The 104001-nt window shown below is 32.0% G+C and overlaps 8 protein-coding genes and 1 pseudogene across 9 annotated transcripts; 5 read left to right on the top strand and 4 right to left on the bottom strand.

Moving 5' to 3' along the window:
- Nucleotides 1-2103: 2103 nt before the first annotated feature.
- On the top strand, nucleotides 2104-2687 carry LOC125833771 (histone H3.2). Its single transcript, XM_049512956.1, has one exon. It carries the CDS (start codon nucleotides 2130-2132, stop codon nucleotides 2538-2540), a length of 411 nt encoding a protein of 136 aa, XP_049368913.1. The 5' UTR covers nucleotides 2104-2129; the 3' UTR covers nucleotides 2541-2687.
- Nucleotides 2688-18249: 15562 nt separating this feature from the next.
- On the top strand, nucleotides 18250-24732 carry LOC125833770 (protein EMSY-LIKE 3-like). The gene is made up of 10 exons (XM_049512955.1): nucleotides 18250-18617; nucleotides 19384-19598; nucleotides 19684-19793; nucleotides 19898-20150; nucleotides 20251-20454; nucleotides 20540-20608; nucleotides 21781-22020; nucleotides 22103-22171; nucleotides 22252-22315; nucleotides 24378-24732. The coding sequence occupies exons 1-10, from the start codon at nucleotides 18590-18592 to the stop codon at nucleotides 24410-24412; spliced, it is 1287 nt and encodes a 428-aa protein (XP_049368912.1). The 5' UTR covers nucleotides 18250-18589; the 3' UTR covers nucleotides 24413-24732.
- Nucleotides 24733-31222: 6490 nt separating this feature from the next.
- On the bottom strand, nucleotides 31223-35753 carry LOC125833769 (uncharacterized). Its single transcript, XM_049512954.1, has 3 exons — nucleotides 35340-35753; nucleotides 34550-35195; nucleotides 31223-32244 (listed from the first exon to the last, which is right to left on the bottom strand). Exons 1-3 carry the CDS (start codon nucleotides 35732-35734, stop codon nucleotides 31234-31236), a joined length of 2052 nt encoding a protein of 683 aa, XP_049368911.1. The 5' UTR covers nucleotides 35735-35753; the 3' UTR covers nucleotides 31223-31233.
- A 6186-nt stretch (nucleotides 35754-41939) lies between these two features.
- On the top strand, nucleotides 41940-42383 carry LOC125833568 (secreted RxLR effector protein 78-like). Its single transcript, XM_049512726.1, has one exon. The coding sequence runs from the start codon at nucleotides 41940-41942 to the stop codon at nucleotides 42381-42383; it is 444 nt and encodes a 147-aa protein (XP_049368683.1).
- A 9470-nt stretch (nucleotides 42384-51853) lies between these two features.
- LOC125833567 (uncharacterized) lies at nucleotides 51854-52735 on the bottom strand. The gene has a single exon (XM_049512725.1). It carries the CDS (start codon nucleotides 52733-52735, stop codon nucleotides 51854-51856), a length of 882 nt encoding a protein of 293 aa, XP_049368682.1.
- A 4552-nt stretch (nucleotides 52736-57287) lies between these two features.
- Nucleotides 57288-61198, top strand: LOC125833760 (zinc finger CCCH domain-containing protein 31-like; annotated as a pseudogene). Its single transcript, XR_007443317.1, has 3 exons — nucleotides 57288-57542; nucleotides 57818-57878; nucleotides 60190-61198. The product of XR_007443317.1 is annotated as a zinc finger CCCH domain-containing protein 31-like (transcript).
- A 737-nt stretch (nucleotides 61199-61935) lies between these two features.
- Nucleotides 61936-68508, bottom strand: LOC125833765 (protein N-terminal asparagine amidohydrolase). The gene is made up of 9 exons (XM_049512949.1): nucleotides 68403-68508; nucleotides 66921-67106; nucleotides 65600-65664; nucleotides 65413-65512; nucleotides 65267-65305; nucleotides 64983-65168; nucleotides 62763-62941; nucleotides 62250-62369; nucleotides 61936-62142 (listed from the first exon to the last, which is right to left on the bottom strand). The coding sequence occupies exons 1-9, from the start codon at nucleotides 68457-68459 to the stop codon at nucleotides 61995-61997; spliced, it is 1080 nt and encodes a 359-aa protein (XP_049368906.1). The 5' UTR covers nucleotides 68460-68508; the 3' UTR covers nucleotides 61936-61994.
- Nucleotides 68509-69938: 1430 nt separating this feature from the next.
- LOC125833762 (uncharacterized) lies at nucleotides 69939-80508 on the top strand. The gene is made up of 7 exons (XM_049512948.1): nucleotides 69939-70563; nucleotides 74342-74394; nucleotides 74480-74525; nucleotides 75622-75699; nucleotides 77232-77339; nucleotides 79100-79179; nucleotides 80003-80508. Exons 1-7 carry the CDS (start codon nucleotides 70006-70008, stop codon nucleotides 80112-80114), a joined length of 1035 nt encoding a protein of 344 aa, XP_049368905.1. The 5' UTR covers nucleotides 69939-70005; the 3' UTR covers nucleotides 80115-80508.
- An 11591-nt stretch (nucleotides 80509-92099) lies between these two features.
- LOC125833586 (homeobox-leucine zipper protein HOX11-like) lies at nucleotides 92100-94252 on the bottom strand. Its single transcript, XM_049512740.1, has 4 exons — nucleotides 93774-94252; nucleotides 93075-93415; nucleotides 92907-92986; nucleotides 92100-92544 (listed from the first exon to the last, which is right to left on the bottom strand). The coding sequence occupies exons 1-4, from the start codon at nucleotides 94099-94101 to the stop codon at nucleotides 92169-92171; spliced, it is 1125 nt and encodes a 374-aa protein (XP_049368697.1). The 5' UTR covers nucleotides 94102-94252; the 3' UTR covers nucleotides 92100-92168.
- Between the last annotated feature and the right edge of the window lie 9749 nt (nucleotides 94253-104001).

Here is a 104001-nt window from a genome sequence, read left to right as displayed (position 1 = left end):
TGTAGCAAGTATAGACACTTTTAAGTGGTATTTGCAAATATTGTTTAGGTACAAGTAAATAATTTGATTATCTCATTATTTAGTCAATCAAGTTGCCAAAAAACCTAGTTTAGAAAGTAGTAACAATATCAAAATGACTAAATGAGTTTAAGTAGAAGCAAATGAACTGACTTTGTTAGAAAGAGTTGTACTCCTAATGAGTTAGGAGACTTTCCAGCGCTGGAAAACACACACAAAAAAAAAAAAAGTAAATGAAGAAGCTAATCGAGCGTAAAATTACTTTATATAGAATTTAAAGTTGGAATTGGACTTGTAGTTGACCATACTTTTAAAAAGAATATTTAAAATTTAAATGCATTTTTTAAAAAGAAAATATGGTTTATACATAATTCCATAAATAAAATCCAATATACGAGCTACTACATATCATATGAATATTTTTTCACTTACATGGAATTTTTGAAGATGCGTTTGGTTATAGTTTTTACAAATAATATTTGATTGTTTGAGTGTACATTTCCCAAAAAAAACATGAAATATAATTCAAATGTGATAATATTTTGTAAAAATAATAAATTTGAAAAAGAAAAATATAGTGAAAGTGAAAAAATGAATTTGTAATTTTCCTGGCCAACAACTGATTTTTCAAATATATGTGTTTTCAAACTAATAAATGATAGTTTATGTATCAAATTCACACTTTCAATAGTTTAAATATAAAACTCAATAAAATGTGATAGTTTAGGTGTGTTTTTGACACCTATCTCTTATAAAATTTGAGAAAAAAATTGTGTAGAAAATATAATGATAAATGTTTTGTTTATTTAATGTGGATGTCATTGTAATAGTTGAGAAATAGAATAATGTTTAGTTAATTGTAGCATCTTTTCTTACGTGATTATCTAATTTGTTGACTTATTTATATCTTAGTAATTGTCATGAACCCATATTACTATTTTGACATTTATCTTTTTTATTCTCTGCAGATTATTGAATACTCTAAAGTCTATCAAAAAGTCAAACTTTTCGCATTATGCAGAAACTATTGTTGTGTGTTTATAAAAAAGATCAATTTTATCTTTTGGTGTATTCTTTAAATTTCAAGCACTGCAATGAATCAATATTATTTTAATATTGTTATATCAAGTTATCAAAATCGACGCAATTATTTCAATATCATTATATGAACCTTTAAATTTTTTGAGACATATTTTATTATTCGTACTTTATATTATATTTTTTCATTGAAAATTTTCATTGTTTAACATACTTACTTCATAAGGTTTGTGTATATATATCTTCTCATGACTTCACTTGTAGGAGTATATTGAGTAAATTTATTTATGACAACTTAAAAAAATAAGGCATCTCTGTGAAGTTTGGCTTTAGGCCTCCAAGCTTATTGAAACGGCACTGTCATTGTCCTCGGGATTCAACCCGAATCATAAAAATCTATTGTATTTAATCTTATTTTACGAAAAATTATCTTCACAACTTGAACTCAAACCCTCCTAATTACATAACACTAACTTTATCGTTACCCAAAATCCCCCTCCTTTGGATGCATTTATTCCTCCCCAAAGTTACATGGCAACAACAAGGAATTAATGAACTAGTGTCGTACAGGAACTTTTTCATACCAAAATATCACAAGGTTAAAAATTAAAAATAAAAATAAAAATAAAAATAAAATTTGCACCGTTTTTTGTCAGTATATTACTTTTTGACTCTTTTTACGTAAATAAAAATATAGTTATATTTGTTATATAAAATTAATTATTTGAATATATATACTATATTCTATATAGTTGAAACTTGAAAGTATCGTTTATCACTAATCAGTTGTCCCAAAATAAAGGTAAAAATGAAAACCCACGTGGCAAATATCTATTTGTTAATAGAGTAGCACGCGGATTGGTATCCTAGCAAACATTTGCTTGTGAGATATCAACCGTTTACACCAAATCTTTATAATCCAACGGCTATTATTCACTTCCAATTTCACAGCCCAAAATTTCAAATTCCCTCCTATTTCACTCCTATATAATATCTCTCAAATTCACCATTGCTACACAATCAAAGCATTTTTCAATATACCATTTTTTACTTCATTTTAGCATACAATTGATATGGCTCGTACCAAGCAAACTGCCCGTAAATCAACTGGTGGAAAGGCTCCAAGGAAGCAGCTAGCCACAAAGGCTGCCAGAAAGTCAGCTCCGGCCACCGGAGGAGTGAAGAAACCTCATCGTTTCAGGCCAGGAACTGTGGCTCTAAGAGAAATCAGGAAATACCAGAAGTCTACCGAGTTGTTGATCAGGAAGCTTCCATTTCAGAGGCTTGTGAGGGAAATTGCTCAGGATTTTAAAACAGATCTGAGGTTTCAGAGCAGTGCTGTGGCTGCTCTACAAGAGGCTGCTGAGGCCTACCTTGTTGGGCTCTTCGAAGATACCAATCTCTGTGCAATCCATGCCAAGAGGGTAACTATCATGCCCAAGGATATTCAGCTTGCTAGAAGGATTCGTGGAGAAAGGGCTTAGGAATCTTTGTTGAATGTTAGGATTGATTACGTAAATCAAATGACTTGATATGTAAACCTTTGGTTTAGTACTATTCTGGAATCTGATTAATGAAATATGTAGTTCATTTTGTTTCAATTAAAGCTGCTGCTCATACTATGGTCTGGATTATTGTAATTTACATTCCCTTCTTTATTGCTTTCGCCTTTTGGTTGTGTAGAGTATACAGAGAATTTCTCTTCTGCACAAAGTTGCATTTGTTAAATTATTTGTTGCCTTGTATGCCTGCTATTGAGGTAATATATATATAAGCATTTAGATCTCAATTACTACAAGAAAGATTCAACTGGTGTGGACACATTTGTTAATACAATAAATGGAATAGTATATCATGTATGGAACCCCAATTCAACGACTTAATATTAGTACCTGTTTATTAGCATTATCATGGTTGAAACTCTGCAGATCCTTTACCTTTTTGAAATTGAACTTGATTTTGTTCTGGTTTGATATGACTTCAAACATGGTGCTGCAGATGTTGCATTTAAACTGAGACTAAGCTATTCTTTTTCAGATTTCATCTCCAGCGAACACAAGGATGCCAAGTTTACAGTTTTTACGATCAGAAAGCCCTTTCTGATTGTTTGTTGCTTAAATAGGTCATCAATTTTCTTCAGAGATAGAAAGAGTTGTTTGGCTTTGCTGAATGATATTGATATTATGCCAAAAGAAAAGAAGTGATGGAACCAGTCAACTTAACCTATTAGGATAAGTAGTGTTGCAGTCATATATATACTTGCTACAAATCTTCAAAATTCACCTGATCTAAACACCTATATGTATGCATTTACAAGATTTGTAAATTGTGTAGCTTTCTGTATGTTCAAGATTGGAACTTTTAAACTCAGGCAGGTGAGCAAATGGTGAGACCAGAGACTCCAATACCATCCTGATTGCATAAGTACCAGTGTAAGGGAGAGTGTGACTAAACCATGAGTTCAGCTAAGACGATAATTTACAAATAACTAAGTTCTGAATCATCAAAAAGATTTAAGACTCGGATTAAAAGATAATTTACCTTGGGACATGCCCTCAAAGTAAGATCTTCATCCACAGGAAAGTTCAACCATATTGTGCTATGGAAGTATGCCTGGTTTTTTCTTATGATCAGGAATCTTAATGGTGCTGAACTATTTGGACACATAGGAGCCAACTTTTGTGAGCTTTTAGTTCTGGTAATCCAGGTTAGGGAATGCACAAACTCCACTAACCACAGTTAGGGATAGAAAATTTGATCTAAACTTTGTAAATGGTTATGCATCTCCTTGAGCTTATAATATTTCCCAAATTTGAAACCAATTTGCTCGCAGAGGTATGAAATCTACTTCTAGTTATTTAAGTACTAAATACTAATAAAAATAAACAAAGGGAGACATGCTAAATCATGAGAGGTTTCAACTCTCAGCCTCACCTGTAATTGCAACTACATGAACTTACTAATAGCAAGAATAAAAAGCTATGATATTTTTTAATAGGATAAAGACAATAATAAAGCAACTCTGAGTTCCCTGAGAAAAAAGGATGATACTTTAAAATGCAAAGTAATGCACTTATTCAAATGAAAGAGGGCAAACGACCCCTTTGGAGCCCAAATACTAATGAGGAATCACATCAAAGCCAAATATGAGAAGGGAATGTGGGAATGAATACTTGATTGATCCTTCGAGCTAATTTTATGAATGTAATTTTTCTATTTCAGAGTAAAAGATCATTCATATATAGAAAGGGCATACCCCACACTAAATTAAGAAATGAAGTGAATGATGATACTCTCCAAAATTACAAGACAAAAAGTAAGAACAAAAATTCTGGTGAGAAATTTACAACAACTTGAACCATCATAATCTCAAAACCTTTTCCTATTCCAACAACACTTGGGAGCACGAGGGTCATTAGCAGATTTAGGCATTTGATGAAAGTATCCGTCTCTTGGCTTCCCTTTGTTCTGCTAACCTTCCCTCAAATTTCCTCTTGCTTGATTCAAATTTCTTCTTCATATCACTGTCACTTTGTGTTTCTCTTTGTATTGGTCCTGCAACTGCAGAGCTTGTTAGGATCGAAATAAGCAGGTGTAATGCGAAAGCTAGCAAAGCAAACCTCGAAAGACCACGAGTAAGAAGACAAACGAGAAACACATCAAAAGAGACAGATTTAACGTGGTTCGGTCAATCGACCTACGTCCACAAAGGAGATGAGCAATCCACTATAAATATGAGAGTACAAAATATAGAGAGAAACAACCTCAACCAATTCACTCGGAATACAAGGAGGTACACAAAATTCTCCTCCATAACCACGACTCTCAAAACCCTAGGACTACATTGTGAATGCTAATTAAGTTAGAAGGAACAAGTCTATATTTATAGAGTCCTAAAACCTTTCCTACAAGAAAAGGACTAGTTAAAATATTAAAACCTTTTCATAAAAGGAAAACTTATTTATGGTAAGAAATCAGGGCAAATAACCCCAACAAATCTCCCCCTTGGCCTGAATTTCTGACAAAATAAATTTGTCCACCTTCTTCACATAATCTTTAGGATCTTGCATCTCTTCTCCATAATCTCCTCAATCAAATCTATGTCTCGACACAGAGAACCTCTCTGAAACAATTTCTCCAACAAAATCTTCATTACTGTCAAAAAGGTTGCGACTAGAACTACACCCACCAAGATGAACACCCATCTCTAACATGGTTCCATCATTGAACCATGACTCTGATACCACTTGTTAGGACCGAAATAAGCAGGTGTAATGCGGAAACTAGCAAAGCAAACCTCGAAAGACCACGAGTAAGAAGACAAACGAGAAACACATCAAAAGAGACAGATTTAACGTGGTTCGGTCAATCGACTTACGTCCACAAAGGAGATGAGCAATCCGCTATAAATATGAGAGTACAAAATATAGAGAGAAACAACCTCAACCAATTCACTCGGAATACAAGGAGGTACACAAAATTCTCTTCCATAACCACGACTCTCAAAACCCTAGGACTACATTGTGAATGCTAATTAAGTTAGAAGGAACAAGCCTATATTTATAGAGTCCTAAAACCTTTCCTACAAGAAAAGGACTAGTTAAAATATTAAAACCTTTTCATAAAAGGAAAACTTATTTATGGTAAGAAATCAGGGCAAATAACCCCAACTATGTGGAGGAGACCGCCATCCCGGCGATCATGCAACAATTCTCAAACTTCCCTCTTGGCAAAGCTTTAGTCATCATGTCGGAACCATTATCATTGGTATGGATCTTTTCAAGTTCAAACAACTTAGAATCCAACACATCTCGAATCCAATGATACCTCATATCAATGTGTTTAGACCGACCATGAAATGTAGAATTCTTGCCAAGATGAATAGCACTTTGACTGTTGCAATAAAGCACATACCTCTCTTGAGCACAACCAAGTTCTCCCAAAAATCTCTTCATCCAGATGAACTTTTTGCAAGCTTCAACAGCAGCAATAAGCTCAGCCTCTGTAGTAGATAAAGCAACACATTTTTGCAACCTAGATTGCCAAGACACAGCCTCCCCTGCAAAAGTAATCAAGTAGCCTGAAGTAGACTTACGAGTATCAACATCACCAGCCATGTCTGAATCAGTGTAACCACAAAGAATAGGCTTCCCTGTACCAAAACACAAACTCAAACTAGAAGTGCCACAAAGATATTTCATAATCCATTTAACAGCATTCCAATGCTCTCTTCCCGGATTAGAAAGAAAACGGCTAACAATACTAACAGCATGAGCAATATCTGGTCTTGTACACACTATCGCATACATCAAACTACCAACAGCTGAAGCATAAGGAACTTTCTTCATATCTTCCTTCTCACCATCATTGGAAGGACAATGTCTAGTACTCAATTTGAAGTGCATAGCTAAAGGTGTATTGACAACCTTAGCTTTGTCCATGTTAAATCTACGAAGTACTTTCTGAATATACTTCTCTTGTGACAACCACAACTTCTTGGCATCTCTATCACGGACAATCTGCATGCCAAGAATCTGCCTTGCTGGTCCCAAGTCTTTCATAGCAAAAGACTTATTCAACTCTTGCTTCAACTCTTTAATCCTGCAAGCATTATGACCAACAACAAGCATGTCATCAACATAAAGCAAAACGATAATAAAGTCACCATAAGAGAATTTTTGCACAAAAACACAATTGTCTGAAGAAGTCTTCTTGAAGCCCTGCTGACTCATAAAAGAACCAAACTTCCTATACCATTGCCTGAGAGCTTGTTTTAAACCATACAAGCTCTTCTTCAATTTGCAAACATACTTCTCTTTTCCCTTGACTTCAAAGCCTTCCGACTGCTCCATATAAATTTCTTCATCCAAGTCACCATGGAGAAAAGCAGTTTTAACATCCATTTGTTCAACCTCTAAGTCCAGACTTGCAACCAAGCCTAGAACCACACGGATGGATGACATCTTCACAACTGGAGAGAATATCTCATCAAAATCAATCCCTTTTTTCTGGCTAAAACCCTTCACAACTAATCTAGCCTTGTACCGTGGAACTGGGTTACCATCTTCATGTTTCACCCGGAAAACCCATCTGTTTTTCAAAGCTTTTCGATCTTTAGGTAACATAACCAAATCGAAGGTATGATTATCATGTAGAGACTTTATTTCATCCTCCATAGCATCAAACCACTTTTCTTTTTCTTCACTTTCCATGGCCTCATCAAGACTCTCTGGTTCTCCCCCATCAGTCAAGAGTACATACTCATTGGAAGAATAACGAGATGAAGGTATTTTCTTTCTAGTAGATCTTCTGAGAGAACTCTCTGGAGCATCAATAATAGTTGGTTGCAGACCAACCACATCGTCTTGCACTGGAGCATCAGCGACATACTGGTCATTCTGAATATGATCACCATCTTCAATATCAACTTGATTTTCATGAAGATTTTCACCTGGTGGAATAGTCAAAGGCACTGGATCAACATCAACTAGGTTGTCACTACTCTTAGAATCAACTTTCTCAACTTTGTCAAGATCTTCAATTGTTTGGTCTTCAAAGAACACAACATCACGGCTTCTAACAAGTTTCTTCTCAACTGGATCAAAGAAACGATAGCCAAATTCATCTTGACCATAACCAACAAAGATACATTGCCTAGTTTTAACATCTAACTTTGACCTTTCATCCTTAGGAACATGCACAAAGGCTTTACACCCAAAAACTTTAAGATGATCATAAGAAACATTCTTACCAGACCAAACTATGTCAGGGACATCACCATTCAAAGCAACAGTAGGAGATAAATTGATAACATATGCAGCAATATTAAGTGTTTCTGCCCAAAAAGAATCTGGCAGCTTAGCATTTGAAAGCATACATCTAACTCTCTCAACAAGAGTTCTATTCATCCTCTCCGCCAAACCATTTAGTTGAGGAGTCTTTGGAGGAGTTTTCTGATGCCGAATACCCTGCTCTCTGCAATATCTATCAAAGGGGCCAATATACTCACCATCATTATCAGAACGAATGCATTTCAATTTCTTCCCTGTTTGTCTCTCAACCAAGGCCTGAAAACTCTTGAACACATCAAGTACCTGATCCTTGGACTTCAAAGAGAATACCCAGAGTTTGCGTGAATAATCATCAATAAAAGTCACAAAATAAAGTGCACCACCATGAGACCTTGCCTTAAAAGGACCACACAAATCAGAATGTACCAACTCCAGCAAATTAAGCTTTCTTGAAGGCGGATGACTTTGAAAAGAAACTCTCTTTTGTTTACCTGCTAAGCAATGAACACACTTGTTCAACTTTGCTTGTTTTACTCCAGAAAGCAAATTCTTCTTAGCCAAATTGTTCATCTCCTTCTCGCTCATATGACTCAGTCTTCTATGCCATAACAATGATGAAGTATCATTCTCCACCAAATTTATTGAGCCTCTAAAAGTGGAGCCCTGAAAAACATACAAGTTAGACAACTTATCACCACGGGCTACAATCATCGAACCTTTAGTAAGCTTCCACTGGTCAGCACCAAGGGTATTAACATAACCCTCATCATCAAGGTATCCCACAGAAATCAAATTAAAGCGAACATCTGGAGCATGTTTGACATTATTGAGAACTAGTTTGGAACCATTGTTACTTTCCAAACAAACTGTCCCAATACCAAGAACTGCAACCTCATGATTATTACCTATTTTCAACATCCCAAAATTACCTGAAGTATAAGAAGAAAATAATTCCTTCTTGGGTGTGACATGAGAAGTAGCACCAGAATCCACAAACCAGCTAGACTCATCACGAACAAGATTGACGGCATTTTCATCACAAGAAACAAGAAGATCATCATTAGCAACAACAGCAACACGATTTTCATTGTCACCTTCTTTCTTTTGTTGTCTCATATCTCTCTTATACTTAAAACAAAATTTCTTGATATGCCCATTCTTGTGGCAATAGTCACATGTAACATTCGTGTATTTAGACTTTGACTTACCTCTACTTTTATCTCTGTCACTCTGACCTCTGAACTTGTTTCTCCCCCTATCTTCAGTAACCAAAACATCAAAGTGTGAAGTAGAAGAAGTTGAGCCTTGAGATCTTCTTCTCATCTCTTCATTCAAGACACCACTCTTAGCATATTCCATGGTCACAACACCACTGGGAGCAGAATTAGCAAAGAAACTCGAAGAGTTTCAAAAGAGTCTGACAGAGTATTAAGAAGCCATAGTCCCTGTATTTCTTCATCGAATTTTACATTCATTCCAGATAGCTGGTCAAGAACACCCTGAAAATCATTAATATGATAAAAAATAGGAGTGCCCTCTTTATACCTGATATTCATCAATTGTTTCAATAGAAACAACTTATTGTTGCCAGTCTTCGAAGCATATAGCGTCTCGAGCTTGTCCCACAAACTTCTGGCATGTGTCTCATTCACAATGTGATTTCGAACATTATCTTCAACCCATTGTCTAATATAGCCACAAACCTGCAAGTGCTCAAATTCTCATTCTTCATCCGTCATGGATTGGGGTTTATTAGAGGTAAACACAGGTAAATGCATTTTCTTAACAAATAGAAGATCTTTCATCTTGCCTCTCCAAATATGATAGTTACTACCATTCAAACAAACCATCTTGCTCATATTTGCCTCCATAATCCAAATCAATAATGAACAACAACCAAGGCTCTGATACCACTTTGTTGGGAAAGACAAGACACTAACAAGAATGTCAGACAAGATAGCAGCGGAATAATATTCAAATCTAAACTTTCCCTTTCAATTTGAACCAAGAGAAGACAAACCAAATCAAGCAATATGAAGAATGGACAACAAGTATATCAATCAAACTAAAGCAACAAGATAAGAATAACCCAATCACACAAGACACAACGATTTACGTGTAAAACCCTTCGATGTGAAGAGTAAAAAACCACAGGACCAAAAGCTCCACTATAAACACCAAGAGTTACAAAATTGTTCTCCAAAATTGGCCACAAAACAAGTGCCAAACAACGAGTAACAACAAATCAAGATTGCACCAAAACTAGAGAATTAAAGAAGAGATTTCACCCAAAAAACGCGGTACTGTTCACGCCCCAAAATCAGAAGCTACAGACCTACAAATCCGATCTCCACCGTTGAATTTCAAGAACCAGATGCTGAAAACTCCCAGTTCAAATTTGAGCACGATCCAACGGTTAACAAAGCGGAAAACTCTGTCTGAAGCGGACTGCCTGAGCAGAAAATTTCCAGAAGCGAAAACGGGATTTTTTCTCTTTTTCTCTCAAACTCTCTTGATTTTTCTCTCTTGTGTTTCTGAAAATAAGACCAAATAAGCCTTATATATGCCACATAATATTTTGGGTTATGGGCTAAAGTGGGCTAGTCCTAATAAGACTTTTATTTATCCACATAGGAAGGGAAAAAAGATCCTAAACCTAACAGAGCTTTGTGACGTTTTCTGCATTGGTCTTGTACTTGAACTGCGGTTGCTTTGTTTTGGATGAGGAGGAGGAGCAACTTGTACATTCATGCTCTTTGTTGAACTAGTGATGCACTCTTTTCTCCTGCATTGGGTAGGGGTCTGTTGTGCTCCTCCTTCTCTCTTCTTTTCTGTGTCACTCTCCATCTTCTTGAATTCTTTGTGGTTCTGTTTCTACAGTTGGTTCTTCAACTCCGTGCCGCTTTCCGTCAATGTTGTAATTGCATTGCAATTGTTCTGTTTCTTCATAGGAGTAACTTGTACCGTCTTCTTGATCAAGGGCTTCTTGCTTTGGACAGTAATCTGCTGCTGTGTATTGATTACTTCTTTCTCTGTCAGATTCTTCAATGTAAGTCACGTTATCCTCATCACCAACATTGTCCTCGATAGCCTCTTCATCATCATCATCATCATCAATTGATGTTAGTGAGCGATTCATTAGGAACTTGATTATCCTGGCTTTGTGCTTTTCGAACTGTGGCTGATACTTGAATGCACCAACGCGGAGAGCTAATTCGATCAAGTTGAATATATCATCGAGCTGCTTCTTGATCTTGTAACAACTCATGAAAACTTTTTCGATATCCATTCTTCCAACAATTATGAAAAATAAAGTACTAATTTGTTAAAAAGTCTGAGAACTTTAATTCATCAAACCCCTCTTATAAACTACTTTTTAGAAACTGTTTTCCTTTTCCAATATGTTTTTTAGAAACTTTTTTTTATGCCGATGTCGCTTAGTACAAAATAAACCTTTTCAACGACGGCAATGAAATTAATTGCCCTTTTTTTTTTAAACGTAAAGAAAAAATATATATTTTCACCACATATCTATTACTTCATACATAGTCACATAGTGTCATAGATAAAATCTCATTTATGAATACTATTATTTTTATAAGGGAAAAGGGTCTAATATATCCCTCAACTTTGCCATTTAGAGTTGATATGCCCTCGTTATGATAGTGGCTCATATATACCCTTACCGCTATACAAACGGCTCACATATACCCCTACCGTTACAAAATGAGCTCACATATACGCTTAATTTAACGGAAGTGAAAAAAATAGTTATAAATTTATGTTTTTGACTTTTAAATTTTAAAAAAATCATATAAGGGTATATATGATCCTTCTAGAGAATTTCAAGGTATATTTTAATCTTTTTTATACATAAATTATTTTTTGACGTCTTTGATTATCATTTTTTGAGTTTCTTATTCTTATTTTATTTTTTTCTTTCATTCGTTAGTGTAAAGAGAAAATTTTAGAACTAATTTTTTTGTGGCTATATTATAATTTAAAACTATTTTTTTTTACTATATTGTTATTTAGTTTTTGTATTGAAAAAAATTGGGTCATCTATAATAAAGTTTACAAGAAAATTAGTGAAATATAAATAAATTTGACCATCAAAATAATAACTTTAAATTAGTCGTTGAAACAAAAAAAGTCAAAAAAAAATTATGTGTGAGGAGGATTAAATATACCCATATGGGATTATATTTTTAAAAAATATTAATAATTAAAATATTAAATTAAAATTATTTTTTTCACTTCCGTTAGAGGAAAAGGGTATATGTGAGTCATTTGTATAGCAATAGGGGCATATATGAGCCACTTTCATAATGAGGGGTATATCAGCTCTAATTGATAAAGTTGAGGGGTATATCAGACCCTTTTTATTTATGAAAGAAAACAAAACAAACAAAAAGAATTATGAACATGTATGTTTTTCTATTCCCCGTCATGACTTTGTCTTTTGATTTTATTTTTGTGTATAATTAATAATCGAATCATGCCAAATCAAAATCGATCAACCAAATAGATAAATGTATAATATATTTAATTTGGTTGTAATAATTTAAAAATCGATAAATTGATTTGATTTTAGTTTTGGGATAATAATCGACCCAAATATCTATTTTCTTCCCAATAATTTGCTAGTTATCTATCAAGATTAAGGGTGTGTTTGGTATGAAGGAAAATGTTTTCCTAGAAAATATTTTCTTGGAAAACAAGTGGATTTCTAACTTATTCTCTCATGTTTGGTTGGTTAGTGTAAAAAATAATAATTAATGTTTGGTTGGTGAATGAAAAATATTTTCAGAAAACATCTTTTATTTTTTGTTAGAGACTAAAAAATACTCTTTAGGATAATAGTTTATATCCAAAAATCAACCACGATAATTGATCTAGGACCCGACCCCGACACCCAAATTAGGACAAGACCCCGAAGACCGTTCCAAAATCCGACCCAGGAAAACTATTTTTTCACATAAATTTTTTTGAAAGGGCCGCACGGGGACGGGGGGGAGCATAAAAAATGAAAATTTGTAAAAATTGAAACCTTTTCTTTATTTTATTTTTTTGATGGGGATGGTTTGGGTGGGTAGGGGGGTTGGCGTAAAAAATGATTTTTTTTTTTTAATTTCTAAAAATTGTTTTTGACGGAAATTGCCTGGGTGGGGGTAGGGGGTGGCGTAATTTTTTTTATTTTTTTAAAATTTGAAATATTTTTCAAAAATAATTTTCTTAAAAAAAATTACGGGGTGGCGAGGGGAGGGGGGTGGCATAAAATTTTTAAAAAAATTTGAAATATTTTTCAAAATCTTTTTTTTTTTTTTTTGGGGGGGGGGGGGGAGGGGTAAGGAGTAGGGGTGGTAAAGGTAGGGTGAGGTAAAAAGAATCTTAAAGTTTGAAACATTTTTTAAAAATAATTTTTAATACGGGTATGGGTAGGGTAAGAAAAAAAAATTAAAGGATGAAGTAGAGTTTTGAAAAATGTTTTTCTTAACTTTGGAAGGGGAGACGTTTTCCTTAAATTTGAGGAAAATGAGTTGATTTAAAAAACATTTTCCGAACATTTAAACCAACCAAACATGAAAAAATTGAAAAATATTTTCCTCCATACCAAACACACCCTAAAAAAACTCACATGCTTTCAATAGACCTAAAATTGTTATTGGTATCTTCTGAATAATTGAAATGCCTAAAACATAAGTAAATAGAGTAATTTTGTGCCTATCCAAGATTAGCAGATGGTGAGATTCAGATCTAAATACCATATTTATTACATACATTAGCGTAAGAAAAACATTAGTAAACCAAGAGTTTGATTAAGATGATAAAAGACAATAATGAAATCCTAAGTTGTATATAAAAGAACATGCATGAGTACAACATTATTTGTGAAATTGAAACTATATTATTTAAATAATTGAGATAATTTACGTATAGGAAATTCAAGATCAAATTAAAAATTCAATCAATTTGAATGATACTGCTTTCCATGGTTTATTATATAAGAAGAAAGATTTCAGTATAAAATTTATAGCTAAATCAGGAGAATATCAAAATTTATTTCTATCCCAACAGTGTCTTCTGGGAGCACGAGAATCATTAACAGGTTTAGGCATATCTTGGAAGTCCACCATTACAGTCCTTCTCTTGATTTTCCTTTGCTCTGCTAATCTTTCTTTTAATTTCCGCTTGCTTGATTGAAACTTCAACTCCATATTTTTGATGTTTTGTGTTTCTTTTTGCATTGGTCTCACAACTGCAGAGCTTTGTGTTGTTTTGTGCATTGTTCTTGTAATTGATCTGTAACTGCTCTGTTTCTGTGGTGAACAATCATAAAGAAGTTTTTTATGAGGAGAAACTTCTACAATTTTCTTGATGGACAACTTAATCTTCATTGTTGGTTTCTGATTTGTAGGTGAAGTAATTTTATGCGGTCCTACACTACTCTTTTTTTGTTTCTCAGACTCTTCTTTTTTGATCATTTTATCTTCATCACCAACATTGTCATCTTCATCAAGGATCAAGTCATCATAGTCTCCGAAGTGCATTATCATGTTGACAATCTTATTTTTGCGCTTCTCAAACTGCACGGGATATTTCTTTGCACCAACTTGGAGAGCAGCTTCGATCAAGTCAAAAATATCAGTTGGCTTCTTCTCTATGAAGAAACAACTCATAAACACTCTTTCGATTTCCATTCTTCTTACACTACTCGAACGAGAATAAAACAGATGAATAATTATGAAATTTTAGAATCAAGAACAACAGTGTGTGTGATGAATGTTTAGTGAGGGCCTTTGCTCTCTTATATAGAAAACTTTTTCCCGCAGAGTCCAATCATATCTACTAAATCCCTACCAGTGTATCTATTCATAGATACACTAATGAATGTATTAGAACATATTTTAATACTAAATACATATGATTTTGATACCATATATTTTGTGCACAAAATACTAAGGGCATGTTTGGAAAGTCACTTAATAATGATTTGGTGTAATTACGCTGTCTGACATGTTTAGTTGACCAGATTCAGCAGGTAATTGAGTGTAATTGACAGGAGGTAATTAGACTCTTTAATTATTAGGGAGGGTTGTGATTGTTGGTAATTACTTATTTTTTTGTTTTAATTTATTATAGTTATATTATTTTAAATTATTTTTTATTTTTGTTATTCTAAAATTATATTTATTATTTTATATATATTATTTATATATTCATTTCCTTTTATTCTCAACCTTTACTTTTTGTAATTGTTTGGTTACACAAGTGTAATCATAAGGTTATATTGAATTTTTAAAAAAAAATTATATTAGACAAATAAGGACCTTTATAAATAATATTAAATTAAATATTTAAGATATATATTGTCTCTTGAAAATATATTAATTAATAAACATATGTTTCTAACTAATATCATAAAAAATAATTGATTTAATTTTTCAATTTAGTATATTTTAATTAAATTAATCATAAAAATTAAAAGTACATAATTTCTATGAACATCATGAAAGGTAGGTTTGACAAAAAAGATTAATATTATAAATACAATATCATAAAATTATAAAAACATTTGATAAAAAGATAATCTCAAGTTTAACTTATAAAGCATAGCTTGTAATGTAAAATATCGAGCCAATAGCATGGAATCACATGAAGTAAAAGTTGAGAATAAGAAGGAAATGAAATATAAATAATATATAAACAATATTTTTAGAAAATATTAGAATAATAAAAAAAAATCAAAAACAATTTAATATAATAAAATTGAAAATACATTAAAACAAAATAAAAGGAAGAAATTAAAAAGTAATCAGTAATTACACCATGTAATTATCAGAACACACACACACACCCCCCCCCCCTCCGAATTGGAGGATGTAATTACACCCTGCCAATTACACTCAATTACATGTTGACCAGGTAATTACATGTCCAACCAAACAAGACAGACAATATAATTATACCAATTACACCAAAACCAATTATCAGGGTGGACTTTCCAAACAGGCCCTATAAAATTAGTTGGTGTACACAGATAGAAAGTTGGAGATGTAAAGTATTTCCTTTCAAAATTAAAATTAAAAATCTAGCATATTTATAATATCTTTACTTTTAAGGAAATTTTCTAAAGAACATATTTACAATATATTAGTAAGAATAAAATAAATTAGGTATATTAATAATAAATAGGTTAAAAAATTATTACAATTTAAGTATTATGAAAAACACGAAGAGAAGTTTCTGAAATTATACCATAAAAAAATTGTTAATATTTACAGTCACGACCCAACCCACCGGGCCATGCGGGCACCTACTCTAACACCTAAGTAGGAGAACCCTCGATTTCCAAACGTATTTTAAAAAATGCGGAAAATTAAGAAAACTGTAGATAAAAGGATATTCATGGAATTTTTATAAAATAAAGAGTTGTTAAAACATCCAACGCAAAAATATAAATAAACAACACCCTAGAGATCTAGTCTAAACAGGTACAAGAGCTTCTAAGATTGCATCGTAATAACCAAAATAACAAATAACGCAGCTCCCACTACATGGAAGGAAAAATAGGAGATGTTGGAGATTGTCTTCACCCATGAAACATCACTAACCCTGCAACCAGACTATGCCAAAAAGGCATAGCAAGACTAGTATCAGTACAAACCACACGTACTGGTAGACATCATCGGTCAACCCGATACCCACTGTATAATATAAGAAATCGACTAGCAGGAAACATGCAATAAGACTGCTCATTCCTCCACCTTTATATCCTTCTGCCCTTACCATTTCTGAATACTTTAAAATATACTAGTACACTTGACTCTAACCCCTTACTCGCTCAGTTCTTGATCATAGCTTAACCATTCTATCACTTAAAGGAGTTTTCGGATGTAACCACTACCAACCCGGCCAACCACTCACGACATACCGTTACTTCTTCCATATCACTACTCAACCCTTGACCCCATAGTACATCCTATCAAGGCTCGCTAACCATTTCAATACAAATCCCCTTCCAAGGTAAGACCTAGCTACTTAACATTTATGACACGAACACCTCCATACTTCTCAACTTTTATGAACACAAACAACCTCTCTAAAGTAATACATAGTAACACTTGGAACCTCAGTCTCCACTTACCATACCACATCCCGATTGGGTCTGACCATTCACAGTCCATTCAGTAACGACGAGATATATAACCAGTAAACACAATATAGTAACTACACATATGCAAAATGCATAATTCAATTATCATTCAGGAGCACCATACTAATTCCCAACATCCAGGACAAGTAGATCTGAATGTAATAATCACCAATGGTTCTCTCATGGAACCCACACTCAAGTGTGTCGGAACGTGACACCCGATCCAATATGTATGTGTCGGAACGTGACACTCGATCCAATATATGTGTCAGAACATGACACTCGATCCAATGTATGTGAAGAAACGTGACACCCGATCCAATGTATGTGTCGGAACGTGACACCTAATCCAGTCAACACAACCACAAGCACAATCACACCCATAATGACATTACTCATAGTCATACAATTAAGTATTAGGTTCATGACATGTAGTTATTCGTACATAATCATTCATTAGATTCAGTTCGCAACAGGTTCATGACATGTAATTATTCATACTTAGTCATTTCACCGAGTTCGATTCATAATATTTTATTCACATAAACGCATGCATACAATGAAGCCACTATCCGACATATATCACATAAACATGAAATAGAACCATCACCTACCCCTAGTTCACAGGACGGGGCTTCCCCCTACGGTACACATCTTACGTAACCACTAGGAATACAGGTACAACCATCATTTTTTCGGTACACGAAGGCCTACGCATGAGTCATATCGTCAAATAACAATATACTATGCAGTGAACACAAATTTAAGACTACTCAATTAATAAACCTAACCTACTTGGGCGCCAAGCAACTGCAGAGGAATTGTGGCTTCAATCCTGGCTTCCGAACGACGAGACGGTGAATTTTGGCCGGGAATCCTCAAGCTATCGCCAACCTTGCGCTAGAAATCTCTTCCTCCTTCCTCCACAAGCCTAGAGCAGCCTTTTGAGGGTTTCTGGGGATGATTCTCGCCTTTTTTTGGCACTTAGGGAATAATGAGAAAATAAGACCTCGCGTCATTTAAGTTCTGTCCCGATCATTCTGCTCTGATGCTCCTTGTCCCGCTGTAGCGGCATCTGTCCCGCTCTGGTGGAATGATGAGGTCCAGTTCTCCCGACATTTTGCCTTTTCTAAATAACGGCGGTTCGAATCGTTACAGTGAGTTGATGAGGAAGAACTCAAGTTATTTCTAAAGTCAATTTTGGTCAAAATAAAAGACATCATAAAAATTTCCAAATCCCGCGGATTCCAAACATTCCAGTAAACCAAATTCCATAGACCTATTTCACGTCCGTTTTCCCCTATGCTGATACGCCTTTGGTGATTCTCCTTCTCATCTTCGCCTTCAATTCTATCATAATCACACAATCCCCATTCGATTTCCTTTGTATCGTAAATCCTAACCCTAAAAATTCTCCAGAAAACCCACTCGGATTTTGGGTTTTGCTTAATTTTCTATATATTAACATAATTCGTTGTTTTTGGGGGCTTTAGTATTATTGTTTGTATCGGGTTTTCAAAGCACCCTTTGAAGCCTTGATTTGGTTTTTCTTCATCTGGGGGTTGTTTCACTTTGCAAGCTGGCTATGGACTACGAACCGTATGACAGCAGTGGTTAGTGTTTTCAAGATTGCATCTATTTTTCTTTAGTTTTGTGAAATTTGTAGCTTAATTAGGGTTCAGGGTTAGTGATATTAGCGTCTACATTGTGAAATTTTGGATCTTTTTGGATCCCACTTTTGTTAACTTGGAATTTTGAGCTGTTGGCAATTTGAGGTACTGGGTATGTTTTGTTTGAGGGTTTTCTCTTTTGCCTTTTTCTTTAGAATTATGGGGTTAAATTTTTCATGATTATGGGGGTTGGGTTCAATTTCTTGGTCTTTTTGGGTCTCCCTGAGCTATTTTGCAGTGAAGTTTAAACTGAGAATTATTGGGTTTTATTATGAAATAATGAAAATCTGCTTGCAAAGACTGTCAATTTTTTGTAGCAGAGCAAAGTGTAAAGTAGAGTTGGCAGTTAATCATCCTGTATGCAGCTTTGGGACAGTCTTCAAATGCTTGTAGGTCTGCCACAAGATCTTGATACTGAATAAAAGTTTAAATCTCATTTTAGACCTATAAAAGTTGTCACTTCAGCTGCAATTTTGCTTCTAGTTTTCTACTGAAAATGGAGAACTCTTTTGTTGGATTAAAATCCACAGTGCTCCTTGGTCCTTACTCCTTGGTAACCGTTCAAGTAATGTACTTTTTTCTCGTCTGTTTTTATGCCTTTGTTAATCACACAGTGCTGATATGGGTAATTGTCATACTGCGTTGTATTATACATACTCTAGGTGTACGTTGTACTTTGATTTTCTGAGAACCTGTTGGGTGATTGCAGGAACAGATGATGATCTTCCCCCATCACATCAAAATAGGATTCCAAGAGGTGGTGGCCGCATGAATGGAAATGGGAGATCTGCTGTAATGGCTTCTGTACCCTACCAAAGGATGTATGGTGAAACTGACATGGAGGCCCAAATTCACCAGCTTGAGCAAGAAGCATACAGTTCGGTTCTAAGAGCCTTTAAGGCTCAAGCTGATGCCATTTCTTGGGTACCTTTTGTCATACCATGAAATCTAATATGTGCATTTGCTTGATCAGGTTTAAATGACTGCTCAATGAATATATTTTATTCAGGAGAAAGAAAGTTTGATAACGGAGTTAAGAAAAGAGTTAAGATTGTCCAATGAAGAACATAGAGAACTTCTTGGTAGAGTTAATGCTGATGATGTCATCAGAAGAATAAGGTTAGCTCTCAGTCACTTTGTCCATCTTGAATTTGTTTAGTGAATCTCCGGTATTTTAGAGTTCGTCAAAGTTCTAAAGGCTAGCTTTTGATTATTGGTTTTAGGGAGTGGAGGCAATCAGGGGCTCATCAACCTGGTATGCTTGGCACTGGTCAAGCTATTCATGACCCATTACCCAGTCCTTCTGTCTCAGCTTCACGGAAGAAACAGAAGATAACTCCACCTTTACCGTCACAGTCCTTTGCTGGACCATCTCCTACTTTCCACCCACCTGCTCTGGCTGCTGCAAACCAGCCATCTTCATCTGCTGCCAAGAGAGGGCCCATGATGGGGCCTAAGGGCAAAAAAAGTAAATCTGTATGTCTGATGTTTTATGCTTTGTTCTGTGCAGTCCACCAGTGCATGGTTTAACTCTTCTCTTATTCTGAATATTTTCCTGTTGCACATCTATTCATAGGGCCAGATGATGCCTGGTGCATCTTCAATGAAAATGCAGTACCCGCCTTCTGGTCCATTTGGAAGAGGCCAACTCGATAATCGGGTTTCTGAATCTGCTAAAGCAGCATCAGTTGATTCATTGATTGGAAGGAAAGTAAGGACTAGATGGCCTGATGACAATAATTTTTATGAGGCAGTCATTACGGACTATAACAAAGCTGAGGTACACCTGATTTTATTGCTTGAAGCTTTACTTTTCTTTTTCTTTTCGTGGTTGAATGCATAAATCTTGTGATGCACATTTTCAGGGTAGACATGCTCTTGTTTATGACATGAGTACTGCAAATGAGACGTGGGAATGGGTCAATCTTTCAGAGGTAATGGATGCTATGTTCTGATGCCATGGAGCTTTGATTACCTTTTTTGCTGTCCTGCTGGAAAATTATGTTTCTTATTGGTTTATGAGGGTGGGTGTACCAAGAAAAATAGCTTTTATACTGTTCTGAACACTGCATGCTTTGTATTCCTTGGCTTGTGATGTGGCCAAGCATTCTATAAAGTATTCATTAGAAGTCTGCATTTATTATGGAACAGTTGCAAATAAATTCAAGGTATTTCTGTATAAAGTTCAGGATAATTCTAAATTTCCAATCTGTACCTTTTCCCTTGGAAAGAGGGCAAAAACCTGTGTAAGGATGACTTCACCTTATTTTTTCTTTAAGGTTAACTTCCCTGTTTTTTGATGGGCAACTATATGTGTTTTACATGGAACCTCTTTTCCATAAATGCTTTTATAGCTATAACTTTTTGATGCATACCAAGTCCAATATTTTACTGCATGTGCCTTTAAAGATACTTTATAAATGAAGTTCACACCGTGTATTTTGGGAGATTGCTGGTCCATTATCAAGTCTTCTGGAGTATGTACTTGCAGAAAAATTCCCCCATATAACAGAATGGGAACTAGAGGATCTAATATATCTAGGAAGAAGTGGAGAAACCAAGAACATTTTCCTTATGTCTAATATTTGACTTGTGTATGAGACTGAGTGTTCTGACATATAATATGTGGTGTATTTGATCTCAAGATGGATGACTATCAAGACTATCTGGTAGTTCAAGTCTTTAAATTAAATTTCTCTCTAAGGTGTGTCCTTAGGAAATTTCCTTTTCGTCATGCATATTTATCAGTTCAAGTCGTTATATTTGCTGCTTCTTCAATAAATAATTTTCGGAGTTACTCTAATGGAGTAGGAAAACTTTAAGAAGGTGTAGATGTTGGCTGAATGACTTGCTCTGTATATTGCAAGAACCTTTTCAAACTCATTATGCGGTCTGTTATTAGCATGATATCCATCTCATGTTTAGATAAGCCATAAAATACTTCTTTGGCACATGCATGGTCCAATGTGAAACGTTGGATAACCTACTCTATATATAGCTCATTATTCATTTTTTTCCTGTTATCCTTAGTTGCATCATTTGGTTATCAGTTGTCTTCTTTTAGTTTTCTTGAAAGCATCAGACTTATATATCTCTTCGCTGACAGATTTCTCCAGAAGATATTCAGTGGGACGGTGAAGATCCAGGAATTTCTCGTCATGGAAATTATGGTGGATCAGGCCGTGGTGTGAATAGGCCTGTAGGGCGTGATAGTGGTCCAGGTGCAGGGAGGGGAAGGGGGTTGGCTAAACCTCAGTCCAGAAAAGGCTTTCCACCGTCACAGAATGGAGGAAAGAAAGGATCTGATGATATCCAGTTACTTCACACAGACACACTGATTAAAGAGGTTAGTGCAGTAGTTTAATATCTATTGCGCATTTTGATGTTACACTTTCTATATTTGTTCATAAACTGGCAAATGTCATCAGGTGGAGAGGGTCTTTGGCGCCAGTCATCCTGATCCTTTGGAAGTCGAGAAGGCAAAAAAAGTGCTAAAGGTTAGAGGCATACTCACCTGTCAGTTATGCTTACTTCTAGCTCATTTGTGCCAAAGGAAATTAAGTATATTACTATGCAGGAGCATGAGCAAGCACTTCTGGAGGCCATCTCAAGGCTCGGAGAGATCTCTGATGGAGAGAGTGGTATGAATATCCCAAAGCATTCGTGCATTTTCTTTTTATTTTATCATCATGATTAGTGCATTTCGATTGGAGAATTTAACTCGATGTTCCTTCTCAACTTATCAAAAAAAAAAACACTCTATGATCCTTCTCAACGTCTGAGTTCCTATTAAGTCATAAAAGTTTACTTGTTTGGCTTAGGCTTATTTCAATTTGAGGTCAAATTCAATTTATGTCTAGAAGCATAATGTTAACTCCCATGATTTAAATCCAAGGCGTTTTTGAAAAAATTATCTTTCCAAGACAGAAAATAAAAAAAAAATATAATAGCTTGGTAGACCTTCTCCAATGCTTCTTCTTTCTACTTCCCTTTTACTTTATGTAGATTTTGGAATGATCTTTTTCTTGATACCTTTAATACCATAATTTGAGCTGGACTCTTTATGTTGTTAAGATAAGTGGCCTAAATTCAATACACGGACTTATGATTTCAGACAAGCATAACTTCAAGGACTTAAAGACGAGATCATTGTTTAGGAATATCAGTGTACTTCCAAAATTAGGGGCATTGTGCCATTTCCTTTCTTTTCTGAGAAAAGGTAGCATAGATTAATACTAGCACAAAGGTTGTGTTAAAGCCATATTTACAAGTCAAAACAAATGTGTCTACTCGTTCTATCGTACAAGGAGTCTATATTCTCAAGTAGAGGCTTACAGCCTCACACAGTTGTCATTTTGTTGTGACTAAAATGGATTGTCTTTTGTCTATGTTCTTGTATCCTTAGCCCTCAATACTTCTGACTTGCTGTACAGTTTCCCATTTGAATGATGTGGGACAAGTTCCCTTGCTGACAGTAATGACATAACTTATATCAAGTACTCCTATGCTTCTAAATTGTGTCCTTGGAGTGAATGAAAGTTGAAATATCCTGCCGGACATAGTTGTGCATTTTCTCTCTATGGTACTTGATATTTTCTTGTTGTTTCCTGTCAAATTGTTTCTTTAGAAAAATAAGTTTCACGTCAAGTTGTTTTTAATCATCATAGGAAGCTTAGTATGATATCTAACGTCATATCACTTCACTCCTCTAATTAGAGAAGATAAAGGGCTACATATTTTAAGAACAAATACGTACTGACATAGAAACATATTAATTTTTTTCAAGTTCAAGTTACAGCCGCTTTAATATTTACAAATTGACATAGAAACATATTAATTTTTTGGGATAACCGTGGTGTCCGGGCCATCTTGTTTGCACCTCGGCTAATTTCATAGGGTACATGCTACCTCCTACTAGCACAGAAATTGGGTAACTCTGTCCACTAAGACTTGGACAGATAGGAAAAGATCACCTAGTTTTGTTTGACTCCCGCTGGAATTTAAATCTAAGACCTCATGGTTTTCAACCCACTTCATTGTCCCGACGAAATAAAAATGACATGGAATTGAACATCTACACAAAAGCACATAAAGGCAAGATACTAATGTACAGGAATTATATAAATGTGAAACAGTTAAAGTTGAAGCCCAATGTGTTAGATGGTATTTAGTTGTGTTGAATACCATAACAGGAATTAGGTTCCAGTTGACAGTATTTATTACGTAAGTGGTTTTTTGGAGAATGAGAAGTGTAAGATGGAAGAGTAGGGAGTAAAAGGTTATCTCTGTATCATGTGGAATGCATGGATGAGGATTTAATTCGTCAACTTTAATTTATCTGTTGGCTTTTCTTAGTGAAGCATGAAAGCATGCGACTGCTGTGTGTTTCCACCAAGGTTACATGGAAAATAGTCTGTAATCACTAGCAAAGTGGATCCTGGAGTCCATCAGGTGTTGGAACACCTCTTACGTAATAGCCATGCTATTCTGATTGCAACTGATCAGGTTGTAATAAGTATACTTATAAAAGTACACTTGTAATTAAATATTATAACAACAATCATTGTGTATTGGGAAAAAAGAATGAAGACTAATGTGCTTTTATCTCTCAGCATCTGCTTTTTATCAACTTCAATGACCTACAAGTCACCTCCTACTGATCCCCATACTTCCGTTCCATATTGATCTGTGTTTCTGCTGCAGATGAACATTTCATGCAAGCAATAAACCGGGAATGACAGGGATACCATGATTGTAACTGAGTGGTATATAGAAGCTGTGGCATGAACCACTGAAATAACAGCTAAATGGAGCAAAGGGGGAATACATGTATTCTAGATGGGTTCATGAAACACAGAATGATTTTAGGTCAGTTGTATAATGCCATGTTGAAGGAAAACGTTTGCTAACGTTATATTATTGTATTCTAGTTTTTGTCTGCATAGTCCCTATTTGTAGTTGGATTATTGTTTCATCTAGTGGCAGTTTAGTACTCTTGTAAAATTAAACGTTAGCAATATGACGTGTGATCATGTAAAAAAGAAGGTTTTATTGTTGGCACTGGTGCTAGAACTGGGAAATTGAACAGCTTAATTATTCTTTAGTCGTTCATTTCATTGTTGATTGGTTTAAGTTGTCAACGTTGTAATAGTATATTTGCCTTGTATTTGAAATTTTGAATAGTCTAAACTAGTTAACTATAGAAGAACTTTTAAAGCTTGAAAGGACAGCTTTAAACAGCTGAACTTTATTTGTGGTTCACTCGTTGGTTTTCAGAGAGGCTTGGATTTTTGTGGAAAACGTTTTTCAAACACTTGTGTCCAGGAAAAGACCAGTCGTCTTTTTTGCAAAAAGTAACATGTTTGGTATGATAGAAAATATTTTTACGAAAAAGATCATTGTTACAAAACAGTGAAGTAATTTATTTATTTTATTTTGGTTAATCAAGTAGAACTGGAAGAGAGAAGGAAAAAGAACAAAGGATTGACAAGTCTAATGGGGAAAATGGCTGATATGTTGACTGCTTTAGATAGATGAAAAAAAGTCCAATTATAATACTCAGACCTGGGGTCTTTCGTTTTCGAAAAACGTGGATTTGGCATTCTTATTTTCACATTGATCTCAACTATGCTTGGGTAATCCTTTTCAAGTCTGACTCACTCAGCTCTTAGGTTGTTTGGGAATAGCTCCACCAGTCATAGAAGAACGTATTGATAAGCTTTGCTAGAAAGAAGCTATTCGACAAATTCAGGAGGTTAAGCTCAACCCAATGACTAGAAAATAGGTGCCCTAGAATGGAAATGATAGGGCCAATAAGAGGGAAATAGGGCCCCTATTGACTAAAAGGTTGCTTCTAACCCCTGATCCATTATAATTTAAATATTAACTTGATGTCACTCTTCCAATTGACAATTATACATTATTGTTATGAATTTTTTGAGTTACACTATAATCTAAGTCTTAATCCACAGTAAATCTTGACCCTTCAACTTTGATAAAATCCATAAATAGATGGAGAGATGAAGAGTGGAAGGAAGTTAGAATATTAAGTCCCAATATACTTGATAGAAGAATTTTTCTGTTGATGGTAAATATTCAAAGTAATGAGAATAATAGGGCAGTTGAAAATGTAAAAAATAGGGCAATGACTCTGCCCTTTTGAAAAGTCATTCACATAAGCCTAATGCAATACACAGTGACATACATACCAAAGAAATGTACTATAAGGACACATATCCATATGTTTACGTACGTATTCTTTGTTTGTTGGGGGTGGGGTGGGGTGTTAAGTCCTATTCACCAATATTTACACAATTTGGTTACTTATAATATAATAATTATAAAGAAATTTCTATGATGAACATTATTAATTGTAAAACTTACATAAATCTCATAGTGTTACGAGTTAATTATATCATATTTCTATATTTTCCCAAATTACAAAATCCCCTTAAAATTTATAGGATCTCGGAGAAAACCTGTCAATACATAGCTCATGGATTGTGAATGATACATTACTTAATGGGAGGGATGTATCCTAGAGTGGAAAGGCATAGAGATGTATCCGAGAGGTGATTTTTGTAATTTTTTAAAATGATAATTTTTTTAAAGATTTTGATAAAATAAAATGTATATTTATGTAATTTTTCCTTCTTAGTGACCTAAAAAATAAAAATTAACATGTTATTATTATAAGTAAAAATATATAATTGTATGAAAAAATAGTTTTACACTATCAACGTGTATAACTTGAGAATTTAAGTTCGTACATTAATAAATTATCAATTTTTTACACCATTAAATAAAGTTATTTGTAAGTAATTTAATAAAGAACGTGCAAAAACACGTTAAATCGTATCGATAGTGTGAAAAATAAAAATTAACACAGCAATATACATAGCTTAAATATTTTTTGAGGTTCCTCACATGACACATCAACTGAGAGTGATTTGCTTCCTATAAATGCCACTTGTCAAACATGGTGTCTAAAAGTATATTGGGACACTATTTTTGAAACATCTAAAGTGTGTCGGTCTGTTTTTGTGTGTTAGGATTAAATAAAGTACAAAACAAAAACAAGTAAAATGAATAACTAGGAATATTAAATGTCATACTATTTTCACCTTATATAGAAATTAGATAAAATATGATATAATTTTAACTAATTAAGGACATGTATTTAGATAAGAAGGTATGAATAGACATTATAGAAAATTCCTAAAACAATTTTATTTTATTCACTAACAATTCAATAAAATAGACACGAGTAACCCGAGTAATTAAGCAAGACCTGCAAATAAAGTTTGTTGTCATGTTATGACTAGACAAATCACTTGATATCTTAATTACACCAATAAAAAAATCATGATGCATGCAAAAGTGACATAAAAATTTCAAAATAGAAAATAATTCTCCATTTCAATTTATTTATCTTATTTTGATTTAACATGACATTTAGAAAAGTAAAAAGACTTTAAAATTGTGCGATCATAAATTAAAGATAATCAAATATACAAAATAGCATGTATGTGAACAATTGAAACTAAAGAGTAAAAAGTATATTATTTTCAAATGGACTAAATGAAATAATAAGAGTAATAAATTAAAACAGATGAAATAGCAATTATTAATAGCTGGCTAATTATTAATTCTTCAGACGCTTGTTTGCAAAGGATATATAGTGCTATAAAACAAATCTTAATTATTCACTCAACTAATTCTGTCGGTTGGCTAGACTATAAATCTTAATTTTGGAAAGGGATAATATAAATGGTTTGTTAAATTAAAAAAAAAAAAAGATCTATCAATTTGTAAACGATTTCATAAAGTAATTTTCATTGCTCTAGCAATAGTTTAGTAGATAAGTATTTAATTTGTAATGATTTAAGTTTTTGTTAAGTATTTGGGTCCTAGACGTTAACCCAAAAAAAAATTATTTTGCTAACTACATTAGTTTATACTTTATAGGGATAAAGGTCTGAAAAATATTCCAACTTTGGTCGGATTTGTTGTTGCGATACTAAACTTTCATGAAGACCTATTACCTCCCTAGACTATTTAATACCGTATTTTAAACATATATATTTGCCCACGTGGACATAAAAAATTATGCAAAATTATAAATAGTAATGTATCCACGTGGGCACATATATACCTTTAAAATACACTATTAAATAGTTCAGGGGGTAAAAAATACGGTATTAAATAGTCTAGGGAGGTAATAGGTCCTTATGAAAGTTTAGTAACGCAACAGCAAATCCGACCAAAGTTAGGATATTTTTCAGACTCTTATCCCTACTTTATACACATCTAGAGGTTTTTGGAGTATTCCAGAAACCTAGTATACTTGATATATTTTTAAACAAAAATTAAAATTTGTGATGTGCCATAAAACCTATTATACTTGATATATTTTTAACAAAAAAATAAAAAAATTGTGATGTGCCATAAAACCTAGTATACTTGATATATTTTTAACAAAAAATTAAAAAATTGTGATGTGCCATAATAGCTTGTTTGGTTATATCTTATTTGGTTAAGAGACGATTCCTAAACTTAAAAAAATAATCATTATATATAATTAAAAAAAGTGGTTTCAAAGGTATTCGACAAATTATAAATTTTATAAAGATGGCAAACATTATAGCATTTAAACTGAATTTATTCTTTTTAAAACCAGATACTAATTTAATTTCAAATAAGTTTCTAGGAAGTCAAATATAATTCTAAGGTTCCAAGAAAAAAGATCCTCCACTGGTACTTCCTCGGTCCCTACTTGTCGAATTTTTCTTTTTTACTTATTTTTTTTTACTTGTCCATTTTGACAGATTAAGAAAGGATAATTTTTTTTATCTATTATACCCACAATTAATTACTTTGAAAATGTAGAACTTCTTGAAAATATGAAATTTTTAATTCATAACCTTATAATTAATAGGGATAAAATGGTAAACGCATTATATCAATCATTATTTTTTTAATAAATGTGTTAGTTTAAAAATATATAAATAATTAGGAACGAAGAGAATATTAGCTATGTCACTTTCCAACGATATCTACACAAGCTTTTTGCTACTATTGAGAAATCATTATTATATATAAGTTAAAAGCTCAATACTATTATCATAAGACTATACATCATTTGATTCTTTTCTTTTTCTCCTAAAACTGAATATTCTATTGTGGAACTTCAAGTGAGAATAAGATCATAGTAGAAAATGTCTACTCTTTTATAAGAGAAATAACAAGTATATATATTGAAATAAAAATAAGAGAACACACATAACACATTATATCCTTAAATAACAAAAGAAATACAAGCGAGCCTACTTCCACTTTTTTTCATCTGTTGATGCGGTCATATACTCCCCCCCCACCTACTGAAAGTTGCGGAAATGAATATATTGAGATGGAAAAAATTAAATCAGAAATGAAGATATTCAGGATAAGAGGTATATATGAGTGGTTTTGACGGAGGACAAGTTATTAAAAGTGAAAATAAAATGATTTAAGCATGTAAAGAGGAAATGCACGGATATTTCAGTGTATAGCTATGAGAAGTTGGCTCTGGTGAAGGTAGGTCAAAAAAGTATTCTGAAGAGATGATTAGAAAGAACATAATACTACTTTAGTTTATCGAGATCATGGCCTTAAATAGGAGGTTATGATAAAGTCTATGTACACACTACTCTCCCAAGATCAACTTGTAGAACTACACTGAATATATTGTTGTTACTCCGTCTATTCTAATTTATATGACTAACTTTTTTTTTCTAGTTGGTCTCAAAAAGAATTAAACATGTCTATATTTAGAGCCCGTTTGGATTGACTTAAAAAATATTTTTTTTAAGTCAAACTTAAATGACTTTTTTAAGTCAAAAAAATAAAAAGTAGGGGGATCTACTTTTGATTTTTGACTTACTTTAAGTCATTTCTGACTTGCAAAACATTTTCTAACTTATTTTAAGTTATTTTTTATATTTGTCAAACACTTGCAGAGGTCAAAAACTGACTTAAAAATAGGTTTGACCAACTTTTAATCCAATCCAAACACTCTCTTAGTAACTATTAATTTTAAAATGACAATTTTACCCTTAGAAATAGTCTGATAGAGTGTATTAGCAAAAACAATGTATGCATTAGCTATGTGTATTAGTAAAACTATTACCTTATCTGATACACTTTTTCGAATATTAGTTATACATTCTATTGCGTATTAAGGTATATATTATTGATACCATAAACTTCTAGATATTGATAATACAAAAAATTTTAACACTTACATTAAATTAACTAATGACAAAACTACCCTTAAAACCTTTTCAAAACATTTTTCACTATTTTCCTGCCGTAAACTGATACTAATCTCAAAGCGTATGTCAAGCTCCTTCATCAAATCTAAAACGGTGCCAACAATATATGCACAAATTGGTAAAGCTTTGCCAACTTTCCTGAATATGGACGATAAGTTTGGTTGGAAAAAAAATTCTTTGCCAACATTTCTTAAAAATACTCTGACGCAATATTAATAATTATTTAATTTATTTTTTGGGGCAAAAAGAAGAGCCATTGACGTTTTCAAAAAGAACTATGTCGTGATGTTTTAACAAAGAACTTTGTTGCAAAGGAAGTATACAAAGCAAAAAAAAGATGAAGGGTACTTTATGAATAATATTTTAATGGAAATTATACAAAATTTGTTATATATTAAATTAAACAGTGCATATGAAATAATTAATATAAGCATTATTAATATAGTATATTTAGCATTACTCTTGTACATTTTATCAAATTATGAGTAATTTCTTAAATAATCACTCCTATTTAGAAATTTACACTATAATATCATTTTTGTTTCTTGTAGCGAAATAATTTATACTCACACAAACATATATGACTTATTTTAAATCATAAATTTTAAAAGTCTTTTTTCTTAAAATTTCGTGTTAAATTAAACTACCTCGCATAAATTAACTATTGACTTTACACACTTCTTAAGAAACTATTAATAGAAGGATAATTTTACTATACCTAATTTGAAAATAATAAATACAATGTCTTGAAAAATGTAATAGAAAAATAACTATAATAAATGATAAAGGTAACTTAGGATCTAAGTGTGAAATTATCCACCAAAAATAATATAGTGAATAACTATTGTTAGACGGAAGAAGTATAATTTTACTTTGTTTTTTGAGCTGGAAAAAAGTAACTACAGGTATGTAATAAGTGAACAGCTCCATACAACATGTTAAATTAAATCCTTTTTCTCTTTTCTTTCTTCTCTTTCTCCTACAACTTTAAATTACTGTTTGGTTAAAAACAATAACCAATGGCATGGGACAAATAGCATAAAACTAATTGAGAAAAAGAAAATTCACTGTAACAAGGAAAAGGTACAAACACCAATAAGAAGCAAAAGATGTGAACTAATTCTAACATGTAATATTCTCAAAATAAAAACCTGACACTAAAAATACAAGATGTGAAATATACACTGCAAAATAAGACTAAACTCCTCCTAATTAACATCACTACTTAAACTTGATTCATCATAATTTTACCTCCTTGACCGTTTCTTTGGCCGTTTCGTAGAATCATCTTTTTCACTATTTTCCCTTGCACGTTTTTCCTGCACAACTACTTCTCTACCACCTCCACCTCTCTTTGGTGGTCGACCTACGCTCCTTTTCGATGGACTACCTTCATCCTTGCTAGCACCACCACCGCCACTTCGCCTCACTGGAGCTTCTCTCCGTTCATCAACTTTTTTCTTTTGCTGATCTCTTTTGTTACCTTTAACAACAACATCATCCTCTGGAGGATTATTCTTCAACGCTTCCACCAACGTTCCTTTAGTAGGAGAATTCTTCTTTATCCTCTTCAAGAAATCCGCTGCAGCTCCTCGTTTTTTACTTTCTTCTTTCTTCTTCTCCGGTTTCGCCTCTTCCTTTTTGTCCCCGCTGCTATTGCTTTGCTTAGCATTCGTGTTTTGGTTGCTGTTGGATTGTGAAGCATTATTATTATTAGTCGAACGGCCTTTGCTGCTCCTCCTCATACTTCTTACTCCAGTCACTGGCTTTTCTTTCACCCCAAGCTTGATTGAACTCTCTTCTTCATTTGAAGAAGATTTTATGGCAGGTGGCTTTGGGTTAAGAGGAGGTTTACTATCAGCTGGTTTTTCTGGCTTGTTATTACCAGAAGAAGCTGCTGCTTTTGCTGAAATGGAGCTCCTCTTGCGACAGACTACTATAGGAACGGTAGACTTGTGTTTTGCAAGCAAAGAATCGGATCTCTCCAATTCAGGCTTGGGTTGGATCTTTAATGGTGATAGATCCTTCAACTGGGTTCTGGTCTTTTTTAATTCTTCCATTACAATGCCACGGAGTTCGTTCGCTGCAGTTGACTCTGAGGATGACTTAGCGAAGTAGACGATGGCATTGTTGAAGATGAGTAGGAGGTCCAAGTAGAATTTGGATGGGCAAGAGCAATAGGATCCGTCATCAATCCGGGCTTGAACCGTTTCAAGATCCATATGTTGTCGGATCATACTCATGTACTTGTCCGTTTTCTGCATGAAAAAGTCAAAACGATCAGCTTACAACTTTAATTTATTTTTTTAATAATTAAAAAAGCAGAATTGGAATTAATGAAAGATGATAGCGTAGGTGTGGTGGCATAAATTCCATTCGTTGGAGAGGAAGAGAAGGGAAATACCAACGATTTAAAGTAGTTTTTTTTTCTATATATACCTCCCAAAGCTACGCCGAAGGAAGTGGGGTAGGGTTGACCTAAATAACGCGCTCGTTTCGTTAGTAAGTTAAGTAGCATTTCATCTCTTGGAAAAAATAGGATAAGAACAAAACAATGTCTTTCACCCTCCTAATGCACGCCGCATGGTTTTCCCAACACAAATCATAATAAAAATGTCTAAAATATCCTCCATCTTAGCAAGCACATGGAGGCCTCTTCAAAAATAATTATTACTTTTCAATATTCACTTGACACATTTTTAAAAAAAATAAAAATAAGATAGAATTTTACTATACCACCATTTAAATACAAAAACTTCAATACTTTGGGAAGGACATTGGAAAATAACTAAAGATTAAATTGAAAATTCTCTTGAATTTTTAAAGTGGTGGACAAATTATGGACATAGAGAATACTATCAACTTCTAGCTTAATTCCAAAGAACTTTTTGAAATCCAAGGATAACATTATTAATTGACTTGTTTCACGATATTTTGTTTACTAGAAGTCACACTGGTTTCAGTAATGTGTGGGTAAATTCCATTTTTTCATGAACATGTAAAACTATTAAACTTGAACTATGTGATCTCAATATTGCAATTAAACATAATATTTTTAAGACATCAAAGTTATACCATACAAAATAAATAGATCTGAAAAGAAAAACATTCAAACTTATGGTACATTAGGGTGTGAAAATCAATTCCGGACCACATCTCACGTAAATTAACCGTGGTTAGAATAGGAAATAGGTAATTTATAGTATATCCATTATGCTTAGAACTATTTTCATAAAAGAAAAAAAAAATGGGCATGTCAAAACGTTAAACCACAAATAAAGAAGCAACAACGAATAATGAAAAGAATAGAGATTTGGTTTTATAATTTACTACAGTATTATTATTTTGACTATTCAAATATAAGTTGGTAGGATATCATTTCCAAGGGATGTATTGGGCTTCTGAATATCATTTTAAAGGCCCCTTATAATATTCGTGGGCTGACCCACGGTATTCACCTGATCCATAAAAGTGATTTTTTTCTTATTTTTTAAAGTGATCTTAAGATTAAGTTCTAGTGGCTCCAACGCACTGCGGCAAAGATGCATACTAGGCATCCTCGTTAGTGGGTCCCATTTTCCGTCCAAATTCATCAATTTCCCTCATTTGTTCTGGAGTTTTGGTTGGGACCTATTATCGCCCTATCCTAAATTACCTCAACACTTCTCAATTTACTCTTAATTTTTTTAAAAAAAAAAAAAGCATACTGTTACAACAATTATAACATAGTAATTTATTCATGTCAAGTCAATTGATATCACATAAATTGAAATAAATTAATTGGTAAATATTAAAATTGAGAAATTTTGTTTAATACTCACAATGAGCGAGGCTTATTTTTGTTTCACAAATTAATAGATCCAAATTTATATTTTGAGTCCACAAACTTTGAATTCACCAATTTTTGGGGAAAAAAAAGTCTCGCATTAATGTGATCATGTGAGACATAAAATAAAAAAATTCCAAATTGGTAAAACTTATAAATCTGCCAAATGACAAGTTTTATTTAGGTAGCCCATTTAAAAACAAAATAATATTTCCTCGTTTGCATGGGAGCAGTTAGATCAATTAGAAAACTCCTATTTTCTTTCATTTTAGTAGGAATAATCAACATTTTTTCCCCGACTGTCACATGTATAGAATTCATATGAGAAACGAGTCCAATTATTGATTTATTTATTTATTTTTTTACTTGTAACGAAATATAAATCTAAACATGAAAGTGGTAAATAATAATTTTATGAAAAGAATAAATTTTAGGCAACAAACTCATGTACACGTCATATATTGAAGCCACTAACCCGTTTTGTTTTATCCACTTTTCTCTTTTACCTACAAAAATACTATATACTGTATATATTTTTTCATTTTTCATTTTTCATCAATTTTTGCATGTAATTTTTTAAAACAAACGAATCTCACCCGTTGATATTTGTTGGTAAATATTTACCCATTTTGTTAATCGAGTTTTGTAATTTTTTTAAGTGGTCCAAACGACCAAAAATTGATCAGCAAATAGTTGTAGGCCAACCAATTTGAAAATGCGATGTAGAGAAGCATTACCTGGCTGTCTAGCCGGCGCTTGAATACAGAGCCGCGCTTATGCGACCTGATAATATCTAAAAACTCAATTAACGGCTCTGATTTCGCCGCACCATCCCCTTTAATTCCAACGGCTGGAGAACCCATCTCTGCCGCATCTCCGCCGCTTCTACCACCATCGCCACCGCGCTGCCGTTTTCTCTTCGTTAAAGTCGCCGTGCTTTGCACGTCACTGTTTTCCTTAGTCTCTTCCTTAGACCCGCTCACTGTATCACGTAAATCGCCTGAGTCGCGACGGGCTTTCTTTTCCTCCTGTCTATCTGAACTGCTATCGTTATACGAGTCCTCTTCACTGACCGGTTTAACCTCCTGAACCGGTTTGTCTTCACCGATCTCGACCGGTTCCGGTTCATTTTTAACACCGGTTTCTCTGTTCTCCGTCGAATTAGACTCGTTAAACGACCGGTTTTCGCGGTCTGACTCCTCACTCGACACGGGCTTTCCGGTGGAATCCTCCGGCTTAACATCAGCACCGCTGTTTTTGTCGTTTTGCGATCTCTCTTCCTTCACATCCTCCAGATCTGGTTTCTGCCCATCGTCTAAACTCTGCTCCTTCAAACTCTGTTCTCTCTCTTCCTCCATCTTTTTCACTTTCAACTCCAACGACCTGTTCATATCACATCACAGATCAAAATCTCTCAGATCCAATTACTGAATTTTTTTCCACGTAAAAAAAAATTCACATACAACCGAAAAAATCAAAATTTAAAAAAAAAATCAAAAAAATAAAAGGGAAACAGAGAGATTTTACTGGATCGAAAGATCGTAGCGTTGAACCTCTTGTTGAAGCTCAGCAACCCGTAGTTGTCTCAACTCCTCAATCCAAGGAATCGTTACATCTCCATTTCCATCAACATCCTGTTCTATGATTTTTTCATCATAACTATTGTTATAGCTATTCATGAAGCGGCGGCGGAGGTCCCTGTATTTCTCCTTACAAATTTGAGCGGTCAATAAAGCAGGTAACGATATACGGTTTTGGAGTTCCATGGCTACAGATTCCCAGTCCTTTAGCCCATGCCTTTTCACAGCAAACGCTAACAAAAGTTCTTCCCATGTACTCCATATCGTCTTCTTCGTCGTCGTTGTAGCTGCTGCTGAGTCTTTTTCCATTCTATTTTCCTTTACACATAGACGCACACACATATATATAACATAACATATGAAAAAATGGGAGTTTATAAATTATAATTACAGGTAATTAATCCTAGGGTTTGATTAGGTATTTTATGCTCTCTTTTTTTGCTAGGTTTTTAGTTTTCGTCTTCTTCGTGTAGATTAATTTAGATACCCGTCTTTAATTTTATCTTTTTAGTGTCTTTGAGTTTTTGGTGTTGTTGGGTTTTTGAATGGGTAGACGAATTGAGGCATTTGGGCATTTATAGGTGTAGTAAGCCATGGGCCTGATCTGAAGCAAGCGATTTGATCTAATCAATTGACGATTTTGCCCTTTCATTTTAGATGAATTCCTTATTTGACCCTTCCTTCAAATTGTATCCGAAGCGGGTAGCACGTGCGAGTTGCGGAATTGGTTTTACTACTTTCGCGCTTTATTTATCGTTTAGATAAAATTTAATAGTAATAAAATAATTCTTAAATCTTTTATTGACAAGGAACAATAATTTATTTTGTCCTATTTTTCTTTTCAATTTATTGTTTCTTTCGTTCTTTAATAATTCTTTAATTATAATTTTTCATATGCATGTAACATGTTTCAGATTATAAAATTAAATATTATAAGATTTAACATATTTCTACTTACTTCCTCTATTCAATATTGATTGAATTTATGAGATAATGCACATTTATTAAGAAAAATATCGATGGACATAATTTAAATCATAGTTTCCATTATTGTCCTTTGTGAAATCATAATTATAACTTTGTATTAGTGTAATTTATCTCTTATAAATACTCCCTTTGTTCCATATAATTGAATTTGTGAGACATTACACACTTATTAAGAAAAATATTCAAAGACATAATTAACATCTTTTTCACTATTCCCTTTGTGAAATAATATATATAACTTTTCATATAGTGCAATTTATCTTCTAAAAAATATCAAACATCATTAAAGGAAAAGGCAAATATGGAAAAAAAAAATCAAATATTCATCTTGAACTTGGAATAATTCAATTATTTTGAACAATAAAAAAAATCCAAAACTCAGTTAATATTGAATAAAGGGAGTATCAAACTTCTATAAAAGAAAGAGCAAATCTGGGGGGGAGAATTAAACACTCTTCTTGAATTTTGAATAATTATTTTAAACTTTGTATCACTTCTAACCTTGAACTGCTGTATTTATGTTGGCATTTATTTCAAGAAAATTGGCAAAAAGTGTTTTAATTCGTCATAATAAAATTATATGATATTTCAAAGGTTAAAAAAAAACTTCCAACGAAAATTCTTATATTAATCGATGGATAATATAATATATAATATAAATATAAAATAAAATAATTATGTTCTGTCTCTTTCAGTATATAAAGGAGAACTAAGCTCCAACAAATGCATGAGTTAGGTATATTATCAAAACGAGTAGCTAACATAATTATTAAAATAATTTTCAATTACGAGTTATCAATAAAAATTATATTGAGAGCGTAGATAATTTACAAATTAACGATAAATAAATTTTCAAAATATTGACCCATTCAATAATAAAATATTTATCAATTACTCCTTAGGATTATATGACTACACTAGCCTTTTCTCATCAGAAAATATGAAGAAATATTGAAAGATCTATTATTATTATTGTATGTGTACGGCAAATTCACTATAAGAAAATTGTAATATGTACGCCAGATTAACTATAAGAAAATTATTTGTACGGCAAATTCGCTTAGTAATAAAAATTAAGAAATTGCACAAAATAGGGGAGCAAGTTTCGAACACACAGCTTCAGGATGCAAAGAGATCTCACAACCATCATAACACAAAGATTTACTAATTGTAGTCAATTAACTTATATTTATACATTTATTTTATGTATTTTTAATAAAATTATCGGATGACCCACATGCTTCAACTATTATACATATGCGTTTAGTGATGTCTATATAATCTTTAAAGTATTTTCATGTGTGTATCATATGACGAATTCATCATAGAATAATTATATTATGATTTTTTCAGATAAATAAATTCATAACGAAAATAAATAAATATATATATATATATTGAAGAAGAAAAAACGCTTTAGAAGTAACGCCAAAGGCATATATAAGGTATTGTCAAATAGAGCAATTAACATAATTATTACGATAATTTTCAATTAAAAAAATATTTATTTCAACATTATCTTCAGCCATATATTATTTTTCTTTCAAGATTAGCAATAAGAATACATTTCTCATTGTGGTAGAAAAATTATTCAAGATTAGCAATAAGAATACATGCCTCATTTTGGTAGAAAAATTATGCGATCATATATCCTAAGACACAAAACTCTTTTCGACTGTAATAATCTAGATTAAATCTTTTTTTTTATTAATACTCAGAGAGCGGAAGAGCTTTTATGCTCTGATACCATGTAGAAATCTCACGTCTAGGATTAGAGAAATCAATGATTGTATTGATCCATCTAGATTAAATCTTGTTTTTCACTTTTTGGTGTTTTTTTTCTCATTTTTATATGATAAATAAAAACTTAAAATTGACATAAAATTAGAGGGTCAAGTAAGTTTCGAACACGCAGCCTCATGGACCCATAGTAGTATCTACAATCATAACCACACAAAGTAAGTTTGTCAATTAAAGTCAATTGATTCGTATTTATACGTTAGTATATTAATTCTTTGTATTTTTAATAAAATTGACGGATGAATCGATAAGATGCAATTATTGTGCATTTGCCTTTTAAGGGGTTCCATTATCTTCAAATCTTAGTTTGCCTATGATCGAGTAAGAATGTAAAAATATATATTTTAAAGGAAAAAACTATTAAAATAACGTCGCACAAGATAACATTAAAGCGATTAACTAACATAATTATCACCTTGATTTTCAATTTAAAAAAAATTCACATTAACTACAATTATATTACGTACGTAAACCTCATCTCTCTTCCAATAAAAATAAGAGTACATTGATTCCTTATGGTACACTAGCACAAACTACGAGATTATAGTTATAATTTTAATAGTTACTTTCGATTCCACAATAAATTACTTTTGAAGTATTGACATTCATTGAATTATATTTGAGAATGTTAATTTATGAGGTTATGTGACTACATTGCCCTTTTTACTCATCAAAAAAGGTATAGATATATTGAAAAACATTTTTAGTCCATTTTTAGTATCACTTGGGTTGAATTTGCCATAAGAAAATTGTATAAACTTTCAAGATATGAGAGTTTCTAAGAAAAGAAAGAAGTTAGTACCTTAATTAAGTGAGGATATAAAATAATAAATAGAAAAATAATAATGTTTAATGTATAAAACTTCAAAGTAGTGTTGAAGATATGCATAGCATATTGTCAAAATGAGTAGCTAGGACAATTATTAGATTCTAATGTAGCTCGAGAAAAGTATTAAAAACACCCTTAAATTTGACGTAAATTATTAGTTTTGTCCTCAAATCATTGACAGCCTTAAAAATACCATCTACTTGACTAACTAATTACTTAGATACACCCCCAATACACTCTTAAACTTGACGAGAATTTAGGGGTGTATTTTACTAATGTTGCAAGATCAGAGGTGTATTTAGCTTCAGTTAGTCAAATTAAGGGGTGTTTTTAAGATTGTCAATAATTCAAAATGAAACTAATAATTTACGTCAGATATAGGGGCATTTTCGACTCTTCTTTCATATAAGTATCATTTAACTAAAAGTGTTATTCAGCAGTAGCTACAATCACAATACGCAACTTTCGTTTCTCTCAAAATTAGTAATTATAGGAAACTAGCCCCTTGTAACTGTGCACAAATCATAAGATTATAGTTACAATCTAATAGTTATTCTATATAATAAGTTATTTTCTTTATATACCCATTAAAAATCTATCAATAGTTCAATACTATTAATTTTCGAGAATGTACCTGCACATGTATATTTTGTATAAATTATTAAGAAAAATAATATGAAAGGAAAATCTAAATTTTATATATATATATTCTAAACATATTTGTTTGTTTCCTTGTAAAATCAAATATCTAGAAACAATGTTTAAGATTTAAAATTATAATTTCTTAAAAGATTTTATACTATTTTATTTGATTTATTACTTGATTCAACTGAATAAAGATATTTAGTGTAATATTGATATTATCAATCAAGTTATTTAGATATTAACTATATATTTGTTAGTTGATAATCGAGTTTCTATGATTTACGATTATAGTAGAATCAATTGAAGAAAAAAATAAATTAAGTAATGAACAAAAACAAGAGACGAACAAGATCAAAGTCGAATTATATTTACAAATATATCTATATTCAATGTAAAATATTTTGACATGATATTCAAAAAAAGACATAAAAATATAATAAAAAATTAAAAATTACGTGATAAAATATTAGTCTTTCAGATTTAAAGAAAACTAATTGTGAAAATTGAAAGCTTCTCAATCATTGCATGAGAGAGACACGTGATGAAATATAATAAGTAATTGTTATAATTGTTAATAGTAGATTTGTTAATTATTTGACAAGTGTATAAAATAGATATTGTTTTATTTATTTATTGATAAATTTTAGATATATACTTGTATAAATGTAGTAAATTAGTATATAATATTTTTAATAAACATAAATATTATTATTTTAAAAATATTCTTATGATATCATATCAATTTTTATTTTTGCTATTCAACTTAGTTCTTTATTATACTTTTGTGTTTTTCTTTTCGTTATCACTTATCACATTTGTGAATCATTCAAAAAGATAATTCAATAATCACTGATGAAACCATTTCTATTCAGGTTGGAAATAGAGTAATTCTTGACTTAAACAGTTCTGAATTCCTAGTTTTTTTTTTGTTTTTTATCTTTACATAATTTAATTTTACATATCTTTTTGATTTTTTATATTAATTAAAAAAATGATATAGTACACATTATTTTTTTCGTATAACAATTATTTAAAAATAACTTATTCAATTTAGTGGTAATCGAAGTATATTTTGTAATATATTATTATATATATTTGATAGGTTGGATATACAAATATAATATTATAGAAGATTGATTCATTTCATAAGAAAATAATTATTAAACATCTATGATATCCACAAGGTATATATAATATACTAACAAGCAGTGGCGGCGAAGTCAGGATTTTCAATAAGGGGGTTTAAAATCTGAAAAAATAGATACACGAAGTAGTCGAAGGGGGTTCGACATCTACTATATATACCTAAAAAATTATTTTAACTATATATAAATCATAACTTTCAGCCGAAGAGGGTTTGGATGAACCCCTAATTGTAAGGTGGCTCCTCTACTGCTAACAAGGTACTCCCTCCGTTTCATAAAGAATGACCTGGTTTGACTTGGCACGGAGTTTAAGTAAATAAAGAAGACTTTTGAATCTTGTGGTCCTAAATTAAAGTTATGTCAAATGTACAAAATTGCCCTTAATCTTGTGGTCTTAAACATGCCACGTGGAAAGCAAAAAGTAAAATGTTACCAAAAAAGGAAAGAGGTCATTCTTTTTGAAACTGACTAAAAAGGAAAGGAGGTCATTCTTTGTGAAACGGAGGGAGTATTATGGAAGACTGATCGTTCATTTCTTCAAGAAATACACTTTATTACTTTATGATACAAACTTGATATATATCACATATTTAAATAGTATTTTACATAACCATTCGTCTTGCTAGTTCCTCTAGTGTTACACTAACAGAGATGGAAGCAAACTCTCTAGGAATTACATTATGTTAGGAAAACAAACTTCAATCCTAACATTTTTCGGGGTCGGAATGTGACTCAGACTATTACTAATGCACAATTCATTGTGATAGATGCAAAATACTCTCCTAACTTGAACGTTATTTCAGGAGTATTTTCAGAAGCAATTCACAGGCATTCATAATATGGAGGAAGTCCCTCTATTGAGACATATTCAGAAAAGGGTTACTGATGAAGACAACAGAAGATTAAATGATTTTCCTTCAATGGAGAAAGTTAAAAAAGTAGTGTTTGATCTCAATAGGGACAGTGCTAGTGGTCATGATGGGTTACGGGACATTTTTTCCAACAATGTTGGGATATAGTTGGGGATGATGTGGTTAATGTGGTTGGTGCTTTCTTTAATGGTGTCACCCTTCCTAAGTCTATTACACATACTAATTTGGTCCTACTTCCAAAGAAAGATATTTGTCAATCTTTCTCAGACATGAGGCCAATTAGTTTGAGTAATTTTCTTAATAAAGTGATCTCGAGGGTGATGAATGATAGAGTCGGGGTTCTTCTTCCATCCCTGATTTCAGAAAATCAGTCTGGCTTTGTGAAAGGAATAAGCATTACTGAAAATGTGTTACTTGCTCAGGAGATTATTATTGATATCAGAAAATGGGGTAAGCCAGCAAATGTGGTGATCAAGTTGGATATGGCAAACGCATATGATAGGGTGAAATGGGGCTTTCTTATAAAGGTGTTGGAAGAAATGGGTTTTGATAATAACTTTGTTGATAAAGTCTGGAGACTGGTTGCTAACAACTGGTATTCTATATTTATCAATGGGCAGACTAATGGTTTATTTCACTCATCTAGGGGAGTGAAACAAGGGGATCCTCTATCCCCTGCTTTGTTCATACTAACTGCTGAAGTTCTATCTTAAAGCTTAAATGTTTTGTTCTGTAATGAGGTCTACAAGGGGTTTGAATTACCAAAATAGAGTGATCAGATTAATCATCTTGCCTATGCAGATGATACTATTATTTTTACGGCAGCATATGCCAATTCATTAGATGTATTGATGACAACTCTGAGAGATTATGAGAAGCAGTCAGGGCAGATGATTAATAAAGAAAAAAAGTTCTTTTTTTGTCTTTCATAATATATCACATGATTTGATCTTAGATATAGAAGCAAAAACTGGCTTTATTAGAGGCAAGTTTCCACTAAGGTATTTGGGATGCCCAGTTGGTCATGCCAAGAAGAAGAAGGTACACTTTGCAGAATTGATGAAAAAAGTGCACAACAAATTGCAAGCTTGGAAAGGAAAAATGTTGTCATTTAGAGGTAAGGTTGTGTTAATTCATAATGTGTTAAACATCATACCTATTTATCTCTTATCTGCTATTAATCCTCCAAGGTGTGTTAGTCATGATTTACATAGAGTTTTTGCAAAAAAATTTGGAAATTTAGGGAGGATGGAAATAACATGCATTGGGTAGCTTGGTCAGATTTATGTAAACCCAAACATGAAGGTGGTGTGGGATTTAGATCTTTGTTTGATATTTCTACAGCTTTATTTGCTAAATTATGGTGGGTCTTTAGAACAAGAAAGACTCTTTGGTCTAACTTTATGTGGAATAAATATTGTAAAAAGGAGAGACCTCAGGTGGTTGAATGGAAAAATGGATCTTTAACTTGGAAGTATATGCTGGAAGCTAGAGATTTGATAGATCAACTTGTTTGGTGGGAACCTAAGTGTGGCCATTCAAGTATCTGGTATGATAATTGGTCACAATTAGGTGCACTACATTACATAGTTCCTCTAGACAGTGCTAGAAATGTGCAATTGGATAAAGTGAAATAGTGTTTTTTGAATGGGGAATGGAACTATGACTTGCTTCAAACAAGTTTTGGGGATGATATTAATAGACATGTAATGTAACTCTTGAGGAGTTCAGAAGATGAACAGCAATGGGATAAACCATGGTGGATGCTGAAGACTTCTGGAAAATTCACTGTAGGTTCTGTATGGGATTTTCTAAGGGAGAAGCAAGAAGTCTGTTTAAAATATAAGTATATTTGGAGTGCAAGAATTCCTTTTAAGATATCGTTCTTCAATTGGAGGCTATGGAAACAAAGACTTCCTATTGGAGAAGTTCTTATCAGGAATAGGATGGGTGATGGGGTAGTGTGTGGTTGTTGTGATGATGGAGTTCAGGAGACTATTTGAACACTTATTTATTATATGTTCATTCACTAATTCTATATAGAGATATTTTGCAGGATCAGCAGGTGTAGAGAGCCCTTTCTTAAACATACTTTGTATAAATGGTGGAATGCAGATGTTTCAGCAAAACTTAAACATGTTTTAATGGTTGTGCCATTGTTTATTTGTTGGCAAGTGTGGAAGAGAAGAAGTGCCTTGAAATTTAGTGGTTCTATGTCTTATCTGAGTATGAGAGGGGGGATAACAAATAATTTAATTCTATTGGCTAGGCAGTTGTATCCTTGGATGTACCACCTGCCTAATAACTCGCCTGAATTGGTCAGATATTTGACAGGGTATACTCCTAGAATTGATTGTAAGGTGGTTTATTGAAAATTACCTAGACAGAATACATTCAAATGCAATACATATGGCTCTTCAAAAGGGAATCCAGGACCAAGCTCTTCTACTTTTTGTATTAGAGATGATCAAGGTAACCTTGTGTATGCTGAAGGAAATATGATTGGAATATCAAACAATCTCATTGCTGAAGTGGTAGCTATAAGACTAGGGCTGGAATATTGTAGGATCCATAATTTACTCCCACTGATTCTAGAAACTGATTCTTTAGCTGCAATGAAAATGATTGAAGGAGATTGGCACAGACCTTGGGAAGTGACTATGGAGGTCAGAAGGATACAGATTATGAAAGGAAGTTTGGCCATAGTACACACACTGAGAGAGGGAAACAAACTGGCAGATTTTATGGCTAACATTGTGTTTTCTTTTGCAGGTACATATTTTATATATTATAACAATTTCCAAGAGTTACCTAGTGAAGCTAAGACAATTCTAAATATGGATAAAGGCCAAATTCCTAATATGAGGATAAGGAGGATTCAGAATGGAAATTATGCACAAGATAGATGATTGTGATCAAAACATATGAAGAAGCAGATATTTCAAGCTTAAAGAAATACAACATTCATATAATACTCTGAAGATGGAGGATATAGTGTGAGTTTATCACAATCGGAGAGACAATGGTACAACAACAGTGAGCAGATTACAGAAAGAGGAAATTACATAAACAGACAACAATAACAGTGAGTCGATTACAGAACAAGGAAAATATATATACAGGTACAATAACAGTGAGCAGAGTACAGAGCAAGGAAAATACGTAAACAGGCAACAGTAACATTCATACAATACTCTGAAGATTGCGAAAATAGCAAGTTTATTCGGAGGGACAATGGTAAAACGACAAAGAGCAGATTTCAGATGAAGGAAAATACCTAAGAATGCTGCAGTAACCTCGTTGCGAAGCTTTCAACAGTGGTATTAGCTCCTTGTTGGGATCAACCTGTCAAAGCTAAGGGATGAAGGTTACGAGGTCATTTTTTTGGTATATGTTGAACAAAGATTCAAAGGGAATGAGGTTATCACCTGACATGAAGTTTCGATTGAAGTACACTGAGCGGGAGAAATCTCCGATTGGGATGATTTCATGACGTTGGTAAGACTAGACAACGTTCGAGATGAAATACACCCCAAATTCGTTGTACTGTTGTTGTGATTTCAAGTTGTTGGAGGATGGCCGGAAAGACATCGACGACGATGGTTGTTACGGCGAGTCACTTTCCATTTTCCCATTTCCCCTTTCCATTTTTGTTTCTATTTTGTTTATATTTTGTTTCCTAATGACTGATTAGGTGTTGGATCAGGTCCTCTGTTGGGCCTGATCTTCATGTAATGTAGTCCATCAATAAAAAGGGCTTGCCCATTTTTATTTTTATTTTTTTTAAAGATTTAAATTATGTCCTTAAATGTTTTTTTAATAGGCGTGGATTGCCTCACAAATTCAATTAATGTGGAATAGAGGGAGTAAATTGTACTACTTTTAAGAATAACTTGTTATAAACAAAGAGAAGTGCTATTTGACACCACTTTAAGTCGCAATTCAATACTTTGCTCCATAATTTATTTCACATGTTTATTTATTATATTAAGATAAAATTAATTAATTTTTACTCATTTTATCCGTACAATTAATACTCTTAAGAAAATATTATTTAAAAATATAATTTAACCAAAAAATAATGGATTCATTAAATGGTTTGATGAGAATTAGTAGTAATATCCTCAACGGAGAACATAATTACAGTAAAATATATCTAAATTAATATTATATTATTGAAATTGTAAAATATTATTATTTTGTAGAAATACTATTAACGTCATGATTAATAATCTCAATTGAATTACCATAATAAAATGAATGCCAATGGTCTATTAGATTATATGGGTGAAAATGATACATATTTAGAGGTTCGGAGCTTAGAAAAATTGTGGATGCCATCAAAGAAAGCAATGTAGATGATTACATTGAAGAGGATAAAATACATTTGAACCAGTTACACACAAGGGAACACTTATCACGTTTAAAAATCTTCACTATTTTTGGTGCAGTCCGAGAAGACAACATCGAAATTTTACATGCAATAAGAAAAGTTAGAGATAAGCTTCGACTAGATTTATTTATTTTTAAAAAAAAACACACTAGATTCATATTTCACTAAATTAACTTCAACATTTTTATAATTTATAATTATTAATTTATGGTAATAAGAGTACCATATATTTATATAGAAGTCTTCTAAAAATATATTATCTTATCAAAATCAATTACTGACTCAAATCAAAAGTAAAAAAAAATACTAATTTATCGAGTATTAATTTAGAGAAGTTCTACAAACTATGACAACTTCAAAGAATACATAATTCCCCTCAAGTTGCAATCCTTCAGCTCAAGTTATATAAATATATCCATATATAATAAAACAATAGTCGATTCTGAAGAAACTTAAAGTTGATTAATGCCAAATAATTATAATATTTTCTTTTCTAATATTTTTTTTTTCAATGAATACATAATTTCATTCAAGTTGCAATCTTCATATTCTAATATTGACATATTATCTATTTTCAAATATATCAATATCATGATATGTGTATATTATTATATTAATTTGTGCCTTTAATTTTGACTTTTTCTTTGCAAACTGTATGTGGAATTTGATTTGATGAGAGTAATTTTTGTCTTCCTCTTAATTATCATTAATATTTGATATCTTATACTATATTGGAATAAAATGGTGAAATATTTTGTGAGATTATTTTATCTCATTTTGTATCTTCTATATAGGATAATAATTTTACCATTTTAATATAAATGGTAGAATAAACTCTCATGATTAGCTAATATTTTAAATTAAATTTTTTATAATAATTAATCTCAAATTTTATCTTGAAATAACTATATCTATTTCACCAATTAAATGATCATTTAAAACATTATTTATTTTAGACTACATATTTTTTATATAAAAAAAATAAAGGCTTAAGCACAACAAGTTAGTGTAGTACTTCACCAAAATTATGAAATTCAAAATATATACACGTAAATGACTACATATTCAAGAAAAATAGAAAAAGGAGCATAAAATCGTAGAACAAGTAGGCCTCACGTCTTGGAGGAACATGAAAACGACATAATTGTATTAGATATAACTACATAAAATTTATCTTATAATCTACACATATCAAATAAGAAATTTTAATAATTTATTGATTGACTATTTAGATTATCATCTCGCTGGTAAATATTTAAATTTACATCTTGTAATATTCTCTCTATTTTTCTTTCTTATATTTCTGATATTATAAAAAAAATTATAATAAAATAAATGTATTTGAAAGGTATGTATGTAAAATAAAAATAATTAGATAAATAAATTTCACAACTACGAAATTGATTTGAAAAATATATCAAAAGTTTTTTTTTAAAAAAAAGGTGAAAGGCAAGAAATGCAAAAGAGAAGGGTGAGGAGAAAGAAAGAAATGAAGTTGAGAAAGGCATGATCAATATATTATTTTATTCAACAAGTAATTTCTCTCACACACCAACTCTTGAACATCTGTTTGGATTTGACAAATTATCTCTTGGGCAGAGTTATTTTTTGGAATTGTAATACATGGCAATGTTTTAGAAAATAGAGTAGTTGTTTTGGAGTTATTGTTAGCGGTTTAACTTTAGAGGTATTTTAGATGAAAAAAAAGAATTTACCGATCCACCCTGGTTAGCTCCTTCTAATTAAAAAATAACCCCAACAAAGTAAAGTATTGCCAAATATATTTATTGATAGTGAAAAATATGATCTAAATTATGTCCTTAATTATTTTCTTTAATAGGTGTATATTACCTCACAAATTCAGGAATACTAATTAATGTCTATATGCCTTATTTGAAAAATAACTCGGGAATATGAATCATATTTATTTGCCTTTTAAGATTTGGTTACACCACCATCAGCATATTTTAATGTCTTAATCATAAAAAAAGTTTCTTTTCCATTTAACTACCATTTATCTCTTTCTAATAGTCTTAATTACTTTAAATCGACTTCACTAATTGAAACAGTACGAATTATTATTTTTCAAAAAATAAAATAAAATAATACTGTTAAATTACATCTTGATTTCTGAATTATCAATTTTGTTTTAAAAAAAAACTCAGCTTGCCAAATTATTGTATCTGGATGGAATATAAGGGAATATCTTATTTTCCATTCTATATATGTTGATTATAAAGTGTTTCCTTTAAAATATGAAAAGTCTGTATTTGGTATACGTATATCACATTTAAAGTCATGGGTTAAACAATTCAATTTAGCTACTATTTGGAAAAATTAGAGTTTGAAAATACACATCTAGACATAATTTTATTTTGATTTAAATTGACCTAGTAAAAAGTGATAAATATAGGGTTCAATCAACAAGTTCATCTACATTCAATACTTATAATCCGGATTATAAATTTATATATAAAAATTCACTAAACTTATAATAAATAACAGGTTGCACTACAAACTTCACATAACACATATACATAATTAAGTGATAAAAAAAATTATTAGTCATAGTAAAATTATAAATATTCACTTAATATTTTATTTTATTTTCTGTTTCAAAACAAAATGTCCGCTTATATAATCTTAGTCCGATTTTCTATGATATTATTAATGTCAAGTTCTAAGTGATCAGATCCCAATATGCCAAGTGAATAATATGTAAATTTATTTAAAGACAATTTAATCAAAATATCAAAAATAATACTACTAATAATTAAGAATAAGTGCTAAATGCTAGTGGACATATTTTGAATCGGAGAAAGTATCCTTTTTTTAAAAAAAAAAAAAGGTCTCCCTCTCATTTTAATTTTAGGTGTTTCAATTTTTTTTGTTGGTTTGAAAGGTAAAATTATTTTAAATTTCAACTCTCTATTAATTAAAAGAAATAGACTTGAGTAAAAGCAAATGGGCAATGCTGATTATTCACATACACATAAACACAAACTAATACCTCTTCACTAAATTAACTTTTCTCTATGGGTCCGTTTGAACATCCAATATGAAATTATTATGATATGAAGTTGAATTTATTTTTTTGGACATATAATTTTAATTTTTTAATTTTTTTAAGTTGTAAGTTTTTTCTTCTAAACATATAAAACCTCCTTAAGTTCTGAAAAAACTATCCAAATTTTTTCAATTCTTATATAATCTTATCAAATAAACAAATCATGGTTCATAAACAAGATATCAAAATACCTTGCCTAACATGATATGAGCAACTTTTTCAATCCGAGCAGGAGTCCTGTTTTCGCTAAATTTAAAATAACGGATCTTCTTTTACCAAATATAAACTTATATTTAAATCATCGAAATCACGATTTTAAATCCCTCAATTATACTGAAAATTTCAAAATTTGAACCATAATCCCTAATCATATATCCAAACATAAATCTAAAATAAAATTTATATCGCATATTCAACGTAACCTTATTAATTTCAATTCATTATTATTAATAAAATATGTAGGATTACATATGGGAGTAGTGTGGGACACTAAAAGGCAGTGTGAGTGACCTTTTGCCAGCTCCTTTTTCCTCCCTTATTCGAGGAAAGACAGTGGGAAATAGGCTCCACAACATTTATTTACAAAGAAAAAAGAAAATACAATTACTTCTTTTCTTGCCAAGTATTTCACAAAATTATTTTTGATGGTTTTGAAAATGAGTGATTTTGAAATTTTTAGTTCTTATTAGCCCTAGAAAATCTTTAAGGTTTTGAATCGAAAGTCTTATTCATAAGGTAAAATTTATTAAATTTAAAGTTTTATCTATGAAATAAACAGGATCAGAAGTTGAACATCAATTAGTATTTTTTGTACGGATAGCTCTTATTTTGAGATGATTTTCAATTTTTATCCCTCAAATTCATGATTTTAACCTTTGTCTCTTACTGTTCTCTTAATAAACATTTGTGTGTCAACTTTTTTTTAATTATAATCGGGCGAAACTTTTTCCTAAGACATAAGTTCTATAGTATCTGATTCCCAGGGCAAAAATAATTGAAAACTTTTACCTTGTGGTATAACTTGTGTCACTAATTTGTGCCACTTATGCCTTTGGGAGTAACTTGTATCACTAAACTTATGTTTTGGGGCATAACTCTTGTCTTGGTTTTAATTTCCTTTGTCTTGCCTTGAGGCATAACCAGTGTCCTGGATTAATTTCTCTTATTTTGGGGCATAACTTATGTCACTAAACTTATGTCATTAAACTTATACCGTAGGATAATCTGCGTCACTAAACTTATGCGTCATTTTTTTTTTCTTCTTCTTGCTGTTAAGCACATTTTCAGTCTCTTTTTACTTAAAAACTCTCAAGGGGTAAAAATTTAAAACCAACAATTTCAAGAGAGAAAAAATAAATATCACCCTAGATCACAAAGGGTATATGTAAGCTACTTTTTTTTATTAATTTTAAATCACAAAATTAAAAAATATATCAGACATTTTCCCATAAAAATATTTGAGCGAATAGCCCGTTTAAAAAAGAGTAATTTTTTAGGTTTAGCAAACATAAAATTCATATTTATATGTTATAGTTATAGTTGTTTGCTATGAAGCATTAGATTTGTATAAATCGCTGGCAGCCTCTCGTTTGTATAAAAGCGCAACGATTGTATATGTATATCGGTTAGATAATTGTATATATGTAACTACTATGAATATGTATCAATGATTGTGTTAGTATATCTGCATAAAATTTGAATTTGTATACAACTGAATCGAAATAAAACATTTGTATATTCTCTCGTTTTATACAACACAAATTTTACATTGTAATTTGTATAATTTGTGTTTGTATAAAACGAGAAAGAGCGAAAGGCAAAAGAGAACTGGTAGGGAAGATCTGTATTTGTATAATTATAAGTGTATATGACGAAATTATGTATTTGTACATACAATTTTCTCTCGTTTTATACAAACACAAACGCAATTTATAAATTTGTGTTTGTATAAAGTGAGAGAGGTGAGCGAGACTCACTGGGGAGAGAGGCGAACGGCAAGTGTTTTCTACGAATTACAATTAAATGAACTGTGGTTATAACATTTAATTTGAATTAATAATTTGCTATTTTATATAATTTTCCCATTTATAATATCCATTTCCAAAGTGATTCTCGTAAATTACCCCCATTTATTTTGGGAATGTGAAACTTAGCCCAGGCCCAGTTTGGGGAAACGAAATGTGAATCTGCGTTTAGTTTTGCCTTTGTTTTCTTTCAGCCCATAAAAGACTCAGATTACATTGATCAAGTAGAGTTTTTTTAATTTTTTCCGAAATCAACAGTCGTTATTCTTTTTTGGGTGTGCACAAGGTAAACCCTATTATTATGTAATAGCTCTCAAACCACACTGAAGAGGTAACCAGCACTAGGCAAACCTAATACAACAAGTTCGACGACCGAGAAGACAAACTCCAATTTCTCCTTTGATGTCAAGTTGTTGGAATTAGCTATAGGTATGATTCAAGTTTCAATCATAACTAGTATTGCTAATTTAGTATGTTGACTTATTAACTTGTCTTTCTCATAAACTTTAATTTAGTTTAGGTTTTTTGCCTAAACATTTTATATCTTTCATAGTGTCTAATATTTACGATAACGAGTAATACGAATCGTGATTGCTACAAATCTCCTGCTCATAATAAAATGATATACCGAGTGAGAGACTGATCGTGTTATCATTAATTAACTAGTTGTTATTCAAACAGACAATTACAAGGCATTAATCACACAGTATTAACTGCACAACTCTTCTTAATCTCTCCACTTCTACCAGCTTTTGATCTACTTTTCACTCTCTCTATGATTCTTCTCAATCTCATCATCTTTCTACCACCGGCGGCCGGCACAAACTTGCCGGTAGACATCTTCATCTCCTCCAGCTCCTTCCATAAAGACTCTTTCTCCGATTCCAAATCAACCAGCTCTTTCTTCAATGCCAAACACGCCTCAGCCACGTCACCATCATTCCCCCGCGAATTCGCCTTATCCTTCCACACGTGTTCGATCGCCAATTTGCTAACCGCCATGTACGGCATTTTCCCCGTCGCCGGAAACTTCAAACTCCATCCTATCTTCCCCACCACTTTATCCACTATCGGAAACACCGTTCTCGCGTGTACTTCCCCACCCAATAATCCCTCCGCCGCAAACAAATTAGCCCAGGTCACTTTCCCGCTCTTCTTCTCATCATCCTTAGGGACAAAATTGTTGCTCTGTACGTCGTCGTTTTCGATTTTCCTCGAATTGACCGATCTCCGGATTGAAAAATCACCCAATCGAGGTTTAAAGTGAATGAAAAAGCTAGGGTTTCCATTACCTAGAAAATTAAACTCCGCACTCATGGTCATGGGTGCTTCAATGGGAGAACCAAAAGATCCGACTCCGGTTTTCACAACCAACCCGAAAGGCCGGTCTGAATCATTGGGCCGGTAAAACAGCTTCAGAACCGGACCGGATTGGAAAAAGGTACTGAAACTCAAACATAAATCTCTGTCTTTGACATCATTAGTGCTGGTTTCAATACTAGACCGTAATGGAAAACCTAATGGGATTTTGGCTTTGACAATTGGATTTTGATTTTCTCGAAATTTCAATGAAGCTTTCATTATTTTTGCAAAGATGAATTCTCCTTTGAGAAATGTTGTAGAGCTTTAATGGAGGCTCTTGACCTTTCTTTTGAGTAGCTAAAGGTTATTTTCAGTGTGTTTAATTTTGGGAGGTATAGTTGCTATGCTGTTGACTGTGATATCTATAAAGTGTATGTAAATGTAAACATTTTAGTTTAATATTAGGTGATGTGGCAACTGGTTAGCCGTTTGCTTGTACTCAAGACTTGACCCTAACCAACATGAGTTATGTGTGGTGCTTTAACGCAGACTTCAACTGGTAGGGGAGATTTGTATTTGTATAATTATAAGTGTATGTGACGAAAATATATGTATTTATATTTGCAGATACGGTTTTCTCTCGTTTTATACAAACACAAACGCAATTTATGCATTTGTGTTTGTATAAAGTGAGAGAGGTGAGGGAGAGTGGCGAGCGAGATTCGCTGGGGAGAGAGGCGAATGACAATTGTTTGCTACGGGTTATAATTAAATAAACCGTGGCTATAACATTTAATTTGAATTAATAGTTTGTTATTTTATACAATTTTTCAAAAAAAAAAAAAAAACACTTGACATCTGATTTTACTTTACAATTGGTTAGGAACAAGTTATCCCGGAATTGTTATTTCATTCAAATAAAACAATACTATAATTGTATTCCAACAAATAAGTTTATTTTGAAATTAATTATTTTTTATTTCTCATACCAAATAAGTTCATAATTAATTATAAAAAATTAACATATCTTCATATTATTTTTTTTAAAAATCACAATGAGCATATATTTGTAGTCACAAAAATATCATAAGAAACATAAAGGATTACACATAAGGGAATGGCTGTTAGTTTTGTTGGGTTGGGCTGAAAGTCTAACCAATGTTTGTGGGCCGGGTTAATGCTAAAGTGTTATATAACATTAGGAGATTTTTTTCTAGAGAGGATTACATAGATATAACTTTTTAAAAATGGTATACATGAATATTTATCTCGAAATTGTTATTCCACTCTCAATATAGAATAAAAATAATATTTTATCTGTTTTAAAAAATGAAATATTTTCTTCTTAGTCTGTTAAAAAAGAATGACCCCTTTCCTTTTTTATGCAACACTTTAATTTCAGTTTTCCATGTGACGTGTTTAAGGCCACAAAATAAAAGGACATTTTGATAGATTTAGAATAACTTTAATTTATGATCACAAGATTGAAAAGTCTTGTTTATTTTCTTAAACTCCTTATCAAGTCAAACTAGGTCATTCTTTTTTAAACAGAGAAAGTACTATAACTTCGAAATAAGTTATTCTACAATTGTATTCCAATCAAAGATGGAATAAGTTCATTCAAAAATTAATTATAAATTAATTATTCTTTATTTCTCGTACCAACTAAGACCTTAGTTAACTAATTATAGAAAAATTGACATATTTTCATAATTAAATAAAAAATTTAATTCATAATGAGCATATATTTGTAGTCACAAAAATCTCTTAAGAAACACATTTAGGATTACAATTTACAGAGGGAAAATAACACTTGTATCCCAAAAAGAAAAAACTATTTACAAGTGGCTACCTCTTTCATACCCCCTTGTTTTTAACTACTAATTCGCATTTACTATTTGATAGCATCATAGTGTATATATATATACTCTAATGGTATCAAAGAGGAAGAAGTAGTGCTTCAGTGAAAACACTACTCAGTAACTCCGTGTATATCATTAGAGTATATATATACTCTGATTACATCAAGGAGGAAGAGACAGTGTTTCAGTGAAAAGACTGCTCAATTATTGCTTGATATCATCAGAATATATAGATATTTCAATGATATCAACAACGGTTCAATGAATAGAATAAGGGGGCAACCAGGTAAATAATTTGAATTGTGGGTCCAATATGAGTAAATATATTGGAATGGGTCCAATTTGGAAAAATACTTTACCTGTTAGGTCTAATTTGTGTAGTTTCCCATTTACAGATAAGGGATTGGCTGTTAGTTTTGTTGGGTTGGGCTGAAAGTCTAACCAATGTTTGTGGCCGGGCAAATGCTAAAGTGATAACATTAGGAGTTCTTTTCTAGAGAGGATTATGTAGATATAACTTTTTTAAAATGGTAATTTTAAAAAATTATTATATCCTATTTGTTTTAGGAAAAATTACATAAATATACAAGTACACAATTTAAGATATCATGATTTTTAAAATTGTCTATTATTTTAAAAAATTACAAAAATTCTCTCTCGGATACATTTTCTTATTAAGTAATATATCATTTGCAATGTATTGGACATCCAAGGAATGTATCTGAAAGCAATGAAAAATTCGGGATATTTGTAATTGGGAAACTTCTGGAATATGATGTAATTAACCACCAAGTGTATGGAATTTCTGTATTTTATACATGAATAACTTACCTTTTAGTGACCTATCAAAAATGGTATTACTTATGAAAGATTTAATATTTGTACAACTCATTTTCAAATCAGCTATATTAAAGATTTGCTACTCTTAATAATGCTCAATTAAAAAAAATAAAAAAATCTAATAAATATGTGTAATTTAGTAAATTACATCCTCTATTTTTTTAATGAGTGTGATATGAATTAAAATGACACTTATTTTAGAACAAATGAAATACATAGGTGAGGCATCATTAAAGATAAAATTATCCTTGAATCCACCCATCTAAATAGTATAATAAAAAAATAATTTCAATAGCAAGGATGCACTTAATATTTTTATGCATTTTACCAAATGAATATGAGCATAATGTGCAATTTCAACCATATTCACATAAAAATCAGAAAAGAAGAAAGAAGCGGGTGTTTGTTACTCCCCTATTCAATTTTACGTATTTTATTTTTAACATTAATTATTTATTTTAAATTATATTGTATAATTATTAAAAATTATATATTAATTGATATCACTGTTTACCCTAAAAAATGCAATTGAATTTGTAAGTGAGGTTATAATGCTAAGAGAATTAAAGTGATCAAATGCAATAAAATAACAAATAATACTGAACGTAAAAAATAAAAAATTAAGCTGAGCCTAATGACTTATAAATACATCGTAGCTGGCATGAGTTACTTGACAATATAGAAATAGTAGTACAACTTTTTGACTGGTAAAACAATTTTATTATATATTCTCTCATGTCCTTACATGGAAAATGTTAACATGATTTATATACAAAATTTGCTATTATTCAATGTATTTTCGAGCTTCAATCACTTTATCAAATTAATTTGTTGTCAAGTTTTGTTTAGCTATCTATTAAGCAATATTGTTTGTCTTTAATGTTGCATGATTTATATACAAAATTTGCTATTATTCAGTGCATGTTCGAGCTTCAACCACTTTATCAAGTTAATTTGTCGTCAAGTTCTATTTTGCTATCTATTAAGTAATACTGTTTGTCTTTCACGTGTTGTAATCTCATTCACACGGGTTTACACTATGTTTATCCTATACATAAATATCATAGTAAAATATATAATCCACTTGTTATTTTCTAAAAAAATATGACAAGTAAAAATGAATAGAAAAATTATTTTATTAAATTGTAATTATTTTATTTACTTCTCAAATTATAATTATACTCCAGTTTAATCCTAAAATAGGTATTTGTCAAATCATCCAATCTTTTAGACCTATTGCTTACTATCAAATATCAATCATTCAATTTGGGATTCTATTGTTTCTGGCAATATGATAGTTTTTATATTATTAATATTTCATAATCGTCTTAGTATCAAATAACTCTTTAAACAATTTAATTATGTATAACTTAAATTTTTTGTAGAACATATTATTTTTAATATAAATCAAATCAATTCATAAATTAGAATAATATCAATATAGATGATATGTATTTCATTAATTTTAATATTACTAATACATTTTATGTAAAATAATTCAGAAAGTATTATTCATATACACTATCACATGCGAAATAGCTCATGAGATGTGTCAGATGTGTATTATTTAATTTTTTATTTGGCTAAAGCCTAAATGTTCAGCTTAATACACATCGCACCATGATATTATAAGTTTATAACAAAGGCTATCAGTACACAAATAGACATGATTTAAGACAAATTATCCCTGATACACTAAAATGATAATAAATAAAAATATACTTTCTTCATTTTAAAATAAGTGAATTATTAGATTTATTTTTATAGTTCAAAATAAGTGAGTTGTTCGAACTTTAAAGTTCAAGTTGTTTTCTTTCCTTTTTACCTCTCATTGACATTTTTTAGGTCATAATTTTAAGAGAATTAATTATTCATATTAGTAACAAAAATAAATACTTTGAATTATTTATATTTTAAAAATAATTTGACAATAACTAAAAAGACAAAAGTAGAAATTGGTATTCAATTTACTTGTTAAATATTTTTTCTTAATAGGTGTGTATTGACTTACTAATTTATTTATTTTGAAATGGAGGGAGTAATTACTACATATAATTAATTGCAATTATTATTAATACATCTAGTTCACTAATTATATTTGTTTTATTAGGTGTCCGTGAAGGAACAAATACGAGGATTACACATTCAGGTGCGGATCTAAAGCTGCAAAATTTTGAATCTCAATCTTTAATCGCCCAATTCTCTCTGCCCAAACCAAAACCCTAGCATTTTCCAGTGCTTTTGTTTTGGTTAAATTCTTTCATTTTTGGGTGTATTTATCTGCTTCAATTTCACTGTGTAACGGCCGATAATGGAGTTTGGGAGGAAGAGAAGAGTAGGCGGTGCTTTCGGTAGCAGTGGAGGCATGAAGAAATCAAGAGATGGTTAGTTTTCTCTTTCTGGGTCTACTTCGATTGCACTAATTCTAGTATTCTAAGCCTTTTTGTTGTAAAAGCTCGATAAAAGTGATCATCTTTATAGTTTTGGGAGTTGCTTAATGATACAGTTAAGGGTTAGGTGATTTTGGAATTTGTAATGAGAATTGGGTTGTTTGCAGCATTGTACTGTGTGACTAGTTGATTCTATTAAATATATATTCGTAATTGCTAATGCACCGGAAATTATGAACTAAAGAGAACTATTTAATCTTTTGTAACAGAATCAGAATCCTTTACGACTGGTGTAGGAAGCAAATCAAAGCCATGCATGAAGTTTTACAGGTTTCATGCTTCATCTATCAAAAACAAGTTTTCTCAATTTGATTCATTTATGTTATAATGTTTTGTAATGCTTGAACCATAACATTTGGAATGACAAGATTGTGATGGTAAAAGAAAAATCCAAATGTTGTTGGAGCAATACATATCATGTCATCATGAATGTAAAAAAGAAGCCCCAGGGCTTAGTTCAAGTGGCCAAAATTGAGGGACTTGTGAGTTGTGACTTAGGTCACAAGTTCGAACCTTGTGCCTGCAAACTAAGCATGGTATTCAAGTGGAGAATGATAGAGGGGAGGACCTGTTATCCCCTAGTTTCGAAGGCTGCTGTTGGTCTTAAGGGTTGGCCCTAGACTATTTCTCGCTCATAAAAAATAAAAAGAGGGAAAAGAGGGAAAGAAACAAGCACTCTTCTCCCGACATTTTCAATCAGCTGTATTTACTCACAGGTTCCCTATAGAAAATTTCTATACCATTGAGGATGTTCAAGCCAAAGTGTTGGATCTAGCACTGTTTATCTAAGATATGTCGTGGGAAGATGTTTTTCAAGTTTGAGGTTGAGTGTGGATGTGTGTGAATAGAGCCTGAAATTGATACTCGTCAAACTTCCCATATTTTCTATATAATCTCTGTTAAACCTAATCTTTATTACTGTATTCTCTATGCCTGTGTTGTGAGCTTCTAACAATGCATATTGTTTTGGATTATATGCTAGGTTTTAGCTACTGGACTAAATTAGTGACAATGTTCTCTAATAGAACCATAACTGTCTGGTAACCAACTACACTGATAGTACTGGAAGTCATAAATACATCTGGGATTCTGGGGGTGGTATATGAACTTGGTACAATTGTTTTCCTCATTTTAATTATTCAGTGATTGTAGTGTTTTTTATTGTTGGTCGAACTGATCAATTTTATTAATACCAAAAAAGTGCACATTACAAAACCACTTAGTTCTCATACTAAGATTGTAGTGTTTTGGCATAACTGTTCTTTATCGTACAATACAAGCATTAAAAATTCAACTTCTTCAATAACGACAAGAAGATTAAACACTAAATTTTCTTTTCTTAGCCAGCTAATACTGTTAATCGAAAAGTCCATAAATGGTATATGGACAAAAAGATACTGTCGTTATAATGTTAACTTTATCAAAAAAAGAAGAAGAGATATTGTCATTGTAGATATGGAGTCTATATGAAATGAGTGTAGGGTTTAATGCTCAACGGATGTAGGTAAGCTGAACTTTTGCCTGGTAAATACCATTACTTGTATCATTCCAATATGGGGAACACTATTTTAGTGAACTTACATTAGGTCATGTGTTCACAAATCTGTATGTCAATGTTGGACAAGTGTATTTATGTTTAGAACATCTAGTGTTACAAACCCTTAGTTATCGTAAGTATTGAAATAAAATTGTTCCTAATGGAATTGATATAAAAGTCACATAGACAACCTTACCTCAACTATTTTGAGGTTATGGTGTGGTCGACGTCATCATTGCTGCTGTTGTACCATATATAATAACTAACATCAAACATTTCTTAAATGTTATGTATATGCCAATCATGCAAACCTGGAAGCATCATAACTTTTTTGTACTTTTTTCTTGTGCGTGTGTTGGACTATTCTTCATTTGAAATTGTAATTTTAACTCGTCTTTGTGAGTTGTGGTTAATAGATCTGATTTATGTTTTGAGATGGAATCGTTTAGCATCAAGAATTCGATGTAGATGAAGAATGAACCCCGTAAATTTATCTATTTAGTTCAGGCTGAAGTTACTCGTGTACTTTCTCTTTCTAATTTCAAGTAATCAGAAAGCAGTTGATCTATGAGCTGATTTACCTGGCATCCAGATTAATGATTCTGGTGTTGGTTTCTCGTGTATCATGCCTTACAATTATGGAATAAGCTCATTTGATATTCATATGGTCATTGTTTAGTGATAAATATTTTTAGCACTATTACTTGGTATATTAGTTTTCAATCATCTCTCGCAGTCGCCAGTAAGTTCATGTTGAATAGACAGGTTTTCTTAAAGGTGGTAATCTTATTTCAGATAGCAATATTTTATTTCTAGTGCCATGATAGCTTAATAGCAATCACTCTATGTATGTAATAGTAGGTAGTGTTTGCTCAAACAATGTTATGAGCTTGTAAAACAGGAAGGGAGAAAGCTAATACTCTAAACACGCTGACGTATAACAATACTTACACCAGTGTGTTCTCTTTTCTTGGCTCCATTTGCCTGTCTCTTTGGTTGGTCAGTTGTGCTTACGCTAACAATCATTTTCTTGATGTGGTGTAGCACATCTGGATGCTCATTTGGGGCGGGATGTCACTTTCTTCATTATGTTCCTGGCTACACTGCTATGAGCCAGCTATCAAACATGGGTTCAAACCCAGCACCTCCATTTGGAAGGAATAGTGCATCTTTTAGTGATGGTCCTGGTCCAGCTGTGAAATCGAAGTTTTGCAGCAAGTTCAACACTGCAGAAGGGTGCAGGTTTGGTGATAAGTGCCACTTTGCTCATGGTGAGATGGAGATTGGGAAGCAAGTGCGTCCAGTGTATGATGATTTCCAAGCCAAAGGTCCTCCGAGTGGGTTCTCCGGCTACCTTGAACCGTCCCAACCTGGTCTAGCTGCTACAAACTTTGGAGCATCTGCAACAACTACCATTAGTATAGATGCATCTCTTGCTGGAAACATCATAGGGAAGAATGGTGTGAACTCAAAACACATATGTCGGGTTACTGGTGTCAAGCTCTTTATAAAGGAGCAGGAAACGGACACTAACAAAAGAAATGTTGAACTCCAAGGAACCTTTGATCAGATTAATCAGGCGAGTGCCATGGTAAGGAGCTCATATCGAATATCAGTACACCTACAGGAGGGCTGAAGAAAGCTGTCCCATTTACTCGAGATCCTCCTGGCCCACTTAAAACAAAGATGTGCGCGAATTTTTCAAAAGGTTTGTGCACATTTGGAGAGAAATGCCATTTTGCTCATGGGCCCAGTGAGTTGCAGAAGCCATTGACTTGATTTCATGGCATTCATACTGTGTATTAGCAAAAATATTGCTTGCCAATAGGAGATAGTACAAGGATAAACGTCGAAAGGATACTGTCTGTGCTGTATTAGTGTAATATATATCCGTTTAGGATGGGGGTTGCCCAGGTATTTCATATCTGTGTATTGGTGACCGGAAAACACTTTTATTATGTGAGTCCTTAGATAGGATATTGTTACTGCCGCTTAAGAATAATTGGGCTTCAAAATTGAGAAATGTCAAAAGAGCTCAGTACAATCCTTTTTATATCTCTTTTTAGCTATGATTAGCACCTAACCATGATGAATATTTAGTATCCCTCTTGTTTCCCCTCTATGTCGCACTACTACTATTTGGGAAAAGCAAGGTAGTTTCTTTTTTACTACAGTTTCCAAATATATGTTTGAATTATCAACTATTTGTGAAGTTTTGTTTGCTTGAATTCGCATAAAAAATTAAATAGTTTGATTGACCCTTGTACTTAAATTTGATCTTCTTTGTTTTTAATAGGTAAACTTATATTTTCACTTTACAATGGTGGTCCTCCCTCCCTTTTAGTTAGTTCAAGAATTGTCATGTTGCGTGATACTATCTGAAAACCAATTAATTGTATCAAACAAATAATAAGACAAACTGACAAGAAAATTGGTAAGCATTTCAAGTTTTGGCTCATCAATGGAGAACATGTGAACAGAAGTCACTGTTACCTTTATCCTGTCAAGCAATGTACTAGGAAAATCTAATTAAGAATTTGCCTCATCATTTCAAGCTTTTATTTATCAATAGAATATTTAACGGGTAAGTTTTAGCTGTGACTCTGACTCCTGCACTTCACCACAGAAGCAAGACGCTTCAGACAACTGATTTAACCTGCAATAGTTGGAGAGGGGAAATATCACCCTTGAGCTTTTTAACCCAAGTAAAAATGGAAGGAAACTGGGAAGTTAACGCACTTTTACCCCTTTCCGTTGTACCAAATAACCTTAAGAGAGACATTAGTACTTACCACATAACACGCGCCAACTTCCCTTTACCCCTAGATGGTCCCTTGAACGAAACAGCCTTAATCAGCGTATCGATAAGATGAGCTGCTAGATTTTGCTGCTTGGTGCCTCACCCAACTCTTATCTTCTGTCCTTTGAAATATACGTGGCTTTTTGAAAGGGAATGTTTCACTCCAATCTGGGTGTTGGATTAAATAGTCCCACTGCCTGTGGAAAGAATTTGTTAAAATGATGTCTCACGTGGCTAGCACGCTGACAAATCCGTGATCCTGGAAAGGGATTGAAGTGTCGTAATTGTGGAAATGCTGTAGTACCTTCTATGGTTATCCACGAAATCTGGAGCCTCAGCAGAAGGAGAGGTGGAACACGTAAGAAGGATTTCCTGGTCAGATAAATTCTGTAACATGAGGGCAATATGCATCTTGCGCATGTCCCTATGGTATAAAAAATGGAGTCCATTAAGAGATAAGTTTAAAAGATCAAAGAGGCCTAGCTCAAGTGGCAAAGCCAAAAAAAAAGAGTGTAACCAAGAGATCGTGGATTTGATGGCAACGTTTCTTTTTAATACGAACTGTTCCAATTTTCCCAATGAAGCTAGATAAAGTTCTTGTAAGCTCACTAGTGTCTCAGTTAACATGATTGTGTAACTATAAATTGTTCTCACCATTCATCTAAATAAAATTGAAATAAACATAAGAAATATAGATGACAACTTCAGAGAATTAAGACAACAAACTGAGAAATAACATGACAGGATAAGATATATAAACACCCCGAGGTAATGCCATAAGGAGTAAATAACGAAAATCCAAAGTAAGCAGTTTTACCAAGTGCATGGAGCAATCACGAATTGATCAGTCTGAGTATCATATGTCTCAAGTAATCTTCCTTTCCAACTTGGGTCCTCAAAAGATGCAGATACTCGTATTCTCCTAACAACTTCGTCGGGACATCTTGTTGTTGCATCAAAGTTTGCCGGGATAATAGACCCAGTGGCAGTTTCCGCCTGAGCAAATGAATTTGGAAAAAAAAGAATTAAGAATCTTTATCCAAGAAGATCCGTAGAATACTGAGAAATTTCTGCTCCAACAAATCGTTTCTGTCAGAGAGTAGAAACAGAAAGTATTGGTAATCAGCTGATTGAGGCACACAGAGAATGGGTAGGTAACTCATAATAGCCTGCCTGTGTTCAACCGTACCATTAAGAAATGAAATGAAAACCCAATACCTCTTTCTCCTGGACACGGTAATTAATATTTACTTTCCATCTATACGTGTGTGCATTTTAAAACCATGTAAGTAGTCGCAATTCTCTCCCTTTCATGCATCATGAATACCAACCACTAGATTGGCATCCATCCAGAATTAAGGATCAAGAGTTTCTGTTATATACATCTGAGGACCCAATATGAATAATGTGCCTTCCTGACCTAAGTCTGCAATCTCTTTGTCTGCTCCCACTTTTCCCTAATAATACTAAGCAGAATCACGGCAAAGAGAGAAAGTAGGATGACAAGTAAAATGCAACCTCACACTTGTTACTTCACTGCAAATTTGTTAGTGTAGATCTGAAAGATTAATTTAAGCATGTATTTCAACTAAGATAGATACACCTGCCAGTCTCCAGTTCACTAGATAACAGACGTTATTTACGGTTGTGCCAAATGACAGGAATGTCAAACAGATTGATTGCTGATTACAGATACTAACGGTGAGCATCAAGCACCAATAAATATACAAAGCCAAAAGAAAAACACAAGCAAGGAGCTCAACTTCAACCAATTCATCTCACTGTGCAGATGGCCATTTGGTTTCAAGAATCCAAATGATATGATAGCCATAGAATTGGCGTAGAAAAAGTCAACAGTTCATTTATTCAAAGTAAAATCCAAAAGTCTTATGTTCCTAGAGTAATGTAATATAAATCAATCAACATCTGTTGGAATGTGTAGTCAGCAGGTCAATTGTGAGTTAATGAGTCCCTCACGTTATAAATGAGTTCCCCTCCCTCAAGGAAAAATGATGTCACACTACTATGATTAGTCAAAGGAGATGACCGCTGATCTTCGCCAGCACAGACATTTAAGCAATATTTTTTTGAAATCGGTAACTTTGACATTTAAGCTATATTTGCAACTAAATATGGTCTTATTTGGCATCATTCTTTCCAACTGGTTATTGTTTGTCTCTCACCTGGGTTAGCAGTCAGTAAGAAGTTCCAGGTGGTTCTCATATTTTCTTAAGGTCCACCACGAATAACCCTACCTCTCACTCTCAGTTCGTGGAATTAAGTAATTAACCAGAGCAACCTGTCCAATTAATGTAGAACAAAAAAAAAAAACTATCCAGATTTTTTAATCTATGGTTCAAGCTCTATTCTTCTTTTATCTTATTCAGTTTCACATAATGGATATCAAAACATGCTTCCATGGCTTCCTATTAATTTCAAATAATGGCACCAACTGGAATATGTATATTATGTTCTGTCCAAATTCAAAATCCACGTCTGGTTGTCATAGGCACTAAGTCAAAATTTGACTTCCCTTTCCAAAAACTGGAGATCACTTTAGGATAAGAGAAATATAAATGATATTTAACTACTGAACAACTTCCATTAAAAAGTAAGAAAATGAAAAAGTTAGCTCCTCCAAAAGAATTGAATTTCGCAACTTTGTCCCACACAATTGTCTTGTCTTTCACTCAAGGTCCAGATACAGGCTTTAACCAGTACGTCTAAGGAACTTGGATTTCTTAGAGATACCTCACGAGTTATGTCTACAGAAAAAATAATTCAGAAAATGTATATGATTTATCTAGTAGCTCAGAAGTGGTATTGCAACTTGGAATGTCGAATTGTAACGACTGTACTGGAATGACAACTCCCTAACCAGGAATCAAATAGCGACAGTCCTTTCCCACTTTTCATCATTATTGATTCAAACCCTAAACCTTAAGATTGGGGGAGGACTTTTACCACTAAGTTTTCCCTCCCTTGCTCTGTAATAATCAACGGTATAAACTAATGTGAAATACAAAATACAGCTTACCAGGAAACCAGTGAAGATGGGGTATGCATTTCCTTCAGTATCTCGTCTTGTATTATGGCCAAGAACATGGAGTGTGTGAATCTGGAACTTCATATTACTCTTTGCCAGGCTGTCAACTATTTTCTTACACAAAGGAAAGGAATAGCCCTCCAACTTTCCGTGACTTTCTGTAATACCATTAACATGCTGCACAAGAAGTCCAACAGATTCAGCTTCATTATCTAACCTCTAAATGACTCACTATCTCTGTGAAAATCAAAGAATAAGAAGGATCTTGGCCTGACTTCAGGCGAGGCATCATCAAAACCACCAATTAGATGAACCTGCATATTATACACTTCCAATGTCGGCATCAACAGTAAAAAAAATAGAGAACAAAAAAGAAGCTAGTTACTAATGCTGTTTAACATAAAGGATTAGAGAAGAATACATCCAACATGGCATCAGAGCTTTGATTGACAACAAAAGCCAACATCTGGGCCAGGCCAATATCAACAACATCTGGTGAATCCAAGTGAGCAACAGATGTACTGTAGCGAAGTCACAATCACAATAGTTAGACTTGAACACCTGAATGCAATTTAGTGATGTCTTTTTGTCTAAATAGTTCCTCTTACATTCCACTGTTTTGGTTCCTTATGACAAGGCCTACGCAAGTTGTTGCCTCATCCGTCCCAACCACCTATGTTTAAGAACATAGGAGATCTTTTAGAACAGCAGAAAAGAGTGGATAATTTTGAAAAACTTGCTAACAATCTTTTAGGTACTGTAGTAGATCAGCATTGTGTGAGAAATAGAATGGTCAAAAGATTTGCTCTAACTTAAATACAAACAGAAACGGCAACCACTCTCAGTGACTTAGAATTGTTTTTACATAAATAACCTATGAAGCGAACTGAAGGAGGAATACATTCAAGAGAAACCACATGACCCACCATCAATCATATCCCTCTAACTTCTGCTATAAAAGTCGAAAGAAATGCTAACTAAAAGAAGAATAACTTGACAGAACTCTTAATTATGACAAGAGAAAATCTTTAGAATATCATCACGAGATGACAAGTATGTCAAGATGATAAAAAAGAGGCTTTGAAAATGATAAGAATAAGGATGGAGCACAGAATGGCCAGCAAAACGAGGTTGGACAGAAGCATACCAACAATGGAGATGAATCTCTATAGCTACAAACTCACAGTATTGGGTACAAAGATGCTTCAATCACAAAGGATCAGGAAAGTGTGTAGAAGAGAGTCCACATACTTGAAAAGGAAAACAACAAGTCCTAACACAAAACACTTGAATAAGCTAACCGTAAACATAATGGACACTTCAGTTCCAAGATAGAAATGACAACCATTATTCTAAACATTTTGCACCTACCAAGTTTCAGTCTAAGAATATCTGCAAGGTGCACGGTATAGAATAACATAGTGCATTTTACAATCAGGCAGATTGAGGACTCAATTTCCCTTTCGCATAATATCCAACCTGACCATCAAAATGCATTGATTTCCCTCGAGGCAATTACACTCTCAACTATTACAACTAATTTATGGTCTACTACTTTTCTTTTTCCAAGCATAGATTGTTTTTTTCTCATGCAGCAATGGGCACATTAGATAGTCACAGCCTTCCAAAAAATGTCTAAGTCACGGCCTTTGCCGAATTTTATAGTGCTAACATGATAGTTATAGGAAACACCTCCTCTAACTATTACACAGATTAGGTATTATGCAGAAATCAGACATATTATGATTTGTGGCACAAGAAGTGGGTGATAAAGACAGATGAGACCAGAAAAACTACTTTAAATTGACTCTCATGCAACTGCAAGTCTAGGACTATGACAGAAGAAAGAAGAAGTACAAATTGGAAGAATGGTGGGGAACAAGGTCAGATGTCATTGCAGTAGGATTATTAAAGAAAGCATGAACATACATCGACAAGTGCAGGATCCACCGTTGCATATTCTCTCTGGAAAATGTAAACCCATCTATTATGTCTTGATATACCAGAACTAGAATCTTTAGAGACAGAGAATTTCCTTTCTGCAACATCATTAAATGAAGACGATGCAGATACCAGAACAGGATGCTTCATCAAATCCGTCAGGATGTCATGTCCCTGTTCATATCAGATGTTCTTATTAAGTAGCTAGATAGAAACAAAAAAGAGGACTTTGTATCCCTTGTAATGCAGAGAAAAGTATGCAGTGAGATTTCAGGATTCAATATGACAAAGACTCCCTCTGCAACTAATCTGAATGGTCGATAGGAGTCATTCAAAGACACCTCCTCCAATGCTTTTAATCAAATTATAATTGGTAAGGGGCTCATCAGTTATGCAACTCTAAAAATATTTACCTGTGATAAATAATCTGTCTACCACTCTTCCGAGTTCCGACTATTTGATCGGATTATAAATTTGCCAATGTTTTTCCTTTGGTAGGTCAAAATTGCCTATGACTATTTTCATCTAGATTATCTATAAGATTATCAATTTATCAGTCTTTTTCACAGGTAAGAAGAAATTAGCTCAAGAATCACTACAGCAGTTTTTTGCACAATAACCAAACAGTGATTGCAACTGATCAAACAAACTAGAAGTTTAGAACAAAAGATCTGACAAAGTCAGATGTTACAGTCCAAACCAAGCAGTCCCTCTTTGGTCCAATGTACAGATCAAGAAAACAGTACAAAGTCCACAACTTTTTGAAGGTTTTCTGCTTTTGGTACACATCTTGTATAGGGGCATTCTTTGCCCAAGCATTAATAAAATTCGTTACTACTTTTCTTCATAAAAAAAAGGGAAAAGGGTCTAAAAAATACTTCAACTTTGGTCGAAATTGTTGTTACGATACCAAACTTTGGAAAGGACCTTTTACCCCTGTACTATTTAATAGTGTATTTTAAAGGTATATATGTGCATCCGTGGACATCATAAATATTTCATCATTTTAAATAGTAATGTGTCCACGTGGACACATATATACCTTTAAAATACGCTCTCTTTTTTTATGACAAGGGAAATCCGCAGCCGCTACCCTTTAAAATACGCTTTTCCGTAAAAAAAAAAAAAAAATTGTTACTACTTTGTATCATTTTCTCTCTATTTAACCACATCAATTCTTCAGACAATTCCAAGGCCAAAAGAAATTCAAAAATACTAACCTATCAACTTAGCGCAGATGAACAGATTTAACCCAATCAAAAGGGAAAAAGGCGGAGTCTTTATGATTATACTGCAACACCATTACTACAAATCAATCATATATATTGCAGAAGACACGTTATCTAGGGTATAAAAGGGATTAGTTGTACCATATGCATTATGTGGGTGCAGTTCAGCCCTTAATTAAGATTGAAGATGAACCTGAAGTTGGATTTTAATTTTTTTTTAAAAGGAGGAGGATGACAATACCTGGGAACATGAAGAAGAAGAATCTGTAGTTAAAGGAGCACCAGCTACGAAGATCATAATGGCGTTGACACAGAGATGAGCAAAGTGGCAAAGATTCGACTTTGCCTTCTCCTCTCCGTTTATTCGAGTCCTTTTTCTTGTAAAATTTTAGGGCGTGTTTGCCTTGGCAGTTGGTACAGAAGAATATAATAATTTCATTTGTTGGTTAAAATATCTACTATTACTCCTTTTTTTTAAAAGAAGGACGACTTCATTTTATTTTTATGAAATAGTACAAGTAGGAACTACACATAATGTGTCATTTAACTTGGTTTCAACAGATATTTGTATTATTTTACGTTGAATATATATAAATAGACACTTAAGTTATTATACAAATTAACAAATAAATATACACATCATACATATCTTAATTGAGTTTATAATCCAGGAAATAAGGGGAATGAAGAGAATGACACACATCGTATTGGAGGCAGTGAATGATATAGAGGTTCGCCTCATGTGTTCTACTTCATATGATAAGAAAGTATCATCGTTGTTAGACTGATTATGTTGTACTGGGTGAAGCGTTGGTTAGTCAAGAATTCATACGTCTAAAAAATAAAGATAACAATAATGAGGATGGCCCAGACGGATGTGCGTGCATTCTAGAAGAGAAAAGACCAATAACGAATATATACAAGACAAGGCGGGAGTAATCACCGAATAGATAAAATGTGAGAAGTGAGATTGCGATGGTTTAAACATGTGTAAAAGACGAGTACAAATATCTTAGTTGGAGGTATAAGAGGTTGATGATGATAGGTTTGAGGAAAGGTAAAGATATATCGAAAGAGAATTGGGTGGAGGTAATTCAACAAAAAGTGACATAAATGTAAATCACCCAGAACATGACCCTAGATAGGAAAAACATGAAGGACGAGATTAGAGTAGATTGCTAGTCGGTAGTAAAGTGGTAGAATAAGGTCCTAAATTGAATTTGTTGTCCGTTTCGTTATCAACATTATTACTAGTATGCTAGCATTATTTTATGCATCAATTTCATTACTACTATTATTTCTTTTACTTCAGTTATCCTTAATATTTGTACTATTAGTACTTTCCTTTCTTGAATATTTTCATTTTAACATTACAGTGTTACTTTTCTTTCGAACCTTTTGAAAAATGATTTTTTAATTATTAGATTAACAACTCAATATTTTCTAATACATTTATGATATTCAGCAAAAGCAAATAAATTCATTTAAGCTTATACCTCCACTCCAAAAAGTGAATTTGAATTAATCCAATCCTATAAATCACATACATCAAATTAGTTTTTTTTTTTAGAATCAATACAAGGCTTAATCGAGTCCAAATACATACTTCTAGGAGGTAAAAATGACTTCAACAAAAATTATAAGGGGCTTGAAGTGCAAAATGCAATTATATGGATCATACAAAACGGTGTCGTATTGACCTCAAAGTCATAAGTGTAACTTTTTCCGCACCGTTGCCATATTTCAAAGTGATGAAGACTTTCAATTCAAAATCAAATTGTAAGTAATCTCTCTCTCTCCCCCTAATAAAAATACCCAAAAGTTTTCCCCGCCAACACCAAAGCATGGCACTTTCTACCCCACCAGCTCCGCCGGATCCTCCGCCCGTCGCCGCCGCCAACACCACCATCACCACAACCGATGCAGTTATAACAACCGGTATACCCACAAGACCAATTTTCTCTAACCCTGTAAGACCACCCACCCCACAACCACATCCCCCTTTTTCCCTCCAATCTTCTCACTTCCCATCTACCCAGCGCCTACCGCCCTCATCCAATCCCAGTTACTCTCAATTAGTCCTAAAACCTCCTAATCCCGACTCACAACCTCATCTTCACAGCATTCTCTACCCAGTTGCTTCCTCCGGCCGCGGGTTTTTGTCCAAACCTAGTAATTACCCGAATCGCCCAGTTGTTAGCCACCTCGGGTCTAGACCAACTTTTGGGCTGAATCAGATGGATCCGGGTTTGGGTCAGTCTACGGGTGTTAGACCGAGTCATTTGCAACACGCTCTTCTTGGATCGTCTCCTACTGTCAATTCTGCTGGTCCTGCGGCTTCGGCTGGTGTCTTGCCTGGTGCGGTTAAGGGATTTCCAGTTGTCAGTTCTTCGCATCACAAGGTTTTTGTAATTCTTTTAATACTCACTTTAATTATCTTGATAATTGATGGTTGAATTCGCATGTTATTAGATAAAAAAAATTTGGCAACCATTGTAAATTACCAATTAACAAGCTTCTTTTAGGGAGGGTGTTGAAAGAATTAAGTCTCTGACAGAGCTCTAGTTACACATGAATTTCTGCAAAAAAACTCCTACTCCTCTGAGCTATCCTATACAATTTGTCTACCTCTAATCTATCTACAAAATCATTAATAACCTCATTTTGGGTGGATTATCAAACGTTCCTTATATGATAGGTTTGAGTTTTGCGAATTCCCAGGTGGGTCATTGTAACTTGTTTCTTCCCTATTGGTGCTTTTGTTCAGTGATTCACTCTTACTTATGAAAGCCACTCAATTATTTTTTTTATGACAAATGCCACTCAATTTTAAAAAAAGAAGTAAATTGACTGTGTATTCTTTGACTTTAACTTTTATAAAAATAAAATAAAAAATTGACTGTGTATTCTTTGCTGCCATCAAATAGTACCATGTTGCATTTATGAAAGCAATCAAAAGAAGAAGGAAAAAACAGAGGAAAGAAACAAGGAAAAAAGGGAAATATTTGAAATAGTAGAGTAACAAGTTCTCCATTCGTGATCATTCTTGAACTAGTGCATCTTTAGGAAATTACAATGTGCTCATAGGGAGGTGATATCACTCAGGTGGCTGGTTGCAACTAACTGATCTCGGGGGACTTCATGTAAGGAAACACGACTTTTAACTACTAAACCAGTTCAATGTTTAGGTCAACCACGGGAGCTTAAAGTAGAACTTTCACACGCTATCACTCATCCTGCCTATAAAAATGCTTGTCCCTTATATTTTGGAATCAGGAATTTGGATCCGATAAACCCAACATCTTGCCAGATTTGCCCATTGTGCACTTAAGTTTCTGTCGAAACTGATTTTCTTCTCTGAACCATCCTCATGTTTATCATGGCTACTGATTACATCGAAGGGGACCATGTGCAGCCACCAAGGGGGGTTGATGAAGGGGGATCTGCGGAAGCCACCTTCCTAGTTGAGAAACGAGGAATCCTTGGTGTATCATGAGCTTGAAAGAAGTTGTAGTTTGTAATCCATAGGCTGTACCTTTTTGATAACCTTGTCAAGCTTATTGGAATTTTAAAGCCAACCTCAGGCTTCTTCAATGAGGTGTGTCAGTAAGGTTGTGGCTAACCTGGCAAGTGGGCTGACCCTAGGCGATAAACCACCTTACCATAGCCCTTTAATGGAGGCATGAACCCTGTATTAACTTATGAATCTCATGGGCTGGTGTTTTCCCTGCCATGGGGGGTTGGAGCTGGTCCCTTGCATTTCAAACTTCAGCCCACAGGTCAAAATGGCCAGAACTGGCCCCAAACCCAGTGCTAACTCCTGAAGTTAATTTTTTTTAGAGAGATACTCTCAAGGTCAGAATCCAAAATTTAAGGCCACAATTAACTATGCAAACACAACTCCTTAAAAAATGTATACTTCTAATACAAATTACTTAAAAATTGTGAAATCGATGTACTTTACAGTTTAGAGATAATTTATCCACAAAAATTAAACAATACACATCAAATTCATTTATTCTCAAGGCGATGATTAAGTAGTTGAGTATATGAATTACAATCCGGAGATCCAAGTTCAAACCCCAACTACAACATTCAATGTAAGTACATCTGCTCCAACCTTGGTGGGTAGGATAACTCGGCATGTCTTCTTGTGGGATGTAACGGGTTGTCCGATGGATTAATCAAGGTGTATACGGCCCACATCACTGTTAAAAATAGTTTAATTGAGTAATTTGTTGAATATTCTTATTAAGACTATGTATTAATTTGGTTCCAAAAATGCTACTCCATCCGTCCAATTTAAGTGTCTTAGTTTGACTTGGACGAAGTTTAAGAATCCAAAGGAGTCTTTTGAATCTTGTGATCTTAAATTAAAGATTTGTGAAGTCCTTTAAATCTTGTGGTCTTAAATCAAATATGTGTGTAGTCCTTTAAAACTTGTGGTCTTAAACTTACCATGTAGAATGCCGGAATTGGAAAGCTTACTAAATATAGATTGAGACACTCTTTTTGGGACAGGCCAAAAAGGAAAGGAAAACACTTAAATTGGGATGGGGGAGTATTGTTTTCTTGTCTATGACGAGACGGTGTCTCATAGAAGCTATTTAGAGTAATCCTTTGATTAGCTGAAGTGGGGAAGTAAATCCCCAAAATTAGCTACAAGTATTTTATCATGTTTCAATAACAACAACAACATCATTCTCATTGAGTTTCCACAAGTGGAGTCTGGGGAGGGTATGTAGAATGGTTGAGAATGATTTTTACGGTGAAATTTCACATTTTTTCGTGTGGGTTAGTGTTTGGGTTGAGTAAGTCAGAAAATTGTGTGGGTTGATTTATTTAGTTGGGGTTAGAGTTTAAAATTGGATCAATAATAAAATTCCACAGAATTTAAATAAGCTTTTTTTAATTCAGCGTTGACCATTAGTCATAAATGTATAAGTGAGCCAAAAAGGTAATCAAAGGGTATTTTCAGCAAAATAGGTGGATGAAGGGTATAATTAGATCTTTTTCGATAGTCTAGGGGAATTTTGGCCCTTTTCCAATAAATAAGAAAGAGAGAGAAGAGGAATGAAGGCTACTCATGAGTCTCAACCTAGCACGGCCACAATTTTTTTCATTCTTATTCTTACGTTCTGTTTCCCATATATATACCCATGAGTCTTGTCAAATCTCATTTTCTCGGTCAAATGGATCTTTCAATAGATTCCCTTGGATCCCAAAAAAAGAAGGGAGCAAGCAGCAACCAAGACAGTGGGGAAAGAGGAAATGTGTTATTATTGACACAAAAAGTTCTGAGGATATATGTATATGTGCTGATTACCAAAAGTGGTAACTCTTGGGGATTCCTCACTATACTGAACTATGTGGGACCAATTTGCAAGTGGCTTGAGAATTTCGTAAAATTAATTTTGTCAAGTGGACTGTGTTTGCATTGGTTTGGAAGAATAGCACGCATCCTACCTTAATTAGTATCTTGATTTGAGAACCTTTGGTTTTTGTTTCCTTTTTGGAAATCAAAATATTTTGCCTTTTCGTTTCTACTTGAGAAACAAATGCAAGTGTCTGAATCTGATTTCAGAAGATTGGTGTTGGCTTTGTCTCTTGGAAAGAAATCTTTAAAATATTTGATGTGCCTTACATATGGGGACTCTTAAATATTCTTTAAACGGCTAAACTTCTTTAGATACAATTACACGTGTTTTGGAATTTAAATAAATGTAGGGTGAAGGAAAAACACAATTTCAACTTAACCTCCCAAAATTTGAGGCTTGATTCCTATAATCAGTACAAGGAAGCAGAGGGGAATAGAAAAGGGTTCGCTCAAAAACCCCCAGACTAGGCTTGCAAGTATTGAGAAGAGAATTTTCTTGTTTTCAGAAATAACTTGGTTTATTTTCTGTTAACAGACTATTCTCTTGCTGTTTTTGTCTGTTATCTAATCCAAACAGCCCTTTAATCCTTGTGTTCCCCCAGCTTGTTTTTATTGTTTTCATGTTTTGTGGCAGTATTGTCCTGCAGATTTACTTGAATTACCTATCTCAGTAATGCAGTGCTGCAATTTCAAATGAGAAATTACATTCTTCTAGTGTGTTCCATAGATCTATTTTATCTTTTCTAACAATTTTGTTACCTTCTTTGTATCCTGATCCTGCTTGCTACATTTCTGTGTTCCAGATTGCTTCTACTCAGCCTTCCCTTTCAGATTGTAATGGTTTCAGAGAGAAGAGGTAATATATGTTTTACTTAGTTTTCCTGTTTCCCTTATATGTTTAATATGAAAATTCTTAGTGCTCTATATTTTGCTTGCGGTAGGGACAGAAGCAAGGATGACACATTTGCTATAATCAGAGACAGAAAGGTAAGTGCCTATTTTGCTGTTTAGTTTGATTTGTGAAATACTGCATGTTTTATTGATCATGCCTGATATGATCCTCATTTTGACAGATGGAAGTCATTTAAATCATTTCCTCCCCTAAAAAATAAGCAGAAAAGAAAAACATGTTGGAGTATGACATATCTGCTAACTATTTTGTCACTAATATTTCATGAAGTTGTGTAGATAATATTTTCTCTAGCTACCAAATCAAAGTTTTTATGGAGAAGGCCCTGAATCCTGATAGATGACATTGTTTTGACACCCTTTTAAATTTCACTCACCTTTGCAATCCAGCACAGGTATAATTCAGTTGTAAATAATGTTAGTATTGGAAATTAGGCACTGAATAGGTTATCTTTAAGCATTTGTGGTATTGGTTACCAAACTCAACTAGTTTGGGATAGAAGGTAGTTGATTGATTGTGCAATTGGTTCTTCACTCCAACAAACTTTAAAACTTCTTTTTTTGTGTGTGTGATATGTAATGTACCTTTACAATGAAATTATAAGAAACTTTGTTCACTTGGAAATGTGTAACTGCAATTTTAAATTTCTCTGATTTGTCTCAGTGGTGGTTTTTCATTGTCTTATGTGGTATTATTGTCAAAGGGCTATGGCAAGAGAATTTAAGATGTAATGTGACACTACTCATCTATTTTCTTGATTTACAGCCCATTACTGGTGAGGTGAGATTATTATTTATGTCTGGTGAACACATTCTTATAATGTATATAAGATCTGCCCGAGAGTGTGCACCCTTCTATATTAAGTTGATGTTTGCTTGAGATGAATTATGTACAACTTAACCGCAAGTAGAAAAAAAGCATCTACTTCCTTGACTTGACAGAACATTAGGTACTCTTATCAGTTTTCCCCAATTTCTTCTTTGTTGGTGAGCATTCAATCTGTGAAGCAATTTTGATTAATTCTTCTGCAAACTGGGGTCTTCGTGGTTTAGCATGAACCTCATTTTACATTTCCCTGCTTAGCTTTGGTATAGGTGCTTTCCTTGCATCCCCTATGTTTTCTGTAGAAACATTTTCTTACTGCATGATAATTACCTTTGTTTTCTGATGTAGGTCCGAATTTCTGATAATGCTTCTCTCTACACCCTCTGTCGTTCATGGTTGAGGAATGGGCTTCCAGATGACACTCAGGTTTGCTCAACTAGAAATTCGTTATTTGTTGCTCTAGTGCTTTCTTTTTGAAATATTAATTTTCTTTTGACAGTAGCTTGAGTGACTTAAGGTTTCTGGCTTGTAAAAGCTCAGTTCACATACAAAATTACTGAGTTTGGTGGACAGATACTGTCAGTTATTTTGTATGTATATATATATATATATATATATATATTATTATTATTATTATTATAACATGCAAACAAAAATATCTTATTTTGATAAGATTTCTCATAGGTCAACTTGGGCCACACATATCAACCCAATTTGTTTTGATAGACTGAGCTAATAAATGGGCAGGTCAATGACCAGCCCAAACTTGGACGGATTGGGTGGGCCAAGTTTTCATGGGTTAATTTTGCCAACCCTACTATAGATTACCTCAAGTGATGTTACGTAATATATTCTATAGAATGCCAAGGACGAAAACTTCCCTTTCCGAAATATAACAATCATAGAGAAAAAACCAGTCTACTGCTCATCTTCCAAGATGACAAAACATTGAAGATCTAACTATACTTGGAAACATAATGAACCCCTCTATGGAATTGTTAATTAAGAATTATTACTTCTTATTTTTCCAACATATGCATTTCGAGATTTGCAGTTTAATTCCATCGCTTTCGGCTGTGATTTTACTTGAGAGTTCGTCACCTTAGCGTGTTGTTATTGTGACAATGTCGGAGAAAAATGTAAGTTCCCTTACATTATTGTGAAATTAGTATTAGGTTTGAAGAGAAACATGTCAATGCTAGAGTACTGAGGGAAGTATTAGCAACTTTAGAATTTATAAGATGTTCAAAATTGAATGAGTTTATTTGGATACCAGAGGGCAGAGCTCTTAAAAGATTTCTCATTAAAATTTAAACATTTACCTGATGCTGCTTAGATAGTATAGCTACATAATTTCAAGTTATATTACTTGATTTTTGACCTGATCTGAATGTTCAAAACCAGCTTTGGATCATGGTTCTCTCTCACAGCTCATCAAATCTAGTACTGATTCAAGTAGTTGCAGCCAAATCTCATTCCTTTTAAGTTCTTAACTAAGGATAATAGTTGTTTTTGGTCCTTTCTCTTTTCTTTTTTATTTTTTTGAGAATGGGAAAGTTGTATTCATCAGCAATGAGGGTATGCTGGCAACCAAACAAAAAAATTCCAAGGCAAAGTAGTCATGATTCTCTTTTCTTTTTTATTTGAAGTAGTATTTTGAGGAAAAGGTAGTCTTATGAATTGTAGAGAGTAGAGGGGAGGGCATTTGATGAAATTGAAACCGATTATGATCTCAAACCAGTTCAGATCATGATTCTGTCTTGCTTCTCTATTGCTGATTCTCCTCTCTGGTCTTGCATTTGTTGTCTTAATAATTTTAATTTTCTTGAAAAAATAATGCAACTGTGGTGCTGGATGAGTTTCTTAATGTGGTTTTTGAAATTTTGCAAGAAATACTTTCTATTTTTAAATAGCATTTATTCCTTTTTATGTTAATTTGCTTTACATTTTGTTGGCAGTCCCAATACATGGATGGGGTAAGATCTCTTCCTAGACCCTTGGCACTAGCTCCACAAGATGCTGAATCTCCTGTAAAAAAGGAGGGAGATAAAGAAGAAGAGGAAGAGGTGAGCACTTGAGTTTATCTACTTAGTGAGTGAAAGTTTGAATGTGATTCCTGTACCAGAATGATTAGATGCTTGGAAATAATTTAGTCTTTGTTGTTTGTCTTGTAATCTTAAGTACATGGGGAATGATTGCTACGGGGCAAGGGGAATTGAAGTATAACTCATTTTACTAGTAAATCATGGTTTATGTTTGTGTTAAACTTAATCATAAGCGGGGCAGGATCTTTTACTTCATTTTTAGATTCCTTATTTAAGGGAGGGAGTGGTGAGGTGAGAGGGAAGAAAGTAGGAGTTCTTGGTGCAAGAATGCCACCTAGAATAAATATCTTTGTCAGGGTCCTCACTTGTAGAAGCCCTGAATCAGCAGATGTGAATAGGTTGCATTTGGTATGCCCACTTCACTGCACGACAAATCGTTCTAGTAATTTTTAATTTCAATTTTTCCATCTAATCTTACGTTTCCGCATCAATTCACTCCCATCCAAATCTTTCTTGATTTCTGTTAAGTGTTACTGTGGTTTCTATCCTACAATCTATCTTTTGAAAGGATATGAATCACCTTCCTACGTTTGATTCACTCTAGAATCTGGAGTACTGACCATATTTACTCTTTGCTGATCATTGAACATACCAGACTGTTATTGATGTCTAGTATAAGATTAATGACTTGTACTATGCCATAGTGCACTTTCTAGAACTTTTTACTTTACCATCCATCTCATTGTAGGACTGCAGTTTTTCATCTATGCTTATACTGAAAAGGGCGAATTTTCCCATCCCTATCAACTTTAAGGTAAAATAAGGTCTTGAACTTTCATATTATGGAAAGGTTTGTATAAATAAAATAAAATTCACCACATTACAAAAAATTGTACATAATCAAGTGTTATATGCATATGAACATTTTTTTTATTGTTCCAAGTTGAATGCAATATTTTGCTTCTGAGGAGTATATTTTCCCCAAGCAATCTTTTGAATACTCTCCAATGTTTTGAATTGCCAAGTAAGGAAGTATGGTATGTTTCATGTTATGTTGAAGTCCTTGAGTTCCTTTATTGGCTATTAACTTTCATCAAAGGAATGTCTTCCACCCCTAGAGGATGACCTAGTGGTTAAGGCATGGTCGTAACAGTCTGAAGATCTCAGGTTTGAATTCCAGCTACTAAACGTGGTTTGGACCCATGCCTGAGCTGTATAGGCTTCCCAGTGGATTGTTTGGTGTGCATGATATAATTTTTTTTCATCGAAGGTTGGAAGGTTTCCTTGAATGTGAGCAGCTCAATCAATTAAGGAATGGGTGAGATGTTGGATCCCAAGAGACTTTATCCATTTGTATCTCCTCTCGTGAAGTTTTAAGACTTCAGAAATTCTACTACATTCCACATGAGCTCCATATTAATTTTGTTGCATCACCCTGTTAATTTATTTGTATCTAACATAATATATATGTTTTATGGTTGAGCAAGTTCAATTGTTTCAAATTTGATCTGAATTTTTCCTCTCAGCATGACCACAAAAGGCATTGATCTCTTTCAAAAAATAATAATTCTGGGTGTTGCCTTAACCATATCTCAAGTTCATTGCTTTGTCATTTCTAATTTTCTGGTCAGCTATTATGTGTTAGGATTCACATGTCCTTGATTGGAATGTTGTCTGTAGAGATGTACCTACTTGTTCAATGTAGTTGGGTAGTTAGAGATGGCAATTGGTGTTCAATTATAGAATTGAACAAGTGATTCTTTTTGTTTACTTGCTTGCAGGCTGGGGAATCTGTTGAGCATTTATCTCCGAAAGAACTTTTGCAAAGACATGTCAAGCGTGCTAAAAGGATTAGATCACGGTAAAAAAACTTTCTGGTATTTGGCTTTTTGTTATTAAGGTTATAGCTATTTCCTTTTTGATAGAGCTCTTTCGGAACCCCCCCCCCCCCACCAAAGGTGGAAATGTCCCATCTTACAAATCTACTTTTTCTTTTGTTGATTAGCTTCACTTTGGTATTTGTTAAGATCAGGGAAAACCAGCAGTTTAGTTCTGCAAGGAATGAGTGCAGCACATATATTAAACCTATTACATGAGTGTAGCGGGATAACAATGCTTTTCTTTTTACCCAAAATCCCAAGGTTATTTCACTAGGGACTAAGCCCTTTTGATAAATGGAAAAAAAATTGGCACTTCATCTAACTAGAAAAGGAAAAAAGTAGTAGGCCCATCTCAAATCATGCGGTTAACTCTTCCCCTTTCTGCACCCTTAACGTGAGATGCTAGCAGAAGAAAGAGATTGAACAACAGAAACCTTGCATTCAATTATTCTGCTGCACAAAATCTGTTTGTGGCTGGTGATTGGCCATCTCGAATGACCTCCTTCTGTCCAGAAATTAGGAGATCTGGCCGACAAACTGATCTGGTCTTCACTTTCCAGCTACAGTTAGATACTGGATCTGATGATCTGATAATGAACTGTGATGAGATTCATAGCCGTTAGTTTAATCTTCATTATATCCCACAGCCATTCTTCGAGCAGTTGTTTCCTGTCTCTCTTCCTTTCCTTTGTCTCCGGGGTAGGGGAAGGGGTATATGTATTTAATGACTAATTGGAAATTGGTTGAGGACTTTTTTACTGGTGAATAAATACAATTGACCCATTGTTCTTGGAAAATCTGCAGATTAAGGGAAGAAAGGCTTAGACGCATTGCAAGATACAAAACCAGGCTTGCGCTTCTCCTCCCTCCAATGGTAGAGCAGCAATTCAGAAACGATCCAGCTTCTGGAAACTAAACTATTCAAGATTCACCTACTGGTCCTTAGGCTCTCTCATCTGCACCCTGCTGGTACGCTCATATTTCATTTTCATATATATCCTCAAGGACTTTGAGGAGTGCTCAGGTTCAATGTTGTTGATGTTGGGGCCAAAATTGTGTAATATGGTGCAATTAGCGCCTGTAGAACGGGCGGGATTTGTAGTGTAATTTAGTGTTGCTTGTTAGCTAGTATTTAGTTTATCTGCTATATCATTCAACAGTATCACCTGTGTCGCTATTAGAATAGGAGGTAATGATATAGCTAGGCTAGGAAATAAATCATCAATGTTTCTGAATTATAAATTTAGTAGTTCTGGTAATGTTGGTTGTGTATTTTAACTGAGAATTTTGGGTATCAATTCTTTGGTTTAGTTTGCCTCCACTGCATATAATTTTTTTGAAAAACAATCGATGTGTTATTATGCTAAGTTGAACTATAGAAGAACGAAAACTGGAGGTGGCTCATCTATCCATCGACACAAAAGATGTTACGTAATTTCTTAATAATTTGCCTAAATTTTATAGGCAGAATTTACTTGGTTGTGTGCTGATGAGAGATAACACATATTCGGTATGATAATTGAGATGTGTGCAAGTTGATCCGGCTATGTAGATAATGATTTTGTATTGTTGAGATATAACAAAACTCGGTAGAGTAGTCTAGATATATACCATTAAACCTCGTTATAGTGATAACATTTGTTTGAAAATTTTATACGTTTATATCTCAATTAGCTATTTAAAACAAAAATATATGAATGTAAATAAGGCAAATATCTGTAGTCTTTCCAGTTTCCTGGGGAAGTTATGTATGATGGATGCCGTTTAGGTATAAAAAAATAAATTCTTTTTAGATATTCGTACATATAATTTTCTTATGTCCATAACATTAATGATGATTATCAATATTTTAATATTTTATTTTTATACATAATATATTTTTTATAAAATGTTATTTATAATGAATATCACTCATGTTATAGATAAAATATTATTATAGAAAAACAAAATATAATTCTAAAAAGATCAGATTATTATAATGAAATATTGTTGTAACGAGATTTGATGGTAAAATTTGATTCGGACATGAACGGAGTTACATACTTTTCGAGAAAAGACCTAAAATAGTCCTTCATCTTTGGGCTAAGACTCAAAGTCATCATTGAGTTTCTCATGGAGCATTAATAGTCCCTCATGTTTGCAATATTGCTGCACTTTTGGTCCTCCTTCAAAATTTTATCTATTTTTAACATTGATTTTATTCATAATTTATGCATGGGAATGTTTAATCGTCATTTTATATATTTAGTAGAAATAATAACTCCATGTGAGAGATTGTGAGAAGAAAAACACCTTATTTTGTTTAGTAGAAATCGAATTGCAGGTAAAGTCGAGAGGTTCATCACGACGATTTCACGTATAATAGTACAATTTTTTATTTTCTTGCAATGTCATATGTTAAAATGTTATTAGCTTAGCTACAGTAATATTTATATCGAACAGAACAAGGTGCTCTTCTTCTCACCTTCCCTCACATAAAGTTATTATTTCTACTAAATATATATATAAAAAATGATGGGACATTCCTTACATAAAATTATGAACAAAATTAATGTTAAAAAATAGACAAAAGTTTAGGGGAGGACCAAAAGTGTACCGATATTGCAAACATGAATGACTATTAGTACTTCATGTGAAAACTCAAGGATGACTTTGAGTCTTAATCCAAAAATGAAGGCGTACCAATCCGGCAAACAAAGCAAAAACAACGGCTCCTACATAAATAGAATAGAATAGAAATGTTGTCACTAGAACGGACCACACAAATAACATCTTTCTAGCCGCCTAAAAGAAGTATTCAAAGATAAGATAAGGCTATGCGCACAAGCTAACTTCAAGTATGCAGTTAGTTCTCAAGCGATTCCTTCGAATCTTAGGTGGACTATTTTGGGCCTTCTCTCCATACTTTTCACTGCTTTCTATTTAGTTAGGTACTTTTAGATTATTATTTTTTTGAGAAATAATGAATCCTCTTCCCCTTTTAAGTGGTCCAGCTAATTCTGGCGTGGTGACTATTTTCTCTTCTTTTTTTTTTTTTTATGTAATGTAACTATACTATACTATTTTGCTCCTTCCAAGAAGCAATAAATCTTAGTCCCTTTCTATATTTATTTTTATTTTTTTAAGAATAAGTTGCACAATAAGAAGTTGACTTATCCTTGATTTGAGTTATTCATTGTCATTTGGTTCAATTTCAAAAAGTAAAGAAAGAAAAAAGAATGTGAAATTGCTATCATGACTGGAAAATACAAAGCCACCACTTTGATGACTATTGCTAAAAAGAAAAATATGTACTACTACTAAAAGATAAAGACTACAATATTCAACAAATTCCTTCATCAACAAGGCATGTTTTTTTTGTCATTTTGACATGTGAAATCTCCTAAAAGTCTTGTTCATCCAACTTCAACTTTTTCCCGTTTTTCAATAATTATGAGTCACTAATTATAGATTTTTCTTCAACAACCAAAATACAAAGAATCGCGCAAGTATGGGGTGATCAAGTTCAGGTGAATCCAGTAATTTTTGTATAAATATTTAATTATAAGCTCAATAACTAACGAGTTATGAATATATTAGAAAATTTTAAATTCAGATTATGCCTCTAATAATAAGAGGAAGGAGGAAGGAGCTGCTTTTCAACTAAAAGGCCATTTGGATCAAGGGGTTAGATAAGTTATCCTAATTTAAATTGATTTCATATTTGATGGAAGGTATTAGCTAAAATTGATAAAAATGAAAGAAGTTATCTGATTTATAGTCTTTAGTTTTAATTCTACGAAAACAATCCTGAAATACCCTGATTTCAAATCAAACTATCCCTAAATTCTCTCAAGAGGTAAAAAAAATCAATGACAACAATATGTTTACCTAGTAAGCATTTTAATTTGACTTTTAATGAGGTCGTAATAGGGCAACAGATTTTAATTCAAAGATGGTGGTAGAAATGATATCACAAAATCTTACCCAACGTACGCATAACAATTTATAAAAAATCATATCAAAATCCTTGTTGAACTTTTCAATATTTCGTACTCCCAAACTATATATACCGATAATATAATAATATATTTTATTATTGTTCTTACTTTAGTAGGTTATATTCCTTATTTCTCATGGTACTAATTCCTTTTAATTTATTATGAACGATCATATACAATTATTTTTCAGGTAATCTAATAATATATTTTTATATCGTCGTTATAAAAAAGAAACTTAGGAAAATAATGTTGTAATCATAGTATAATGATCTCAATCTAACCACTCCCACAAAATCTTTGACATTGTTGGCAACCAAATTTTGTTTAAAAAGTATTTGATTGTTGGGTGGCTGCAGACAAACAAAGTTCTTACCTTAAATCATTAATTTCTCATGTAATTCAACGGATTATTATAATAATTTGAGGTTTGAATTATGTCCCATTGGTCAAATAAATTTTCAACGTCTAAGAAATTTATTTTCTCCTCAAATCATTACCAATTGCGTGTAGAAAGTGTCACCACCCCATTAATTAATTAATTAAGATGTGTCTCTGTTTAGAGAAAGAAAAAATAGAATTTGTTATTAATAAGTTGTTTTTAAAATAAAATTGTACGATTTGGATGGTTAGAATAATTCCAATCATAGCTAGAATTTTTTATTTAATTTGTGTCCATATTTACTGAAAATACCTATCATATTTATTAAAAAAAGTATCGATGTTTACCAATTTTATATCAATTTGTACAACATAATAATTAATACAACACCGGCAATCTCAATATGGCAACTCATGCAGGCCCAGATAACTTGATATGTCTCACTCTTTTGTAGATATATTTATTTATTTTTAAAGTGGAAAAAATTGTATATAATGAAATGTCGTGTTGAATTTTCTTTATGTTTTTTTAAGTAATTGGAATGTTTGGTAGTATGACTATTATTTAAGTTAATATTAGGTATAGCTCAACTAATTTGATATATATTAAGGGTGTGTTCCATATGATTGTTTAAAATACTTTTTCGAAAATAAATTACTAAAGAATATGAAAAATGACTTTCTTAATAGAGTTATTGGAAATAAGTTTTATAAGTAGTATTTCAATTTTTATATTGATTGTGTCCACTCAAGTCCCACCCTTCGACACACAAAACTCATCTTCACCCCAACCCTGTAGACCCATCCCCACCACCCTATATCTCCTATCCTATTTTCATAATATTTATCTAAATTATATACAAAAAAATTAGAATACTAAGTTTATTTACTTACATATCTAACACAAAAAAAAAATACATTAAAAAATCGTTTATTTTTCGTGAGAACATTTTCAATCGTACCAAACACACCCTAGCTATAAGATAATATCAAATCTAGCATATCATACTTGTCAAATCAATTTGATTTTAATCATTTCTAGACCTTAGAAGAAAATCTTAAGAATTAAGAATACTAGTTAGTCACAAGGCAACTAAATATGCCTTTAAAAAAAAAAAAAAAATTATTGAAGCGATGATTTTTTATACTAGATACAAAGAATATAGGATAACCTCAAATCATAATTTTGAGGAAGTCAAATATAATATAACGATCATTTTCAAATATATTTTATAACTTAAGTTGGATGAACGATATATATTTAATAATAAATATTCCTGCGATTTTTAGTGCAAAATATACCATCTTTGGATCAATTTGTTATGACCAAAAATATTATTCGGAAAATAAAAATAAAAAGTTATTTTCTGTTGTTTGGTCCATAAGAAATGCTTTTAACTAAAAGAGGAAAATGAAGATATTTATTAATACTATCTTTAATGGAGTACTACTAAAAAGGTTCGCCAAACATTATCCAACCAAATGGTAATATTATAAAACAATAATAATAAATATTTAGCTACTAAATACTTGAAAACTAATTTCACGAGGGGTTAAAATTAAAGTAAACCCAATTGTTTTTTTGGAAGATGTTGATCTTATAATATGTAATGTGCATTGTATACGTCATAAAAAAAACCATTTTTTTTCAATTGATGCAACCTAAGGTTTATCCAAAACTCAAGGCTGCCATTGCTTTCATGAATTTTCTATCAAAAAGGTGATGATAAGATGATATAAAGTTTATCATCAATATAAAAAATTAACTTTGCAGTGTATATATTATGCTACTTTAAGTATTACTTTTGCTAGTATTTTTTTTCCATTTCCCCCCGATGACGTGGGCAAATATTTGTCGTATGTAAAGATTGAAATATTATTATTTCTTGCTTAAAAAAACATTTTCCTTTTACTAATTCATTGAAAACAACCCCTTCTTGATTAAAATTATATTATTATCCACCTAAGTTTCAAATATTTCGAGTTGCAAACAAATACACGTTTTAAGTATCCTTAGTGCAATTATTATGACTATTATACATATAAAAATGTAAAATTTGTGGTCGTTATTCTTCGAATATTCAAAATAAATTCATTTACATGTTATAATTTGTAAAATCACACTAAAAATATACATCACATTCGATAAATTCGATACAATAAATTTGATTAAGAAAGCATTGATAAAGAAAATCAATCCTTGATGTCCTTTATGAAATTCTTGTTGCACCAATTCAAAAAAAATTAGTTGTTGACAAGGTCAATATTTTAAAATTTTGAAGTATGTTTACATTGATTGACAAGGTAAATTGAAGACTTCTAAAATTAAATGGAGTCTTACTAGGAAATGTCTTGCACCAAATTGGAAAAAATGGAAAAGAAATTAGGTAAGAAAAGGATAAGTATGACCAAGCTTTAATGGACCCAATTAAAATCTTTTGAATATTACTAAAAAGTTAGTAATGGAAAAAGAAGTCATCTGCAGAAAGATTTTTCTTGATTTGATTAATAATAATCCTTGTCATTATTATTGTCTCCTTATAAGCTTGGTAAGAAAAGGACTACTCAATAAAGCAACAAAAAATAAAATATTTCTTTAAAAAAAGAATGTGTAAGTGTATCTATTGGTTTGAATATGGTTAGGCAATGAGTGAGAAAGACAAAACAAAGGTAACACAAATCATTGGATGACATATATAATAATAGGAGTTGAACTTTCTATTTAGGTGATTAGGTCATGTCATTGTCCCTTTTTGGCCACATATTATTACTATTATTTATAATTATGTGTTAATTAAAGGATTAATTTGTGGGGTTAGAGAAGAGGGCCATGGTCGGTCAATTATTATACATTATTAATTATGAAACTTGATTTTGTCATCTCACACATATTTTATATTTTTTTTAATGTGTGTGTGCTTAAATTCTATGAACAAATAATGTAAAAATTATTTATGCCATTAAGTTTTTGAAAATAATATATTATAATGACACTGATGTTTTGATGTATTAGGGATTAATTAAATTATGTGTATTATTTGTCTCCATTGAGTTGTTCTCTCAATTGGTACAACAACAAAGATGGTAATTTGATGATTAATTTGAACTTTGAAGTAAACTTGCTAATGCCACGTATTGTATAATTTGTATAATTTGAACTTTGAAGTAAACTTGCTAATGCCACGTATTGTATAATTTGTATAGTGTTGTTAGAATAAATATAATATTTAATAGTTATTTTAGGTAACAACGAAATATTAAATTTTGTGTAACATGACTTGATTTGGTGTGATCACATTTTTATTTTATTTTTACTTATTATTTGATAATCTTATTTTTTATTATTTACCTTCTTTTTTTAACATAGTTCTACTTTACACTCTATTTGTAACGACATGTTCCCGTCGTTATAGAAATGCCAACATGAAAAAATTTGGGGCCGAAAAACTTTTTCGTAGTATTTGGATTTTCCCAACCTAGTCCACATTTGGACGAAATAGGAGTCGTCGAGGTGTAGGAAAATCTGGTAACAATCGGGTGAATTATTTATGATTTTAATTGCATGAATAGTTATAACTCGTTAAGGAATCCGTACGACTTTAGGGAATGAATTCGGGAAAGTAGAACTCCCGAAATCGATCTTAGTGTAAAGGGTATTTTCTGAGCGTCGTTGGTCAGAGGTGTGTTGTGAAATGGGGACTTTGGAATTCATTAAATAACTCTCTGTTTCGTTTCAGCCGCTTTGGCGCTGGATTTTGTCGCTACAGCGGGATGAGGGCTGATGTGGCGGGCTCGACGCGACTTAAGGTCGTTAATAAACCCCTAAACGACCTTATTATGCGCTTTTCGATTTTTAGAGTCAAGTAACGAACACCAGGCAACTCCTACTCGTTTTTCACCATTCTTAAGGCTAAAGATAAACTTTTCACTCCCCGAATCCTTTTTTCGATCCGTAGAACGTAGTAGAATGGGTGAATATTGATAGGGGAAGGTTTTGTTACAGATTATATGGTGGAAACAACCCTAAATTGGATAATTGGGATCATGGGTATGATCTATGGTTCATAGAATTGTTAGTAATTCGGGTAATTATTGTTTATTGATTCCCGTATTATATTGATTATTTGTAGACCAAGAACAAGTGGAACGAATCCAGAAAGGGAAGGATCAAGTTTCTTAGGGTTTCAAGCTTGTTTCGAGGTAGGTGATGGTTGTGATTCTATGATTGTGTGATGTATGTTTGTTTTTGTTTTATTATGATACTTGTATTTGTATGAATGTTGCAATGTTGATCACACTTGTTGTAAATGAGATAGATGAATGAAGATTGCTATGAAATCATGACTTAAATGTATGATCTTGATGATATAATTATGATTGTGATTGTGGTGTGTTGACTGGATCGGTTGCCACGTCCCGGCATAACTAACTTGGATTGGTTGCCACGTTCCGGCATAACTATGAGACCGGTTGCCAAGTTCCAGCATAATTACGGGATCGAATACCACGTTCCGGTATACTAACTGTTTGGGTTCCATGAGAGGACCAATGATTTGATATAAAATGTGAAGTTGTTCGTTCTTCGTAAATGTTGATAATATTGTATATGTTGATATATATGCATGTGATTATAATGTTGTCTTGACTTGCTTATGTTGCACTTAGTGGGATAGCCGTGTGGTCCTACTAGTACACCGTGGTTGTGTACTGATACTGCACTTGCTCTTATTTTTGTTGAGTACATGGCATCTTCAAACGGCTACTGACAAACCTCGCTTAGGAGATGAGTGATCGTTCGAATTCAAGGGTGAGTCAATTCTTCCGGGCTGCTCTTTCGTCTATGTCCACCATTTTCGGACTTACACTATGTTCTATTAGTTATTAGTACATTGGTTGGGGGTTGCATCCCTTCTTGTTTAGACTTGGTTCATTGTTAAATGTTTTGGTACATTGACTTTCAGGTTCTAGGTTATTTCTTTCGCATTGTTAGTTCGTTGTTAGACTTTTGTTGGAGTTTATGGGAACTCCGTCTTTATTTTCTTAGTATTTAACTTGCTTCTGTAACTTAAATGCCTTAGTATTTTGTTTAGTTGCTTGGTTTAGGTTGTAGTAGTGGTTCTCCCACCGAAGAGTTAGTGTGGGTGTCAATCACGACGGTCTGGGTCGTGACACTATTTTTGTGAATTAATTTTACTCAACTTATGATAATTCATTTGGAAAGTTACTTTTCTTTATTTACTACCCAAAATTTACTCAACCATTTAAAGTAAATTCTACATTTAAGGATAATAATATGTTACCCATTTTAATTATTTTATCGACCCACCTTAATTGGACCACCAGCTAAAACAAAATTACCTTGGGTATGCATTGCATGTTAATTATCTATGATTAAATGTCAATTATAATCGATTTTTATTGGCTTACTAATTAACATTTTCTATAACGTCTAATAATGTTTCTTAAGGGAAGAATTGTTGTTTTTTATACTCTACTAAATAAAAAATAGTTGTTGTTTGTTCCCCAAAATTTTGTTTGTTTAATTAATGAGTATTTGACCGAATAGACGAAGAAAATAGCTTTTAACTTTATATAGATTTATCCTCCAAATAGTTCATATGTTGTTTAGATAAAAAAAAAATCTGCATCTAATGAAATATAATATTCATTAAAATAATATAATATTAAGTAAAATAATTATGTAACAACCATCCAAACAGAGTATAATTGGCTAAGTACAATTATCTTTTCATTTCTAATTAAATTAGGAGGCCTACATAGATGGCAAGAAGTATATGCCTCAAATTTATTGGCATTTTTGGTAGTTAAACATGTTGGTTAGTTGGTTCTCCTCGTATAAAGTCTTAACATCTAAAATATGGAATATATGAATTCGAAGTCTCTTTGTAAATATATTTTTAAAAAATTAATAAATAATGATATTTATAGGCATTATGCTATGAGAAAATTAAATAATGCACCTAGTTAAATATTAAGTGAATTATCTGGAGGATTAAAACTCAATTCTAACTTAATAAATTTCTCAACTATATAAAAAAATAAGTATTTACATGTCTGAACACAATTATTAAGTCTGTGAAAAAATTTGTGTATTGTGGTGGGGACCAAAAACATAAAATTCTATTTGTTAGAAATCAAATATAATTAGTCAGACATTATAATGAGGAACATTGAAACTTTTTATATTAAAGTGGTTAAAATGGTAAATTTCTGAATTTGCACTTAGTTTAAACTTAAATTAGTTGAACCAGTAATTAATTACTCAAATAGGAATTGGATCAGTATTAACATATGAATTATTTAAAATTAGTTGAGGCAATGAATTTTGAAAAAATGGAATGCAATAAATAGAAATGCAGAGTGAAGAGAAGTGGGGTAGTGTTAAATATGGCAAAAGGAAAATGAAAGCGACGATTCTATATTTACAGATGCAATATATATAATTATGAGGTTGACCATACATAATGATAAGGAAGAGAACAATAAGGATATATGAGTAAAAGACAACTTCATTCATTCCTATTTGTTTCTCCCATTATTCTTACTAATTCACTTAATAGATATTTGATAGTAGAATTTGAAGTTTTAATTGAAAATTCTGAAATTATTAATGTATTATTATATTACAAGAGTGGTAAGCTTTGACTCTTTGGCTTCACAGTCAATTTACTGCTAGGCCTTATTTTCAAGGGCTCTGATCTAACTACAGACAATCACGCTATTATTTTTTGTTCTATATAATTTTAATTTTAAAAGAAAAAACTCATTTGTGATTGGCGTTATGTATAAGGTTTGGAAATGAATTAACCAGCATATGACTAATCGATAATTACTAGCGATTCCAACTTCATGCAAGTGAGTTACAACTTGTAATTCGAACGATTGTTTCTTTCTTTTTTTAAATCAAACTAATATTACTACTTTATTTATCCCCCTAAATTGGGGCAGGACCACTATTTTCATTTATATATTGAAATTTTTTTTATAAAAAAAGCGTATAAGATAGTACTCCCTCCGTCCCTAATTACTTGTCCATATTTCCTTTTTTAGTTGTCCCTATTTAGTTGTCCATTTTGACAAATCAAGAAAGGACAACAAATTTTTTCCTATTATACCCTTATTTACACTTCTTGAAAATTGTAAAAGTGTATGTTGTTTCCCTCCAATTTATTTCACTTGAATTCAAATAAGTGGTTGTAATTTTGAAGTGAAAAGTTATCATAAAGGTAAAATTGTAACTTCACTGTGCTAATCATTGTTGCCTTAATCTGTGTGTCATTTCTAAAGTGGACAACTAAAAAGGGACGGAGGGAGTAATAATTTAAGAAAAGGGACAGAAGAGGACTCAATCATGTTTGATGAGAGCTGATATGCCAATCAATCATTAAGGATCTCAGTAAAACAGATAACAAAAAGAAACCTCAAATTTCAATTCAAAATTTCTTCACTCATAATAGAGTAAATTTTCTTTGATTATATTTTACGCGATATAAATTTAAATTAATAAAAATATTATTATTTTTTAAAAAAAAAAGGTCACGTGGCGATGGTGAAGGTGGAAATGATTCATAATTGATATAATGTGTATTGTACTTGGGTGGTGTGTACTCATAATTGGGTGGTCATAAAGGGTACCTAACTTTAGCAGACACTTTGATAAATATTGCCATCTTTGTCCCCCCTATTTTATTTTTCTTCCCCCACGCGTCCCTCATAATAATAATAATAATAATAATAATAATAATAATATTTGCTATTCAATCAATGTAATGTTTGAATGGAAAGAAATCATTAAAAAGGGCAACAGACATATGATAGTCCCCCCATGCCAAAATACTCCCAAAGCATGCCTTGAACCAAGGGACAAATATATATGCCTCTCATCATCAACCTATCAAAAAAATAAGTTCAACTTGTACCTTCTTTCATTTTCAGTCGGAGCGCACAATGTAAATTTCACTCGTACAAATATTAAATGAGTCTCGTACAAATAATTTGATCACCGAAGGATTAATTCAACTGGCGTTTATTGACTTTGTATATCTATACTTATCGATTGTATATTCGAAATATAACATAAAAAGGAAAATTTGACAAATTTACTATTATTAATGTAACAATAAAATGAAACAGAAATAAATTGCAATTTTAAATAGATAATTAATAATGTTATGGTGTTTTTTCATACACTCGCAATGAATTTTTACTTGAGCTTTTTGCAAAATAAAAAAGTTCATGGAATTCGAGAATTTTCAATAACATAAAATTAGAGAATAGATTAAAACAAGAGATCAGTAAAAACCAAAAAAGGATTCTGTTCGATTTTTTTTCATAATATAAATAAAAAGGAAATTCTTGTAAACCTAGTACAACTACAAACCTTTTTCTCATACTTTTTCCTTTTTCTTTTTTCACATGTAAATGAACCAAAATATTCTCAATATGTTGAGAAAAAAAACCCATCAATAATAATCCCAAAAGACACGAAACAAAAAAAAAAAAACCCATCCTACCAAAATCTCTGAGGCAGAAAAAACCAAACCAATGATTAGTATATTTACATCAGAGAATTAAAATTCACATATTTTTTTTCATGAAGCTGCTGATTGGTGGGAATGATTTGGATTATTATTATTAGTAGTAAATGGGAAAAACCTTGGTCTAGAATTAAGAAATGGAATTGCTTTAGGAATTGAGTCACTTGTAGTGGTGGTAGTGGTGGTGGTTCCAGGGGCGGTGATAGGAGGAGTGGCGGCGGAGGTGGTGGTGGTTGTGGTGGAAGCCACCCTTTCACAAGAAGGACACATAGTTAGTGTGGTGGCTGGAAGTTGCATGTAAAATGGATTAGAAGTCTTTAAAGCTCTCAATTCTTGAAGTTCTTTGTGCAGCCTTCTGTTTTCATCGGTTAATGTCTCACAACATCTTTTTAAGTACTCACAATCCACTTCTGTTTGTTTCAATTTTGTCCTGCAAGAAAAATAAAATAATTATTTATTTCAACCAAAAAAAAGAAAAAAAATTCAAGAAAATGAAATGACTATAATTTATTTATTTGCATTAATTGTGGTTGCATACATATAAAGACAAGTGCTTGCTCACATTATCCAAGAATATTGAAAGGAGTTTCTGCAAAATTGCAAGTATTCAAGTGGGAAAATAGACCACACCAGACCCATTTATTAAATTCTCATCTGTAACAAACAAATGTTTTCTTTGTTGCCTTCAATTCACTAATATTTTTTCAAAAATTAAATATAATTTTCGGGAAAAAAACTATTTATATTAATGGCGTGTATAGTTAAATAAAATAAAAAGAAAAAAAAAACTACCTTGCTCTTCTATTCTGAAACCAGACTTCAACTTGTCTTGGCCTTAGACTTAGCTGTTTTGCAAGTGCCAGCTTTTGCTTCTGTAACATACAAAAACAAACAAAAAAAATTAGAAAAAAATACTTTTAAAAAAATGACAAAAAATATTTTTATTTTATTTATACTTACAGGATTTAGAGTATGGTGTTCTTTGAAGCTTTCTTCAAGATAAGCTGATTGTTCTTTTGATAGTCTAAGTTTTTTGCGAGTATTAGCACCATTTTCATCGTCATCACTGGCTCTTTCCGGTTCGCCGCCGTCGTTCCCGCCGGCGGATACCGAGTTCCGTTTATTTCCGACGCCGATAATATTAACACAGCTTTTGAAAAGCCCAAAATCCATCCGAAACGACGACGCTACACTGTTTGGAGATGAAACTTCATCCATACCCGCCGCCGGTAGCCGGTTCACGTCGAAACCTCTCGCCGCCGGCAAACCACCGTTTCCCGACGAAACATTTTCAGAACTCCCTATAAAAATGTAAAAAATAGATTTATTTAAAAATTTAGAAAATTTCTTGGAAAATGCAAGTCATTAGTAGTGGATGGAGAGTTTTATTGACTGAAAACTCAAAATTTTCACACAAATATAGTAATAAACACGTCAAAAATCATTCAATTTTTTCTATACTAAATCATTTGAATATACATATGGGAGAAAATCACAAAAAAAATATCATGCTCATGAAAATATTATTACATGTATTAATATGTTGCATGTGTATATGTTAATTTGTATACTAATACGACTAGGACAAGGTTGAGTTAGATCCAAGATTCATTTCTTAAATACGAATAATTTTAAAAATTATATATATGTATAACTTACCATTATCAGATGACCAATGGAGTGATTGAGGCAGATTATTAGTAGGAGGAAGAGGAACAGGAACAAGAGGGAGAAGATCAAGCTGAACTGGTAGAGTATTATTAGTGCCTTCTTCAGAAGTATTATTTTCTTCATCTTCATCTTCATCTTGTTCTACTCTTTCACTTGATGAGTTAATTCCTAAGGCCATGCAAAACCCTAAACTTTTTTTCTTCTCATGATCATTACAAGAAGAAGTAACATTTTTCTTAGACAAGAAAAATGATTTTGGAGAAGAGTTTGTTGTATTGTTTGTGTTAGCATCTCCTAAGCTTAATCCAAGCTCCATACTATCATGTGAGTTAAAAGAAGAAAAATTTTTTGGAGTAGAATTAAGGAAGAAGAGGGTATTTGTAAAGGGAAGGAAAAAAAAAGGAAAAGGGGATTTTGGATTGAAAGGAGAAGAAAGAGTCTTTATAGAGATTCTATCCAATTTGTGAAAATTGTTAATTAAATGCTAGAGAGTAGAGAGAGAAAGAGAGAAAGAGAGATGATGTTTAAGAGTTGTTGGGTGGGGTCCCATTTTGAACAAAAGAGTAGACCCCTATTACTCTTCTTCTTGTTTTTCAAGATTAATTTAGATTTTAGTATTATATTTTCTACTTTTTGATATTTTGATACTTTTGTCTTAATGGGCATTATATGATAATGTCTAGTCAAAAAGAGATACATACTAGAAGTACCAATAATTAAAACCAGCATTATGTTGGTTTGTTTCTCATGTTTTATTCTTTTATTCCTCAAACAATTAAAAAAAATCTTATTCATAAATTTATATTTGATTAAATAAAATATAAATTCTATTTAAATTGATATTATTTTATTCAAGTTTCATGTGAAAGGAATTCAAAAATTATAATTAGTGAATAATATGACCTGCCCCTAGGATTGTAATAGAAAATTAGAAAACTTCTTTATTATTAATTAAAGATTCCATATATTGAAAATAAAAGAAACTTAATAAGATTTGTTTTACCTTTAATAATCTAAAGCAATGCATATGAACTTATTGCAAGTCTTAATTTGAATATATTTTAACAACAAAAATAAAAAATATACAAACAACTCTTGTCAAGCATGTATTCGAACTTTTTCTTCTTTTTTTCTTTTCCCTTTTTCCAGTAAAATAGGAAAAATAAAATTAAGGAATTGTGCATATTTTTTAAGTGTCAGATACACGACATACCTTAGCCATGCTGGTTATCAAAGCTTATGTTATTTAAGAATCTAACAAGTGTAAATCTTTATGATTATTGTAATCAATTATCAATATTAATTTAGGAGTTGAGCCAAGTATGATCAGGGATTTGTCCGAACTCTCTTTATTGAAAAATTATATTTGTATCTATTAGATTAAAATTGTGTTTATGTATATATTAAATATTATAACTCAATATCAATCTTTTCATATGTTTGCTTTATATTTTGAACTCATTTAATAAAAATTATTACAATATATTATTCCAAACATATGTCGATGGGAAGATGAAGTTGTTGGTGAAGTTGGTCTTTAACATTATCATTATTATTAATGGACCATTATTGTTTATTTGCTTTGACTTGTTAAAGAGTATGTTTGAACCGACAATCTCAGGTTGACAACACACGTGAAAGTTCTCTATTCATCATGTTAATAATAATAACTATTTTGTTTAAAATATATTTGTCTATTTTATTTTTTAATTATTATTATTGGGTGGGAGGGAGAGGGGGGAGGGGGGTAAAGTTAGTATGGAAGAGGACCTTGGATGAAAGATTTAGAGGGACCCGAATGCAACTCTATTTTATCAACATTGCGCGTGTTTAGGCTTTTTATTAGGTGGGGAGTTAGGCTACACCTATGCTATATTTTTTAATTATATATATCGAGTACTTGATATGAAAGTTTAGTTAATGTGAAATTTGCTCTTTAGAAGACTATTAGGAGTATTGTTTATTGCCGAATGATTGAAATTGAAAATGTGTATTCATTTCATTGTAATTTTTAAGAGATTTGTTAATCTGTTCAAGTCTAAATCGTACTATTATAAACTTTGAATTTTTTTACGGATTAAACTAACCTATCATAATGGCGGATTTTAAAACAGTCAGCTTGACTAGATTGACCTATCTTTTCTAAAGATATTTTCATAATTGTTCATTCTAGATTCTAATAAAGAAAATGTTTTACATTAATATTACAAGACAACATTTCATTATTTTATTTATCGAGTCTGAAACTATAATTAAATTATCTAATGTGGTTTCAATTGTTAGTAATGTCTATTATGGAGGAATTTTTCATGTTGGATTATTGATTTCAGTAAAATTTTAGTTGCATACAATATTTTATCTTATTACGTTGGACATAGTACAAATATGATGATTTATAATTGAAAGTTTATTTTCAAGTAAGAATTTGATTGTACCTTAAATTGGACCTTCAAAAATATATTTACGTATTATTATTTAAATATAATATAACTTTGTACCTACATTTTACTATTTGATCTTTTAACTTTGCCGTATGAATATATGATGAATTATATAAGCTTAGAGTTTTGTTTTTTTTTTGGAATATAAGCTTAGAGTTTGATTACATATTTTGTGATTCTCAGTACTTTGTTTTATTTGTGAAAAAAATACTTAAATACACATCTTATTTTACTATAATTTCTAAATTTTTCCACCATTTCAAAAAAATTCTATCATCACTCTTCTCTCGGTGATACATCTCTATCCCCTCTTGGAATCCCTCACCTCTCGTATACATTTCTGCCCTATGTATACGGATGTCTTATCCCCTCTCTAATACATCCCTTCCCTATGTATACGGAAGTTAAGTGATGTATCGAAAATTCATAAATTTTAAGGAATTTTTATAATTTGAAAAAGAGTAGAGAAATAATGCAATTAGTTCTTAACACTATAGATTTTATGTAAATTATACTTTATATTTATTTATATATATTTTAATTGATTTATAATTTGACCCAAACCAACCTTGCTCAAGCCTCACAAATTAGCTGATTTACTTCGAACGAGGTAAAAAACTTAATTAGAAATTAAAGTTTTACGGGGTAAGTCATTATTTCACTTAAATACTTCTAAAACTGGAATTTCAACGATAATTATTTTATTTCAAGTTGATGTAGAAATTATAGACAAAATTGAAAAAACAATTATCATTTACAAAAAATATTTTAAGAGTAATATGTACGTCCAAAGTACTACATATTCATTTTTAAAAAAAATTATGCTACTATGAGAACTTTCCAAACTTCAAGTTTTATGAGCTTAGCAATGAGTCAAAATATCCTTAAAAAAATAATCAAAAGAAGATATTGTGGTCAACAGGTCAATACAAATGAAATACTAATAGAATAATTAAAGAAGAAAGCTCCTTGGTATTTTTCTCAAATATGAAAGAAATAAAAATTCTTAAATCAGAGAAGAATTTTTTATATTCCACAGAAATTTTAAATGAATATGTCATTATGATTAATGATTGAAAAAATATATAATTAATGAAGAGAGGGAAAAAGAGGTTTGATTATTGTAGTAGTTGGGGCGCCCCTCATAATGGAACATTGGAATGTTAAAGACAAACTCTTTGAATACTTACCTAACAATCATGCCCAAATAGATAAGTACGTGTGATCACCCCCCACCCCCCACCCCCACTACCCCCTTCTCAATTTTCTAAAAATATAAAATGTTATATTAAGATTTAATTATTTAATAAGTTAATTTGTTTTATCAATAAAACTGATTTTTTATTTATACGATATTAGCTACAAAAAATAATCGTGGTAATTAATGGTGATACTCAATAATAATGGTAGATAAAATTGTTAGTTAAAAGTGATTGACGATATATAACAGTAATGGGATGATAATTATAGTTGATAGTGATTCAGGATTTTAATAGTGATGGATGGTGATGATGATAATAATAGTAACTAATGATAGTAATAGTTGGCGATGATAATTGGAGGATCGTAGTAGTGATAGCTGATAAAATGTTGAAAGTCGATGGTCAATTGAGAAAGTGGATGATGTAGTGGTGAACTACCAACGTTGTAGACCAAAAGCTTAGGTAAAAGTTTAGTTTTGACTTGACTATTTCTTGGTCTTAGTAGATTAGCTTGATCATCTGAGTTAACAAAATATGCGGACAATTTTAAGGGGTTTCATATGACTTAAGTCAAAAAATTAATTACTTTTCACTATATACTTGTTAAAAAGGTTACCTCACCAAACTGTCGATCTTATCCTTATTTAATTACCATACTACGAAAACAACGATAGGATTACATGGCCAATAAGCAAATAACCTTTTCAATGGTTTGGGGGTGGGGGTGGGGTTGGACCTAAACTACTACTGTTAATATTTTTTTCTTTTCACTATATAAAAAATAAATTTTTTATTTTTATTTGTTTAATTTAAACAATTGAGAAATAATGTTCTTATTTAGTTTACAATTATAATTATTTATTCTATGTATTAAATTTAGTACATTTACAAAGTAATATAATAAAATTATTATTATTTCTTAAATGATATACCCTTCTATTTTGTCAAAGAAAAGCTGATATATCGGCCTCGTTTAAAAAGTGACTCATATATACCTTTTATCGTTATACAAATGACTTATATATACCCTTACCGTTACAAAAAGGAGTTCACATATACCCTTCATCTAACGGAAGTGAAAAAATTAGTTTTAAATTTATTGACTTTTAATTAAAAAATCAATTAGGGGTATCTATGGTCCTTTTAGCAAAGTTCAAGGTATATTTTAATTTTTTTCATACATTAATTATTTCCTTGACTTTTTTTTATCATCATTCTTTGAGTTCTTATTTTTATTTATTTTTTCTTTCATTTATAATATAAAGAAAAAAAATTAAAACAATTTTTTTTTGTGGCTATATTACTTTAAAACTATTTTTTTTGGTTATATTGTAATTTAGTTTTTGTATTTGTAGTAAAAAAAAAAGAGAGGCATCTATAATAAATTTTACAAGAAAATTAGTGAAACATAAATAAATTTAACCATCAAAATAATAAATTTAAATTAGTCGTTGAAAAAAAAATTAAAAAAATGTGCGAGGAGGATTAAATATACCCTATTTGGATTATACTTTTTATAAATTAAATTAAAATTATTTTTTTATTTCCATTAGAGAAAAAATGGTATTTATGTAAGTCATTCACTCATTTGTACAATATTATGGGTATATATGAGTCACTTTAATGATGAAGAATATATCAGTTCTAAATAACATGGTTGAGGGCTATGTCAAGCCATTTTTCCTTAAATCAATACTGAACAATATAAACGAAGAAAATAATCCCTCTGTCCAACTATAGTTGTCCACTATTAGTTTAGCACACCCCTTAAGAAACAATAAATAATATGAGTAATTTGGTCAAAATGATATTTCACACTATGTTAATTTACCTTTTTTACACTTTTTACTTTAATACTTTTTAAATTAAAAAATGGAAAAAAGATCAATTTATAATTTTTAAAATTTCTGGCCAAATTTTCTGGTCATTTAGCATTACCATAATACTATATTATCCTTTGTTGGAGAGAGTAAGTATCTTTTAATTTTTTCTAAATTGGACAATTATTGTTGGACTGAGAGAGTAGATGATAAATAGTATTTAATAGTAAGGGTAAAATAGATATAAAAAATAAATTATTTCTTAATTTTTTAATATTGTGCAAATATTATTAGATAACTATTTTTAATATAATTGACAACTATTGCTGGACGGAGGAAATAGTAATCGAAGCAAGTTATTTAAAGAGAGAAGTAATTGATTAAACAATCAAAAGTGGTTAAGATTGAGTTAGATGAGGAAAACGAAAGGTATTTATTTCCTCTGTGATTACCGAAAGTGAAAAATGTCATGTAAGCATTTATGAATTATGTTTCCCTTCCTTTAATGCCTCTGAATCATTGGACCCCTTTTTCACCATGCAAATATTCTAATTTCTTTAAACCCCCACCCCCAACCATATTTTCTTTGAAAATAATCAAGTCTCATATTTAAAATTTGGAAAAGAGAAATGTTAAATGGTCAGAAAATTTGGTCAGAAAATTTTAAAAATTATAATATTTTTTTAATTTTAAAATAAACTAATGTTCTTTTCATTTTTTAGTTAAAAGGTATTAAAATTAAAAGGGTAAAACTGTTTTTAAAAGGTAAAATAACATAAATAAAATATCATTGGAAAAATCTTTTTGACCAGAAAATTTGGTCCAGAATGGTATTTTACCTATGTTATTTTACCTTTTTGAATATTTTTACCGTTTTAACTTTAATACTCCCTTTGTCTCTAATTACTTGTCTATTTTTGAATTGACACACCTATTAAGAAATTAATTAATGACATAGTGAGTTTACCATTTTACCCCTATTAATTATGAAGTGGATGAAAAGTTCTGCATTTTTCAAAGTAATTAGTCATTTAATTGAGGGTATAATAGGTAAAAAAAATTGTCCTTTCTTGATTTGTCAAAATGGACAAGTAATTAGGAACAACTATAAAAGGAAAAAGTGGACAAGTAATTAGGGACAGAGAGAGTACCTTTTAACTAAAAAATGGAAAAAAGATTAGTTTATTTTAAAATAAAAAAGATATTATAGATTTATTTAATTTCTGGTCAAATTTTCTAGCCATTTAGCATTACTCTCTTCGTCTAACAATACTTGTCCACTATATTAAAAATAGACGTTCAACAATACTTGTTAATTTTATGAAATTCATGGATAATTTTATACTTAATTCCTAATTTACCCTTATCATTAATAATAGAATTTCTATTACATTTTTCAAGACATTGTATTTATTATATTCAAAGGATGCTAAATGGCCAGAAAATTTGGCCAGAATTTGACCAAAAATTTAAAAAGTTTATAATATTTTTTTAATTTTAAAATGAACTGATTTTTTTCCATTTTTTAATTAAAATGTATCAAACTTAAAAGAGTAAAAATATTCAAAAAAAATAAAATAACATAGGTAAAATACCATTCTGACCAAAAGAATTTTTCTATTATTTTTTTATTAATAATTTCTTAAGGAATATGCCACAATTATTGTTGGACAGAGGAAGTAAGTCATATTTCTTCATCTAAATTTTGATAGATAGAATTATGCAATATCTATTACTCAAGGAAGTCGAGATGAGTGCACATTTGCCTAACAAAACCAATTTTAGAAAGAAATTAACATTCCCTTTGTAGACACAGTTGTTTCCAAATATATAAATATTAATGGACGTGAAAAATGAAACGGAGAATAATATTTAGGAGTAGGATTAGTAAGGAAACGTGAAACCCAAGATAGATTATGAAAATAGTAAATAATTTAGACAAGTGATGGATGAGATTGGTTTGACCAAAAAGGATAAAATCATGCAAGATATCACGGGAATACTTGGGGAATAATTAGTGCCTTATGTTTACAACTTTTAATTATCTTATCTTGAATTCAACACCTTAATTTCTCATTAAAAATTGTCATCAGTTTTCACCCTAATCTTATGTTTATTAATGAACCACACCGCCCTTTCACTTCTTCTTTTGGAAAAGATAAACCCACGAGTAATCCCAGAATTCATTACAAAATTAATTGCCATGAATACTTTTTTTATTTTATTTTTTCCATGTAAATACGTCTTTTAAATTTTATTATTTTCACTTCAAAATGTTGTGCAACAGTGGATGACTGTATTCTTTTTAAGAAGTATTTGTACGGATAATTTTCTCACATTGATTTTACATTGCTCGTTCATATGACTAAGTAGACTAACAAACATTGTTAGTTTGAGTCATTTGTTGGTCAATTTGGTTGGTTAGTAATAAATTTAGTGAATATAAATGGTAAAGTAGAAACTGATTTGAAGTAATGATAAATTATATGTTAGTGAGAATAATCATTAATATAAATGGTATAAAAGGTAATGAAATAAATTATAAATATTATTTACATATGAAATAAATGGTTAGTAAATATATATGTAGAGTTGTTTTTACAAAATATAAACTTATGAATTAATTTTTGTATTTTAAGAATCCAGTACATGATTTGAAATTTCCAAATCATGATTATTAAAGAATTTAAAATTTCATCTCATATTATGAAATCATGAAATAAAATCACATATTCAAATTCTAATTTTATCTCATAATTTTATTTTACGCCTTCATATCACATATCCAAACCGCGGTTGAGTATCAGTACTACTCATAATAGGCCCCAAAATAGAACAGCGGGGGCAGGGAGAGGTCAAATCAAATCCAATTTTGCTGTGCTTTTTTATTAGTCCAACAACATTTTACTCTTAATTACTACCCATTATTCTTCAATCCATAGGTTTATATGTCTTCTATCTTGATTTTCAAATAAAGCTGTCCTTCTATCTTGGTTTTCAAATATCTTTTACTTTCAAAATGATTACTCTAATGAGTTTTCATCATTTCTCTTATTGGTATAATATATTCCACTCTCTTCAAACAAAGAGTTTTTGTTCCTTGTACAATTCACTTTATCACTCAACTCGATTTTAAAAAGGAACAAAATTTAAGAAATATCATAAAATTTTATAACATTTCAATGTTATTCTTAAAATAAATAAAGTTTTAAATAAAGAATGCAGTGATTATTCCGATGAGATCTACTAGATGTATTTTTATTTTATTTATTTATTTAATATTTAGTATTTAGATTGGAGTTTGACTAGTTCAAATTTGTGTCGTGTACTGTGTAGGGCTTCATTCATTAGGGAATAAGCGGTTCCTACCAAAAATTTTCTGTATCCAGGCTCAAATCAGAGAAATTTGATTAAGAAGGAGTTGTTTGCAACAAATCTTAAAGTTATAGAAAATAAATTGTAATCACAAATAAAATATGAAGAAACGTAATTTTTTTGGATAAATATGAAGGTACACTTCTGTTCATTCCTTGATTCCTCTCTCATAAAATTAATCGAAGCCGTTAGTAACGTATTTCTCGAACTAAGATGATTGATTTTGACCTCTTTATGATTTTTTCATGAATTTGCAAAATAGTTGAGATGTCTCTTAAAGTGAATATAATGCCCTCTATATCGGCATAAACTATGATTAGAATAGTCTCCAAAAATTCTATCTGAAATCAAATACATTTTATAAAACACGTCTTATAAAGTCCCACAAATTTTTAATATCTTATATCTACTACATTTAATTTGCAACAACTTTCTCCTCATGAAAATCTTGTGACTTTTATATATGAAGATGTCTTAAGATAAATAACTTAAAACCATCAAAATGCACACATTAAACTATCACATGAATTACTAGGTTCAAGGCGGGAAATTTCACAGCTGGTTATTCAATTTTGTATTTATCATGTAAAAATTAATTTTACTTTTTGCGTATATATTTTTTTTTAGTAGCAAAATTATTTGAATTCAATAATTTTTATTTGAAGCATAACTTTATATATATAAAAATAAATATTAAATTCTAAATCTCCTTTAATCTATAACTTATCCGCTCTAGGTGTTTACATCAACTCAATGCAATTTTCATTATTACATAATATAATGAAGTAAAACACATGTCAATTAATTATGGTTAAATAACATCAGGGGCGTATCTAGAGGGGGTGCCATGGGTTCACGTGAACCCATGCTCCCCTCTTTAGATCATATATAGTAGTGTTATATTTTTTAAAAAATATTTAAATATAGATGTGTGAACCCACTTTCAAAGATGATGATCGGCTGCACCTCTCTAAGTGGGGATAGAAATTTAAATCTAATATCTGTTTTCTATTTTTGAGTAACACCTCTCCAAGTGGTTATCAGTTTCACTTTTGGCGTTTAAACTAATTTTTCTTTTGTTTTTTCCTTAAATCTTTTAAAATTTTCAAGTTTGTTACGTTTAAATTTCCTAAAAAATTTAGCATTGTAATTTTTTTATATAATTAAATTAAATGTGTATATTAAAAATTTAAAACCAGTAGTATTATTTATTTTGGACCTATAATTTTTAAAATTTAATGATTCATATTAAGAACCTAAAAGTCAAACTGATCAAATTTATATTTAAGAAGTAATTTTTTGTAATCGTGCTCCCATCTTATCGAAATCCTGAATATGCCTTTTTGTAACATGAACAATAAATTTAAACACTGACATA

The sequence above is a fragment of the Solanum verrucosum genome, unplaced genomic scaffold, assembly GCF_900185275.1.
Source record: "Solanum verrucosum unplaced genomic scaffold, falcon-dt-bn FXZP01000307.1, whole genome shotgun sequence".
Lineage (NCBI taxonomy): Eukaryota > Viridiplantae > Streptophyta > Magnoliopsida > Solanales > Solanaceae > Solanum > Solanum verrucosum.
Note: the sequence above shows the minus strand (reverse complement) of the source record. Positions and strands in the feature narration are given on the sequence as shown.

Excerpts from the sequence above, each read along its gene's own strand:
- LOC125833771 (XM_049512956.1), top strand. The coding sequence starts at position 2,130 with ATGGCTCGTACCAAGCAAACTGCCCGTAAATCAACTGGTGGAAAGGCT.
- LOC125833770 (XM_049512955.1), top strand. The coding sequence starts at position 18,590 with ATGGACTACGAACCGTATGACAGCAGTG. Across the intron at positions 20,609-21,780 it reads AATGGGTCAATCTTTCAGAG|ATTTCTCCAGAAGATATTCA; the intron begins GTAATGGATGCT and ends CTTCGCTGACAG. Across the intron at positions 22,021-22,102 it reads CAGACACACTGATTAAAGAG|GTGGAGAGGGTCTTTGGCGC; the intron begins GTTAGTGCAGTA and ends AAATGTCATCAG.
- LOC125833769 (XM_049512954.1), bottom strand. The coding sequence starts at position 35,734 with ATGTGTGTGCGTCTATGTGTAAAGGAAAATAGAATGGAAAAAGACTCA. Across the intron at positions 35,196-35,339 it reads CGCTACGATCTTTCGATCCA|GTCGTTGGAGTTGAAAGTGA; the intron begins GTAAAATCTCTC and ends TGATATGAACAG. Across the intron at positions 32,245-34,549 it reads AGCGCCGGCTAGACAGCCAG|AAAACGGACAAGTACATGAG; the intron begins GTAATGCTTCTC and ends TTTTTCATGCAG.
- LOC125833568 (XM_049512726.1), top strand. The coding sequence starts at position 41,940 with ATGAGGCCAATTAGTTTGAGTAATTTTCTTAATAAAGTGATCTCGAGG.
- LOC125833567 (XM_049512725.1), bottom strand. The coding sequence starts at position 52,735 with ATGAAAGCTTCATTGAAATTTCGAGAAAATCAAAATCCAATTGTCAAA.
- LOC125833765 (XM_049512949.1), bottom strand. The coding sequence starts at position 68,459 with ATGATCTTCGTAGCTGGTGCTCCTTTAACTACAGATTCTTCTTCTTCA. Across the intron at positions 65,169-65,266 it reads TTGATGATGCCTCGCCTGAA|CATGTTAATGGTATTACAGA; the intron begins GTCAGGCCAAGA and ends CTTCTTGTGCAG. Across the intron at positions 62,942-64,982 it reads CCATCTTCACTGGTTTCCTG|GCGGAAACTGCCACTGGGTC; the intron begins GTAAGCTGTATT and ends TCATTTGCTCAG.
- LOC125833762 (XM_049512948.1), top strand. The coding sequence starts at position 70,006 with ATGGCACTTTCTACCCCACCAGCTCCGCCGGATCCTCCGCCCGTCGCC. Across the intron at positions 70,564-74,341 it reads TCAGTTCTTCGCATCACAAG|ATTGCTTCTACTCAGCCTTC; the intron begins GTTTTTGTAATT and ends TCTGTGTTCCAG. Across the intron at positions 74,395-74,479 it reads AATGGTTTCAGAGAGAAGAG|GGACAGAAGCAAGGATGACA; the intron begins GTAATATATGTT and ends TGCTTGCGGTAG.
- LOC125833586 (XM_049512740.1), bottom strand. The coding sequence starts at position 94,101 with ATGGAGCTTGGATTAAGCTTAGGAGATGCTAACACAAACAATACAACA. Across the intron at positions 93,416-93,773 it reads CCATTGGTCATCTGATAATG|GGAGTTCTGAAAATGTTTCG; the intron begins GTAAGTTATACA and ends ACATTTTTATAG. Across the intron at positions 92,545-92,906 it reads TTTCAGAATAGAAGAGCAAG|GACAAAATTGAAACAAACAG; the intron begins GTAGTTTTTTTT and ends TTTTTCTTGCAG.